Source organism: Fringilla coelebs (genome assembly GCF_963513975.1).
Source record: "Fringilla coelebs genome assembly, chromosome: 7".
NCBI lineage: Eukaryota > Metazoa > Chordata > Aves > Passeriformes > Fringillidae > Fringilla > Fringilla coelebs.
Window position 1 is genome coordinate 18,419,149 of NC_140035.1, and position 144,179 is coordinate 18,563,327.

The 144,179-nt window shown below is 37.1% G+C and overlaps 2 protein-coding genes across 5 annotated transcripts; both read right to left on the minus strand.

Annotated features, from left to right (window-relative positions):
- Window positions 1-5,653: 5,653 nt before the first annotated feature.
- TTC21B (tetratricopeptide repeat domain 21B) lies at window positions 5,654-38,531 on the minus strand (the record flags this gene model as incomplete). 4 transcript variants are annotated; one of them, XM_084208961.1, is made up of 29 exons in its annotated part: window positions 5,654-6,013; window positions 6,937-7,004; window positions 9,276-9,396; window positions 11,347-11,571; window positions 12,476-12,671; window positions 13,070-13,231; window positions 13,623-13,773; window positions 14,518-14,599; window positions 15,793-15,903; window positions 18,814-19,002; window positions 20,308-20,414; window positions 21,862-22,000; window positions 22,363-22,473; window positions 23,474-23,546; window positions 23,853-24,091; window positions 24,834-25,058; window positions 25,968-26,125; window positions 26,652-26,781; window positions 28,624-28,824; window positions 29,317-29,414; window positions 30,329-30,521; window positions 31,096-31,194; window positions 31,470-31,554; window positions 31,949-32,106; window positions 33,427-33,549; window positions 35,704-35,870; window positions 37,060-37,170; window positions 38,140-38,269; window positions 38,451-38,531. In XM_084208961.1, 29 exons carry the CDS (start codon window positions 38,529-38,531, stop codon window positions 5,936-5,938), a joined length of 4,011 nt encoding a protein of 1,336 aa, XP_084065087.1. In that variant the 3' UTR covers window positions 5,654-5,935. The 4 variants fall into 4 exon arrangements, with proteins under 4 accessions (XP_084065087.1, XP_084065089.1, XP_084065088.1 ...); XM_084208963.1 differs by having other exon boundaries at window positions 9,272-9,396; window positions 38,451-38,471; XM_084208962.1 differs by lacking the exon at window positions 5,654-6,013 and adding an exon at window positions 6,234-6,321 and having other exon boundaries at window positions 38,451-38,471.
- Window positions 38,532-42,475: 3,944 nt separating this feature from the next.
- Window positions 42,476-102,196, minus strand: LOC311155929 (sodium channel protein type 1 subunit alpha-like; the record flags this gene model as incomplete). Its single annotated transcript, XM_084209420.1, is given in 27 exon segments — window positions 42,476-43,644; window positions 44,000-44,270; window positions 44,614-44,738; window positions 46,294-46,435; window positions 46,765-46,818; window positions 53,413-53,694; window positions 64,556-64,678; window positions 67,208-67,381; window positions 69,907-70,061; window positions 71,392-71,509; window positions 73,838-74,320; window positions 75,027-75,383; window positions 75,992-76,165; window positions 78,438-78,676; window positions 79,488-79,620; window positions 80,807-81,187; window positions 81,910-82,215; window positions 82,678-82,884; window positions 83,032-83,173; window positions 83,550-83,613; window positions 87,892-88,164; window positions 89,275-89,366; window positions 89,885-90,013; window positions 90,799-90,879; window positions 95,236-95,243; window positions 95,245-95,367; window positions 101,933-102,196. Coding segments are annotated over 27 exon segments (6,069 nt in total).
- Between the last annotated feature and the right edge of the window lie 41,983 nt (window positions 102,197-144,179).

Consider the following 144,179-nt stretch of genomic DNA (forward strand, 5'->3'; position numbering starts at 1 on the left):
CACCTAGAACCACAGACACTAGGGAAATGTCACAGAGAAGGCAATTATACCTTGTTCCTATTTTGACAGAGCTCAAGAGAGCTGGGCTCCTTCTGGTATCACCCTACCCCAAAAAAGGGACAACTTAAGTGGCAACAGCAGTTACAAGGAGGAGGAGGAGGAAAACTGGTCTTCTGTTCCTTCCCACAGTGCAACAAAAATAGCAATTCAGGCTCTCCGTAACTAACTTAATTTTTACTTTGCTCTGTTATTGAGAAGCCTCAAGATGACAGTAGCAGATGCCAACTGACCAGGCCATTGACCAAACCTGGCTAAAAAAGGAAACCAAACCCTGTAAGCTGGCTGCTTTGTCTCAGGCTTTAAGTCTGGCAGCTCAGCAGTGTACCACTGCCTTCAGTCAAGACTGAATTGATCACTAGAATTGATAATGTTTTAAACAAAGGAGGTCTTTTTGTTACAGAACACTAACATATACAACACTACTGGGAAGCATACATATTTGTATTTCCAGTAAGATTTTTTATTTAACCAACTAAAATTTTTATGAATGAGTTCTTCTTTGTAAAGGAATATTTTACACAAAGTTTAAAAAAATTAAAAGTCCATGACACTGAGGTTATTAAATATAAAGTACACTTCTTCTGTCAGTTTACAGACCTAAGCAAACATTGTCTAAGTATAGTCACCTGCTGTGCAGAAGACTAACAAACTGCCGGAGGGGAAAGACAATGTGGTAACTTTTCCAAAGCCCTCGGAGTAGGACGAAATACAGCAGAGTTATCTGGCAGTGTACACAACTGCTACCACCCTGCCGTCCCGAATCAATGCGGTACTGTGGGCAAACCCTTGGGCGGGATCCGTACGTGGCAGGGACACCTCCTTCGGTCAATACCTTCGGTTTGGAGCATCCGGCCGCCACTTCCCGGAGCCCCGTGTCCGCAGAGGCGGCAGCCCGGGCTCCTCGCCCACTCCACGCTCCCCGGAGCGGAGCTCGCACGGCTGGGCTGGCCCGGCCCCGGGCAGGCCCCGGGGGCCGGCGGCCTCGGGGGGTCTGAGGGCAACGCGCGCGGAGCGTGCGCGCCAAGGGCCGGCTGAGGGGGACCCCCAGGGCAGCCCCGGCCCCGCGCCCCCAGCACCGCTGCCGGACCTCACGGCTGCCGCCCGCCTGCCGAGCCCCGCCGGCGCGCCCGCACGGGCTGCGGCGAGCGGAGGAGAAGCGGCACCGGACGCTGCCCCGCCGTCGGGCGCAGCCGTTGGAAAGGCCAAGGAGGAGCGGAGCCGCGCGATGCCTCCCGAGGCTCCCCCACTCACCTCGTCCGGCGGGAGGACGGCGAAGGCGCTGCCGAGCGACCGGCACCGCAGCCCCGGGAGGCCGGAGCCGGGCGGGCTCTGCGGCTTCCGCCCCGCGCCCGCCAGGTGCGCGCGGCCGGCTCCGCGCCTGCGCCCGCGCGCCCGCGCCCCGCCCTCACCTGGCGCCCAGGTGCGCGAGGCGGCCCCGGGGCGCGGCCGGGGAGCCACGGGCCCCTCCCGGCACACGGGCCCCTCCCGGCACTCGGGCCCCTCCCGGCACACGGGCCCCTCCCGGCACACGGGCCCCTCCCGGCACTCGGGCTCGGCCCTCGGCGGAGCGCGCTCCCGGTGCCGCACGGCCCGGGCTGCGGGGCTCGCTTCTACCGCCCAAGCGTTACCTTGGGCTAGATGGGGCTGCACAAGCACTCCCAGTGCTGGGAAACAACACAAAATCCCTCTGCGGTGAGATCACAGACTGGGAGAAGGGATACACTGAGCGCTCTCTCTTCACAATGTAGTTTCCCAGAGAGTCAAGTACAAAATCACTTTTCTACAGAAGCATGGTTTGATGTGGGGGAGACAAAACCCGAATGTTTGCACTCCCGTAACAGAGTGTAGAGTCTCCCCTGCTTTGTACGCTCAAACCATAGCAGCACAATCACCGTCTCAGTCCAGCACGTCAGAACTTCTTCCTCCGAGCTGCCGAACCGCAGGTATCTAACGCGCTCAGCAAGGAGAAGGGGAGCTGGCAGTAGTTGCACTGATTTGTGTCTCAGCAGTGCCAAAAATGGTGATGCCAGTTCTTTTAGGAATTAATTTGCCCAGGAAAATTTAATATAGATTGAGACTAGAATCTCTCATAATTCATAGGTTTTCTTATTTCTAGAATGTTAAAATCCTTCCTTACGACTTTGACAGCTCAACTGTGCTAAGCACTGTAGCACCTGAGACAGGCATAGCCAGTGTTCAACTTCTGTAGCACTAAATTCAAGTAAGAGAAAGTTCTAGAGTGAACTTTAAAAAATCTGCTGTTTCCCAAAATAAAGCCTGCATTAACAGGCATACTGACTCCTTAAAAAACCCAAACACCCAACCCCAACGATCAAGAACAGTATCAAAGAAAACCCACCTCAGAACAAGACTCAGACCATTCGCACAGCTTCTCTTTAGCAAGCACCATGTCACATAATCAGCAACAACTCTTAGCAGGGACAGAAGCATGAGATTTTTGCAGTAATGGTCAATGTTGCAAAACCCAAAGAGTTCCAATTTCATTGCAAGATGAAGCAAGAGGTAAAACCACAGAGCAAATGAAGCTAGATACCAGAACCACTGTTAACATCTTTGAAAAGTGGCATAGTCATAAGCTGATGATGAAGTACTTGCTAGTGAAATATTTTCTTATTTTCCTTGTTCAGCACTGTATATGGAACACATTAATGAGTTATCATCAGCTTCTGAAGAGCCAGAATCCACTGCCACTGAGACTTTCCTGAAATGTCAACCTTCAAAGAAAATCTTCAGCAAATTGTCTTAACATTATAAGCTCTGTTAAAAGTATGTTTATAAAACTAGTAATTCATTTAATGAATAATAAGATTAAATTTTAGGTTACTAAACCAGAGCTGCCTCATTTTAGGAAGTCTACAGCCTTTCCAAAAATTGCTGCAGCCATATTTGAGAAATTATTTGCAATAGTTAAACCTAGTCCAGAAATGGGGAAAAAACTCCTACAAATTCTTTCCACTCTGTTTTTGTTAAGACTCTTACTAGTTTAGTTATTTTTCAGCTATTTATACTAATTATTTTTGCCTAATGATACTTCCCAGACTATCTTTTTAGCATTCTACAAATCTAAAAAAATGGTTGCAAATTAAAACAGAAAATAGTATTTAGCACAGGGTTACCAAAAATAATTTCATTTCATCTAGAAGATATTCTATGCATTCTGTACCTGCAGATGAAAAGAGGGACAAGAGAGAAGAGGAAGAGACACCTATGGCTTATGTTGCTATAGCTACAAGATGCTTAGATTTTCAGTTCCAGTGAATGAATCAATAGAAACCACAGCTTCACTCTCCTCTTTTATTCATCAAAGGCAAAACTGGAAGATGGGTTGCTAAGCAACATCACACTGAAGAGTGCAGGGCTTTGAAATTAGCATTACTGACTCCCCTCCATCCCAGAAGTCTGTTCCATTTAAACCCACTTATTAAGGAGCTAAAATGCCCCACCAAACTACCAGAACATGCATTTTTAAAGTAAGAAACAGGACAAGCAGAGAGGTATGACACCAAACCATTTCTTCTGCAAACAAAGTTAAAAAAAAAAAAAAGAAAAAGAAAATAAGCACAGGAACACTTGAACTGGCTTACATAAACCAAAAGGGAAAAGGACATTTATTTCTACTGAGGATACCATATTAAAGCAAGATTTTTTCTGAAAGACTACTTAGAGCCTTTTTTTTTTTTAATTAAATGCAAAGACATGTCTCATTTGTACTCCTCTTTTAAAAACCTCACATATAAAAAGACATCAGTGCCTAGATGGCTAATGGGAATTCAGAAATCCTACCTGCACAGGGTATACATAAAACTCTTCACCAAAAGGTAGCCACAGAAAGCTTGAAGTCTCAGTTCAATTTCTAGCCACTAATTTCTGTGTCTTACCATTGTCATGACTTATCTGTCACACCTACCTTATGAAAGGCTAACATCCATCTTATGAGAAAAGCAAACCAGAGGCAGGTGTCTTGATGTCTTTAAAAACATCTTGCACCTATTTTTATCCTGAACTTCAGCTCAATGTTATTCCTATGCTACCCAGGAAGTAACAACACATTGATCCTGCATGAATAAGGCTGTATACAAAGAAATGTTGTTTCACTAGAAGCTGCCTCAGTACTTATTCTTTTAATAGTGAAAAAAGCCCGCCAATGAGCATAGTTTCAGAATTTATAACCTACTGACCCCCACAGCCCACCTGTCAGAGTTCCCCCATCCTCAGCATTCTCCAGATCTTTCCATGTTCCTCCATTCTGCTCCAATACCATCAGTTTTTCCCCAGTATACTAAATTTTCCTCCTCTGAGCTCTGTCATGCTGCAAAACTTACATGCAAGAAATAGGTTGCAGTCACGTACACACTGACTGATAGTGCTCAAATAGAAAGGACAAAGCCACACCAAAAGTTTCAAGGATCCATAGGGAAAAAGAGGCCACTTATTTGAGTCTCTTCTCCATTCTAATATCCACACAAATCTTGCAGGAGTGTTACAGTCCTGAGACACATCTATTCATTTTAGTTTAGCTGACCAACAGCTCCAAAGTCACTGGAATGCAGGACCTAGCAACCACCAGCAGGCAGCATCATTGTCTAAGTGATGCACCTCAATGTATTAGAAAACAAGGCTAAAAATTCCCCAAGATACAGCACCCACTTACTGATAAGCAAGATTAGATACAACAGCGAACAGGCTCCCTTTGGCAGCCTTAACACTGAGTTGCCCTAAAAAGAAACCCAAAAATCAAACTGAAAGTGACTTTACACAATGTCAATAGGAAAAGCCAAAAACTCAAATTGCTTATAAAATATATAAACTTAATCACTACCTTTAAGAATTCCCTTTTCATGCCAAAACATTACTTTTCTTAAAACATTACTTGATGTGGTATGTGTGAGACACATATCACATCAAGTGCTGTTTGAAAACCAAATACAGCAGTGCAACAGGGTTTTTTCAAAAATTCTACATCAGTGAAAAGAAACCTGATCTTTCTCCTTCCTTTCACTCATTCATGACACACTACTGCTCCCCTAAAGATTGGACAGGTGTATTCTGTATGTGAGACAAGATCATAATCCCCTGTAATAAAAGTTATTTCCCTAAAAAGATGTTTTATGGAGATCAAACAAAATGAGTGCCAATTTCTGCATATGACTATATTGTCTACACATACAGTGTTGAAAGACTATCCACTACAAATTAAGAACAGTTCTCTTCATGGAAATCTGACAGGTGGATAATAGCAGGAGCAGAAAGTAAATTCTGTGTAAGAACTGCAGGATCTATGAAAGTCTTTACTCAGTATTTACATAGGATCTAAATTTTAACTGGTACATTTTCATTTAAAAAAATAAATTTAATTGAGAACAATGCACGTAGCTGTTTTCAAGATTTTTTTAAAAATAAAGCACATCTTTAATATATGTAGAAAGAAACCCCCCTCCTACTTTAGAAATACACCTGTAGTAATAAAGATTACACTGTAATTATGAAATAATGGTTTACATGAACTAACATCCAGCATCTTTAACCATACACCTCCAGTATTTAAGACAGGTTGTTGTTTTAGTGTTGTTTCAAATAAACACAACAAAATACTGAGTTTTATGTTTAAAACGTTTTTATAATGCTGATGACACTTTACATAACACATGTGGGAGCAGTACTCCAACCTGAATGAGAACAAATACAATTTCTTTCAGAGCTGCAGATTTTTCATAAAAATAATCCAGATCTCTAATATAGTTAAATTAATCATAGCCACAGTATTTTTTTTCTGACGTCTCTGTCACTGCAGTATTTCATTCATAGTTTCCAAAGTCTGGTTAACAGAACTCCATGAGTCATTAAAAAAATAAATTCAGTTTCTTAGAGATGCACGGGCCTTGTCCAGTATTTCCTTCCTGATCTTCGGATAGTTTGGATGTACTTTAAGGACCTGTCAAAAGACAACACAACCCAAAAGTTCTGAGTTGGCAATCCCCCTCATCATTGAGCTGACACATTTTAAAACTAAAATAACAACTAGTTTGTTTTAAGAACGCACAAATATTTTATTGTGGATAGAGACCACCACACCTGCAAGTCAAAACCAGCTCTATCAAAGACACTTTGCTTCATTTCCACTGTCCTTCCAGCTTGGTGCAAAAGACATGGGGGTCAAAGGCTAAAGCCTCTGGGTGGCTTGAAATGCATCAATCAGAAGTCACCTCTGGAGACACTTCTGAGGTTTTAAGCATACTTCCTCTGCAATGACGAATGCCTTTATGTTTTCACTCCCTTGGCTCTTTCTTAGCATATTCTACCTACTTCATCTTCTCCCCTTCAGTTCCCTCTTCTCTCTTACCCTTCCATTCATTTTGCCCTTCCTAATTATCTTTATTTCCCCCCAAAAGAGCAAATTTAATTTATTATTAATATGAATAATTATTAATTTATAATATTCCCTTTACTTCTTTAATAGTAGCCTTTCTTCTTACTCTGCATATGGTCCATTTGGTTTGACCATACAAAGTTAATACCTCAAGTTACTTTCTGACAGTGCCTTCCGATACTAATATTTGATTTGATAAATTTTTTCATCTATACTTCTGTATGGATTCACCAAGTTGTAACAGCATGGCCAAAAGAAGGCAGTACCATTTCAATACCCCTTCACATATGATAGCCAGTCACTTTCATTTATCTTCTTCCATGGAGCTCAAGACAGAGCAAATATGAAGAGGATATTTAACTTTTTAGATAGGGCACTTTTCCAACATTAAGCTATGTATTTCAGAAATGTAAACTCAACCTAAAAGAAGGGTCATTATGTAAAGAATGTTGCTACAGGACACAGAGTATTAAACATACGAATTCTACCTTATGGCAAACATCAATTGCATCAACATATCTCTTCCCTTTCAGGTAATTGAAAGCCAGCCTGTAGCCTGTAATTAAAGGGGTGAGGGGAGAGAGAGGAGAAGAAAAGCAACAATTTCAGTTTCTGTACTGAATAATAAAAATATCACATTTGAATTCATTTGGGGTCACCATGTGTTTCTAAAGTTTTTTTTTTTCTACTGTTGTCTCATATATGCCTGGTAATGATCAAAATTTCTACTGAAAGTCACTTCAAGTAGCAAATAAAAGTCTTTTACACACTGATAGCTATGTCTGAATCAAAAGGAGACATTATTCTGGAGAGCATGTGCTGCTAGAGGGAATACATAATGGCTGCGTTCTTTCAATTACCATGGTATCCCACAGAGTTTCTCACTGTGGCCTGCAATACACTGTCCCTCTGTAAAGGTAATTCCATTATTAAAGGAAAAAAGTGGGAAAAAAAAAAAAGGGACAACGAACCAGGGAATTAAAATGCTATTCAGTGCCAGTGTCAGCAGACCACTGATATAAAAAGTCACATGGAATAGCTGAGTCGCGTAGCAACATGCCAGGCCAGGCTGATACTTGCAACCTAAGAGGTAAAGCTCAAGTATATCAGCCTGGACAGAGACTAGGCCTGAGAAAAAAAAACATTATAAGCATGCAATTTCCAAAATTTGAAATTTTAAATCTTTCATTTTTAAACTTATCTTCACCAGTAAATACAGCATCTGATACCAGCTTTTATGGCTTTACTTGCCAGATGGAAATTTGCTGCTTTAACCATTTTTATTCTACTGCATGACAATCCTCAGAATGCTGTAATGCAAAACTAGAAACAAATGCACAAAGTACCTTCAATATCATACTCTCTTTTGCGTGCAAGATTATTTCACAGTTTAATTTCACTAAGGAACTCTCCTATCTAGACATCAAAAGGTTTTGTAATTTGTTGAATTACCACTCTCTTGAGAGTTTCAAAATAAAAAAATGAAAAATCTTGATCTATACTCTGTACAAACTCAAGAAATCACAACTCTTTACTATTGAATTTTCTAATACATTTCATTAGATTAACAACTGCAATATTTTAGCAACAACACCATGGCTCAGTCTACAAAAACAGGGATATCTGATAAAAATTACTGCACCCAAACTCAGATATCTAAAGGTTTTTCCATCTAACCTATAGTCAGATTTCTATCAGTTATTTTTACTTCTGTTTTGATATAAGCCTTCCTCTGGTTTGACCCTCCTAATTTTTTGACTCACAGTACATATGACTCACAACACATACAGTTTTGGTAATCCATCCATGTATGTGCATTTTCAAAACTATGTTATAAAAGCAGGAGCTAACCCACAAACATTTAGTCACTACTTTAATCTACAGATCATATTAGATAAAACCATGAACCAAACCACTGCAGTTACAGGTAAAGAAACAAAATGTTTGGCAGCCCATGCACATAACAGTTAAAATCTTTTTTTAAAAACACTGGTTTTTCAGCTGATGCCAAAGACTGTCTCATCCTAACGCTAAAAAAAACACAGGGCACAAAGAGCGAGCCCAGATGAAAAACTAGAAGCTGTATGTATTTCCAAGCGGCAATAAACACATCCCAAAACCTGGAAGAGAATTTGTGTCAACCGCTGGCCTTGGGACCTATGGACAGATTCTAGGTGTTGAGTAAGAAAATGGCATTTAATGCTATGTATCCTCTTCACAAAGGGTTTCCTACATTCCAATATGTGACGATTTAGCGCGAATTTCAATTTATTATCCAAACTGAAACTTGACTAGTGACTCAAGTTTTCACTTGGCCATCTTTTTTAAAATAGATATATTTAAAGACACTTAAAATAACTTTTTTTAAATCCTCACTCATGTACATAAAATCTGATCCATATAGATAATTTGAATCAAAAATGAAATAAACAAATCAGTGACCTACCACCATCATATACATATATATATATATAATTACAGAAGACTCTACTACAAACAGTATATAGTAGATTACTATAAATACATTATAAAGTTAAAGCTGTATATACAGAGAACTTTGTTCACAAACAGCCAACTGCAACTGTTTCAGATCTAACCTTGTACTACAACAGTAAGCAGAAACTTCTGAAGTATCATAAAGCTGCTACCTCTTGCCATGAGAGCTTTCCATGTTCAGTACACCTTTAAACATTTGTGGTTTTATGTGAGGAAAACCAGTGATACTTTATTTCTATGGAAAATTAAAAGCAGTCTTTCCAGTAAAAGCTAGTTGTTTCATTCCTACCATAGTGCCCAAAATCAGACTTTATAGGTTATATATACATGCCTACTGTTGGATTCGTCTGGTTTCCATATTTCCAGGCCATCTCATAATTTATTGCTGCATCCTTATATGCCTGTTCCTTTTCCATTATGTATCCCATGTATTCATAAGCCTTGCAGCATGACTGCAAAATATAAATATTCATTCAAAATTTTATTTAAGTAAGCTTGCATACAATAATACTGACAAATTAATTGCTAAAACACTCTAAATCCATACAACTGGAAAATAAAAGTGATACTTGTTCTAACTGTGATGACCCAATAGTCTTGATTTAAAATATCTGCGTTATAAATGAGTTACACAGAATTATGCTCTACTCCAGGTCAAGTACAGAGTTCATCACAGAGACCACTGCAACAATGCTACAAAAATAGCTATCTCTCTCAGTTAATAATCCCAGACAGCTGCATTTCAAGTCTAGTGTTCTACCTTCCCCAAATGCTGTTTGCATTTTTTTCTTAGGAAAGCATGTTCATAGCTTTGTTTTTGGAAATGGTTTAACATTATAGTTTTCCAATTAAAGCTTGAAGACAGTCATAAGCAACCTAAAAAGAAAAATAAACCATTATGTATTTAATTTTTTATGAATTGAAGCAGCATGTCACAAGGATCTGAAAAGCAGGTTCCAAAAAACTATTAAGCATTAGTTGAAAATACTAGCCTTGCTTATATAATACACACATATAAATCCATTTAACTCCATAACAAAACTTCATATAAAAGCTAAAGTAATTCCTGCAGAAATCTTACATTTAGTATATAAAGCAGGAAAACAATTTATAAAAAGCCTAACTACTGTATGCCCTTACCATGAACAGTTTATATTATCATGCTGCCAATAGGTAAAACATTTTCAAGAGAAAAATATCTGGCAATGAGCCAGATATACACATTTCTAATCTGCTGTCCTCCTTGCTATAAGCAGAGCCTGTTTACCTAAGTCCCTCATGGGTCTCAAACTTTTTAGAAGAAAACAAATTACTTGGTAGGCTATGTTTTTACACTTGGTAATTACTACAACAAAAGCAGCATTCATGGGATACACCTGCTGAACAGACCATCTATTTAAAGATAAGTCTTGTTTTGGGAGATGACTCGTCTTTATCCTCCAACTGTATGGATTGTGAAATGGAACACACCCTATTTTAAAGGGGCTTCTCTGCAGAACTACATAATAGCACTATACCAAGAACTGTTGTAGCTGTCTCTCAATTTTATGTTTAGAATGAAAGTGTTCAAAAAACATCTCTCTCAGAAGTTGCTAAAATGTGACCAAATAATGAACCATACCTTCTATAGTAATGAATTAATAAAAAAGTATAAGCCTTGTGTCCTTTTCTAAACCAAATCTGTGCTCTATAAACAGTACCCTGAACCTGCAGCACAGTGTGTATGGAACACCAGCCTACTGGACTGCCTCACGTGAAGGGAAGTCAAGAGAGAAAAACATGATCACCTTTTTGTTGATCAAAATGAAAAATAAGCAGAAGCTAAGATCTGTGCTTGTTCCCATAGTCAAAGCAGTTTGCCTGCTCAGGAACCCTGAGGTAAACACCACATTAGGCCCTGTCCCCTGATAATCTACCAGACAGTATTGCCTCAGAAAAAGATTAATACCACCATTAAAAAAAAAAATCCTGCACTGTAGCAGGCTTATGAATGTAAATGTTTAGAAACATAAAATATGAAGATAGCATGTCAGTAAATGGAGCAAGTCTCCAAAATTTACCCAGCCACATCTTTCTTCATCAGTTTTGTGAGACTGTAAAATGCATCTCTGATATTTCATAAACACTGCAAGCTTTTAGAGTCCCCTCAGCTGACACTTGCGGAAGTTGCTACAGAACATGAACAAAAATGACTAAGCAGCATTCACAGGTTTGTTTACTACCCTCCAGCATGAAATTGCTGGTTTCCTGTCTTCTTTTGGTCTACTTCTCCTTAGTAAGTGAAATACCAGGCAAATGAACAAATAAATATATTTCAAAATTCTGTTTCAGAGGAAAAGTTAACATTCTGATGAATTAAAATAGAAAGGTTCTACGGTTATTTTCAATGTGCACTGACTTACCCTGTTATGACGAAGGCATCGCTTTAGAAGTTCACCTGCCATATCATATTTGGCAGATTGAATGTATATATCTGCAAGCAGAAGCCAACTCTTTTCAAACTCCTCTGCATCAATGGGATTCCAGCTCATTTTTGAAATCCGTTTTAACTGATTTCTGGCTCTTGGAGTCTGTTTCAATATCATGTAGGCCGTGGCCATTCCCAAAAGTGCTGGTATATGATCCTTCTGCAGTAAAAAGTACAGTGACTGCTTGATGCTTTTTTAATTTTAATTTTTTTTTTAAGTAAGACTTTCATCAGGTATTTAAAAGCTAAACTAAAAGCTAAATCTCAGGAAATAAAGATACAGCATCTAATCTTACAGACGTGTTTTGCACCTAGTGCTACAATTATTTCTGTAATCATGATAACCACCAGGCAAAAGAAATGCTAAAAATATCCACAGGTATTTCATCTCACAAGAAAAAAAATCAGATTCCACTAAGAGCTATACTTTTTATATACAAATAAATACTTCAGATAAAATCTGGAGTCACTTGGAAGTTACAATAAAAGTGGTATTTTGCACTTGAGAAGTGCCTGTCAAATATTAGCAAAAGGGACTCTGATTCCTCTTATTAGGTGCACAGCTCCTAAAAATTAAATGTCTAAACTGTGTGCATCCAAGCTTGATATAAACAAACAGGATTCTTAAAAGCCATCATTCTAGGCAAGAGCCTCAAAAGCAAGCAGTAAGAACTCCTGGCACAAGTGCAACTTTTGACTTCAGTAGTAAAGGATGAGAATGGGGGCCACATCTTGCAACTGCAACTCCTACATGCAGAGAGTAGTTGTATCAGGAGCTAACTGAAATGATTCCTTGTCCTTCTCAGTGCTCCTGACTCACTGTTGGTATTCTGCCTTTACATCTCTTTCTAAGGTTGTGCTGTAAATACATTTGTCATAGTGCATGGAAAAAAAAAGAAAACTCTCTTTCAAATTTTATATAAAATCTTCTTCGATAGGAGAATAATCCTTAGAGCAAATAGCACTAACACATGCCACTGTTGCTAAATGTAAAATGTGACACTAGTTTAAAAAATGTAGTAAGTATGAAAGGGAAGAGTAAGGAAACGAGACAGGTTACTAACCTCAGCCTCAACTATTTCTGTGAAAGTGCTCAGTGCTTGTTCAACACTGGATTTTTGTTTGGTTGCCATGAAACAGTAATTCTCCATGATTCGCAGCTGAATGTGACCCTGAATGGTTTGAGGCTTGAGTTCCTTCAGCAGGTTTCCTGCTGTTCTTACAGCCAACTGCACAGACTCCTGCTTCTCTGTTGAGTTACTATTATCAGAAAAAAAATGTTCATAGAAGCTTATTTTTTAATACACACCAAACTAATTACAAGTTAGAAATGCTTCTGTGCTAAAGATTTGCCATTTTGTAGAGAAATGGCTCTGGTATATAGGCATTCTAAATTGACTGCCTTCAACAACAGCAATTCCAACCCAACAAGCTGATTGTAACATTCCAAGTGACCAGCATTCCAGACAAAATCTTCTACATTTTCTGCTTGAGACTCACTTATTACTGTAGAGATTGGTCTCTCACAATAACACAGAAGACTCAAAGCACTAGATGATCTCAAAGTTCTAGCAATTTAAATTAAGGCACATTGTCAAGGGGCAGCAGAAGAAGGAGATGACAGAATGACCCAAGCAATATTTATTTAATTCACCTACCCTATGTCAGCATCAAGATTTTCAAAGACTTCTCCACCCACAGTTTCATTATCTGGGTTCAGACAAATTTCAATCATGTTGTAGACTGCATTCTGTCCCCAGTCACTGTCCTTTCGAGCTTTATTAAAATGCCGCAGTGCATCGTTTGGTTCACCTGTGTACCTACACGGATAATTAAAACATTTAAAGCTGGGCAAGTAAAATTGTCTGTTCCAAATTCCACCCAAATCCCAATAAACCCAAGTATTTAAAAACACATGACCCATTTGCACACACTGATATTGCAAGATTTGGACAGCACGCATTCTATTGCAAGGATCTTGTTTTTGCAAACTAGAAATAGTCTGACAAGTTATAAAATGTGAAGATAAACAGAATTACATTATTGAACCTGGAAGAACATACTGAGGTATTCAGAGAAACTGAGAATTTCATTAAATTCTGACACCTTAACTAAATCAGCATAGCACCTTTAAATGATAATGGATGAAAACAAAATTAATTTAAATCTATACTTCATAGTAAAATAAATCTTAATAATAATTGCAAGTACCAAAGATACAGTCCTTTGCAGTAGTGAAATCCTGGTTCAAGCTTTGTTCGGGAAGAATGTTTTTCAGCCATTAAAAGAAATCTTGGGACTTCGTCTAATTTCCCGGCTCTTCTTAACAGATCAATTAATCGAGAGAGGGTTGCATAGTTATCTAAATATACAAATAATTAGCAGACTTTAATTCTATTTATTTGCTATGTGAATAAGATAAGAAATAATGAGCCTGCCTAATTTTTTCACATATAAAAATTTAATACATAAGGCACATTACACAGTAACCTCAGATACAAGAATGAAGATGTCAAGTGATACTTGCAATATCTTTATACAGGTTTTTATAGAAGTATAACTGTACCTCACTTTCAAAAGCACTCAAAACCATTTGCTGCACTCTCATGACTTCTTTCAAAGTCCACCAGAAAGCTTTACATTCATTATAGTAAAATTTTAGTAGATCTTAGTAGCTTTCTCTCTGGTCCCAAATTGAAAATTGCAAAAAAACCCCTTAATGCTGTCCAAGACAAGTTTCATTTATTAGTCTTCAAATAAAATATTACCTTTGTGCTCATGTACTTGACATTTTTAATACAAAAGAAAGTGCTTTACACTGAACAAGTAAATAACACCCTATTTGTATTTGGCTTAAGGTAAACTATGCACATTACATAGCAGCAAAATAAATTACTGTATCTACAAGAAATATTTTTTATCATATTCCCTTAAAACACCTTTATGTTTTTATATATGGTAATGGTCTTTGGCTTCAGTATCCATTACATTATAAAAGAAACATTTCTTTTTAATCAAACAAAGAGTTTTTATTCAGCTATTTATTAATTTCTTTCATTAGAACTATATATCAGAACAAATTAAATGTATCACTGCTAAACATCACCTGGCTTGCGTTCCAGGAGCTGCTGGAAATGAAAAACAGCTTGTTCATAATCTTGCTTCCTGAACATGAGATCAGCCATCATCTACAGTATTGAAAAAAATTAGAGAAAACAAAACAAGATATTATAAACTGTGAAAATGTTAAACAAAAGTTATCAATAATTGTCTTGGTTTAGGGTAAATTTGGAGAAAATGCTAATGAACTGTGGTTATGTGGAGAGCTAAAACTATAGCTTTAAAGTGCTGCAGGAGCTGCACAAGAAGCAAAAATCACTTGGACTTTTTATTACTCTCTGGAAAACAAACACAATATACAACACACACGGGTAATAATGAACAAGTACATGAACATCTTTTCGCATAAGGTGAAAATTAAAAGGTAATTAAGTAGTCTGTCATATCTTTCAAACATGTTTTTTTACCATTGCATAGTTTTACTCCTAATTTTATTTCTAGTAACTGCAGATTATGCACAAGGAAAGCAAAGTTAGTTTACAGTTAGGGAAAAAGAAAGATGATAGCTCACTTCAGCAGGGAAGGTAAAATGAGTTCTTTAATTTCAGTTTCTCTCCACTGATAGTTAGCTAATACAGAGTAGATTTAATAACATATTTCAAGAGTGCCATTACTTCTGTTCATGCACCATACTAGAACAAATTTCAGATGTTAGATTGCTATGAGAAAACAAATTATTCCCATCTTAAAATAACTTTGCTCCTAGTGTGTTACATCAAAAGTTGCTCAGTCTATTGAGCTGTCTTTTAGGCCAAGAAGTATACAAGTCCTGCACAAGAACCTGCAGCTCTGATTAAAACTTGTTAAGTAGAAATATGAGTAACTAAGGTTGAATGAGGCAATAAAATTACCTTAAATAAATAGTTCTTTTATTTTAGCACTTTTTAAAAAAAAATTGTTTTCATATTACTGTGCTTGAAAAATAGCTTCTTCCTTGAGCCAACTATCAATAGAATATGCATTGAGCCATACTTTATCCAAGCTTACTAGAACTACTTTTTCCTTTACTTCTAAAGACTCATTTTATATTGAGGTAGAACAATGGCTATGACTGCTAGAAACTTCATGTTGAAACATCAGCTGGCATAAACAGAAAAACATTTTGTTCCCATGGGTTTTTCACTTTTTTTTTTTTTTAATCACAAAGCTCTTGGTTCTTTTAAAAGTACTACTTTTAAAAGCAGTGCTTTATAAATATATCATATTGCAGGCACACAAACATCAAAAAGCATTGATGCAGGATCAGTATAACAGCACATACCATCGTTGCTGCTTCGTTATCTTGGTCATTCTTCAGCAGTAAGGAACACTGATGTTGACAGGCATCAGTATCATCTTGTGCAAGATATAAACGTGCAAGTTCCAACATTGCCTGTATATTAAAATATTTAACTGTATGTAATTCAAAGAAGAAGAAAGTTGGTTCAGTTCTGAGTATCAACCTGATATTACAGGGCTCCAGGGAAAACCTCTATCTCCACTAAAGAGAGAGCCTTTTCTGTTGTTTCCTGTGGGCTCTCGGTCAATTAATGTAATGCATTTTCCTTCCCTCACCTTTTAAAAGAAACAAAACTTTTCTTTTTCTGGGGGACATTCTAAAGGTATATTGAAAACAGGGCTGCTCAGATAGTATTGCTCTGAAAACACCAGTATTTTGGTATGAATAATGTTCTTGGAAAAATGTAAGTGAAAGTAGTTTTAAACGTATTGAAAAAAACAAACACCTCGCTAACATTCACCAACTAATTCTGAAGAACAAGTAAGTTTCAGAAGAAACTATTTTCTTATTTGCATTTCCTACCTACCACATCAAGACTGTGAGTGAATCCACTTCCGAGAAGTCACCACAGAGTAAATATTGACAAACTGAAAGTACACCAGCATACATTCTAAAAGCTGAAGTCCCATCATAGACTGAATTATTCTGAATAAAATGCCACAGAAAACTTTATAAACACTAGTTGCCACAGATTTAATCAAGTTTCTATTGAAGCCAACAGAAGGTAAACTGTTCACAAAGCAAAATTAGCAGTAGACAAACTGTAAGTCACTCCTACTTAAATTTAAATGCTGTTTTGATTTTGTTTCCAAAAGGGAGACATTTATAATTGCATCATAATTCTTTCACTAGTTACACTTGTGAAAGGCACTTCTGAATCAGAACAGTGTTTTGAACACCCTGTTCAGAACATGCAGGCTTCTAGCACAGCTTTTAAACTGTTTCCTTCCTACTTCCTGGTCTGTTCATACTCAAACACATACCATGTAATTCTGAAACAGAAAGGCAGGTGGGAAAGCACTGAAATGATACTGAGAATGCATGCATGTCAGAACTTTAACTATGAAAGATTTCTCTAAGCTGCTGCTCTTATGTGCACAACTCAGTGGCATACCAAAAGGCAGTGTTGCAGTCAAGGAATACTTCCTGCAGGAAGCAAAAAATAAACTGGAGTTCTGCACTAGAATCTAGTAAGTGGAAGTGGTCTCTAAATTTTCAACTCCACTACAAATGATACGATGAAATTTTGTGCATGATGCAATCTGCAATACCCTTCAAGTCTCCTTCAGGACACTGCATTGCCTCTTACCTGAGCAAGAAAACAAAGGGAGGGTACAGATTTCACTGTGTAAAACAAAACAACACAACTCCCCTGTGACATGGATTGCAATCTCTTCACATTTACCTGAATAAATGCAGTATTTCAATCCATGTGGCCAAAATACAGGAGGTTTTGTTCTAACAAAACAAGGTACAGATAGTTTCAAAGGAATTTCCATTATTTTCATATACAATTTTAAGGAAAGTAAACTCTGAAGGTGCCAAGAGACAGATGGACTTTTAACATCTCAAAATAATATTTTGTAATCTAAAATAATTCAATTCTAATCTTGTACTAGCAATTCTTTTAAAAACAAAGAAAAGAAGTTCAAATCTACTGAAACTACAAAAATAGATTGAGATAACTCCTTTATACTAGTTGTAGGTAACAAAATATTTTGCTTTCATTACTAGCAGGTTGGCAGCAAGTTATTCATCAGAAACTCCGACTTATTTTCTAAGATGTCACTGTATTCTGTGTTGCTAGCAAAGTAGGATTAAAGCAAAAATCTTTGGTAATATCTAACAGATATTTAGTACTAATGTCTACATCTTGTAACAATGGGAATCTCTTAGAAGAAAGATTTCAGCAAGAACTGAAGGGAAATCCTATGCTGGTATTTCAGTACTGGTATGAAAGACAAAGTAAGGCTTTGATGCTGACAAAAAAGCCACAGCTGTACCTGTGCCATGACTCCCATGACAGGAGTATCCTTGCTCTTAATGGGGAAATCACAATTTTAAGGATGCTTTTATTCCCTTCCCAATTCATTTTTCTTCTTCACATCATTCTTAGAAGATGTCTTGAGAAAAGCCTGTCTCAAATACACTGAAGTTGTAGCTTTAGGAAGGATGTGGATTCTTGGAACCACAACACACGAGTTCAAATATTAAAACTAAGTGATGTATTTAGCAGCTTGTGCATGTGACAGCTGCTCAATAACAAGCATCAAAATAAGAAGTGTTCACATACGCCTGAGTATATAACATCATTATGATAGCATATCGTGGCAAATGAACAAAAATTGTATTTATTGATTTTTAATCTAGAAAAAACCTCACTAAAGATAACACTTTATCTTTGTGCTCATTATAATTATAAATCTCTTAGACTTTTGTTTCTCCCTCTCTTATCTCCAAAGCCCAGGCTTACAAAATTGTAAAAAGGAACAGGAGGATAAAAATAAATCTGAATTTACCTGTATTCATCAACCTGTGGGAAAGAGACTGTGCAGAGAAGAGTGAAGCAGTACAATAACCCTGCTCAAGATCAGCAACATTTTGTGACTAAAATCAGAATCCTACCAAGCCCAGATAAAAATAGACACAGAAAACACAGAAATTGTCTGTATTCACCAAAATCACTGGGACTACATTTCAGAGGACAAGCACCAAGCAAGATTGTTTCAATCTCCATCATTACTAGTACCTGAAGACAGGCTCACTGTGATTACATGCAGACACCACTTGAGACAGGAGTTCTTGTAACAGACAGAAGCTAGCAGTGCATGCAACTATTCTATCATGATAAGCAATGAAGGGGAGAAAGTTCAAGGTTCTATGTATATCATGAAGCAGAAATAATTGCAAAATATTCTATTCTGTGGATAACTGGAAAAATGTTTTGTGACAACTAAAAACTGAATGGAAAAACAATGCGAAAGAGTCAGAGGGAGAACTGACCTTGTTATTGGTTTCACAGTGAACAAGGGCTTCTTTGTAAAATTTAATTGCTTTTTCATAGTTTCTCTGGGCTGTTGAATGTTTTGCAATCTCAGCACAAATCTCAGCTGCTAACTGTTTCTGTGCAGGAACTGCATCCAGCTGCTCCATTTGAACCCGTTTAAGCACTCTGCCTTGTAATTCCCGAGCCTGGTGTGGGAAAAGCAGGGAGCAGTCAAGAACTGTCAAAGGAATTAATTTCATTTATCTACTATAAAATAGTTTACTTGTCTTTTCTTTAAGAGAAGGAAGCACGAGTACTATTTTGCTTCTTACAGCCCAACCATTTTGCCTAGCAGGAAATTAGAACTAAAACACGAAATAACATCTGGGGAGAACTTCCAGCATCTCTCTGAAAACCAAGGGAAGAGACCTGTTTAAAACATTTAAGTTAGCCCTGCTGAAATAAAAATGCAGGTGTTTTTGTGTAAATGAACATGGCATCAAAAGGAAAAGGAAAATATTTCTAAGCGAATGGGTACAAGGAAGGACAGTTTTGAGGGCAGAAGAAAAAAAAATAAAAGAACACCAAAAGGACAGAAAGCTTTTTGAAATGTGACATAGTGAGAAACCTGGAAGAACTAAAGAAGTAAAGAAAAGAGTAAGAGAAGAAGACTGCTTAGGTGGAATTTTACTGAAAGAGAACTGGGGGGGAAAAGTCAACTTTGAGAAAGAAAGAAGTACATTATAAGTAAAAAATAAGTAAGAATTAAACAAAGATAAATCTTACCAATACTGGTATTTAAACCCTCACATACAATTACCTTTCTAACCAATCTGCAGACTTTTCTTGCTGGTCAGAAGATGCTACCAAGGCTTATCATTTCTGTTACCTTCACTTTCACAGAGTGGAGGTCTAATAGAACAGAAAGTACTGACCACATCTCTTGCTAAACCTTTTTCTTGAGAAAGCATTTTCTAAGGCATTAAACCTCCAGCATCCAACTTTATTCTTTCAAGCCTCAGTCTGAAGGATAATATTGAACTGCAGAATTAACAGATCTTATTATTGCTATTTAATAATAATACTTCAGTTCAGCAGTACAACAGAACAGCAGGTAGTCACTGAGAGCTGCTCCATTTTGCTCTGTGAATGGTCTTCAGTGTTGAGCTAAAGATATGTAATCTAGCCGCCCTCATTGCCAATTTCATTTTCACCTGATATGCTAAAACTATGCTCCACACACAAATGAAGGCAGAATAAGACTGCAGGCTTGCAGTTAAAATCTGCATTCTGATCTAAAATTCAGATAACATTGCTTGCAAAAAGCTCAGACTGTGTAACACCTTATGTACTTTACATTTCACAGCAGTCACTGGTGCTTTATCCCCAGCATACATTCATTTTCCACATTCACACGGATATTATAGTTTGAATATGGGACAAAATTGAAACCAGAGGTAAACATGAGGATATTGCAAGTTTTCACAGGCATTTTTGGTTTTCCTCATTACCTGCTGTAATGAAACTATAGCTCTGTCAATATTCTCCATTTTGCTGTAAATTTTTGCCAGAAGTACACGGTAACGTACATCTTCCATCAGAGAAGACAACTCATTAACTGTAAGAATGACATTAAACAAACATTATTCTTTTATTCTTCAAGGAGCTGATCCCAGTAAAGTCAAAGGAAGAAGAAACTCATCACATGCTCCAGGAAAGAACTTACATGAAAAATTCACAGCTCCATCTTACTTATTTAGGATTGTGATCTGACTTGGTGCCTTGCTGGTAGGCAGAGTATATTGGTAGTAAGCAGAGTAAACATTACAGACTACAAATAAAGTGAGATTTAAGGCCAAAGATACTGAAAGATGTAAACAGAATTAAAAAAAAAATTGACTGTCTGGTGTATTAGCATTTTCAGAGACTTGACGGAAAGTATTTGAATGTAAGCAGACAGGAAATAAAGCCATTCCCAACATTTCTTGTCCAAATCCTCCTAAAAGTCAATGAAAACTGTCCATATTGATATAATGTGCTACTCTACATGCAAAAAGAATGAGACTGTTCAATGAAATTTCTACCCAGATCTCAAACTATGCTTCTTTTGCTAGAGTCTGGAATAGACATGAATACAATAAAATAAATGAATATTTCAGTATCTACTTAAAAGCAGCAGGCTGCTTTTGAATAATGGTTAAAGTAAATATGCATCAATTAGTATTTGAAGAAGTCAAGCCTCCCCTGGCTTAAATTCATTTTACTCTACTGACAAAGCAGTATCTTGAGCATAGCTCCAATTTAAAATATAGATGCCACCAAAAATTTTGTTTTATCTTTATTAAAATTAAGGAGTTTCTAGAGCTAAATTCTATCAGAAAACTGGTCTTCAAGGGCTGTAATTGTGACATGCTATTTTACATCAGAGATTAGACTGTGTAACTTAGACCATGTAAGATGATTCCCTTCAGTATATTTCCTATAATTAATTTTTTTCCACAAAGGATATTCTAGCATGTCCTTAAAAAATTATTACATCATTCAATAATTTTCCCAATCAGACAGAAAAAACATTTTTCTCTTAGAGAATGTGTATTTATCAAAACATTAAAAAAAGGCATTAAAAAATACTTTTTGCTTCATTTTAAGACAGAAGATAAGATTTCAAAGTACATGGGTCAAACTGTATTTAATGCTAATTATTTTTCCACACTAGGAAAATCAAGCTGTTTTGAGCATGACTATTAAATTAGCCAGATCCTCAAAGGCTCAACTAGTACAGGAATACAATGTTAAATCAGAAGACATTTCCAGTAAGAAGCAGGTAAGATGGAAAACCAACATGCCCCTGCAATGCATGAAAGTGATATAGTGACATAAGAAAACCTTCTAGAATGGACTACAATACTGCTTTTCTATTAGGACAGCCACAAAGGTTAACAAATGTAATTAAACCACTGGAAAAAAAGTGCCCATGAACTCATTTACTCCTTAGAGTCATGCAGAAAACACAAATAACAGTTGAAAAAATTGTACGTTTTCCTCTGAATTAATAACAGTCCTACCATGGTCATGATCTAAAGCTTGCTGAAGTACTTTTTCTGCCTGTTCATACTGCTTCAGTTTCATTAAAAGCTCAGCCAAATCATAGCAAAGGAAGTTCTGTTGACCACTTCTCACTGCAGCCTCATAGTAACCGATAGCCTTGAAGAAAGAAGCAAAAATTTGCATATAATATAAAGTCAAATCTTAAAGACAACAACCTTGTTACTTAGGTACTCAGTGGCATGTTGCTTTACTTTTTTTTCAATGGAGAATAAAACATGGGTTTCAGTGCAGGCCCAAAGCCACTGCAAGTCACCAGAACTACAATTCAACAGATTAGAATCCACCAATGTGTGGATCCACCAACTATGTCTTTGGCCAGATGATCTGAAGGGAATCTAAGAACTTACTTTCAGGATAAAATGTCTCTTTTAGCACTCTGAAATATAATACTTTTACCCAAGCAAAGCCCACATGCTGAAACAGTACTCAACTAACCTAATACAGTACTTATAGAATACCTTTGAGTAGTTATGTGTTTTGATTAGGGCTTTTCCAATTTTACTTGCTAGAGATGGATCTTTCGGATTTCTCTTCAAGGCTTGCTCGTAGGCTTCTATGGCTTCATCAGGCTTCAACAGTAAAATATAAACACACATAAGTCAAAGATTAAGATCAAAGGTGTATGAAGAAAATAAAATTTGGTAACAACTCCAGGAATGTCTGCCAAGCAGTACTGATTCATAAGCTACACTACTTCTGAGAGAAGAATGGTTACTATAAACCTGCAGGAAATGCAAAGCCCACACAAATTAACATTGTCACGCTAAAACAAAATATGGAGAGACATGGCAAACAAATGAGTTTGACTAAACATTCTTTTTCACTGCAATTTCTCTACTATTATCTTCACTGGTTAACAAAGAGGTAGTTGTAGTAGTGCTGCACTGTTTTTCTCCTCTAGCCACGTTATAGCAGATTAGACAAATTCCAATTTGCACGATAATTCTTCATTAAGGAGAAAAGTAGACACAAACATTAATATGGAAACAACCATTAATCACCTGCAGATCTCCAAACTAGTAATCTAAACTGTTGCATGTCCTAACTCAATCTATTTTTTTTACATATGAATTTAAACACGTAGCCTTCAAATTCCTATGTCCATTTGACTACTGCCAATACCAAGTAGCACTTCCAGTTCATCAAGAAAGCAAAGGATGCAAAAGAATGTATAGGAACTAGAAAATTAAAACATTTAAGTAAAGCCAGCAGCATGAAAACTAAGTTACCTAGAATTATTCTAAGTTTCAGAACAATATTCTAAGCAGCTCCAGCTTCTTTGTGATTTCAATTTAGCTCTCACTCTAGATATCTGTTCATCTTATGAGGCAGTGCTGCTCTCGAAAATATTCCCTCCTTGACTTTTACCAAGTAAGCTTTTAGAAGAAATGTATTTTCAACAGTTTTTAATTTAAACAGCTACTCATAGTCAATATTTATGGTTTTATATCCTAAAGCAGTTTCTGTTTGACAAACATCAATCAATAAGAGTCAGCATGCCACAATGTTTCAGCTACACAAAGTCAACAAACTACTCAAATATTCCATTCATCTCTAGCAAGCACTCACCTCTTGAATATTCATGTATGCATCACCAAGAAGAAGAAAAGTATGAGCACTCGGCAGTTTTTCTACTAGGTCACTGGAAACAGAAGACAAAACCTATCTCAGTATTTAACATGTCAATACTGGTAAGCTAAACAAGAGAAGGGCACAACAATTTTATCTTCTGCAGATTTTAGTTTTTTATTGCTCAATATAAACAAAAAACAAAATCTGAAATATCTTTTCAAAATAAGACTTCCAATTATCATTTTAAAAGTTACCACATTTGCTCAAATGAGTTCATGTCACTAAATATTTCTCATTTATTGCAATAGAAAGAAAAAATGAGTTCACCACTCTATCAGTAAACATCTAGAAAACTATGCACACCACAAACATTTACCTATAGCAGGCAGCATACAACTTCTTATCTTTCCTATACTGAAGATAAATATCTGCCATTTTTTCTTTAGCTTGTACAAAGTAAGGCTGTTCAGGTGTAATATTGCGGAGCATAGTCAAGGCATGTTTCACATCTCCTTGAGCAATTGCCAGATCTGCATTTGCAATCACAACCCTTAGCTCCTCGGGTGTTCCAGCAAATTCATTCATGGCATCTTGGATGACTATAACAGCTTCATGCTGCAAATAATAAAAAGAATGTAATTAATTTAGTTCCTGTCATTGAACAGCCAAAAATAAAGACATTATAAACATTTATGGGCATTATACAAACCAACCAAAAAAACCACAAACCATAGTATCCACTTGTTTCGCCACAGTATTTTTAATTTTTTAAAATAAAACTCCTGTGATATGGACTACTAGAAAAAGTTTTAGTACAGAAAATTACATTGGTGTTGCATATAAACAAGAACATCAACTTCAGCTAGAGAATGTCTTTAGCACCTTAGTTGCTCCAAGAGGTCCTGCTTTGAGCAGGCTGGCCTCCAAATCACAGGACAGCATGGCTTGTCTTACATTCTTATACATAGGTAGTGTCCTACTGCTTATCCAGACACAGCTGACAGTAGGGATGCTGCTACGCAAAGATAAGGACGTGATCCAAAACTACTGCTAATAGCATTCTGACAACAAAACAGGGATTGACAACTCAGCAAATGAAAATCAACAGTGAAATGGTTTCACAACCACAAAATCAAAAGGGTGAAATGCTCAAAATTGAGCACCTGTAAACAGTTTGTTTTTCTTTGCTCTGTACCATTTAAGGTACTTAAATTCTCAAATCAGATATTCACATGCTGGGAGTTTTTCTAAGCAAATCTTCTTGGTAAAAGAAGTAGTTTTCTATTCTGAACTAATAGAAATGGGAATGGAAAGAGAGACTTGTTTGTTTTGAATTTTAGCAGGTTTGCCATCTTACCGGTTCTCCATTCAAGCGATGAGCTTCTACCAACTCTAGGAACACAGACACACGATCACTTGCATCAATTTCAATACTTTTTCCTTTTGTTTTTGAGGAAGCTGTAGGCTTTCTCATTCCAGGCAAATTCCTTGCCATCTGTAAGGTTTTAATAGCTTCTGATAGTTCTCCCACCTTCTTTTGGGTTTGGGCCTTAATTAAGTGATACATAGGATGTTCTCTCACCTTAAAAAAGAATAAGATAAAAGAGTTTCCAAATTTTACTTGATGTAAATGTTCAAACCCCTTGCAAGATTTTTTTTTAATACTGACTTTGGTTTATTTTTTTTCCTCCAAATATACACAAATTCAATTTCAGAAATTTACTTACAGAAATATAAGAACTGTCAGAGTACGCAAACTAGTAATTTAGTAAGTTTTTTAACTACAAAGAAACTATTACCAGGGATGAGACCTTGGGACAGAACAACATTAATCGCTGCTTTATTTTAAACTAGACTGAATTTTAAGGTATTCTGAGTGTCTCCCACACTGCTGCATACACACTTCACCAGGCTATGAATTAGAGGAAATAAACAATCTTTATTTGGCACAAGTCCTGCATGCCATTCTTAACCTTCCTAAAACATACTTCACAGTTTGTGAAGAAGAAGTTTGTAAGAGAAATACAGCTCTGTGAAATGGCAAGGACCTCCATTAGGTAGCTAATTAGATATTAATCTTCAGCTTTCATGTATCACTTGGAGAAAAGAAGTAAGATGGGACATGCTAGCAAAAAAATTGTAGCTTCCAGCTAAGTGGTCTGATGACACTTGGGCACTACTCAAACCTAATGAGTGGTGTGTGTGCTGTGTTCCCATCTCTCTGCTAACCCAACATTAAGTTCCACTGAGGCCAACAAACTGAAAATCCCATACTGTAATGTGTAAGACCCATGAGATGTGACTTGTGAGGCGTTAGTTTTGTCTTCATTTATTTGATAAATATTCAGCTATCACATTCATATAAACATTTTGATATTAAATTTGTAGTGGAAGAGTTATAAAAAGTTCAGTTGAAAATTATTATATACAAAAACATACAACTTTAGATGAGTGACTGAATAAAATGATTTCATTCTTTTGTTAAACTCACCTCAAAATTATGGCTTAGACAAAGTTCCAAGGACTGAGAACATAGCTTGATATTGTTTTGTGCCAAATACACCTGGGCCATCAGTAAGTGTGCATCTGCGTAAGAAGGGTTCTTTTCCAGACAGTAATGTAAATTACTATGGGCTGCTTCAATATCCCCTAGGAAGTGGGGAAAGGAAGGGAAAGTGAAAAAGCAGTTGATATGAAATACAGCTCTCTCTATATATACATAGATATATATACATCCATATATATACACACACATCCATATATATACACACACATATATATATGTTATATACATAGCTATTTTTTTGCCTTTTTTTAAAAAATAAATGTCAGCATCCAGTGAATAAACTCATATACAAAGCCTGCTAAGGCGATGACATGAAATCAAAAGCAGGTCAAAGGTATGGTATTTTCTCAATGCTCCCTCTGTAAATCATTCAATAAATTAACTTTTTGGGAAACAATAGATTAAAAAAAACTGTATTTATAAGTCTGTACAATTAAGATACTCTCATATAAAAGAAAAAGAAGTGAAGAGCAAATGTTCTTCACTTAGTCGTAACACAGTATTCTGCAGTGAAAGAAAAATACTCACTATTATTTACAAGTGTGAAATTAATTTTTTATATTAACTAAACTAAGGAGGCAGTTAACTACCCATTCATATAACTATTACCTGACAAGTACTTCACTTTTGCAAATAAAAAGACAGCTTGTTGAAGACCAGGCACAGTTTTTACAACAGTTTCAAGAACTGAAGCACAGTGCTTGAGAAGTGGTGAAGGAGACTGCCCAGGACTTGCAGGCTAGGAGCAAAAAAACCAAGTAAGTAATACAAAAGAGTGCCAACAAACTAATAAAAACCAGCATTTGAGTCAACAGGTTTTAGATTTAGATTTATTTTTAAGTCTGAGCTTCACTTAAAACTGAAATGAGCACTAGCAAAGCCTTGTTATTTCCTTCAGTCAAAGCAGCTGTAGCTAAGAAGAAATGCAAGAACAAGTTTGAAATTTAAGGGGGTAACTTCTTGATATCAGCAGGAACACAAGACAGTCTCAAACTTCAAGGATAATGAAACACTTCAGACCTGACATATGCAGAAGAGTCAGGCCATAAACATTTGGTTACACATTCTGAATTACCAAATCCAAGGCCAACTCATCCAACATAGCAGCACCATGAATTAAATTCCAATAAAGCTGAAGTTGGAAAAAATGATGAGCAGGTTGAGAAGAAAAGGTGCTGGTCCTATCATGCCTACCCTCATCCCACACCACAGAACATATTCATACTGCTAGCAACAAACTGAGAATAGAAGGTGAAAAATAGCTACTGTCATGCAAACTGCCAGTACAATATACCATGTTTTAATTGCTCTTTATCAGAAACATTATTCCTTTCCCTCTATTACTTTAGCTAGTTGCTGGGTTATACATGAAAAAAGGAAAAGGCAACCTAAGCATCATTCTGTCCACAAATAGTATTTTCACAGGACCCAAAACCAAAATGGAAGCCTCCACTACCTAGCTAACTCCACACTTTCAAACACCTGTGGCCCTTTTTTGCAATAAAGAGATAAAGGAAACTTCAGTGAAAGCCTATCTTTTCTTCTGAAAACCTTTCTATGGACAAAAATTCAGAATAGCAGTTTGAACTCCAAATTAAAAACTCATCACTGCTGTTCAGTATTTCTGGAACATATCCCAGGGAAATCTTCAGATAAGAGTGAAGCCTCATAGAATGTCACTTCCTATCATCACCATCTGTGACATGTAAATGTCACTGCTACTGATGTTTTAGACTTTCAAATATTGTCATTTTCTTACATGATGATGAGGCAGTTCATAACAAAGGAAAATTACTTGTCTTCCTGTCAAGATTTTAAAACTCTACATAAACATATTAATGGAAAGGTTCTATAATTAGTCTATAAATAATGACAGGTAACAGAAGTCAGCTCTCAGCTATTTCAGAAGAATAATCTATTTAAGGAATACACTGTTTAAAGAAACTTTTAATGTGTTTCTTCTGCTTTCAAGATGTCAGGTCCCTATTCAATTTATTAAGTTCTACATGCCTTTGTTGCCAAAACTAGAGCACACAAATTCAGCCACAGAAAATTAAGCCACCTAAGTAAGTGAAATTTTTCACTGGAATGAACAATAATATAAAAAGGCATGTTTTCCACCATACAATGTATGTATCCCACCATACAATTGATTTGTGTGTTGATTTTTACCAACATACAAAAGAAAGAATTTATGTACATTGAAAAAATATCCTAAAAATATTTCATGAATAGGGTGGTCAGTGTGAACATCCTAGTTTCGTAATGTGATAGCTCTATTCACTCTATCATTACAGCTTCCTAAGAGATACTAAAACAGTGCAACTACACACACAGAATGTATTGAATAAATAACTCAAGTTTCTTCAGGTGTCATTACTGCCACTTGCTCACATCACAAAATGCGTATTTTTATCATTACTTTGACTAAAAAAGTGGTGTAAAATCCCAAATCATATTTTTACTTCAAGTGAATTCACATTTTAAAAGAGAAAATTTTCTATTTTTTTTGCTTCATGATTAACTGTTCTCAAAATGAAAAATTCCCATTCTTAGACAGACGTGATCTACAGGTGCTTACCTGTGCTGGACAAAAATTAAGATATTCTCTAATAATTTCTAGCAAGAAATCAGGGTTTAGTTTTTCAAAATATTCCACACCAAGAGGAAATCCATGCAAAGATGAAAAGTGAGTATCCAGAACATCATTCAATAAAGCCAAAATGTCTTCTTGTCTCTTATGTTTTTTCATAGCTAGGACTGCATGCAGGAAAGATAATTCCTACAGAAAAGAAAAAAACAATCACAAAAACCAAAACATTCTGTATATTCCATATACATTCATCTGTTACTCATACAATACTACATAATTATTAATGTTAGCCACTTTTTTATATTTAGGGATATTCTAAGACATTTAGCATGTTGCAAAGGACACGATTATTCTATCAATTAATTCCTTTAATTTGTGCAATAACCTTTACATTTGTCCGATCACAAAATCTTGGAAATAATTAATATTTGTCCCTCCTTGATATATCAAACTTATGTTCAGAGAAAAAACACAGCTAGAAAGTGATGTTTTTGCTCTGCAAGCAGCCTGGTGGACAAGTTAAACAACACACTGACTTAAACAGAAAGAAAAACTGAGACTTAACAGTACTCCATTAAGAATGCTCTACACTCAAGCAACCAAAATACAAAACGTGTAATAGTTAGAAGGCACAGTTCAGATTGTAATCAAAGTATGTCAGTAAAGAGAGATGCCTCCTACCCCAGATTTCCCAATGGACTGCTGAATTTCATTAAGAAACTCCAACTGATGCTCTGCATCTTCTAATTGCCCTTGTATTAGCTGGCAACGGATAATTCCTGTAACACATGGAAAGACGTTATTGCCAATTCATCTTCCTAGTCAAGCAAATGCTTTTTTTTCCAGAACTAACTTTTCCTCTCCTCAACCTCTTCATAAAGCAGTGACAGGAAAAGAAAGAATGGATCAAGACTGATGGTAATGCAAATTTTACATACTCAGAAAAACCTAGGGTAGATGATACATGATTGATACATCAACATGCTATACAGCAGTTTCGAATGGTGAATCTTCCAGACTAAGCAGAAGCACCATAAAGTCTGGCTTCTAAATTCAGAAAAAGTACAAGAAGGAAAGCAACCTCAAGCACAAACACAAAGCATTTCTGCAATCTAAAGTTTTAATACTGTTTAAGGCCATAGCACAGTCAAGGAAGAAAAAAAATACAGGGAACAACCTGATGGGCAAATAGGACATATTTACATTCCATTTCCTTGACACATATGAGACTTACTATAGAGTAGGGTTTTTTTGGATGCAATATATACATCCAAAGTATGATGTTTTCACTTGATTATGGATTTCAAGCTAATTTAGACAAAACAAGGACATGGACAGCTTGTTCTATCATGCCCTTGATTTTCGTATTTTTGTAATGCCTAAGAGTTCTCTAGTTCTTTGGTACTACAGAAAATAAATAATAAAGTCAGTAAAATACAGCAAAATGTCTGCTCCTACTAGTACTTGGAGAGCTCTAATTTAGAACAGAAAAGATTAATTTTTTAATAAGGAAGACCAAAAGACATATTCTGTAAGGAGACACTGTTGCCACAAGGAAGTAAGCACACAATGAATCTGAGAAAACAACCCAGTGCTCCTGTTCTCATAGTTCTTGATTTTCCTAGGACCAGCAATAGGAAAATTTGACCAAAAAACATTGTCTGGTAAAAATCAAAAGGAAGTACGACCTTACCAGTTAGTGCAGAAACACTTGTTTCATCAAGTGTCATAGCAGTCTTGTACCATTTTTGAGCTTCTTTCACTTTCCCTTGTAAAATCATTTGGTAGCCAAGTTCAGTAGCAAATTCTGCATTGTCAGATGCCAAATCAAATGCTCTTTGTACTAAGGTTTGTGTATGCTGAAGGATGAGCTGGTTCCGGCCACACTAATGGTAAGAACAATATTTAAGCCTTAAGCTTTTCTTAATTTTTGGAAAACACACTGAATATAGCCAGATCAGTAGAGACAACATCATCTCATGTAAGAAAAAATTAGCCTGTATTAATTCAATAAAAACTGCGACATTAATGTTGGGTGGATTCAGACATAAAAATACAGTACCATACAATAACCAATAGCTGCTTTGAGTCCTTCTTTACAGCAATTTTTGATAAATACAGAGATTAAAAAAACCTTCACTTTCAAGTTACGTGACTAACCTTGTCAGTTTCATACAGTAAGAAGATGGTTGGCAAACATTTGAGTGTATTTTCACTGTTCCTCACTTAAAAGCACGGAGTAAAACCATCTTTGGAATGAGATGGCTTAAACATTGTAATTCATGCTGAACGTAAGACTTGTAAAATGTGGTTACCAAGGCTACATGAGTTAATGTATTTCAATTGTCCACAATCTTCTACTTTTTAGTAGATATTTAACATCTGCCTAGCAAAAAAAAAGCAGAAAACCAGGATATAAAGACAGCTGTATGCTGCTTAAAGAAAAAAAAGCATACTTACTGTTCTACTGAAAGCTAAAGCCATTTTACAGAACAGTTCAGAATTACGTGGTTCTAATCTATCCAGTGCTTTAATCAGGTCTCCCAGTCTTGCTGAAGCCTTGGAGAAAAAGGAGTAGTATAATAAGTAATAGAAAGAATTAACAAATTAGGACAATCAAACAGTTTTCACTATAAACTGCTCACATTTTTACTATGCACTAGTATCTTGAAATGTAAATTCTGAGGTTTTCAGGCTGAGTTAGACTTGAGTATTCTTTTGCCACAGGACCAGCCAAAGTGTATGAGGAGAATACATAAAGAAGACAGCATTTGTAGGAACTAGCTGCCACATGCACTATGTTGTGCTCAACATTCTGCTAATAAAAGACTCACCTCTGATACATTTCCTGCCTTGCACAGATGATGCAGGGCCTCCATTCTTATGGCTTCTAAATTGAGAGGATCTTTCTTCAATAGTCTAAAGTCAAACAAAAGGTGAATGTAAAGAAACCAAACCAAACACTTGCTCAATCATCTATTTTACCCTAAAACAGGAATAGGAAAACTTGTATTTTACAGCCATTTTACATCATGGATTTCAACCGAAAGCACAGGTCTTATTTTATGCCTATCTCAAGAAAGAGCCTCTTCTACCCAAAATGGATTAATGTATTGATGTAGCATCCTCACAGAATTGCAAGGCTGGTTTCTAATAAAACTTCTTTTTCTTGAAATTTATTTTTTAAGAACTGATGCAACTAATTCAGATTCATTAACAATGAATGGAAACCTATCTACTTTTGTTTCAAAGTGTTGTTTGGGTGTAAACATGGCAAGAAAAGAACTTAGTAGCGTGCTACTTCATACTCAACCTATGTGCTGTTTCAATTGTCTGCTCCCAGTCCTGCAAGGCGAGTTGTAGCTTCATTTTCTTTATGAAAGCAGGAACGAAGCTTGGGAAGTTTGCAATTATCTGGTTCACAATTTCCAGAGCTCCTGAGTAATTCTGTCGGACCTCAAAATACTGTGCCTAATGGAAGGAAGAGAAGCCATATCAAGAGCCTGTACACTCACACAGGTGAGAAGATTCCAAAATTCTTTCAAACAGAAACCAGGAAAAAGAGCTATAGAGAAAGAACTTTCCTCTTTCCTGAAGTAATAGTTTTATCTGAGTATCAACCACATCTAGACATATTGCAACAATCAAATAGCAAAGGATGACGTGTAAAGCCTGGTGTGTGTGGTAAGTGCTCTGTAACAAAGGTAATTGCAGTATTGATGATTTACTGGTCAGTAGCAAGCAAGAAGACAGACGTAGCTGAAGAGTAAAACTGCTTCAGGTAACTAGTGTTGTTGCCAGAATTAACAATTTTCTAACTGTAATGCGATTTACAGGGTATTCCAAATACGAAACTTTCAGAAGTCAAGAATCAGAGGTTCAAATTAATTCAAGTAGAAATCAATTTAGGACTTAAACCCGGTTTTGCTTTGATGCTTTGAATTTACTTACCATATTCCAGGTGACTATGAGTGCTGTTTTATTTCATAGTTTTAAGACAGAAATCATGCAAACATTCGATTTTGAGAGTTCATTTTTTAATCCCTAGGGAGATTCATGTCTGTCTAAACCTTAATTACTAAGTAACTACATTTGACATATACTCTTAATTGAATTCAATGGTCCACGCGCAACCAAGCACACACACCTAGCCAAACACCATTTTGCACATTCTCCTGGACTTCAGCCTCCTAATATTCATTGAACAATTTTTTCTACACTTAGCTTTGGAATATTAAACAAACATCATGTTAATGAGTAACAATGTCGGCGATATAAAGCAATATGCTCTGAAACAGAAAATGTGTAAAGAAAACAATTCATGCAAATCCTTTAATGACATGATTACATAAACACAAATGAACACATGAAGTAGACAAATGACAACTTAAAAGAGTGTTAACAATATTAAAAAAAACACACTACACTGTTTAACCACTGTATTTTGGCACACAGCAATTCTGTAATGTGCATAGGTGTCTCATGCAAAAAGGAAGCGATGACACACTTTTACATTTTCAAGTGATTTGAAACTCATTTTATACATATATATAGAAAGGTTTTCCCATGTGCATAGTAAAATCATAACAACAGTACACATTTAGATTGACTGAATTTAACTACACCTTTCTTTTCACATTGGTGTCTAAAGAACCTGAAAGTATCTACAGGGTCTGAACTGTATCTCTGTTCCTTGGGCAAGCTCATTATGCACTACTCTTATCAGCATCTCTCCAATCTACAAGACTAAGATGACATTTAGGAAGAGTTAAAATAGTGAAGTAAACTTACTTTACCAAGCAGTGCAAAAACATCATTGCCTTCCTGCAATGCTTCATCAAAGTATTTCAGAGCTTTTTTAATGTGAGTTTCTTTCCCACAGGTGAGATCAAGCCATGCCTTCAAAATTAACCCCTGTTAACAAAATACAAATTGGAATTTTTGCTAACTAGGTAATGGAAAATTACACTAGATACAATAAGCAGAAATAACCTACATAGAGGACTTAGAGTATCTATTTTAACTCCTTCAGAGGCATAATTATAACCAGCCTTTAGCATAACCTAACACTTGGGTAATTTATTCCAGAGTGAAATTAACCAAATAGTATATTTACTGACAGAATTAGGAAAAAACACCAATGGCACCTAACAACTCTAAGACACTCAGCAGTCAGAACAAAACCTCACAAACATGACCACATTAGACAGAATATTTTCTGCAAACATTTCAGCACAATGTTTTCTTCAGATTTTGTTTATATGAGACACTGAGAAACATAACAGTGCTGCAAAAAGGGAGAAACTTAACAGTGCTGCAAAAACAGAGAAACTTGAGGTTTTTCTTCTACTTTCTGATTTAAAAGAAAATCTTTTATGTACAAGGCAAAACTCTGACGTTTTTCAAATCTTCAAAAGTATTATTAGAAAGAACACCTAAACAATTAAAAGGCAAAATGTGTCTTTTCATTGAAGAACTTACTACTTATAATGAATGAAATTTATTTCTCTAATGTGATCCAAACATTAATTGTAACTTATGGAAATAAAATCTATTTTGAAGTGTATTTAAAAGTCAAAGGTTAGTAGAAAAGCCATATTTTGTAATTGCTAACAATCAGGGTCATGATTTTGTTATGCAGTGGAGACTGGCTGAACTGTACATACTTCAGCACTTTTTTAAAGAAAGGCAGGTGTTGTACTTCCATACAAGGAATACATAAACTATCTTATCAAAATAAGTTTATACTAAACAAATCATATTTCACCAAGTTTAAAGACTCTGAACCACCTCCCAAAAAATCAGATGAAAACATTTAAACATAATTTCATATTACCAAACTAGAAAAAATGCTAATCATAAGCGAACTTCTAAAAAAAATTCTATATATTTAAATACTAATGTACTTTTTCTTTTCTATGTATGTGTCTGTAAAAAAAATAAATAACTTTGAATATTTTTAAGTACTTCAGCTGGAAATATTTCACACTAAGCAACATACCCAAACAATATCTCCTAAGATTAAAAAGAAGCAAACAAAATCAAACTACCATTGTTTTAATAAGCAAAGTCATAAATACCACTATTTTACCAAAGTTACCTTAGTCTTTTTAGGAAGTACCATACTATTGTTTTGTGATGTCCTTAGTTACTTCTTCATTAATATAAGTTATTTCTACATTAGTATAAATTAGCCAATAAATTAGTTCTCATTTAAAATAATTACCAATTTAAATTATTAATCACTGTTAGTTTGAAAGCTAAACCTTACTTAAATCATACTTCCAGAAACTAATGTTTAGAAGAGTAGTTGCAGATTTCTAACTCGTCATAGATCAAACATAAAACTATAGAAACAAACTGAACAGTGTACTGAACCACAGAGCCGAACATTTTTGTTTGATATTACTCTAAAATAATGCATTCAATGTTTACAGCTCTGCCTCAAAGATGTTTAACAAAAAATATGCCAGTTTTTTTATGTTACTCTCCTTGAACTGAAGCTGATACCTCCTTTAAAAAATAACATAGTAGGTTTTCAGAAACCTCTTTAGAGATTCAAGTTTTTAATGAATGTAATGTCTGCATATAAGTGCCAAAGACAATGCTATATATATCACTTATTTCAGTAAAACCCTAGGCAAATTTTGCTCTTAACAACAGCTAACAATTTATATCCCTAATCCTCCGGGTATTTTTGAGCCTTCAGATCCAGATGTCTCCCTCTAGTGAGGCTGTCATGCTTATTTTTTTGCTAGGAATTATGAGGCTTGGTATCAAGTAGCAATACTGGCTTAAGTGCATATTATTTCCATTTATTGATTTATTTTCATTTATTAAGCCATTATTTATTATTTACTAACGGAAAATTAATATTAGTTTACAAAAAAAACTATGGGAATTTACTCAGCTGCGTCAAATGAATTTACAAGAGTTAAGTAGGAAAGTACTAAAACACAAAAAATATTTCAGGATAACTTCCATACAGCATTAATGCCATAAGTCTAGCTTCAGAGTATGCATTGTCCTAATAATCTTTCACATTACAGAAAGGTAAGAATCAGTTACCTCTTTACCACCACCAGAAACTCTGATCATTCTATCAACATATTCACGGGCTTTGTCCTCACGACCAAGATGCCACAGAAACAAGCCAGCATGGTACAGAGCCTGCTGGCCTGCTGCTTTGCGTTGTTCCTTCAGTCTTACATCCAACTCCAGGATAGCATCTCGATCTGAAAAGGTTTTGTTCAGAGCTCTTGTTGACAGCCTCTCAAAATATTATAAAAGAACAGCACGTAAGCCAAGGGCTTCCAGAGCAAACACTGTGTCTGTACTGTACATTGATAAACATGGCAGACAGTCCCATCCAATCAGTAATATTTAGTAGGTACAGATGGAAAAGGCAGAAGAGCGTTCCCAACCACACGGTTTATGGGGAGATCCCAGATCACTGGTGGCTAGCCAACCTGATGTCCATCTAGAAGGGCAGGAAAGAAAGATCTGGAAAACTACAGGCCTGTGAACCTGACCCTGGTGTCAGGGAAGGTCACGGGTCAGGTGTGTGTGTGATGTGCTGTGTGAGTGCCATCACACAGCACCCAGGGCACCCAGGAGATCAGAGCCAGCCAGGCACTGGGAAAGGCAGGAGCTGCCAGGCCAGCCTGATCTCCTGCTCTGACAATGGTGACCCACCTAAGGAATGAGGGAAAGGCTCGCACTCTCAGAGAGTCTTGAGATCCACAATAATTTTGCTGTCCTGCAATATTAATCCTCAGGGACTTGAATAAGAGTAATGCCATTAGTCAGAGCTGTTTCACATCAAATTGTTTAACAAACTCTCAGCAGCAGCTATAAATCTCTATAGTGAGAAAGATACTGCAGCAATAGTTTAACAACCACTCAATGTAGCTGATAAAACAACTCTTATTTTGAGAATGTAATTCCTGACAAAATTGTTCCAGCTTTTAGACTGGAGAAAGGAACACCAAAACTCACAAAACTATTTTCTCCATTTGTATGGTCAGGATAATTTAAAAGATAGAAATGGCATAGCTTTAAAGACTTTTCAAGTTGCAATCGTACTCAAAACTACAAACTACAAATAGATATGAGTGAACAACAACCACAAGAAGCTTGATTCAATTTTTTTTTTCTTCAAAGATTCTTCATCACAGTGGACAAGTAAGATTTTGTGTGTGGGTGTGTGTGTTTTATTTTAATATTCACCCTTATGCTTCAGAGTTTAGTGGTTTGGTATTTTGTCTACAGTCTTGGTAAGCATCACTCAATTCAGTAACAGATTCTATGTCAAATGCCAAAGCCAGAGTAAACCTTTTTAACTTTGGCAGAATTAGCCTGCAACCCTCAAGCTTTCACACAGAGCTGTCTAAAACATGAACCAGAATGTCTTAATAGGCATACCTGGATTAGGGCTCTTTTTATGGGCATAAATCAGAGCCATCATTGTACAAAGTGACACCTCTGGTTTGTTTTTAATAGACTCCAACTGTCGAATGCTTTCTTGGACATCACCTAGTTAAGAAAAAGCACAGAATAAGCTATCACACTTTTCAAGACAAAGAATATAATTATCAAATATCAATCTGACTTAAATTTTCCCTTCTATTTTTTCTTCTATTCTTTTGTTCCTTATGCATATACCTATTTTCACTTGTTTGTGCAAGTCTTCCAAACAGACACAGGAAAGAAAATAGCATCTCCATGCAAAGAACTTGAAGTATGTGGTAATTCTCCCAATCATTAGAAAGAGGAAAATCATATTTATTGTTTTATACATGGCATTGAGCAGCTGTTTTTGCTCCTGTTCCTTTATATAACCAGTATTTTTGCCTTATTTGTGTGAATATTTTCAACATTAGCAAAATAAGACAGTATTGAAAAGTGACAGGATTCTTACATAAAAACATATGGGAGTTTGGGAATAGTCACACTCCCTCAAAACCAGCACACCTTCCTAGACTTGTCTCAGCCCTCCCCGTGCTGGGTTACTTCTTAATATTTCTGACATCTTTGCAACATACATGTTGCTAAATAAATTCTCAGAACAGTATAATTTACACAAAGATCCCCCCAGTAGGTATTAGCTGTCAGTTTCCCTGACACAGAGGATTCAACACAACTAGCACAGCTGCTTTGAAGGGAAGAGCTGTGAGCTGGGAGACACTAGTGAGCTTCTGATCAAATGCCATATGCGTTTGGGCAGGGCTCAAATTCACTCCAAGGAGCCCATTCACCTGACCCATGGTCATGAAACCATGAAAAACAAAAACATTTGTTATTTCTCACTTTGGTAGGATGCTGTCTAGATTTCATTCAAGCTGGGGAGGAGCACTGACAGATGATAACACACCGCTAATCCACGCAACACGGCATGCATTCAGACTCCCCAACATCGCTTTTCCCCGCTCAGCCGACTGAGGGCAGAGCTCTGGAGGCGAGGCAAGGAAGCCCAGCGTTCCGGGAGGAGCGGCCCCCCGTTACCTGCCCTCAGCGCGCCGTAGGCCCGGTAGAAGACCAGCACGGGGTCCGAGCCCAGCCGCCCCAGCGCCTCGTCCGCCGCGGCCCGGGCGTGCTGGAAGAGCCCCTCCTGGCAGTAGTAATTGAGCAGCGCCTGCGGAAAAGCGGCCGCGGGTCACCGGTGCCAACGCCTCGCCCCGGGACGGCCCCGGGGACACCGCGCCCACCACCCCGTCCCGGCCGCCAGCAGTCCCGCCCGGCACCCCCGGCCGCTCCCATCCCTCCCTCCTTCCCAGCCGCTCCCTCCGCCGGGGCGGGACGGCGGTGGCGCCCACCTGCTGCACCTCGGCGTCCATCGTCGCTACCCAACGCCACTGCGTGGGGGCTCCGGAAGGGTGAGGACGGCGCCCTGCCATTGGCTTGGTCGGGAAGGAGGCGGGAGAGACACGGGAAGAGAAACTCCTGGAAGGCGGCGGGCGGGACCCGCGGGCCGAGCCCGAGGGAGCGGCGGGAGGCTGGCGGCGCCTTGGCGCCCCCTGGCGGCGGACAGGCGGCCGTGCCTCGGGAGCGCTCGCGGCCCGGGTGCCGAACGGAAGCCTTGGGAATGTGTTTGTTACCTCGATCTCCTCGGCTGGACGTACGACTAAGTGGCCCACATTCCAGAGGTTTCATAATGTATCTGAGCACTTCAAGTTACGCGGCACTTCTCTTAGAAATACAATAGCAATAGGGTCAAATCAGAGAGAGAAACTTCGGTCCCCCCCTTCTTTCCTCCTGCAGAATTAGAGTTGCAAAGCCTAGTAAAATTTGGGTTGTCCTCTGGAGGAGAAATCACCCTCAGCCATAATTTCTAGAAACCAGAAACAAAGGTTGCTAAAGAGCATTCCTTTGGAATGGGAGTGCAGTCTGTCCACCAGGAAAGCCAGCAGTGATGCCCCCAAGGACAAGGAGCGGAACCCAACCTGCGTGGAGTGTGTAGGAGAAGCTGCTCGGCTCTTCTGGCAGAGCGCGCTCTGAGTGTCCTTTCCTAGCAAGTCCATTACACGTGCAGTTCCTTTGTCACCAGTTCTCATCCCCAGCATCGGGAAGGTGCCAAAGAAGCACCATGCAATGAGCATTCTTAGCTTTCCTTGTTGGCCAAGACAATCCTCTGATTTTCCTGCTGTGTTTAAGTTCTGCTTGTCTTGTTCTGAAGAAACATTTAGGCTTCTGTAACATTTTAAGCCTATTAGAAGTATGAGAAACAAGTTGGGGTTTTTTACATACTTTTTTAAGGTAAATATTTAAGACATATTCTGTCCACATATTAATCTGAAAATACTTATCTTTTCATTTTGATACTTAGGCATTTTGAATCAAAGCTGTAGACCTCTTTTTTCATAATGTATTTCACAACAACTTTACAGAGAAAAATTTCCCTCCCTTGAAAAATTGTTGATGAATTTCAGGGAAAATGGTATGAAATTATATTCTGCATTAGCCACTAAGCAAGCATACAGACTGCAACGGCTCATCAGCTGGTTTCATATGAAGTTCAGTATTCACCTGCGAGGGTTTTCATTGTAAGTTGTAGAGGAATGCAATATAAAATAATGTAAACATCTGAAATTGATATTTTTAGAAATTCACTGAAGCAATTGATAAAGAATAAGGAAGAGGCCCCCTTTCCAGATACATTTGGTTTTCCCCTATTGGTATCCGGTTGCTTCTAGGAATGGGGTGCTTCCAGAGAGACTTTTTAAATTCCTGAGGAAAAAACCAATGATTTGTTCATTCCAACACCATTTCACCTTTTTCAGAAATGCACTCACGTGTGAGATGCTCTGTAGCCTTTTTGTGAACAGCTCCCAGCAAGAATAAACTGGCTCTCAACCCCAGCTGGGGAATATCATGGATCTAGTACTATTTTCTGTCCTCATTTTGTCTTTGTAAACTCTTGAACGCTCAGTTCTCATTCCTGTGCGTGCTCTGAGCCTCGTGGGACACACTCGGGGCAGCTCTGGTATTCGATGGCTGTGCTCCCTGCCTGGAGCTGCTGCATGAAGTCACTCAGCACAGAACTACTGATACAAGCAGAAGCATCATGCTCACTGTCCAACACACGTCAAGAAATTCCTAATTAGTGACTTACAAGAAAATCCCAAGGATTTTCTTACCTGAAAGAACAGTAGAGCTGCTGTAGAGGTTTTCAGTATCCTCCCATTCTGTCGTTTAAAAGTATACCCTGCTTTATATTAATGTCAGATAATAAACACGAAAGGAACAATTACAATAAAAAATGTAATCTTTATTATTTTGACGCCTTAATAATGTTCTTTAGCATCAGTTAGGGTAATAGCATTTTCCTGCATGCAGTTCACTAATACAGATTTAGTCAATAATTTTAATAAAAGTAATCTATATTTAATTTTCCTGTGTAAGAAACATAAAATGTCCTGATGGATTGGATTATACAATTTTGCTACTTTCTCTTTGTGAAAAAATATTGTGGACCCTAGATAATATTTAGAACTGTTCTAGTGCAGCATGAATGAAAAAAAAATCTGTGAGTAAACATGAGAAAAGATTCAGAATTCTCTGAAAGAAAGGTTGTGTCTGAAAACTCATGATGCAGGCACTGCTTAGACATTCAATTTTAACTTTAGACCATTTTCCCATCTGCAAAAATAAAAAAACCCCAGCTTTTTAGAAGCAAATTATGAACTTAATTTGCAGAAATTATTTCTATGTTGGCAAATACTGTAAAAAATAAGATCCTACAGGTATTCATTCACTTAGTTATATCTTGTTCTCTGGAGTTCTTCTGTGAAAAAGTGCTATGGACTGAAAGTAACAAAAATGTTGTGACATTAACCTGAAGATAAAATTCAGTTCTTGTTTTATGTACATAATGCTGAAAAATAAAATAAAATGATTTTTACAGTATTTATATTTGCTTATAAAATCCTAACATTATTTTCAACAGGTTTAGTAGTTTTCAACATCTGTACAGTTTGGATATACACTATATGTTTTTCACTGAAAATTCAGAAATGTAAAACAAATAAGCTCCTAAATAGCTGCAAAATATTGCTCAATGGTATGGAGGAGTGAGGTCTTTTTGAGTAGTTTATTTTGTTTAGCTCTGATGTATGGCTTCCCATGTTTAAGAATCCTGGACAGTCAAAGGAATAGCAGCATAGGCAATATAAACATGCATTGATTGCATCCAAACTATCTATAATGGTCGATAATACATTATTTTACCTGTTGAATGCTTGCACACTACACTTATTGTGGTACATATTTGATGCAATAAATGTGCTAAAGTCATTATCTGTTTGCTCAAACATGCACCACAGGTTAAAAATTATTTACATAGCAGAGAGCTTTTCATTAACATGTACAACATCAACCTTACTGAGAGCTGAAGATGGCTAAACAATACTGCAGGATAAAGCAGAACAACTTTTACAGAGGGCTCTTTTTGATCAATTTGGTGGGCTGAGGCAGATTCATTTAGTATTTCATATGCAGAACGACGTTTGACAAAGACAAAATCTGTGACTCCAGACCTAGGAAGAAGTTTGCACCTTCTGAAACTTAATGGTCTGTGCAAAAAGTAAACCATATTTACTATTCTTGTGAGTTGTAGAGGACTTTACAGGCATACTAAGACTTGTTTGAACATGAAACAACATGAGTACATTAATTAAGCACCTCAAAATCTGTTATTCCTTTCCAGAAACACTGTGCTAAAAAAATCTGTTGTTCTTTGTGACTTAATGTTATTTTCATGCATGATCTATAAGTGCAGCATGCCTTCATGCAAATAATTTCTGTGTGTATATTAGTTGTATAATAGAACACCTGGCCCTTTTACCTGTAAAGGTGTACTTAATTCCCTTCCCCAACAGAAGACCCATTTACAAAAATAGTCACATATAATAAACAACATATGAGTAAAAACAAGATGAATCCACCAACACAGATTTTGTAAAAATATGAAGTATGTGGCAGTTGAAATGCAAACAGTGGATAGAGTTACCATATTGTTTTATGCTAAACACACAAATACTTGGTTTTACACCCCTTTAACTGGTCCCTACAGTCTGTGTAGCCATTTTTCTCTCCTCTTCAGCAGTGTCAGCTGGTAGTGAGAACAGTAACCTCCTGTCAAGGTTGTTTCTTCTTATCACAGTCACAGTCACTGACAAGGGGTCACTGTCTTTTAATAGGCACTGACCTTTAATGTACAGTATATTTGTAAAAATTGTCAGTTTGGCATAGACCTCCTTCAGGAGTCCTGTTGACACAAACACATGATCCTTACAGGCTATGAACTACTTTGCACATATATGATTTTTCTTGCTAGTTACTCTTATTTCTGACCATCTTTATCTTCCTTTTCATGCTTTTCTTTGACTGGCCTTATTACACGATCATAAGAAGGCGGACAAACTGCTGTTGATGCGGTTATGTCTGTTTTCTCTGTAAATGAGTTTTCATTTAACTTGTCAATAAGAATATCATCTTTCATACCCTGACCAGCCCCACCTTCAGTTTTATTTTTGTTATAGATGAAGGAAGCTTGTTTTACTGTTCGTTTTAAGAGGTGACGTCTGTAAGCACGCTGAATGATGACAGCAGACACTTCCTCCTGCTTTCGTTTCAGTGTGGTTGTAATTGGTTCATAGGAAGCTTTAGAAGGATTGGATGCCATAAACCGATCTTCCATCTGTATTCTGAGGGCGTCCATCTCCCCACTTTCCCCCAAAACACGCTTTGTGAAAGCAAACAAGATGTCAAGGCAATGAATTCTGTCACCGCTCACCATGGGCAGATCCATTGCAATAAGCTGGACTTTGTTGGGTTTGGGTAGATGAAGGGGAGGCTCAAGGGCTGCTGCAAAATCAGACAATTTCTCAAATTCCATGAATTGTGTTGCATCGGGGTCAAACTTCTCCCAGACTTCATAGAACATCTCAAAGTCGTCCTCGCTCAAGGGTTCAGCACTTTCTTCAGTAGCAACACCAAAGTTCTCCAAAATCACAGCAATGTACATGTTCACCACTACCAGAAAGGATATGATAATGTAGCTGACAAAGAAGAAAATCCCAACAGAAGGGTTGCCACAGTCACCTTTCACAGAGCTCCCTGGATGAGCCTTGTTAGGGTCACAGTCTGGCTCGCCACTGTTGAGAATTGGGGCGAGCAAACCGTCCCAGCCAGCGGACGTGGTGATCTGGAACAGGCAGATCATGCTGTTGCCAAATGTTTCAAAGTTGAACATGTCATCGATCCCAGCTTCCCTCTTGACATAGGCAAAGTTGGACATGCCAAATATGGCATAGATGAACATGACCAGGAAGAGCAGCAGCCCAATGTTGAACAAAGCAGGAAGAGACATCATCAAAGCAAAAAGCAGAGTGCGGATTCCCTTAGCGCCTTTAATGAGGCGCAGGATCCGACCGATTCTGGCAAGTCGGATGACTCTGAATAATGTGGGAGATACAAAGTACTTCTCAATCATCTCAGCCAAAAACATTCCTAAAAAAGAAAAGAAAACCAAGGTACATTACCACTTAATCTCCATATCACAATAGACATTTAGAAGCAAAGTTTTAAAATTGGCAGTTTTATGTAGCAATTAAAGATTTTCTGCAGATTACATTGGCATAATTTCTGCTTTAGCAGTTATACGTAATATTTGCAGGTGCAATAAATGTTGGATGATTATAACAGTTTTGATGGTTGGTTTAGCTAAATTTCAAATGAAAGTGTAAAGTTGAATGAATTGGCTGTAAATCTTGCGATGGCAAAAGCTCACCATATAGCTCTGTTCAAGTAAAAGTTCATCTCCTGTTCATTTTACCTTCCTTTTAGTTTAATTAACAAGACTTACCTACTATAGAGAGAATGACAACCACAAAATCAAAAATGTTCCAGCCTATAGTGAAGTAGTAATGGCGAAGTGAAATCAATTTCAGAACACATTCTCCAGTGAAAAGGACAATGAACACCAGGTTTATCCAGTATAAAATATTTTCCATTTCTTCGCTCTGGTCATCAGTTTCTACCATCATGGTAACCATGTTAAGACAAATAAGAATCATGATGCTGATGTCAAATACTTGCTGTGTCACAAAATCAAAGACCATTCCTTGGAATTTATTCTGAGGAAGAAAGAAAAAAGAAACATCCAATGCAAACTGTAATTTATTTACATTTCCTGTTAAAAGAAAGTAGAAAACACATGCGGTAAGGCTTATGAGACTTCAATAAAATTGTAACTACTGTACACTAGTTGCTAACTGAGTACTCAAATACAACAACTTAGTTCAGCCTAACTAAAATAGTTGTAAGTGAAAATTTTTTTTTTGTTTTATTTTTGTTTTCCATGTCTGCTGACTAATGCCCCGATTACTGAAAACTTTCAATTGGCTTATTTCTGCTCTCCCTGTATCAATAAAAATCTTTGTAAATAGCTATCCATCTGATGTGTATAAATAATTTTACCCCTGGTCTTGGTATAGGTTTTTGTGGTTTTTTGGATCCCAGCTTTTTCATTGCATTGTAGTATTTCTTCTGCTCTTCTGTCATAAATATGTCTTGACCTCCAAAGTAAAAACATGAAATCAGAACTGGTTATAATCACATTTATATGCAGTGCTGAAAAACATGAGTGATTCAAAAAATCAAGAAGACTAAATTGGGAAAAATCCCTTAGCTATCAAATGCATCTGTCTACAATCTAAGCATTTAGTCTAGAAATCTGGACATCCGGTACTGTATTGCTCAAAACAAGAAAAAAAAATGCAACATATTTTTACAGTTATTTTCCTGGAACTCCTAGAAATCATTTCCATTACCTCTTTTCTTTTATAGTAAGAGATACAGTAAAGAGTATTTGAGATAAATTGAGATAGTCTGGGCTGCTCAATATTGTCACTTCTGAACTGTGATTGTAGTGAAACAAAGGAAAAAGACAAAGTCAGGTTGTCAGCATAGAAATGTGCTTTAGGTATCTCTAATTTAGCAATCACATTAGCATTGGGGCCCAAAGTCTTCAAGGTTCTTCAGAAGATGGATTATCAGACTTTGGAGAAACTTCGCTGAAAATTGAAGATTGGTACTACTAAGAGCAAAATGTTTTCTTTTAAATCTTTTATTTTGATTACTTCTGTGTTCAATGAATTTCTATTTAGCAAAAGCATGAACCTGCCTTTGAAGTCTGACAGTGAAGATAAAGGAGGAATTATAGGTCTTTCATATTTCTAACCAAAATCCATAGTAACCTTGTGTTAGCGACAGCTTGAATGAAAATCTATGAGATTCCCCATACCTCTTGAAGAAAATTTTCCTAGATAAGAGATACTTGCAGACATCTAATTCCAGGAATGCCAATGCACACATAGGACAGGATACAGCCCTTTGTGGATGACGGTGTGGGAAGCTTGAAGATGTGGGAATGCATGGACCAGAAGCTGGACAGACTCCCTGACCATATACCTGTACATTTCTACATGTAGAGCAACCAGAAATCTTGCTTAGCATTTCTCATTATTAACATAAATGCAAAGAAAATGATGCAGTCCAGTAAAGTAAAAATAAACTTGTAATTCATAGCTGCTTTGGTCCTTGAGCTTTCATTGCTTTATCTATTTACAAAAAATAATTTTAAAGGCGAGCATTTCCTTCTCAGACCATCTGTACCAGTGAGATTATCTACATCTGCACTGTGAAATGATAAAAAAAAGGTTCTGAAATAGTTACAAACCACTCCTGCTCTGTGTAGTTTCAGATTGTTCAGTGCCACAAAGTAGAACTTGAATACCTGGGATCATGAAAAACTCATCTTTAATTGCATGATAAAATTATTTTTCAGCTAGCTATTTTTTTTTTGTGTGCTCAAAGAACAACTAAAAATAAGAAGGAAAAAACTCCAAGAAGTTATGAGTGCTTTAATGTAGGGACCTAAGTAAGAGGTTGGATCATACAGGAAGACTTCATGAAGGATCTGTGCCATTCACTAAATGAAAAATCTAATGACTTTAATGAATACTGCAAGTATGATTTTGTCATAGCATACTGGAGCTTTTTCAATTTTGAACAAGCTATGTGGGTACTTTCCATACATTATGCGCCTGCAAAAATGGATTATTTTAGAATATGTTTAGAAGAGAAATGAAAGAATACTTATCTTCTTTTTCTGCTGATTGAAGTTGTCAATAATGACACCAATGAACAAATTCAGGGTGAAAAAAGACCCGAAAATTATAAAGATGACAAAATACAAGTACATATACAAGTTGTCTTCATACTTGGGTTGGTCTAACACCTAAGGGGAAAAAAAGAGAAATATGATTCCTAAGACTTCAAGTGAAAATTTCAACCAAAAAATTGGCAACCTTGCACAAAGTGCCACCAATATTTTGTATTTAGGCAATATTCCTATCACTTACATTACTTTATTTTTTCTATTCTACCTCTTGCTGATAGCACCTGGCAGTTTGCATTCAGTTGCCCACATTTTGTTACCACAGAATCTCATACTCATTTTTCATTCTATTGCATGGATATAATTGCTTATTTAGGCTAAATACACACTTGTAGATAGACAGACCTCAGGGAAAAAAAAAGATAATTTAAAATATTTGTAGTACTTACATCTCTTGAGTCAATAGCTGCATACATAATATCCATCCAGCCTTTAAATGTAGCCTGTAAACAGTACACACCTGTTTAAGCATTCTAAAGACAATTCATTTAATAATTTCCAGCAACTCAGTACAGCACCAGGAATAATTAATAGCATTAGATTTCCAAAGTGTTTTGCCCCTTGGCTTTTTATTCAGCTGCTCATCGGATATACTGCTGTGCATCCCATTACTTTGTATTAGATGTGAACATTTTAAGCAGTATTATTAACTTATTTCTAACTAACAAAAATTATGGAAGGCATTTTAGTCATCAAATCATATCAACTGCGAGAGCTATGTACAGCTGGGTGTATAGCCTTATGTAACTGAGTTGCCACCAGTTAAGACTAATATGTAGTTCTTCTGTCCCAAGTCAGAAAGGTGGCAACAAAATGGAACCAAAAATTTGATCATCTCAAAAAAGGTGTTTTCCTATAATCAGACTACACATTGAAAGATTTTACCTGGTTTAGTAATTCTATGTTCACTTTAAATATAATATATTATGCTTTACAGAGCCTAGATGTCTCATGCATTCTGAGATAAAGTAGTAGGAAGTGTTTCATGTGCACGGAATACTTATTATGCCTCCTAAATTACAGCATTTATTGAAATTTTGGAGGTATTTCCTCTGCCTAAAATCTGTACATTTTTATATTTGACAGTAAGGTGCAGATTGCTTCATCAGAATGTTTGAAACAGAAAGTAATTTACTCTGTTGTGGCAATTAGTTCTCTTTCAACTAGGCAACATCTCCAAGTAGAAATTTTTGGCCAGTTATGCCCAAAAATAGAGCAAAAAAAAAAAAAAAAAGGAAATAATTCTATGTTATTTAATCCTCATTACAATTTTGCAAAACAAGACTGCAGATCATTGGTTCCTTCATTTTCCTTGCCACAGAAACCAGTTGCTGGATCAGGAATGGAACACTCTTCATCCATCTTTTTCTACTGTATCACCATCATCTTTAGCTTTCATTTCTAGAGAAAGTTTCAAAAAACCTTTTTTTTTTATGCAGGACACAGAGCAGTTTGGCATCATCCTGAAGTGAACTTAAAATGAGAAGAAATTATTTTCTTAAAGGAAAGGTCCTTTACACTTTTGGAACAGTGGAATACTGAAAAGAGCATGATTATCCTTAGATGCAAATCCAGTGTGCAGCAACCTTCACATCTTGGGGTCAACGCAGAGAATGTAAAGCTCAGGTAACTAACAGTATGATGGTGAAATCAAAATGTACTATCAGAGGACTAATAAATCAAGAATAAATCTGAAACAAGTAGCAGTCAGCTGAAGAACTTAAAGTCCTCGCGGAATACTTGGACTGCAAGGCATTAGAAGAGATAGATGAGGTCTATTTATGTAATTACTAATATATGCTTAACTTGTTCTCAAAGGCTTTTAATGGTGAATACACCACAATCTTATAAAAAGTATGTATTCTGGCACTTCTTTTTATTATTTCCTAATGCTTACATCCTTCAGTTGCCATTTAAGACTCACTTGTCATCGCCATTACATATCTGGAGAACTGCAGGAATCACCTTCATGCAGTATCTCTTACTTTTTGCAAGTTAATTGTTGCTGTCCTTTTTTAGGTAGTGATCACTGTTCCTTCAGTCTTCTCATGCAACTCTTGTTTTCCAGAACTCTGATCACTCACCTTATTTTGCTCTGAGCTCTATTGCACTAATTAATCTCTTGCAACAGCAACCAAAACAGGATTCAGTATTTCATCTAACAAGGTCTAAATAGGGCAAGATGATTACATGATGTCTTATGGTGCTGCTTTTGTTTCTGTCTTGGTACACTATTTGCATTTTTTGGAATATCATTAGTTGAAATGAGCACTTCAGTCTGAAACACCATGTGAAAATAACGGGCACACTTTTACTTCAGAAAGATGATGCAAATGATGGAGTGGCACTTGGGCAAAATGTGTGCTGTTGCCTCAGATCCAGACTCATGATGATCTTTGCATATCATCCTCTAGGCAAAACAGAATAATTATTAGTTTTTTTGCAAATGTATTGGTGTAGCCTAGAGTAAGTAAAGTCAATGAAAAAAAGATAGACTAATTTAAAAATATTAAGCTTCACCATCACCACTTAAGAACTACACTATAAACAAACAGTACCATTTAACCAGTGATAGGAAATAAAGCTGAAGAACTGAGCTGTATTATTATTGTTTTGTTGTTGTTGTTATTAAAAAGGAAACTTGAAAAGAGTGTAGGGTGGAAAAACAGAAATATAACATATTGCTATCTTGTGGTTTCCACAATGAGGTTCATAAAACTCTAAGATACTAAAACCTTTGAAGAAATTAAGAAAGAGAGTCAAGATATCCCATTGAGTGAAAGCCTTATTTCTACTGTAGATGCATAGACCTGCTTGTATTTATCTGCAATGTGTTCTCTTTAAGAGAAATAAGGTGTCGTTTGTGTATTTCTGTATCCTGAAAGAAAATAACACAGAAAATGACCAAGAGATCAAATGATTAGTTTCCATTTTGCATATTACCATATAAAATATATTGTATATTCTCAGTGACACTAAATCAGGAGTAATTAATTGACTTCAAAGATTACAGCAGTATAACTGAAGTCAGCATCTGTTCCAAAGTTGGTTTTTTTTTCTGCCAAGGAGATTTCAATGACACACATTCAAATGCAGATTCAAATGTGGTTATAGAAAACAACAGAACAAAAATCCCCCATCTCCTTTACTATTGGTAAAAAATCATAGATTTTTTTTTCCCCTTGATAAACAATTTCTTATGAAGTTCTAAGTCATGCTGGAGTTTTACCACTCAATTTCTTTACCAGAAAAAATCACCGTGAAGATTCACATTCCCTTTTGGAGATACAATAGCATCTTACTTTGAAAATACTAACCTGTTGGAACTTTGAAAGTACCCTAAAGTTTAAGTCCTAGAATTCAGCTTCTGATTGTTTTACCATACCCTTCAAGAGATGTATTGTCTTACTGATATTAGTAACAGCAGTGTATAATATTGTGCTTTGTGGCTGGTGTGCCACATTTTATCCTGGTGAGCAGGATAAAAGCAGGCCTCTGGGAGATTTACTTACCAAGGAATCCAAATACTAGGTTCAAGTTAAAAGGCATAAGGCCATACAATTATCAGGGCAGATGCCACATCTCTTTGTGTACACCAGCCTCTTCCTCTTCACTCATTGATGCATGACAATTGTGAAGGGAATTTCTCCAGCAGATCTGTCTCTGCTTTGATGCTTCTCTTTAGGGACAGAGAAATACTCAAGCAACTTCATACCAAGAAATGAAAAAAGAAGCTTGAAGATCCACATAAAACAATATGATCTACACTATATTATAGCAGAAAAAAAAATCTTATAGAAGAAATGTGTACTTATATGACTGATGGCATGAATAATTATACTCCAACTTCAAATTATGTAAGAGTTCTGGAAAACAGTTTGGTCAACAAAGTCCATAAAACTTGGTTTTATCAATGACATGTATTGCTAGGCTGTATTTTTGGGCAGAAAGAATTATAACATTCCTATAATACGAAAGATTTTCCACACAAAAATGCTTCCCATGAAAAAAGAAAACCCAAGAAACGTCAACCAAAAATAAGGTACTGTTCTTTTCCTAGGCCCCTCATTCAAGAAAGTCATTCACCAGCACTGCCAAGTAAACTCAAGAAAGAGCTTGTTAGAGAGTTCCTTTTGCTTGAAGTCACTATCACACCTTTGCTTTTTTTGAACCCAGAATACTTCTTTCTGAAATTATCTCTCTGCTTTTGAGTGTTTCTGTGTGGAAGATCTATGTTTCTTTTCACTCTTAAAAAAAGAAGAGTTTTCTGTGATGAACACACCCATATACTGCCAGAGACATTAAAAAAAAAATTCAATTTTTCATTTATGTCTTCCCAGAATAATAAAACCCTCAGTGTCTTGGTTTGAAGTTCTTCTGGCTCATTTTCATTTCAATTTTTTGTCATAAAAATGGTTCTAACTTCCATTAGTATTCACTCCAATTTGTGATAGTAAGGTTATGGCTCTTGCAACCCAGAAAAGCTGAAGGGATTTACAGCATTCTTTGGCTGACTCAAAGGGCATGAGCCAGAGGGCAGAATGGAGAATGGAAATAATGAGGAATAAGAGGAAGCTTTCTCTATTTCTCTATTTGTTTTCTACCCTCCTGGCATGTATCAGTAATTCATGCGCTGATACTCTTCACAGAATTTGTTATTAGAAAAATGGCATTGACCTCCCTGGGGTTATTTTCTCAGGTCCAGCACTACTAAAAGTCTGCCTGAGGTTGTTGAGGTGCAGAACCAAATGAATTCAGTAGAAAGGCCATTAATGCTCACTTTAGGCAAACAGAAAGCATATCCACTTGCAACCATGGTTTTATAATCAGATTTTTCAGGCTCAGTATATAATTTTAGGCCAACTGCTAAACTTTCAATAGCTTTGTTTCTGACACAGTAATGTGTACCTCTAACTGAGTCATTCTTTAGCATTTAGTTTTCTTTCTGTTGCTGCAAGCTGTTTAGGAAGAGTAGGAATATCTAGGGCTATGACATAGCTATTCGAGTCTTATATTTGTTTTGACATGATGGCTTTGGAGGCCTGTTCCAGAGTTTGATCCAAAGTACTTTATATATCAAATAGAAAATCACCTTATCCTCTTTTTTTGATTGAGGAAGCAATGTAAGATTCTCAAACAGTTATGAATTGTGGCCTTGTTTTCTTGAAGGTGAAAAAACATAGATTCTCTACATTTTAATGCATTAACTGAAAATCAAGCTGATATTATTCTTTCTCAGTCCTGGGGCTCTTATAATTCCATAACTGCAAAATCACTCCTACTGGCTTACTTACCAAACCCTAAAAGATGCAGGGATGCCCTGTTTTTTCTGCTGTGTCAAACAAAAATGTCCTGATGATTTTACAAGCATTTTAGCAATACAGAAAAATTAGGTGCTGTTGTTGTGGACATTCTACTCACACAAAAAATCCTCCATTACATGAGGGTCTCATGCTCTTGCAAGATCTCTACATTGTAGATACTGCACAAACAGGCTTGTCCTCCATGAGAGCTAGGTCTCTCTGTGGCAGGTCTAGATGAATTTTTCCTTTGGAATTGTAGGAATGATTGGCAAATTTCCCCTAATTTGCCTCCCAAAAAATCCAATAATTTAAGAATCTAAGTCTTCACATAAGGAAATATTTGTGTCTTTTCAATAAATAGAAGATGAAATAATCTATGCATAGCCAGGACACTGAAATAGCAAGTAGCTGGGGAGTGGTGATTGCAGCCAGGAAGCCAGGAAAGAAATGAACCTGGAATAATGACTTGTGTCCCAGAGTAAAATAGGTTACTACTAGAAAGAGAGATGCAAACTACTTGGAAAGAGTTCTGTTGATGTCTTGTTTCTCCTGAACACCTGTAATGAAGCATTCTGACTCCCTGGGTGAGTAGACTTCATAAATAGGGCAAAGAAAGGAAGTACTTAAAGTCTTTAGTTACCAAAATCAAATTGTATTCAGTTCAGTATTTTATTTCTTTAATACTAGTGGTCCCTCTGCACTCTCTCCTGATGTGACAGTAAAGTAAGGAATCATAATGAAATTTAAATGTACACACTTATCAGTCACACAGGTTAAGATGCTGTATTAGCTGGGAGAGGCAGTTCACATTGCTCAGAACTACTGTTTTAGACCTTGTGCAGGACAATGTCCATACCACTGCATAAGGTTAAGGATTTGTCCTACTGAGATTTTTTATAAACAACATAAAATCTGGGAACTTATTTAAAAGCAATAAAAGTTAAACATAAGATACAGCAGATTTATATAGTAACCTCAAAAAAAAAAAAACAAACCAAAACAAAAACATAGAAGTTGCTGAAGGTACACAATATAGGTAGGTAAAAGTCCAGCATTTTCTTGATTAAAGCTGGGTGAAATTGGTAGCTGCTTCAAAATACACAGATAGACAGTATTGTGCCTTCAATTTTTGATATTGAAGGCATAATCTTCTAGTATCTCTCTGCATATATTTCTTCTTCCCTGAGATTTTGCTAAATAAAGTCTATGAGGTTCTTTTGCACAGAAGTATCAGGAAAATATTTCATAGATTATAGTATCAAGTGCTATTTTTCTTTTCTTATTTCTCTTCTGAATGAGAAATTGCTTTTTAGATTAGATCTGCCCTGGTGGCAGCCACAAACCTGAGATAAGAGTTATTACTTGGAATTCTTTGTGACTTAATCACACCAATGGAGTTTGGTGGGTTTTTTTCAGCAACTGGAAAACCTAAAATATTTAGATACCTGAATACCATTCCTAGGTAATTCTAGAAACTTTAAAAGTTAGAAAAGGCTAAAGGACTAAGGGAGCCATAAATAGGAAGTTGTATCATTAGATGTCCTAAAGATTCTTATTCATCATAGCAGACTCTACTTGCTGCTTATGAAGAAAAGAGTAATCAATTACCCATGTAGCAGAACTACTAAGTCACAGATAAAAACCATCAGGCAAATGTTTTGTCTCTTTGTTGCTAGAATTGCTTTTCACTACTGCTTATAAAAAGGAAGAGGTATATAAAGAGTGATCACTTACTACTTGAAGTAAAGAAAGATACCCAAATCCTACATTATCAAAGTTTACTTTCACGTTTTTCCATCGGGCACTTTGATTGTTTTTTATGAGTTCCTCGCACTGACTAAAATTGTTGATTTGGTCGACTTCAAACCTTTCATCAGTTGTGGTGTTAACACAGTAGTAGAACTTCCCAGCAAACAGATTTACTCCCATGATGCTGAAAATTAGCCAGAATATAAGACAAACGAGAAGCACGTTCATGATGGATGGAATTGCTCCTAAAAGGGCATTCACAACCACCTAGTACACAAATACAGGGGGAAAGAGAAAAGAGTGTAAGCATATTTACAGCAATACATTTTTGTATACTGTTTCACCATTCCTTAATAAATGCTTATTCAGAAACTATTACCATAAATTTTAAAGCAGTATATTAAAAATTGTAGCATTGCACCATTCCTTTAAATAATTAACATTAGTACATGTAATGAAAATAAGTGAGATAATGAAAATAATTAATAGAAAAACAAAAGAGAAGATTTGGCAGTAATAAGATGATGCCTGACACTGTTTCTAGACAAAAAAGAAAAATGTGCTAAATGAAAAATGTAAACATAATAAAATTCTAAAAATTAATGAAATTATAGCTTAAAAATGTTTAAAGCAAAATGGCAACTCATAGATTTGATCAACATAGTTTTGAAATTTAGGCTGGAAATGCAAATGCCATGAATCTAGAAACTAAGCTCTACATAAAGGAATTATGCGCGAATTAAAGACATAACTTTATTGCCTTATCGTTACATGCAAGATTATAACAAAGATTAATTTCTTTGTATACAAAAGCAAGACAGGTTTGCAATATGTGTCTACTTGAATCAACATAATTTATTTCAAGCTCCAGTCTTGTTGTTTCATGAATTAAGTTAGCAATACCCTTCATTTATCTAAAAAAGGATATATTTAGGACTTCTGATTTTGCATTTTGAATTACTTTTGGGGGGGGTTACCTTCTCAGATATTTGCAGGCAAGATGTCAATACATCTTATGTAGATAAAAGGTGCATTTATCTGATATATACAGAAATTAATCACATGTGTCTGTCAGACCTATCAAAACTTCTGTGATGAGCAATTATTTTTCCTTAAGTATCCAATTCCAGCTTCTCCTTTACAAGTAATATTTTATTCAAAAGTTTACATTTTTTCTTCTGTAAACTTTTGGGACCTGGTAAGAAGGTAAAATAAAATATGCAGTAGGGTTCTGACTTTCAGTAATCTAAGTCCTGCAGCGAGGCAGGAAAGGATTGGCGTGGGTATTGGAGTACATTAAGTTGTTTCAGTCCATCTCTCTTCCCTGCAATATAGATGCATTCTCCCCACTGCCAACATAGTTGTGAGCAAGCTCAGAACTGCTCAAACGTACTACCTGTACTCCACAGCCTCTAGAAGGCCTTTGGAAGAGGAATATTGTGGTTGTGTTATTTATCACTCAGCACCCTCCTCCCCTCTTCTTCCTAAGTGTTATGGCCAGCTGAGGTAGAAATTTTGTTTTCAGGGCATATTTTCTTTTCAGTTAGAACGGTCTCCTCCACTGCTGCACAGTAGAAATGGGACCTTTCTGTAGCAGAATAATCCTTATTTTCTAAAAACCCACAACTTTATTTTTTAAATTACGCACTTTTTTATTTTTTTTTTTAATATTGCTTGTATTTTTGGTGATGAAAAGATCCCAGTAATAAATCTGTTGCTATTTAGCTTCATGGAATTGAGAACAACATAAAAATTGGAAATGGAATTTGAAATTCTGAAATTTGTTCCATGTCTGACCTGATCTATGACACTGCATTATGCTATTGCTGCTTTGAAATTCTAGGCCAGCTAGTGTTTGTCTTTTTTTTTCCCCCACTCATAAAAATGTTCCAGATGTGTTACACTGATTGAATTCCTCTGCTTAGTCTTGATGAAAAACCTGAAAATAAAGATGTCAAGAAAGAAAGATGGGGATTTAGTTCTGCAACTCAAATGAATTAAGGTTACCTCTGCTCACACATAGAATGGTTTTGCAAAAATTGAATGCCTGTAGCAGTTACCTTTATAACAACCCTGACATCCATTGAACCACAGCACAGATCCAGAACAGGCAGCAGAATAATAACAGCAACAATAACTGTTACAACAATTATGAATTGATAATAGTTGTAGAAAAAAGGATTTCTACAAAATGCATCAGTGCGTCTTGCACTTAATCTTTAGAGATGAACGGGTAATGCAGTCTCACCACTGAGACTATGGAAAGATCAGCCACATCCTCTTGGATAAAAAGAGAACAGCTTCCAGCAACTGTTCCAACAATGCTTCCAACAACTTAATTCATAGAGGTCACTGAAAACCCATCAAATGGTAATAATTTTTGGTCACTACTGACCTGGCCTGGATGCGAACTGGTGACCTAGAGATGAAAGGCTCTGTATCCTATTACCAACCCCTTGAGCTATCCAGTCCCCCTGGAAGGTTTTTTAAGAAAAGAAGAAAAGAAAATTAAAACTTTTAGAAGTTGTTTTCTGTTTGCATTTTTTTTTTCTGTTTGATTTTTCCTCCTCAACAGTGTTGAGCCTATACCCCTATCATATTTATATATTTATAATGTAAAACTGTATTGCTACACGTTGGTCAGATGCTCAGCTGACTGTAAAGTCCTCCTTAGCAAGAGGTCTTTAATTTCTTCAACACATATAGTTGGAGGTAATTGCCTTAACAGTGTTTTTCTGTTTTACTTTTTTTTACTTTTCTTTTACCTTTTTTTTTTTTTTTTTTACTTTTTTGTGTGTGTTTTTTGTATTTGCTTTGGGAATTAGCTGAGATATGTCAGTATAACCAGGAAATTACCTTAATATATATCCAAGATTGCACCCATACATAGACAGACAACACACATAAGTTACAGCAAATGGACAGAAGAAAGGGAGAACCAATTGAAAAATAAACTGAATGCAGAAAAGGGGGCAATTAACATTTCTTAATGAGTTAATGTAGCAAATGAAAATTGCAATTTTCGTCTTGCTGGAAAGAGTCTTTGGAAGGTTAAAAGTATGTTGGCAACTACTGCTCTTATTTTTGCTTGTTCTTTAAATCTAGATCAGATATACATGATTCAAAATGTATTTTTTATTTTAAAAGGGGCTATTTCTCCTGGGCCTATTTTCTGTTATTTCTTAATACAGGATATAATGCCAGTAAATTGGAAAAAGACGTTTGCACAGCTGTTTCTTTGGTTTTATAAATTACCTACGCATTTCCTCAAGGCTGGGATGTTGCTGGTCAGGCTGACTCCAGTGAGCAAAGCTGCAAAAGCCCAAGTTGATTCTGCTTGTTCACCTTCCTATAGCTTCAGGTAGGTGGAACAGCAATAAGAACAAGTGAGAAGCAACACCTGACACCCTAAAAAGACAAAGGAACTCTAGACTATTTTACATTTCAGTCAACATTCATCCAGGGGAAAAAAAATCATTGTGGGAAACCATGTCTCCTCTAGAAGAAAGCAGTATTTAATATATATAGAAACAATTTTTCATGCTTAAATTTATGTAACATTTATCTTCCAATATCAGATTTATATGTAAGAGATTTACTGCAATACTAATTGTATGTCCTATCTTCTGGCCAGTATGACTTTCTGTCAAGGCAAATTAGTAATCCAGATGTTTTTCATGGCTGCTGTTTGTATCTTCTTTTGAAATAATCTCCAAAGAAAACAGTAAAAACTGGACAAAAAAATCAGTTTTGGTGTCAGAACCATTCATTTGTGCAGAATGAGGATTGTACAAAACACCAGCTTATCCCTGCTGTATGAATAGAATATAAGGAAGCTTTACTAGATTGACCCCTGCTGTGGGAGACATAGCCGAACACATAGTGAGATATAAATGTATTTTAGTTGCCAGGGGAAAGTATTTTCCATGGGTCCTGACACCTCAGCTGCCACAGACTTTGCAGGAATTCCTACATTGGAGCTGAGTAATGGATATATCAGAGCCTCCTGAAATCTGTAAACAAACAAGGAAAATCTTTAGTAGAACTTATCCACTTTTCCCATAACTTTTGCAGATTCTGTGAAGAAGTTCCTAATTCTCTTCCTGGTACAAATGAGGAGGCAGTTACCATCTTTGGGATGGAAAGGGAGATTACAGGACTGTGTGTGGAACATTATTTCTACTCAAAATTAAGAAGTACTTTCTTTGCCTCCACTCAGAAGGCATCAACTTTGTAATTTTATGCTTAAATAGGAAAAGTTCCCAAGGAGCTGCCATAGAGAACATTTGCAGAGAGAGATGGAGAAGTGAGCAAGTAGACATTGGTCTGGATTCTTGGTGCAGCACATAGGTAAGACTGCTGGAATGGCAGGAGGTACACCATGAGTGGACAGGGATGGAGGCACAGGTGACAATGGGATCTGCATTTACCACGTGCTCATAGTGAAGGACCTGGAGGACAGCACACAAGGAAGTCAAGGAGACTCTGAAACCATGCTGACTGGACCAAGTGGGTATCAAGTAACAGACAAGTGTATTCTCTCAAACTGTGGAAGAGTTGAGGCAAGGGAAGAAAGGACATAGTAACTGTATGTAAACGTACAACAACTATCCCAGGCAGGGGATCAAAAGAGCATCTGAGGTGGACCATGAAGAAACCCACTCCTTAACCAAAAAGATTAACTATCTGATGCTGTAATAATGGCTTTCTGTTCTCCCTAGTACTGTAAAACTGATGATGGAAACTGCCTTTTTCTGAAATTAGAGGAGCCTCTTCTACAAGTCATAACACAGCAGAGAGTCGGTGGGATTGGAAGAAACGCTTATGGGGCTCAATTTAGGAGCAACTACATCAGCTGAAAATGTTTATCACAAAAGCAATGGAGGTAGTGGACCTGAGGGCCAGCAGACAGAATAAAAACATGGCCCAATGCTGAGGATAAAGAGTGACCCTCAGCAGAGGCTCTGGATTTCTGCCACAGTTGCATAGTGTGAAGTTTGGAGGTGCCCATGAAGGAAGATAACTGGCAATGCAGTACAGGAAAAATATTCCCACATAAGATACCCTGTCTCATCTGAGTGCATACATGGAGTTGGATTGAAGATGGCTGTTGGGAGGGAAAGGTTAAAACTGGAAGATTTGGTGAGGAGGAATAGTTTCTCTCAAAGTGAACTTGCAGCTGAGAATGCTAAGCATGTCAGTGTGGGAAAACTCCATTTATTATGCCTAGTGTTGTTTATCCTCTGCCTGTTTTGAGAAGCAGAATTGCTGTGTAGACATAATACACTCTCACAGACATGCTTGAGCCTCCTCTGGGAGACAGAGAGCTTGTAAAAGCACAGCCTTGTGATAAGCTGTGCATGCACAAAGCCCTTTCATACACTGGGGCAGGCTGCAGGTCCTGCTGTCCCCATGAGGATGAAGTAACCCTAAGGGAGCTTGTGTCCCTCTGTGTCTCTGTCTGCCTCCCAGCTCTGCTGGCAAGGTAATGAAATAAATTTACTCTTTGCATTTGAGCTGTGTTTTGCTGGTTGCCCTGGTTACCTGTGGATTAACACAATGGCTATCTAAGGATAAAAGTTATTTATAGTGAAAGGATAAAGTATACGTACTTTGCCACAGCACTATTGGAGATGGTAATTTTATTCACAGATAATAATGAAAATTTATCCCATTTTATCAATGTTTATATCAGGTGATAAACATTTGTGATATTGCAGTCCAGCAGATTAGGACAGAGCGGGAAAGGAAGAAAGAGAGAAGGAATTGAGAGATTCATTGCAATAATTCTTTTACCTCAAAACTAGAAATTTTGTCATTGAGTAGCTTGGAGTGGTACCCTGGGAAGAAGCATGCTGCATGTGCTTGGTGATCAGCTATGAACTGGCTGTAGAGGCAACAGTAAATGAAAGTTAGGTATATCTGTGAGAGAAACTGCAACTTACTTGACATGATCCAAAGAATGGTTACAGAGGAACTAGGAGACCTAAAAATGTAGAATAATCTAAGTAATTAAAACTTTCTCATTTTCAATTAATTACTCCTATTTTGTCTCAATGTATTTTTTGCAAGAAGCTGATTTTCATAAGTTTGTCTCACAAATGGAAATCAGAGTGGTACACCGTGCACCACGTAGATAAGAATGTATGATCTCTAATCCACTAACTACATGCTATTGCTCCAGTATTTACCTGACTGCAAAAAAAAAAGAAAAAAAAAAAAAGAAAAAAAATCCCAACCCCAAACAAAAACCCCCACGAAAATGAAAATCAAACACCTCCATCCCCCAAATGAAAAAATTTAAACAGCAAACCTCCCTAAAACCCCTTCTATCAAGTACGAATTTCCCTTAACCCACCTTAAAACTGTTGTTGCCATTTTTGCACATCTGAGAAGAGTCTGGCTTGTAAAAATCTGGCAGTAAAAAACCCAACTTCTTGCCCTCCTTGTTGCATTAATGAAATGTTATCAACTTTTATGTGCCCTGTAACATTTTCAATTAAAATGCAAACTATATTATGTATCCCATTCTAATTTTTTAAAATTTTGATCCTAACAGTAAGGGTTTTCTGTAAGATAAAACAAATACCAAACTGGAAAAAACCTGTATAATTTTTAACTATATAAAGTAACTCTTCAAAAGTTCTCTTCTTATTGTAAAAATAGTCTAAAAAATAGTCTAAAAAATACTGTTTCCTGTATGATTTATGAACATCTATATAGACAGACTTCAAAGTTTATAAATTTTTTAATTGCCTTTCAGGAGACACAATACATCTAATAGATTTTCCTCAAAACTCAAAGTTAATGAATAAGATCACAGTCCTCAAAAAGTGCATGATGTTTAGATCAAAAAAATATATTCCTCTATTTTTAAGAGAAATTTGCAGAAAATATTCACTCACTTCCTTGAGAGGGAATACATAATTCTCAAGTGTGAGATGAGATGCTAAACTTACACTGACCATGGTTGCTACTGATGCATCATTTACACTGCAGCTATAAAAGCCCTGCATTAGTGACACCCTCCTGCAGTTTGTGCTTGCAGGGCTTGTTGCTCTAACAAGTGGATTTTGCTAACTATTCTAGTGAATGCAAAATTTTTATATCACTGACATGTCTCCTGCAGGACATTTTTAAACCCCAAGAAAGATAATATTCTTACTGGCATTTTGTAAAAAAATTATGAAAACTAGTGTCCAAGAAAGGCCAAAGAAGACTGAATTCTGATTCCAAGAAGGGATTTTATATGTTATATATTGTGTGTGCACACTTGGAGTTATTTACTTAATGTAAGATATAGGGTGTTTTAAATTTCACAAAAAACTTAAACTGCATTTATACAAATCTCTGCAGTTGTGACCATTCAGATCACAGTATTTTGGTGTGTGCTTAATGTATTAAGAGTAATATTAAAAAATTTCTGCAGGTTATTTTGAGTATATTTGGTATAAATTGAGTAACATGGTAAATCATAGATCTTTCCAAAACAATATGAAATCCAGATTCAAAATTTTAAAGAAAGCCAATTTTTATCTCAGTTAAAAAACAACTAAAAATCTTAAAATATCTAAAAAAACCCCCCATTTTCTTATTTTCATATTTTTTTCTTTAACAATGAAATTTCAAAAAGTTATTTCCAAAGATTTAAAGCAATTGAGAAGCAGTGGAGGATGAATATATAGAATCTACTTTTACTGGTACTGGGATTTGCCGATGAAGTGGTCTCTCCTCCTAAGCCTTAATCTACAATGGAGTGATTAGTCAGACTGTACTCATTAAGGGTAGAAAAGGGGGAAATACTGTACCCACAATAGAGGTAAGGGGAGGAACCAGTGGTCCACCCCATCCAAGCTGAAACGTATCCTATATGAAATAGAAATATATAGCCCGTTGTTAGTTGTGAATCTGTAATGACAGACACTTGATGCTATGTTTTATAACTCAATTATATGAGAAATGTTTCTTTCAGACTAATGAAGTTTTGAGAACTCTTGAAAAAGCCTCATTGCCGCTTTCCTGGTAAGGGAATCTAAGGAATAGCCATTGAATTTTAGAGGGGATTTAAGACATCTAATACTCTAATTTAGATTTAAAAAGTTATGAAATTGGACTGGAAATTTGAAATACAGTAAATGTTTAAAGCCATCAGCCAGAAATATGCATAAGGCATGCAAAACTGAAAATGCAAGTGGATTTCAGATTGTTTGCTGCCTTCTACTATTTCTCTAATAATCAAGCACGGCATGACATGCTTTATTTTGTGAAGTTAGACACAAATGCATGCTTTATTGTCACTTAATTCTCTAACTCAGCAAAGCAAATGTACTCCATATTCTACATTTTCAAGTAGCATACCAATTCAGAACTAGCGCAAAAGCATCGTACTGCGAGTACTAAAAAGCTAAACAAAAAGCAATGGGTATATTCAAATCTCAGTTCTGCTTAATACATACACTAATTGAGATGAGAATATAAACCCTAAGACAGAAATTTAAATTAAATTAAAGCAATCCTTTACTTTGCCTTCCAGCATCTGGGTGGAGTTGGTTTTGAGATTCAGTATAGAAAGTATTAAAATTTCTCAAAATGCAGTATACTAGCAGATATTCTAAATGCCTTTAAGATGGCAAAATTCACTTCTGGGCTTAAGGCAAGCACAAGCTATGGATCGCCTGCACCCTGTTTTGGTGCAAGTGATTCATATGTCTTACACTCACATTGGAAAGAGAATTATGAAACAGCATCATTATAAAATTATTTACAACTAAAGAGTATAGCTGAAGAATTCTAAGAATGTAACTTAAAATCTGAAGTGTGTTTCATATTTAGGCATAACAGAATAGTCATTAGTATGTACTGACTGTGTAAAATGCTGCACTCTTCCAATTCACCAGAAGGAAAAACTTATTTAAGAGAAACATTGATTGAATTAAAGTAGTTGAGTACTTGGCAAATTGTTTTACAAAATGATGCAGAGCTTCTTATATCCACAGCCTCTTGTGGAATACTTCAGATATTTTACATTTTTAGTGCAAAATTTGCACAGTTTTGAGCATGGGTAAACACTAAAATTTAAATACATGCCGAATAAAAATTCTGTTTTATCACAGCTCAGTGTAGGTATGAGCAATATAAGAAAGCCAAGAGGGCTGCTTTATCTTTACTTTCTGCAGACAGAAAAAAGATTCTCTTTTTATGAATTCTTATGAAATGAACTCGGTTTCTGAGAAGATTTCAATTTGACTGTAGTCTTATGAGCTGGTCAATTATTTATCATTTGAATATTTTTACTGTTCGTGAGTCATTCATAAAGTAATGCCAACAACTGTCAGTGAGCTGTTTTGAATAGTTGCCAAGTGCTTTGGAAAAAAACCCACTATTTCAGAAGTGCAAGTAGTAACTATAAGGCCTCTATCTATTTGGCCAGTCAAATCTGCTAAGTGACTGGAATCAGGCACATCATTGACTGTCATTAATATTGGAGGATAGAGCTGAAGCCTATTTCCTTCTCCAAGCTTCTCTGTGATTCCTAACCAGTAAATTGCTCATGGATTATTCATGTTGTGTAGCTGAAATTCTATCATATGATTGGGCTCCTGGCAGAGTTTCATAGTTATTCAGCAAGCAGTAAGGGAAAGCAGTAAATAGAATTCAAGTAATAGGTACCTTAACAACAGCTTCTTTATGCATGAATATCCTAAATCTTGTAAGTGGAAAATTTACTAAAGCAATCATGTAAAGATACAGAAAAAGTGAATAAAACATTTGGCGATCAATTTTAACATCTCTTTAGAAATGGTCTTTTCTTCCAATATCATTTTAATAGCTGCATTTTTTTTTTCCTCCCTGCATATTATCTGTACTGGTCTCCCAGTCCTCCTGCAGCTGACCAGAACATCATTAAAAACATAAAGCTGACAGCAGTTTCCCAACATTTCTCTGCACAAAACCACATACATTTATCTGAATGTTCATGAACAGTATGTACAAAGAAAGACAAAGAGAAAATGGCTTAATCAAATAGTTGCATATTCTGTGGTACTTGACCAGCTCTTACCCTGCTGAATATCACTTCATGAGTTTCATATAAGGAGAAAACTGTTAAAAGTCAATTTGCTGCATGAAGCTGAAGTTTATTAATTCAGTAATCATTGGTTAGCAATGTATTTTCTGCTGCATTCTGAAGTGAAGATAGGTTGTCTGCTGAATACAATTTCAGGAAAAGAATTTGAAGCCTTAGTTTGACTTCATTAATCTTAGATTTTTTTCTAAAGATTTTGCATTGTTTCCTCTTATGTTTCCATGATGAAGGAAAAAGCATTCACTTAAAGCATATTTCATTGACATGCATATAGAGTTAGTTTGTATTCAGTGGCTTTAAGGAACAGAAGGTATAAACAAATGAAAAAATAAGTCAAAATGCCTTCTTGAGTGAGATGAATAGTAAGCAGGGCCTCTAAATTACTCAGAGTAGCAACAAATAACTTTATATACATTGTATTGAATATTGAATAGAGATTATTTGAAATAAAAGAAGCATTTACCTTACAAAAATAATAACTTCATAGAGGAATCAAATAACTTGATTTGCTTTTTAAGTCAGCCAAACTCAGAAAGAGATTTAAACCACTAGTGGATATGAATGTATCTGTAGTATCATCTAATGAATTTCAATGGGGTTAGATTAAAGGGGGTTTATAAAATATAAATATGAAAAATGAAGAAGATCAATTTCCAGGAGAAAATATCTTTGTTAACTAATGCTAAATTAGATTCCTGTATAAATATTTTGATATATTTATCAGTAAAGAAATCAATAAAAGTGTGTTACATTTTATTTATTATTAGCACTCTGCTAAGAGAGTTCATAGTTGGCAATTTCAAAGACTCACATGAAAAACTCCTGAGATTGGCTAGAAAGTAAAGTAACCTTAATAAATATAAGTTCTATGTGATAACCGCATATGGATTTAGGTGGATGGATGAAGCTTTTTGCTTATCTGTTAGTAAAAGAGATGCAATAAACGATAGTGCAGCCTTTCTGCATGGACTTGTCATTCCTTGTTGTGCATGCATGTATTCTTTATATGCATGCATACTTCCAGACACTTTCACGTTGTCTTACCCTCATGCCTTCAAATCGTGACAAAGCTCTTAGAGGTCTCAAAGCTCTTAGTGTCCTAAGGGACTTAATGGCACCAAGTTCAGAGTAACCCAATGCATTTGCTGTTAAGCTAACCAAAGAGACCTATATGAAAACAGGAAAGTAAAAATTATTACATGGTACATTCTGCTTTACATACCATAGATGTGAGTTATACACTTCGTTAGAAGAGTCTAATTTTGGATCACTTTCTTCAGGAATAGGGAGTCTTTCAAGTTAAGAAAAAAGAAGAAGAAGAAGAAAGAAGCAATATGAAAGGTGAATAGGTAAACAAACAAACTAAAATATCATAAGATAACTAATATCTGGATACAACAGTATTTCTGAATTTCATCCTTTGCTACTGATCTGAGGACATTTAGAACCACAAAACCTGAATTATATTAATCTCTCATTTTTACCAATTTAGGTATTGATCTTATTTTTTCTTTGTTTTACAGTACTGTTGGGATCAGTAATTGTGGTTGATAATGTCATTTGATTGCTCACAACTGAAAGGGAAGGGATTGACATTTATGTTGAGCTACACGTGGGTCACAGAATAACATTGCTCCTCTGAAAATGGGTAAAAAGGATTATTTTTGTTATAGGCAGTTATATTGACTAATCCGTTTGCCTGCCTGCTGAAATTATGAGCTTTAGAAGCTGACATTAACTTGGACCATGCTGTTTCTAAGACCTTAGAAGAACAGTTCCATCGGTAGAAGAATTCAACAGGCCTTTAAATATTCCATGTCCCTACATTACCTCAGTGCAAAATACTACATTCTCCACATTTGCTATGGCTCCTGTCCAAAATATTACTTTCCTTTTGTTTCTCATTTCCCCTAAATGTTCCCTCATTATGCTGTTCTAATTCCTTAACTTTTTATTGGACCAAAAATAGCATAATGTTCTCATATACTGTTTCATTATAAGGAACAATGTATCAGGTAAAGAGATTTCTAGGACTGTGCTCATATTTAAAAACAAGCATTATATGTGCAATTTTTAGGTTTTAAAAGTTAATAGCTTTTCTGAACTTTTTAGCAGCTCTAGCAACTACAAAACTTGGTTCTTTTGAAATATAAATTTCTTTTTTCCAGCACATTCATTGTATTACTGAAAACATTCAAGTTGCCATAATCTAAAGGAAAATGAAAGAAAATATTCACATGTGCAAATCCAGCATTTATCATTAAGTAATTCAGACACTTTAATATGTACTATACCTTCACATAACGATGTATTCACATTTTCACAATCACAAGATGACTGTTTGGGATAGTACGATTTAAATAAGGTCAAATATTAGAGAAAATTAGTTTAAAAAATGAACAGCTGCTTCTGCTTGCATGCTTGTTAAAGCTTTTTTGTTGTAGGTGCCACTTAGGTACCCATTTTGAGAATTTCAGTACTAAAGAGCAAAGTGTTTTCGGAGAGAGGGTACTTTCTTTGTATGAATCTGTAGCTGTATATGTGGAGTTGAATCCTCAATATATTTAAACCACGATGTACACAAATCAAAAATGTTGTAAACGCCCATTAAAAAAAAAAAAACAAGAAAAAAAACCAACCTGAAGAAAATTAATTGTTCTGATGCTCTAATTAGCCCTTGTATGATGGGAACACATTGAAAAAGTGTTGGATTCTTGGTAATACTTTGGGACAATAAATTCTTTTAAAGGTCTCTTTTTGTCTATTCAGTGTACATTTCTAAGTCATTGAAACCAGGACACAAAGAATTTTAAAACGGAGCTTGTTCAATTTTTGGTTTTTGTATCTGATATACCAGAAATTACTGCCTTGAAAATATAGTGATTGGTTCTGGTTTTGTAACTCTGTAGAACATAGCATTTGAGGTTCACCCACAGAAATCCATGAGCTGCAGAAACAGTATGCATTCCTGCAGACTGCAGGTTTTTTCCCCAGGGGGTATACTTAGGATATTCTTAAATGCTCCATAATTGTATCAATGCATCAAGAAATGTTCTCTCCCATTTCACAGCACAGTACCATAGAGCTAGAACTATGAGATAACCCTTGCAGCAAAGATTTCAAACATGCCCGTGAAGACTGCAAGCTCAGTACTACTTATTGGACCTTAGTGCTAATTAATCCCCACTACCAGTGCTAGAGATATATCTTGCTTTCCTTGTGGAGCCCTAATTTACCCACATGCCGAAATTTGTGGACATGATGTTCATTTTCTTGCCAGAGGAGTTTTGATTCAGATGGTTGTCTGATGTCTGGTGGATCAGACACACATCTGAATGCTGGATTCAGCCTAGACCACAGCAGGAGGAATGATGGGTCTGAAGGTGGGAGCGAGCAGCCCAGGCCAGAATGCAAGGCAGGATGACCTCTTTCAGCAGCAGTGTTGGGATGAACCCCCTGACTGCCTGGGGGCTCCATGCAAGGTCCTTCTGTTCTGCTGGAGAACTTCCAGTCTCTCTTAACACAGCAAGGCAGTGCCGCAAGCATGAAGTGAAACACAGAATTTTTCCACCTACCTTACTTTTCAAATTGAAAAGTAAACTAGTTGGCATTAATAGATATTATGGCTGCAGAGAAAGTAAGTTTAAAAATTACCAGATAAATAGAAAAGTGTCACCTAGGAAATGCACTACGTACATCGACAATCAGGAAGTCCAGCCAGCACCAGGCATTAGTAAAATATGTTTGGTAGCCATAGGCCACCCACTTCAGCAGCATTTCCAGAATGAAGATGTAAGTGAAGACCTTGTCAGCATATTCCAGCATGGTCTTGATAGTTTTACGTTGTTCAATATATATGTCTTCAAAAGCCTGTCAGTATAAACGTTCAAAGGTATGTTATTTTTTGTTACTGCACATGCATCAGGTTGTAACACAACAAACCAAAAAAAGGCAACAAAAAAAGGCAATAATATGCAAAAAATGGCAATGAGATGTCATTTCTATCTAATGCTTCTTTTTCTGGTAACTCAGAATATATCTGGTTTTTCCCTATGGAAATATATTTTCCAGCTCACAGGAGGAAGAAGCAGATAATACACAGCAACCACTACACTGGTCAGAGATTTTTTAAAATGTATTTATTTATTTATTGCTGATAGTGAATTATTCCTCTCAGATCATATTGCATATTGACAAATAGAATTGATTCTGCCAAGTGTTGTGCCTGAATTGAATTCTACAGAGATCATTTGGCTTGTATGTAGGTAGACCCAAATACAAAATCCGGTGCCATAGCTGTAAAATTTTGAGGACAATGACAATACAAGCTACCTTTTGTTTTAAGTCCTCTGGCTTCCTAAAAAATTTAAGTTATATAAATCTTAAAATAAGTTCTTCCTTTTTTATAAAAAAATTATCTATCTTAAATCAATTGCCTGCTTTATTATTCACATTTTATGAAATACATAACATTTCTGAGCTCCTTGTGATGCTATTTACACTTTTTGTGTTCTCATTTTTAGGTAATTGAAAAAACAAATAAGTCCTGCTTTTCATAAATTCTTCTTTTTTATTTTTTTCCTTTAATTGCTTTCAAATTTCGATTCTGCTATTATCTCTTATGGAGACTGACTGATGTTATCAAGCTGAAAGAACTGGAATGATCTGCTAGCTTGCAAAGATTTGGATATTTTTTGATACTAACATTCATTTTTACTCAGCCTGCTTTTGAACCGCTTGGCATCTGAGAGTTCAAATGATTGGTGCTTGTGTATCAGACGTCGGGCTAAGATCCGTGTAATTCTGGTTACTAGCATCAGGCACTGTGGAACCTGACACTCCTGCATTCCCCGAAGCCGGGAAGTCAGGCTCGCCTTTCCTTTGTGCAGGCGGGGGATGCCAGAGGCTGCTGCTGGCAGGGAAATGTGCCCATGATGACAGGAGATCTGTCTGGAGCATGCCCTTGGGGTGAATATGGGGTGCAGAGCTGGTAGGTACAAAGAGACCTTTTCACTACCACAAAGGACTTCAAAGGCAGAGCAGAGTCTCACATCTCCAGAGGCCTGGGCTAATCCATGGTCTTTGAAACCAAATAAGGGTTCTTAGGCTTACACACCTTAGGCTCACAAGCACGAGGTATTAACGCTGTGGCATCTTGTCTCAAACTTCCTCTGAATATAGTAATAGAAATTCACCTTTTTCAGATCTCCTTCCACTACTTTTCTCATGTAAATTTCTTGTCACTGAAGGTTTTCTCCTCTTAGTTTTATGAACCAATGGTGTAAACTTGATCTTTTTTTGTTATTTGGAGGATTTCAAATGACAAGGAAGGTGTCCCATGGCATTGCATAAAAGTTGTTTTTCTGATGGTTGTCAATATTAGACCAAACAAAAGCAGAATAATTCTTAGAGATGTAGCTGAAACTAGTGATAGGTATTATCATAAACTGCTAACAGTATTTTAAGGTGTTGGCAGTGGTATAATGAGCTTATAATACAATTTTGAAACACGATTTTGTTTATTATGTAGGAAGCTAAGTAATTTGCCAAAAGGTAATTAAAACTGTCAGGGTAGATGCTAGATATACTCTGCATTATCTTACAGCAAATAATTTGCCTAAGAAGCATCACCTCAGTGTATTTATACAGGCTCACTTTAATTTAAAAATTTATCTATAATTTCTTTATTTTTCATCATTATTTGTATTTTTGAAAAAACATATTATTGTTACGGTTTATTTAATTTATTGTTATAGATTTTATTATGGTTGGCTTCCCTTTATTCTGGCCTTGCATGGTTGTTACAGCCAATTCATGGTTTTGCAGATGTCCCTTCAGTCTACATAAGTATGAGTCAGTAGAAGCTGAATTGTAAGTCTAAATAATCAATTCTTATTCTTAGAAAGAAATCAGCAAAACCCCCCATTCAGTCAGCTATTTTTGCTGTTCTAGCACACAGCATTTGTAGGACTACATAGGCCAGCCCTGGCCCTTGCGAGGTGTTTTGAACTGTTCATGCCATTATAGTTCCAAACCCTCCAACAGTGACAGTCCTTTTCCCTGAGCTACAGCAGTAAACAGCAGAGAAAGGAGGGAGCACACTCAAATAAGAAAGTTTAGCAGGTTCTCTTCTTCACATGTGGTTTCTCTCTGCCTGAGGCATATCCCTGCCACTTCCAGAAATGGAGGTAGGAGCTCTCTAATCACTGATGTCTGTTCTTTTTTCTGCATGTTGTTGAGAAGAGACTGTTTTTGCTGTTTTTCCCAAGGCCTGAATAAAATTTAGTCCTATCATTTGAAGACATGAAATTGTGTTAAGTTAGAGCAGTGTTAGAAGAGACAATTTTAAGGAGTTTTCCGAGAACGTAGAAATATTCTGTTCATGTTTTACTTACCAGAGCTCCACTACTGAGGAGAATCATAAAGACAATGAAAGTCTCAAACCAGTTGTGTTCAACAATCCTGAAGCAGGTTTTTCTAAGGTTCCACCACTGCTTTCCTCTCCCTTCTTCTATACTGACTTGACAGCACTTGAACCTTCTTACACAGCCTTTAGAACATTGTATGTAATGAGAAGAGAAAAAAAGGAGAGATTTTGTTGAGTTGCATTAATTTTGGTTATGCATTCTGTAATGATACAATGCTATCTTTCCTGTGCTATTTAGTAAAAAACCAATAGATTTTCACCTAGACAACCTTGTTTTTCTTCAAAGAAAAAAATAACATTGAGACAATTGGAATTTTCAGTTAAATAAACGAGTGAGAAGAATGCATTTCTCATTTATCAAGAAGTGCTCAATACACTGCATGCAAAAGGTAAAAGTCCATCAAATTACAGAATACAAAATAAGAGTTAAAATATACAAACTCATCCAAATATCAGGTAGGTTGATGTAGTAAGATATGGTCAAATGATATTAAACTGTACCATCTTTTGTTCAGGATGCTCAATTCAGACAATGTTGCATTCATTGCATGAAAAAAAAACTAAGCCTCTTGTCTGAGTTCTGAGCTTTTCAGTACCAGCTAATTTCTCTACCTTCTGCCCCTAATTTATTTTGCACTTTTATGAGTTAGCTGCTGACAAGTTCAATGTAAATTTCTAAAGACTGATCTGTTATCATGTCCAGAAGTAATCCAACCTGACAATAGCATTTATTGTCCAATGCCTAAATTGGCCAATACCAGAAATGGCATTTGTATCTTTATATTACTGTTTTAAAAAGTATTTCTTTCTCCACCTCCTTCACATGCACACATCCATAAGGTTTCTCCCAATGAAATGCCATTGGAAAAACATTTATGAGCAGATTGGGGTTTTATTGAATTGTGGGCCAATAGAAGGAAGAATGAAAGATGAAGGAGTCCACCAGGTTAGACTGTTCTTTCCCCAAGTGGCAAACAAGGTTCTTCCTTCTCCTTTTTCCAATTTGTAGGAGATTCATCCAGTATTTTTCACAAAACCATCTAGGTGCAGTTTTTATTTATCATTAAACAGCTATTGTAGTAATGTATACTTTATGAAGCACTTAGATATCTGTGAAGAACACCTTCTAAACAGTGTGTTTATTATCTGTAACTAAACTCTGAAAGTACAGTAACATACTAAAACAAAACTTTCAATACCATATTTTTCTTATTTTAAAAATTGAGATACATTTCCAATAAAATGTTTTCTTAACTGTTTATCCAATACATAGTATAATTGTGGTATCAGTTTCCATATAATATATGATGGACTAAAAGTACTACTGCTAATAATCAGAGCTTAAACACTAACAAAAGTGTAATACAGTTCATAAATCTTGATACTTAACTTACATAGAAAATAGTTCTGTAATTCTATTAATAATTATTACTAGTGTTTTTCTCCCAAATACCTTCTGTGAAGCAGGCCTCTGGCTCCTGGGCTTCTTCAGGTTCAGCTTCTGGTTGTTCTTCTGCAGGAAGCCCAATATCAACTGTGCTGCCTTCAGATGAACTAGATGAATTTAACTTCTGTGAAGGAAAGAAGCATCACAAATGAACAGTAAATAATTTAAAGGCAAATATTATTTGATTCTGGAATAAGTAAATTAGGCAATGTTTTTGAATGTTCTAGAATGCAACATAAGTAAATTGTTGAGAAACATCTGAGAAATTTATAGAGTCTGGATTTCCTCCTGTAGTGTATCAATCTATTAAATAGAAGGTGTAGCAGTAACAGATCAGACTTCAAATAAAATTGTGCTTTATACTGAAAAATGTGGGTAATGCTAAATCTGAGAAGATTTATGACCACAACAAGCCAAGTCATAATAACCTCTTGACCTACATAGAAATAATGAAGCTTAAAAAAAATACAGGAATTTGTAGTGTCTACTGAAAATCAGGTAAGAGGCTAAAAATAACTACATAAATGAGGTGGGAGCTCAGAGGAATGAGGGAAAAAAGCAGAGAAGGCCATACTTCAGGGATTAGTAAATCCAGATTAAAATTGCTGAAAGTCTAGCTCAGACTGAAGCAGGGTCTGCATACAATAAGGCTGGGGTAGTTTAAGCCCATAAAAAAATCAGATCGTACTTTATGAACAAATTTTCAACAACATGATGAGCATGAAGAGAGTGAGGCATAAAGAGAGTGAGGGTTCCATAAATTTGGAAACCAAATTAAAAAAAAAAAAAAAAGAATGCACTTAAGCTAATTCTCATCCTAAAAATCCAAAAACTGTTGTAACACGCAACATGTCGCTGGAACCTGGTTGCAATCCATGTCTTTGGCATTGCGGCTAAAACTTGGGCAAAATTGTGAAGGAAATATATTTAAATATGTATGGCTAAACAAAATAAAGGAACAACTACAATTTAGATCACAGAGTCTTAACTATAAACTCAGCACTGCCAAGACTACTATTAAACCATGTCCCCAGGTGCCACATCTTTTAAATACCTTCAGGTATGACAATTCAACCACTTCCCTGGGCAGCCTATTCCAGTGCTTGACAATCCTGTCTGGTGAGAAATGTTCCCTAATATCCAATCTAAACCTCCCCTAGTTCGACATGAGGCCATTAGAAATTTTAAGAACTTTTATTTGTAGCAGTGGTTCGTAAGCATAAGTCAAGTTAATTAGAGATGTTTTAGCTAATATTTAACAGGAAAATAATTATTAATGCAGCAGATATTAATTAGGAAGTGGGAACAACACTGTCTCTGAAATAAGTTGCTGTTTTGTACAGGTCTCCTTTCTTGGAGGAGGATCCAAAAATTGCATTTAGGTTAACACCGATTTTTTGCTAAGAGCACTAGAGGGCTCTTACACACACTGAAAGGATAGTGATAAAGAATTCAGCTACCCTAAAATTTGGTGTCTGAAGCACTGGTAGCAATACTACAGTGGGACAGAAGGACAGAGCTATCCTGTAAAAAAACTGAATTGCAACCAAAATGGGAACTAGCTGGTTAAGGCTGAGGTTTCTCAAGTGAGAAAATTAATGTTGTTAAATGTCTGGAAAGGCAATTTTCTAATTTGGCTAAAATGGCAACAAAATCATTGAGGGTGTAGTTGTTTTGCAAATTCTGTCATTGAATCAATTTAAATTATTTTGCTAAAATAGCCACACACAAAAAGTTACATAATGGAGCAGTTATAGCCTTAATACGCTTTTTTAAATTACAGTTCTCAAAAAAGCTTTATATCAATAATTTGCTTTAGACTTCCTTTAGCAACGGTAGATATTTTCATCTGTTGGTACTTTTCAATTTTAACAACCAAGTGAATTGGAAGTATATGGGTGAGTCTATGGTTAAAACTTATTTTTATGGGAATCTATGTGTAGAAGAGCTGACAATTTTAAAATCTAAAAGAATTCATATGTCTAAAGGAGTTGCCTAAACTATTTATACATTTTCTGGTTTATATATGCTTTTTCAAGGGAGAAGATGTATCACACTCATCATGGGACCCTTTCACAGAAGGCAAACAAAAATTTCTGGGGGAATAACACTGCACCTAAAGCACTGTCCCCTACAAGTTGTTGTAACTACCATGCGGACCATGCATAGTTTTTATGGATTAGTTGAGTCTCCCATTACATGGCCTCTTATCCCCTCTAGAAGGCTATAATTTTTTAACTCTTTCTCACACTTCTGTTCATCAAGTCATCAAGAGTTAAGTACTCCTTTATATACTCATGTATGCCTACCTACAAAGAAATGTCAAAATAAATGATTAAGAATTGAATACACTGGCTTATGAGAAGTAAAAAAACCCAAAACTAATCAAACCAAATCCCACATAACAAAGGCCCTCAAAAGATCAGAGAGAATGCAAAAAATATCTGAATACCTCTTTGCTTTCTTCCAGGTCTGATTCACTACTAAATTCTTCTGTGTTTAGATTTTCAAAGTCAGATTCACCCACAGCAATGGGCACTGTCACAGTGAGGCTTGGGTTGTTTATGAATGACATGTAATCACTCTCATCAATTATGTATTTTTCCACACTGCTGCCTGTGCCTATACCACTGGTGGTTCCATTTGCATCTTTAATGTAGTCATGGTCCTTGCTTAGTTCCACGGTTGTATGGTTAGAAATACAGCTATTTTTGTTGTTTAAATCTTCAAGAGGTTTGATTTCATCTAAAGCTTTCTGTTTTTTAACAAAAGCTTTTTGGATGAATTCACGTGCTTTTCTCTTCACATAATCTATGCCTTTCTGCATTCTTGCCACAGCAATCTGGAGGTTGTTCATTTCATTATCGTCGTCTGTCACAGCAAGGTTGTCTGCACTGAATGAGCTCAAGAGCAAGGCCAAAAATAAGTTCAGTACCTGCAGAAAGATTTTAAAAATATGTTCTAGACTTATTTAAAAAAATAACATTTATTTTATTTTAAAAAAAGTCCTATTATTGACATCAAAGACAAAAATCCTAATAATTCACCATAACCAAAAAAGCACCCTCAAAAATTTTTCTCTTCTCCATAAAAACGAAGCTTATTTCACTTAGCTAGGTCCTGCTCACTATGCAAAATATTTGTCCAACTGACTAATATCTGTAAATGTGTCTTGAATTATTCCCCACAGTATGTAAATATTTTGGTGTCAAAGCTTATAATCTAAAAATGGAGCTATCAGATTTGCTGTTCAGCATCATTAAAAAGTTTAATTTAGCCCATCACACAAAAGAAATTAGATTATTCAGGTGACTAATCATATGGTATAAATAATTTAAAAAATCCACAGCAAATTGTTTATAAAGAGCCCATAAACTAAAATTATTTGTAGCACAAAATATTTTCAAAGGGCCAAAAGAGAAATTAGTCCCATTCTTAAGTGCCCACTCTGACATTCTTAGGATTTTGACATGGCAGAATATTTTGTCCTCTGTCCAAAAAAGCTCTTAAGCTTAACTTTAAGCACTTCTTGAAACCACCTGCTTAAGTGCTTTGTTGAAGCAGAGCCAGAGCACTTAGTTCACTTCAGGACTCAGATCACTCTCTTGCCAAACAATTTTTTGTTAACACTGACTACATACCACTAGGTTTCCAATCACCATGACCATCATGAAGACTGTAAGGCACATGGCTTGGCCAGCAACCTCCATGCAGTCCCACATGGTTTCTATCCATTCTCCACACAGCACTCGGAATACAATCAGGAAAGAGTGGAAGAAATCTTGCATGTGCCAGCGCGGGAGCACACAGTCACTTGCAATTTTGCAGACGCATTCCTTGTAGTTTTTCCCAAAGAGCTGCATCCCAACCACAGCAAAAATGAACACAATGATGGCCAGCACCAGGGTCAGATTCCCCAGAGCTCCCACGGAATTACCAATGATTTTTATCAACATATTTAGTGTTGGCCAGGATTTTGCCAATTTGAAAACTCGTAACTGAAAAGAAAGAAAAATATTGTTAGGAGAACTAGAAAGATACAAGGATATTTTAAAGTTAATTTGTGGAAGGATATTGCTGCAAAATATGTCTTTAGTTGGACTGTTCAGAGGGTATAATCTTGTCTAAAAGCGTAAGATAGAAGTTTGCCTCAAGAAAAATTTGTAAAATTGTAATTTGATATTCTCAAAGCATAGCTTTTACTGAAGGCCAAAGAAGCTACTGATTTGAACTTAAAATCTAGGGTTCACCTGTTAAAATAATCTGGACAACTTTTCAACTAGTGTTTGTAGAGATCTGTTCCTGTGATGCCAATCAGAGCATAATGCCTGTGGTGAGTTAATCTATTTCTGCACAGTGGGATGTTTAAAGTGTGTATATACAAGGGACACATTGGAAATTGGCCCAGGACACCCACTGCTATCTGTTTGGATCTCTATCAATTTCCACTGAAGACTGTAAGATACCACAATCAGTAAGGATTTGTGCTAATGAAACTGTCCTCAGGATCAGTATCATGGCAAACATCAAACAAAATTTTAAGACAAAAATAAAATTATTTTAATGAAGCCACATTGAAAAATCAGTACAATTGAAGTATATTTACCAATCTGAATGATCGAAGGACAGATAGTCCTTCCACATCCGCAAGGCCAAGTTCTACCAAGCTAAGGGTTACAATAAAGCCATCAAAAATATTCCAGCCTTCCTGGAAATAATAGTAAGGATCCATGGCAATTATCTTGAGAAACATTTCTGCTGTGAAGATTCCAGTGAAGACCTGAGAAAGGGCAGTTTGTTATTTCAAGGTGAAACAGAATACTCCAGATCTAGTTTAATTCAAGCTATGTCTTATCCAAAAACAATACTTAAAAATAGTTATATTTACTGTAGTGATTTATTATGCCCACCTTCCCTTAACAAGTGTCAGACAATCAGGTAATTTTTCTATTAATCAAATTTTATACTAAGCAAATTACATAAACTTCTATTTTATATTATTTAAAACCCAAACCCAATTTCAACTTTCTGAGGATATGGACTTTCTCATGTGCAGCACAAAAAATGTCCCAAATTTGATTTTCAGAACATAAACCAGAATGCTTTCCAAGAAATTATATGGTATAGCTCTTTCTTAGTATACAAATTACAAATTAGGCCAAATCTAAGACTAAAGGGGGGTAGTTTCTCGCCTGCTATTACCTGCCTATAGTTCAGCTCAACAGAGCTGTGATTATTTATACCAGATGAATAAATGGTATATTATACTGTACCTCAGTTGATACAGCAACTGTGAGGTACAACAATTTCCTGAAGCTCAGTAACTTCTACCTGGGTGTGCCCAGAAGTAGCAGCAAAGTTGGTTGGCTCAGACACTTCAATGTCAGGAATAAAAGAGTATTTAAGAATGCATTTTAAACAAAGTGTTCCTGGTAGTGGTTTCTCATCATGAGTTTTTATGCAGAATAAAGTAGGAATTATATTTAAGACCCACCAAAGTAATAACCCTGAGTAGCTTTGAGAGAAGTCTTGGGAGAATTTCTTCTAGGATAGGAATGTACTAAAGTCACTGTTAAAAACTGCTTGAGCCCTGCTCTGACAGGTTTTCTGGTTTGTTTTTTTTTTTTTTTTTTTCTGGTTTTGATAACCCATTTTTCAGCAAGCTGAAAAGAAAATAGGACAGCTAAAGAGAATAATCTAAGTGGGATAATCAGGAGACAGGAAAGAAGTCTGACTTGCTCTGCCTAGGAACACCAATACTCAAGATAGATTGTTACAGTCTTTAAATACACTCCAGATACAAACACCAGAGTGGGAAAGGTTACCAATTTTTAAGATGCAGGATTGGAACCCCTGAGAAAGACATAGGAATGATACAGTTTGGAATGCTGACAGGTTCCTAACAATCAGAACAGCACGAGAAGCTGTAAAGTGGAGCTACTGGAGCAGGCAACCTCCGAGATCCTCTCTATTGCAGAAGGGTCTATGTCAGGGAGCCTAAAACTGGAAGAATGTGCTGCTTATAGACAGGTTCTCTCACACTCCCTTTGTAGTCAGAGGTACACCAAGATTTATATGGAATTTTCTTGGTTGGAAAACAAACCTATAAAATGCTACAATACAAGATTTTACATTTTATTAGGAAACAGAGGTTCGGCATTTTCCTTATATTAAGTATATGAAAATCAACTGTATAATTTTCTATTCATTCTCCCCCTTAAATTCTATAGTTATTTACATGATCTATTTGTTCCTCATTACAAAACAAGGATTATTAAAAATCACATTATAAGAAATCAATTCTTAAAGAAGGAGATAAAGTAGGACTGTAGCTGCAGATACTTCTATGTGATCAAACCTGTCAGTTCAAAAGCAAGAGAGCTACAAAAAGTTAACTCATGAAATCTTGAATAATTTATCTTTTTGAAGCAGAGAGAAAGGGAGAAAATACAGTTGACAACCTGAGGAAAATACATCTTACTAATTATCAGAGGATAAAAACAATAAAAAATAGGAGAGGAAAAAGTACTGTAGGATATTTTTTTACATAAAACATAGAAAGAAAACAATCAGCTTATCCATATAGAAAGACTGTTACACAAGAAAATTCTAGAAATGCTTTTAAAGGGATCTTTTAGCTATTGTAAGTTTCTGCTCAGGAAACAGCAATTAAAAACACATTCTTAAAGATTTGTATTGTATTGATTGAGAAATTAACACTGCATTTATTTGCATAGTGTCTGTTTCATGGAAACAATGCATTTCCTGGTTTAGTAGTTACACAAATCAAACTCTACTTAAGATGGACTTTACTTAATGTAGCATTGGAGCCAATCTTTAAATTTTTAATTTGATTTTGCAGAATACAGCAGTATATTGATTTTACAGAATCCTAAGGTACATGAGTCAGGGTTGACAGTCAAATTCCAAAAATGTTCTGATACTTATACCAGAAGGCCAATAAATATCCAAAAAGCTGTTAAAACCTTTGCTTTCACTTATTACAGGCATATTTCCTTTCAAACCATGAATGTAAAACCCAACAAACTTACCAGATTTCCAACTGAAAGTACATTATTGAATTCCTCGGTCATTGGATAATGTTCCATAGCCATAAAGAGTGTATTTAAAACAATGCAAATTGTAATAGCCAGGTCAACAAATGGGTCCATTACCACTAAGTTGACAATATGCTTAACTTTTAACCAATGTGGACTGCAGTCCCAGATCAAGAAAATATTTGCAAATTTATACCAGCACGGTGGGCATTTTTGTCTCGATTCTTCAAGTTCTGTGGGAAAAAGAAAGTTTATATTTATAACTATGTGATTTCTCTAACATTCCTCATTCCAATATGAATTGTACCGGTCAAGTTTTCAGTCTGCAGTGGTACTGATTAACCTTCTTTAAGCCCCCCTTCCACAGGGTTTTAAGGAAAGCCTTTAAAAATTGCTGTTGAATATATTTTCTATGTTCAAAGCTGATCTGTCAAGCACAACTTCTTTGTATTACAATCATTATGCCAATCAGCATCAATTTATGCATCAGTTTGTATTATGTATTTAATTTTTCCTTGATTACACTTCAGCTTGTTTCTCCCACCTACTGTTCAAGTATGTAAATATTTTTATTCTGAAATTTGTAGCATTTAAGTGAAAATGTTCATTCCAAATTCAAGGAAAAAAACCATTTTGATCACCTAGAATTGCTTTACAAAATGAGTGAATAAATATAACTGCAGAAATGCTTATATTTTTTAACAATAGTTGCATATGTTTGAAAAATGTTCAGTGGTTTTTTTGTGTCCAATAATACATTTTTAATTACTATGCAGAAGTACCCACTGAGTTATGACCATGCACATGAGTTAGATGGTGACAAAACAATGAGACAGAAATGCTTCCTTATGTAATAACTTTAATGCTTAGTTATGTAATAACCTTAATAAATAAAGAGCTTCGAGTTTACTGATAAATATATGTCAGCTTGTTGGATGTTATCTGTACTTAAACTATTTCAAATCTGTTCTCAAGTTTCAACTCAAACTTTTAGAAATCTATGGGAAAAACAGGATTAAATATTAAGCTATGCATAGCACGAACCTTCCACAGTGTTTGTGAGGATGCTGGCAATACTCATGGCTCTTTCCCTTAAAGCTGGATCTTCCAGGTAGTCCATAGAAACGTGAAAAGAACCTGATATTCTCTTCCTCATTTCTGGTTCTGTTGTGGTGCCCTATGCAGAGAATGACAGTAGATGAGACCACACTGAAGGAGCAACCAGATAAGCAAACACTACATAAGCCTGTTAGTAGTGTCTTAGCTTGGACACGTGCTCCGTGCACTTCATATTTTATCGTGTCGGACTTTTATTACTCATTAGTACCTTTTAAATAATTTTAGAATTCCATTAGGTCACAGGTACCTACAGTTCAAGATTGACAGAGAGTTTATTTACTCAATTTCTGCATTTTTTTTCTATAAGATATGAAAATTCTTAAAATATTTAAACAAATTTAACCAAGTAGAAAAAGTTTGAGTTCAAAATATTGCACAAAATTTTGCAAACTGTAATTTTTTTTCCTTGATCCTGTTGACAGGATATTCTGGGGTTTGTAACATAATAGTCTTTTCTCCTAATCAAACTGTAGCAAGTAAGAAAAGTCTGACTTCCTCATGCTTCCTCATGCTAGTATTTTTTAGCAGTCTGAGTAGACAAATTTGAACTAAGCAAGAAATTTTTTGGAGACATTTTCTCTTACCTTTGTATGGTAAGAGAATGGCAGCAATATGTGCTGTCAATATGTTCACACAGCCATTTGCATTTTTAGAAATATGTATTGAACTTTGATCTTCCAGTGAACTATTTGTTGTCTATACTACAATACTCCACCAGAAATGGATGGAAAATATATAGGAATGAGAAATAAATGGTAAAAAGGAATTGACAACTTCCTTACATTTTTAACCAGGCCGATAAGGAAGAGTGATATCAAAATTAACTAATAATGCTAATTTTGATAGTGGTAGTACAGCATCATATTGATTGCAGTTATATAACATTTTTGTAGAATATTTTCCATTGTATATCAACTATGATAGCTAGATGGATATTTAGATCAGCTAAAGGAAAGTATGGCACAGTAATACAGTGAAGCAGAGCATTTTTATGAATGTGTAAGTTATTACTCTATTACTTGGAAACTGTGACTTGCATTTGTTAGTCATGTGAATCTTTGTAAGTAAATGCTTAGCTCGCAAACCTATCTTAGCCGTTTTATTTACTAAAGAGTTTACAAGATGCAGGAGCATTCATAGCTTGACCAACCAGGAAGCATTGCCAAGGGTTCCATTCTGTAGAAAACACTGGCTGGTGCAGTAAGAAAAGGCCACCATGCCTGAGCTATTTAAAACTTTCTTACATTGTCATCAGTAGCTGGTTTATCTATTATCACCTCTGGCAGAAGCTGTCCAACAGGCGATGTAGGAACAGATGGTCCACCAACCAAGGAAACCACCCCATTGCAATCCACGGTGCTGTGCATCTTCCCATTCACTGGAAACACTGCCAGCATCCTGGATGACCTGCTGGCCTGGCTGATGTTGCTGTTGCGCCGCTCTCCGTGCCTGCGCGGCACAAAGAGAGAATCTCTCCTGCTGTCGTTGTCTTCAAAAGTGCTGTGCTCATCATCAGCAAAGTCATTTTCTGACCCTACATCCTTTGCTCGACCTCTGAAGCTGAAAAGACTTGTTCTGCTGTTGCGCCTTGGGGAAAACAGGGAGCCACGAATGCTCAGCAAAGACTGCAGGTAAGGAAAATACATGATTATTAGCTGAAATCCTCAAACTCAGCGCTGCTATTAGATTAGCACTGGTTTTCTTTTTTTCTTAGAGTACCCATATTACCCGGAAGCTACACGCTGCTGTAAAATTTTTGCATGTATTTCATTAGAGATATATTTTGCAGATAGAAGTATCACTGTTCATGGATTCTTAAGACAAAACCAGTGCTGAACCTTTTTCAGCTGAAGTTGCCAAACAGATTTGTTGCATAATTCCCCCTGAGAAAAAGAGGAAGCCCATACATGCACTTTGTTTCATGTATGAAGGATCTTGCCCATAGTGGACAAACATTGGCTCAAACATCATTGAAACAAGTGGAAAATGTGAGGCTATTATAAGGGAAGAATACTGTAGCATTTTAACAGGTAATATATAATCATGCTAAAAGGAAACCTACGTAATCAATCAGAGAATATGATTTTAATATTATTTTTAAATAATACCATTAAAAGAACAGACATATGAGGTTATAATTAATTCTGAGGGGTTTTTTTTATAAGGCAATCTAGCAGCTAGAGCACTTCCTCTCAAGTCCTAGCAACATTAATATAAAGTACCAGTATTCCCTTTGTTTATGCAATAGCATCATATTACTGTACTTTAGGAAGATTAAAGTAGTTTTTAAGCAGCCTATGATGCTTTAAATATATGTTTATACTAAAGAAAAAACTATAGGCAATACCTGATGTGGAGAAGAATACTTCTTTTCATATGTCAGTCTATTGCCTTCAATAGACAATCGGAAACCTTTCCTTCTGATGCTGTCTTCCGATTCAGACTTGTGAAATTCATCTTCATCTTTTTCTTCTCCTCCAGACTGTTCTTTTTGTTTCCTTTTTTTCCTTCTATTTCTCCTCTCTTTTGCACTCTTTGAGCTCAATTTTGATGCGTCTGAGGAGCTTTCTGAGAGCCCTCCTGCTTCTCCTCCAGCACTGGGCTCCCTGGACTCTGCAGATGCTGTTACTGCTGCTGCTGCCACTGCTGCTGCCTGTCATGATGCAGAAAGAATGGAGCAAACCATGACCTAACGTTTTCCTTTCTTTAATTTACTTATACATAATTTGTACTCCAAAAGTCCCAGTTCCCTTTCTATAGGGTATCCTCTCCCTAGGTTTTTCTTCTAATTATTATTAATCAGTTGACTCAAGATATGTGTTGGTCATAGACTTCTCTCATCCTTCATGAGTAAATTTTAAATGCAGAAATCTACCAGACTGCGCTAATGGCCCTAGACTAGAAAAACATAGTGAATAACCTATAGCTAGTTTTGAATATTCCTTCTCGATGGCTGAATCATGCACAATACCCTTCTTCAGTGCAGAATAGAAAACCTCTGAGCTTGTTCAGTCATTGGAAGAACAACAGGGTCTTTATATTTCCAATTTCAGAAAGCAGATGTTGAGTAAACTCACTTCCTTACACTCCTGCATTACTACACCATAAACGATACCTGAGCTGCTTCTTGTTGCTTTTTCAGTTGTTCCAGCATCTGTTGAAATTCTGCCTCTTTCTGCTCTGCTTCTTCAAGGGTTGCTTGGTTCTGTTCTTCGTAGGCCATGGCAACCACAGCCAGGATCAGGTTTATCAGATAGAAAGAGCCCAGAAAAATCACCAGAACAAAAAATATCATGTATGTCTTCCCAGCAGCACGAAGAGTCTGGAAATAATAACACATTTATAAGCAAGTGTATGTTAACAGTTCTGTTTTTCATACTGTTAAAATTCAGATAAGAAAATAGACTCTAATCCTTTTGCATCACCAATACAAACATATTTGGTCTATTTTTCATTAAAAATTTCTCACCAATTGATAAAGGTTTTCCCAGAAGTCCTGAGTCATTAGCCGAAACAGTGACAAGAAAGCCCAGCTGAAGGTGTCAAAACTTGTGTAACCATAATTGGGGTTTCTGCCAGCTTTCACGCAAGTATATCCTTCTGGGCACTGCCTGCAAAGACAAACTCGACATCACCTATTTAGTAATATTTTAATATTATCACCTGGATGTTAGTATAGTCATATGTGCAGCCAGAACTGCAAAACAACATGTTTTGCCAGGTTTTGTCATCAGGTATCGCTCTTCCTTTACTTTTCAACCAGGCAGGAGCTGTACTGATACTAAATTACTTATTCATCATGCAAACATTCAGTTTACCTGACCAGTCCACTGAGCTCTGATCAATACAGATCTTAAGCCCAGTGTAAAAGCCTTTCTTATGTGAAAGGAAGTGGTCACTCAAAATAAGCCCCACTTGAATTGCACATCTGTGGAATGTGGATCTAATTTCTACATGGTGCAATAATATGATGAAATTTGTTCTTACCCAGCATCAGAGCTATTTCCACAAAGCAGAGCATCATTTTGCCCTTCCAGAAAATAAAAATGACCTGTTCCAAAAAGAATTTTAAAAGTTATAACATTCAAAACATAGCCATTATCTCTAAAGTTTTAAGGTGATTTCTGATCCAATTTTAAACAAGCAGTGCTATTTTCTCAGCAGGACAACAGTTTAGAGTAAATGACATTATGAATTTCATTTGGCACTATTGCTCACAGCACTCACTGTTAAAATGCCAAAATTTACTAAAAATTCTGTCAAGCGCTCCTCCCTTCTGTAGATTCTTCCTTCTCTGATCACTGAAGTAAACAATGCTTTGTGAACTTATGTACACTTGTTTCTTAGATTAATTACAATCTATCTAAAAAAAATGTTCTCATAATTTCTTCAAAACTTCCTGATCAGTGTTGCTAGGGGTTTCAGTTTGTTGCTCACGAGCACTAGTGACAGTTATCAAATATGTAAACCCTGCAAAAACCCACCCAGCTGCCAGTGGCTCTGATGGCCATGGGTGTGCACACACTGCAGTTGTAGCTCACTGACTGTATGAAGGCCCTGACATAAAGTTAACTCAGACATAATTACTGCAGCAATCAGAACTTCTTAAGTAAGATTTTAAGAGTACATGACAAAATTTTTCAACACCTTAGTAAAATAAATTGGTTAAGTTCTGCCTAATCACCCTCTAACCTATCATACCAATGTCTGTGCAGTAATGCTGTCATTAAAAGACATTTTAGATGGCTTAAATAACAGACATTGACTTATCTCTTAGAACAAAGAGAGGAGAAAAACTTTGTGCTTATTAAGATTCATCTTGAGTGTATCCTTGAGAAGTGCTTTTCTCTTCCCCTTCAAAGCAGATACCTACAGTCTTGATTGCTGAAGTCTTCATTTTTGGAAGATTTATCACAGTACAAGCTTCTCCTGTAATAACAATCTCCCATTTGGTGACAGGCATAAGGATGTTTTTCTACAGGGTCAGACCATGTGTTACATTTCTGATGGGATCCAAAAGTATTGCCTCAGGTTGTCTGTAAGGATGGGGCAGGAACAATGGTGATGCTCCTCTGAGCGCCTCCCTAGCTCCAACACTTTTGAATCATAGCAACTTCAGGATCAAGGTGGTACCTTTTTTTGTTTCCTGAGACCATTTAAACCCCACATTGGATTTCTTTTCCATTTAACTGTCCTGTTAGATTCCCTTAAAATGATCTCACTTGAAAATGAGTGCAGATGAGTTTCAGCTAGATTCTGCCTGGGCTGCCCAAGCCAGGCTACTACAGGCACTAATGCACTCTGAGTCTGAGGAGGTGTCACAAGCTGCTGGCTCAGCACATATGGATTTGCTGCAAGAAGGGACACAGTGCCTAGGCCAGCCTCATCACTCCATCCTGGGAGGAGAATTCACCATTTGCAAAAAGGAGTCTTTAAGCTGTATGTATAGACCTTGTTCTGACACTTTGCAAAGGACTCATTTTCAGTGTCTAATGATGCATCCACATCTCACAGGGAATAATCTCCAGGGCTGTGCCAGTTGCACAGCCCTGCCTGTGGCTGCTGTCGCTCTGGGCTGGTGTGCATTGCAGAGCTGCTCTGTGCTGAAACACAGCTGTAAACAGAAAGCTGACAGGATGCTGGCCACAGCTGACCCTCAGGAAGCAGAGTTTATTCTGCCTTATGTCAGCTAATCGTGATTAAAACATGCTGGAACATAGCAGCTTGCTGGGAAGAATTCAAACCTGCCTTGATGTGGTTTACACGGAGCAGTCAGTCCTGATCAGCACTGCAGCAGCTGAACTGAACTGCTACAGCAGCTCTGCATTCAGGTTCTGTGCTTCAGACAAGATGTGCTCTGCAAGGCTGCTGTACTTGCCAGCTCCACAGAAACCAGAGCCACACAGGCTTCCTCTGAGTGCACTGATACACTTGGGCAAGTGCTCAAAATATTATCATGATAGGAAAATGTTTATAACACACAAGCTGAACTGTATAAGCATGTATATCAAAGAGAAGTGAAAAATCTCTCATTACAACAGTGGTGTAAGTTTGACTCCTCTTTAATTGATTGGGAAAGGGGAAAAGCTCCCTGATAGGTGAGCACCTAACTTCAAGAAAGATTAAAGCTGTTTGAGTAAGCATAGGGTGTAATATGAGAAACACAGAGAATGTGTTATTTATAAAATAGATTGTGAGATACTTTTTCTCAGAAAAAAAATTGCTTATGGAAAGAAACCTCAGCTTATCTGGAGCTAAGTTTATCAGAATTCTTATCTTGGAAAAAGAAAAAGGGGGGGAAAAAAGTGCTTGATTCATTAATGCCAGGAATGCTTACATAAAGACCCTCTAAGTGGTGTTTCCAAAAATGAGCTCAGTGGTAAAATTAGGGCTTACATGCCTTTTTCTGCATAGTATACCCAAATAATGGCATAATAACTTCCATAATTCCTACAAAAGACACTGCCATTGCGCTGCTCTGAGCTGCAGGTAAAGAACAGCTTATTGCCCTGTGAAGCAGCTGGTTTTTGCATCCTGTCTGCCCACCCACATGCAAAAAGAGAGCAGGAAGCTGTGAGAAGATAATTTTTCTCTTTGAAACTGCAGGTAAGCAATCACAACCTTATTAAATTCATAATAAGACTTGTAATTTCATTATAAATTTTATAATACATATGAAATTCTGTAAATATACCAAAGGCAGATGTAGCCATTCAATTAAGTACTTCCTGGAACAAATTCAATTGAGCTTTATTTTCAGGGGGCTTCAGGTCTTCTTTAAATCAAATGAAATCAGAACTTAAGTTTAGAAAATCTTTGTTAAAAAGTCAGGAAATTAAGTTTGGCCTTGAAGTCTAGGCCTTCATTAGGAGACTGCTTAGACTGTCATGCCCCATAGCATGGGATCTCCATGAATTCATATGTTCAAGTAAATTGAGTTTCACAGAAAGATTGGTTTAAGAAATTCAAATTATAATCCATCATAGTCATTGATTAGCTGTGTGATCACAGTTAGAAGCTGTCTCACTTCTATTCAAAATTTTTCTGGCTTTGACTTGCAGCTGTTGAACCTGTTATATCTCTGCCTGCTAGATCAAAGATATGTCTACGATGAAAATTCTGTTCCCCATGGATTTTTTTTTTAACTGTGATCAAATCACCCCTTAAACCTTCTCTTTGATATGCTAAGTAGGCTGAGCTCCTGGTCTATCTTGGTATAAAGCAAGTTTTCCAACCCTTTAATCATTCTGCTCTTTTTTGAACTTCCTCCATTTTTTTCAACTTTCTATCTAAATTGAACTTTATATAGTATTCCAGTAGCAACTGCAGTAATGCTAAATACAGAGGTAATTCTGGTCAATAATTTATTTATGTGAACAGGATATTATTTAGCTTTTTGGCTGCAGACTTTTAGCCTTAATTAGTCAGTCCTGGCTGCCCTGGAGTGCCTTCAGAGCCTCAGCCCCTATATGGTTCCAATTGCACTTTCAGTTTCCCTGCAGCCTTACACATAAGCTGCTGTGGCAGGCTTTTCCAGAGCCTCTCTGGCACTATTTTTCCTGTGTCCCCATGTTGTTCTTCATGTCACTTTTATTCTCATGACATAACACTTGCAAACACACTATTGCCACAGCAGGTGCTCACAGAAAGGAATTGTCTCTGGTGTGAGATTAATCTCTTTTTCTCCTCCTTTTTTCTATTCTTTGCTTGTGGCTTTATATTAAGTGACCCAATAACATGCATGTACAAGCTTAAAAACCAGGCAGCTGTGCAGCACCCACTCAGATCAAAGGGCACTCCAATTAGTGCTAATAGCTCTGTAAGAAGGAGCAACCTGAAGGGAATTTGAGGAGATGATAATGAAAATCGCTGAGATGCTGTGGGGAAAAGTGTTGTGGTCACTGCTGCATTGGAAAGGACACCCAAGTGAGGAGACTCATCTGGAGACCCCCACAGCTCCTCTTTGCAGCTGGTCACTGTAATATCTTTTCCTTTTGTATCTCTCTCTCCCCTTTAGTTCTTAATGTGCACCTACAGTCTCTATGCAAACCTATCTCATAACATGAACTGTGAGCACTGAATTTTAACACTTTTCTGTCTTAGGAGAGATGAGAATTTGGCAGATGGAGTTGACAAAAGGAGCTATTTCAAGTAGCAAGACCATGTTCCTTGTTCCTTCTTCCATGCAAGCCTTTAGAGCAGATGTATGAGAGAGAAAATATTTCTCTGACTCTGTCTTAACAAAATGTATTGTCCCTTCCCCTCCTTCTCTCTAAGAACTGGGTCAGCCACAAACCACTTCAGTGAGAATACTGCAGACAATACTTACTTTCATCTTCAATGTACCCCTTCCAGTCAAACGGAGTCACTGTTGAATTCAGCAATGTACCATTTTCACCTATGGTGCTGTTCAGCTGGGAAGTAATATTTGTTTCCAAAGTAAAATTTTCTGGAGGCCACTGCAGGCATTTATTCCTCAGGTTGCCCATGAACAGCTGCAGCCCTATCAGTGCAAATACACTCAGACAAAACACAGTCAGGATCATCACATCTGAGAGCTTCTTCACAGACTGAATCAGGGCTCCTACAATCGTCTTCAGGCCTGCAAATAGAAAGGAGTTTTTATTCTGATGTTGGAAACTTTTTCAAAGCACAAAAATTACAATGTCTCCCAGAAAAGTTACAGATTTCATGCAGAAGCCCAAATACATGATTGTAATGTCTGTGAAACAACATTTTTGTGAAGAGCTTTTTCACTTGTGAAAATGAATAAACAGCTGAAATTTATGTCCACTTGAAACTGTGAATGGAATGAGTTGCATATATTTCAAAACAACTTGTTTCAATGATAAAACAAGCAATTATTTTTTACTCATGCTGTACACTGATCTCACGTAAACATCTTCTTTCTTTTCATTTGTCAATACATCTTGCTCCAAACCTTTACTACTATCAGTTTTATAACATACTAGATTTAGAAGACAGTAGTAAAAAGCCTGTTCAACAATAAATAGGAATAAAATTTAATGCTATAAAACTGGAAATGGTTTGGAAAATTGTAGCTTTTTTAAGATAATAAATCCCCCATGCAACACCCATGCTATTCTTTATTATCTTATTCCTTCATCTTCTCAGTAAGTCAACATTTCAAACAGTTTTATTTTTCAGACACAGATATTCACAAAAAATACCACATAACATCATGTAGGTAGGATACACATGGGTAAGAAAACTTTAGGGTTACTAATACTTATTGAATGTGGAGAAGGAAGCTTGACGTCATACGATGCAAACCACACACACTGTGTACTGCAATGTCTCATGCAAGGATCTGTTAAACTCAAAGGCTGATTTCAAAAGGAAAGTGCTCATTTTCAAAAGCAATGAATCAGAGATTTCAGTGAATCCTGATATCTTCTGATTCCTGCTTTTTTTGTGGAAAGCAATAAGACTTGTATTTAAAAAATATGAATTCTGTTTCAGTGAATTAAAGTCAGCCTCAGTGTTTAACCTCGCTCTCACCTGGAATGACTGATATTGTTTTCAAAGCTCGGAGAACTCTGAATGTTCTCAACGCTGAGACATTGCCCAGGTCCACAAACTCTGTCACATATCTGTAATAGGGGAGTTCACACACAAACACAATGACAGGATAAAAAGGAACAGTTGGGAGGTAAAAGGGGCCTAACACCTTACACCAGTTACTTCTTACCTGGAATTACAGAAATAGTTTTCAAAGCTCTCAATACTCTGAAAGTTCGAAGAGCTGAAACATTGCCTAGGTTTACAAATTCTGTTACATACCTGTAGGATTAAATCACAGTTATTCAGAATTTAGGCAAAGTTTATGCTACTTACTTGGGTCTTTCATCAAGACCGCTTTGGCGTTTTTAGCAAAAACTTAAACAGCAACAGTCAGAGGTTTACCTTTCACTGCAGTTTGCCTTGCATTAATATACTTTCAGAGCCTTCAGCTAAATTAAATGTCTCTGAAGTGAATCGCACTGATTTTACTTTGAAAGCCTAAAATTTATCTAGACTAGATTGATAAGTTTGGAGAATGAAGTCAAAGGGAAGCTCCTTTTCTGCTCAGAAAAAAAAAAGCAGGACATGAAATTAGCCTCTCTAATACTAGCTGTACTAATGGCTTCTGCAGTATTTATGTTTACATCAAAATACGCATTTTTGAAAGTGAAAATTGTTTTAGACAAAAGTAAGTCCATAAAAGAATTTCCATTTAACAAAATTGGTATGTATCGATACTAATTTCATGCCCTTTTTGCCCTTCTCTTTCCAAGAAACAGCAAAAAACGAGAACTTACGCAAAGGTAATGACAGTGAAATCAAGCCAGTTCCACGGATCTCGTAGAAAAGTAAAATCTTCTAAGCAAAAGCCCCTTGCAATGATTTTTATTAGTGACTCAAACGTGTAAATGCCAGTGAAAGTATACCTGAAAAATATAGGAAAAGTTAACTGAAATAAGTAGCAATATTTTCCATTGGTATTCTGACAGAAATATGATCAAATGAAAGGATTTTTTATTTCACAGCCAGATAAGAAATACAGTAAATAAGCAATTACTTCTAAAATGCATATATTAATCAGAGATACTTGTGCATTGACATGCATTAGTTGTGCTGTTGAAACACAGCAGTCCTGATCTTGTACGTGAATAAAAATACATAAATCCATCAAATAAGTAACAGATTAAAATTTATAGGTGACATTCAGTTCAAAAGTATGCACTACTAGGTCCTTTACTGTTAAGTGAGAAAGCTGTGAGCATAAGTTACTGGATACTGAGTCACCAACATGTAAAACACCTGGTATTAGCTCTAAAGAGGGAAGGATGCAAGTGTGCACAGACTTCTCATTCTCACTTTAGTAATACTTTTGCTTGTATGCAGCTCTTAACTGACATGAGCATTGAAGTGCCCATGGTTCTGCTATGAATGGAGGGTAAGAAAGGGTAAAAACAATGGGTAGGTGCTAAACCATGGAGAAAACTAGTGGAATCTCAGTAGAATACTATCTTTAAACTATTTTCATAGGTTTTTTACCCAGTTATTCCATTAGAATGAGATTCAAATAATTACTGAACATTTCTGCATAGTTCAGAGAGGAAATAGTCATAGTGCCTCTTGATAGCTCCTGCTAGCACATCTTACTGCAGTTACTGGCATGGAAACTCCTAGAGGAACAGACAAAGAGATATTGAAATAATGTTCAACTTACTCTACATTCTTTGTCCAGTCTGGAGGGTTACTCATGGTCATAAATACGCAGTTGGTCAAAATAGTGCACATGATAAGCATGCTGAATAATGTAGGTACAGTTAAGGAAAACACAGTAGCTATTCACACAATATCACATCAGTCATGGCTTAGGTACAGTAAAATACTGCCACTTGCACAAAACTTTTAGGCTTTGGTAAACACTGACACACATTTTGCTAAACCTCGTATTTTTCACTTTAGTACATTAGACTTTAATATTGGTCTCGAGTTGTTGACAGTCTTATGTTGCTTTGCTGATGTCCTGATGTTTTGTTTTCAGCTGGTCCTGAAAGGAGATGGCTCTCACACCCTGGGAGGTAACATCAGTTGAGCAACTGCCAAAACCAAAATAGCGTGCAGGAATATACAGTTTGCCGTAAGTACCTGACTGAATAAGTGTTAGTCTTTTACTTTACTTTACAGGCTTGGTACTAAAGAGCTGGCATACACAAGGGGAAAAAAGTTTCCTCTATTTTCCCAGAGTCAGAACCGAGCTGAGTCAGTACCCAGCACAGCCAGTCTGTTGAAAATACAGAACAAAACATAGAATAAAGTTTTTAATTGCTGAAGTGAGTGCATTCCATGTTTCCCTAACACCAGCTGAATTCTTCAATCAGTGAAACAGAAATCCACAGAGAGTTCAGAGATTAACGTGAATAGTTTTCTACCATTACTTTTGGTCCCTCTCAAAACCCAGCAAAATCAGTTTCTGTTTCTACTAATGCTATAATTTGAAAATGCTTCAATAGTTGCGTCAATTGCTGGAAAATCACAGAAAACTGGTGAAGATTAGAATGAAATTAATTTTTATTTGATGTTCCAGCAAGGAACATTTAGGTACTCTGAGACCATGAAACCCAGACTAACAGCTCAGAGGGGCTGGTTCTAGGGAGGTGGGAGCAATCCACTGGGGCTTCATGACATTCAATGCAATGTCCTTTGTCCACCAGATCCCTTCCTCTTCAGACAGTGCAGCTCTTTCTTTTTTGTGGCAATAACCTCAATTCAAACGTTTAGAAATACTGAAGTACCCAAACTAGACAAAAACCTGGCTCAAAATGGCCACATGATGGCAGCAAAAAATAAGCGCTGCTACACATTTATACCAAATGGTTAACTTATTTTTCCTCTAGTCATCTCTCTAAATTATGTATTCCTTAAAAGTCCTTGCATCACCATAGCTGGCAAAGAAAATAGTTTAAACTAAAGAAAGCTCTTTACAGCTAAACTTGTATCTAAAAACCCAGGATTTAATTTTTTTTTCAATCAAGTAGATAGCATTTGGTTGTTTGGGGTATATTTTTATACCATCAAGAAAAAAAAAAATGAAAAAAGAAAAATAGCACCACGATCTAAACTTCTCAGAAAATTTCTGCAATCCTTAAGATCTTTGCTTAGAGCAGCTGAAAATTAGAACTTTAGCAAAACTTTTCAATAAACACTCAAGTCAAAGGGAAGGAATGAGCTGCCTGATTGCCACAGACAGAGGTGTGCCCTTTGCTTAAATGGCTGATCCAGCAGTGGACATTTTGGTATATTTCAGTAAGTGACTTCACCAGTTTTAAAGATCATGTTGCCATACAAACTCTGTAGAGTAAAACTCATTCAGGGCCTTAGAATAAATTATTAGAATGCCTTACAGTGTTTGTCATCACAATCCACAGACTGGTCTGAAGAGCCAGTTTTAATTAAGTTAGGAAATTGCTTTTATTATAGAGAATCCATTTTGAATTCAAGCTGGAGATGCTGGAGATGCGTGGCTGCAGTTTCAGCTGTCTCATGAAAGAGTTAGAGAAGTGCAGTGTGCTCTCAGGAGAGCTGAGCTTTTACCCCTGTGCAGTGTCTTGTGTCCTTACAGCTCAGTACCCTGGTACCACTCATAACCAGGCCACAGGTAGGTCCTTGCACATTGCTCACCCTTTGCAAAGCCTGGCACGTCTGGCAGCCAAAATCACCAAAGTGCTGTTCACTCTGAAAGGAGCAGGTGCTCCTTAAGGGCTGAAATACTTAGAAATGTAGAATGACTATTTCTCTTCTGGGAATCTCAAATGTAGCTGACACATTCAATGTCTGTGCATCTCTCCTGTCCTATCCCACATTTTGAGTGATTGATTTACAAGCTCAATATTCCCTTAATTTACTATTTTATGTTCTATAACAATTCAACTGTACACATGGAGAAAAAAATCTGATCTATGATGACTTCTTCATGGAAATGTACTGCCTTTTTCCCATCCAGGCATGCAGAGGCACCACACAGCCTCAAGCTAATCAATTACAGGAGCAGCTGAAGTCTCTTATCGACTGTGTGGATTGGTGGAAGATGAAACAATTGGGAAAAAATCCAAATATTGCCAACTGGTTTCACAGCTACTGTCTGGCAGTCAGGCCACACTGAGGAATACTGTAATTTAAGCTTCCAGAGCCTTGCACAGGAACATTTACACATTTTCTCTAGAGCACCACCCCAATTCTTTCTAACAGAAATCTCTAACACTCTGCAGCTCCAACCATTGCCACCTCCCTTTTTTTGACTGCTCAACACTCTACTTATTCTCACCTTTTCTTTCTTTCCTATTAATTGCCAAAGCCTGGCCATCTCCCATCACTCTTGTGCTGCCTCCTCAGTTCCATGTTCTACCTCAAGTCTAGTCAGGCAGGCAAAAGAGAAGAGGGAAAAAAAAAAAAGAAAAGCAGACTAGCAGGAGATGAGTCAGCAGAGAGAAACTCATGCTGTTACCAGTTTCTGTATTCAGAGCTGCAGTAGGTACTGGCAGTGAGAATAATTGCAGGGAAAGTCTGGGAGCACTGACACACTCTGTTTCTCTGCAGAGCAACATCTGCTCACGTGTCTGGGCACATGTGATCAGAGCACCCTGTACAGAGGTTCAGAGAATTTGGAGGACAGACAGGTGAAAGTTTTCTAACCAATGTGCTAGTTTCATTGTGCTCAATACTTGTCTTTAAACACACAAAGTTAAGGGCACATTTCTGTTACAAAGGCCAAAATGCCAAACGCCTGACACAAAATGTGGAGGAAATAGAGTTTGTCTATAAAAATCAGAGGATTGTTGAAAATAATTATCAATTTTACCCCTCATCTTTTTTATGTAGGTTGCTAATCTTGTATAAACAGCTGAGATTTGAACTGTAAAAAGGAACATATTTAATGGTTCTTAGGCAAAACACTTCAATATTTGCAGTGTTTTTACTATAATGAATATTATTTAAAAAATAGAAAATTACAGAACCCACACATCTATTCTTATGTTTTAGATTAAATAAAACCAATCCTATACCTATATCTAAGATAAAAATAACTCCTGCAATAGTTAGCTGGTTGTAAGAAGAAATCAGTCCATATACTGAAAGAAAACCTTTTTCTATGATAGAGTTAAATTACATGATCAGTTCATAGATGAAGGAAAAATACTGAAATGACATATTGTCTATTGGAATTTCCTTTGTTCTTACTGTCATCAAGACCAGCTGGATACTCTTTGAAGACAATTAGCAGAAACTTAAAACCAGGACCAAACTCAGCAACCAATATGCCAGTGAAAAGCATTGCCCACAGCTCAGCCAGATGCAAGGTTGGAAGGAATTGCAAACCAGTGTCATGTGAAGGAATGAGCATTCATTGGAGGCTGCAGTCTGACAGAATTTGGCTGTGTTTTCTCACCATCACCACCACTGTGTGTGTAGGTCTCTGTCAGCTCCCTTAGCTACTGTCCCCAAATGCTCCCTAACTCCTCTCCAGCCTGACACCTTCCCCTTCTCTCACGCTGCTTTAACTTCCCAGAGCTCAGAGAAAAGGGTGCTCTGAGCCAGCAACCATCAGCCTTGTTCCTTACTTTTTCCAAAGACTTAGGAAATTCTGCCAGCAGTCTCTACTAATAAGGCTTCTGCATTTCACTACTTCTTCAATGTTAAAAGTCATCCTGTCACACTGAAATTTTCATTTGGTAACTACATTTCTCAGTCCTGAGGTTCTGCAAAGAAACCAACTGCACCAAAACATCTCCCACTAGAAATTCCCATCAACCTGTTAGGACCACCAGGCAGCACTCCCCCATGTCAGCCTAAAACTTCACCTTGTGCACCATCCCACCAGTTATGGTCCCCCAGTCTGTCCACCACCTGCATGTACAGATGCTTTGCAAACTGCCTGCAGAAATGCTGCCTGTGCTTTCTGGCAATGTATTAAATTTGGCAGAGGCTTCTGGTGCAGCTGGGAGGGTTTGGGAATGTGAGAACCAGCCTGCACCAGCCAGGCTTCAGGCACACTGCTGCAGCAGACTGCAAAGTGATCTTGAGGATAGCCCCAGAAGGACCCTGAACCTTTCTTTATCATTAAATCCTTATCTGTTTTCATCATTTCATTTTCAACAACCACCAAAAAAGGATATGAATGTACCAAAATTTTAATAGCTATTTTTCTAAGAGGGTTGAAGGGTGTTAAAATGTACAGGGCAGAGGTGGCACTGAATCGGAAGATTGCCTTCCCTTTATTCAATACTATAAAGGTCTGAAAAAGAGAAAGAAAAGACATTTTATCAGAGTTTATTCACTGTAGATTCTCATGTAAAAACTGTTACAAGTAAGCAATCACCAATATTGTAACTTTTTGAACAGTCAATACAAAAAAATCCTGAATAATTTTTCAAATAAAGATTATTTCCAGTACTTACCTGATGACTCTAACATATGAAAATGCAATAAATTCAATTCATTAATGTTTTTGTTTTACTTCTTCATTAAACAAACTCAGTAAAGAAATATTCCTTTTCATGTGTTTCTTGTAAATAAAGATGCATAAATGATTAACTGAAATTGTAATTTTATTTCTGTTTTCCCCCAGAAAACTCTCACTGTTTGAAATAGTACAAGTAGGGTGTGGTGTTGCATTCCACCCTACTTGTGGGCTTTATTTAGTCTTACTAACTAGAAATCCTTCTGACACTGATTTGTTAGGCTATCCACTTGTTTAGTTTTTGGGGTTTTGTCCTAAGGAGAGAGGGAAATAGCAGTAACACATCCAGCCATATTTAGGTAGGTCTCTGAGTACTGGAAATCTGAATACACCTTACTGGAGGAGAGCAAGAGACAATCCAAAATGATCCTCTTGCACAATTGTGGTTTCCAGCTGTGAAAATTTCCCAGAAAACACATTCTTTTAAAAATTAGCTTTTAATATCTATGGAGCTCATCAAATTTAGAGGCATTCAAGCCTTACTTCAGAGGATTGTAAAAGACTCTGTAGGTTAAATGTCTCAAATCCATGAGCCAAAGATAAACAGTATTAGAGCAAACCCTGCAAACACTGCTTTTCTTCTGCTGCAGGATATCATAGCTGCACCTGCCCTAGCAATACAGCACACCAAATGTGGGCTGTCGGGGTCTTTTGTGTCACTAAGGTGCTCTTCAACTGCAAGATCAATCAGAAGAGAATCAAAAACAGGGCAGGGAAGGAAGATTCAGTAGTGAAAGGGACGATGAAAGACTAATAAGCGAAATTCAAATTAAACTAAAGGAAAATTTCTTAAATAGCTTTTATTGTTTTTTGTTTTTTCCATTGTCAGAGTTGTATATTTTGCACATAAGCTATGAGACAGCCTCCCTGATTTTTTTAGGTTGTTGATGAAATGAGCTGTGAGTAGAATTCCAGTGCAAGTGTAGACAAGGGTATGTTGGCTTCCTCTGGTGTCCATGACATCAAGTATTGCTTCAAGACCATAAGCAGGGAACTACATGACTATCTCCACAAGGTTGGCAGACAGGGCAAATATGCCAAGGAGGTTCAAGGAGGACAATGCTTCAGTCTGCTGAGATTTGGAAAGTTTAGAATGTATGGACTGTGAAGTACAGATGCAAATGTCTGGAAGCACACAGGAAGTGGAGAGAGATGTGGAGATGGGGCTTTACTGAAGGCAGAGGAGAAGCAAGGATTAAACTGTGAGGAAAAGCTGCTCCAGTCCCTGAGCTGTCCCCCATCACAGCTCTACACAGAACACCTCCTACAAACCAATCCCCCTAGGAGTAAGGGATACTACCAGGCAGACTCTACACTGTCTTGAGTACAAACTCAAGATGTATAGGAATGTATATGATATGTATATGATTTCCCACTTCTGCACAGAAATGGAGAAACTGCCTGTGAAGCTGAGGACAGCCTCATGAGCTGTTTCCAAGTTACACATCCAGCCTGGGCTCACAGGTAACAGCCTGCAGATGACCTGACCTTACATGAAGCTTTCATTTCAACTACAGAAGCAACCAACCAGATGAATGACTTCTTAGCACAACGTTTTAAAGCTTCACACCCCAAGGGGGAAGGTGAATTTCCTCTGCCAGGTCTGTCCCCAGCCCCCAGGACTCACATCTCAGACGCCTCCAACTCATGCTCTTTTTTGTAGTTATGAGGTAGTTGACAAAATGCATTAAAAATCACACTTCCTACTAACTCTGTATTTAAGACTACTGCACCTTCATTTAGTCAACCTACATTTTTTAAAAAATCTTTGAACACATATTTGAAAGCATATTAAACATACATCTATTTTCTAACATGCCTTATGGAAAATAACAGCATGCTGGCACAGTTCCAGTTTCAGTTGGAAGCTGCTGCTATTTTAGCTGTTCTACTTTCTGCTGCCCTGCATAAGCAGAACCAACAAGACATAAATTCCCTACATCAGTTTTAATTTTTCACTCCAAGCATCTTTGTGACTTGGGCTTCCAGAATGACTTTGTTGGTCCTCTAACTTCTAGCCTTAAATATGAATTAAAACTGTACCTTATTTCTGAAGGAGGATTTTCATTAAAGAGTAGAGGTAAGAGCTGCTATGCCCTATGTAAGCTCTCTGCTATGCCTGCTAAATCTCACTCTTCTCAACCCAGATGCAAGGCAATGTGTAGGCAGTGTGGACGAACATGAAGGATTGTACCCCAAGCTGTCAGGACAAAGTAGACACACACTAAAAAAAGCTAGATCAATTCTAAATAAATTGTAACATGAATGCTTTTATATGAAGGATTATGTATAGATTTCAGGCCTTATGTTTTATTCATTTTTATAAAGGCACTAAACTGACTCACACTCCAAGTGAGTGCGAATATAAATTCAGAGTTCCCTGAAAGGAAGTCCCTGATTTGCTGCTTTTGCATCTGTAACCTAAAACCCAATCCATCTTCTGCCATATTGAAATAAAGCCAGAAACTGAATTCTTAGCAGGGCAAAGGAGGAGGAGTGTTTTGAGAAGATGTAGCTAAGAGAGAAGAGTCAACACTGAATAAAGATAAGGTCTCTGAGAACCTCTTGGGATAAGGAGTTCCCAAAACCTTATTTCTCCTCTCCTTCCTCCTAGTTGGCTTTAAATGTAGTTTCTAGAGGGCTGGATTTAGTGCACTTTGTGCTACCCCACTGCATTTCCACCTTCTGAAAGACAGGAGCAGACACAACATTGAGCTGGGTCCTCAGCGTCTCTGGAAAAGCTCCTGCAGCAGCTAGAACAGGACACTCGAGGCACATGAGAAGTTTCCATTTCTTGGGTTTGTGGTTATCTTTTGAAACAAATGTTTTCTAGCAAGTCCTTTTTTGCTTTGCTAGAACTTTTCACTTAAAAATTATTTCACAACTATGAAAATATCCAAAATCAGTAGCGCATTCACCTTTGCTGGTGTAATAAATTGAAGCAATTTTACAGAATCTTTTTGGGTTTTTTGCAAGCCAAGACACATCTGGGAAACCCAGGAGTCAGTGATTTGATCAGATTAGGGACTGGTATCAAATGGCAGGAGAAGAGGAGGCATCTTTGCTGACAGACATCATTCAGATCCTTCTGGCAAGGCATGGAAATAAACAATGTTATATCTCTACCACAGCAGGAGGAAAGGGAAGCTTTACCCACTCTAGTTCCACCTATTCTCTCCCTCCTCTTTAATGTAGCAGCCCAGGTTCAGAGGAAAAGAGCCAGCCCTTAAATGTGAAACCAAGTGGACCAGGCTTTGATGCATGCCCGCAGGTCAGGATCTTAGGGGATTCCAGCTGCTCTGTTCTCTGCAGACAATGGAGGGAACATTGCTGATCCTCTCTGATGGCAGCCTGAGCATGAGCAGGCAGGCACTACTGCACTGGGAACACATGGATTTGCACTCATACAGAAGCAGGACACAAAACATGAGTGAACTTCTTGTTCACTTTTAATCAATTTTGGATTTAAAAAGAGAAAAAAGACACTGCAACCCTTTAGGTTGCTAAATCTCACAGTTCTAAAGTCCAGCAATATTGGCCACCACAGCCAGCAGCATTTCAGTATAATGAAATCATAAGTATAGGAGAACATGATTCTATTCTTTTACAATAATATAATTATGTTTCAAGGGTACAGTTGCTGGCTTTCAGGCTACCTGTGATACAGTGCAAATCAAAAATACTATCAAGTGTGTAAACCTGCTATAATGGGCTGTACTACTGTCAAACAGCAGTTATCAATATTTTCCTTTTCCTTTCAACTTCAGATTAGCATTGAGTACGGATATGTCCTCTTTTATGGTAGGTTTTGCACAGAAACACGCTTACAAAACCGTAAAATTATTAAACCCGTTTGATTTTGCTTCTCTTAAAAGATTTTTTATTTTAACTTTTCATCTCAAGACTACGTCAGGCTCAAATTAGGGCTCTCAAATCAGCTCGAAATATGTATTTATTTCTGTCTTATTCTCTATTAAACTGCAACAAATCATGGCACACACAAACCTTATGCTTAGAAATAGCAGTCCCAAGGATGGAAATCAAACACTCTAGATGACACAAACATTCACTGCATGAAAAATACAGTAAGCTTGATCAATCTTGGTATATAGAGAAAAAAAAACCAAAAAGCAAGAGAGATGCAATATTTGCATATAAGGCAAATGATGGATGACTTCATTAATGACCCAGGCTTGTAATTAAAATATTCCTAAAATTCCTATACAGCCTTTCCAAATAAACATAGTGACCAGTGCTGTGAGCAACCATTTGTGTTCCCTATTTGAAAGTCTGGAAGCCAAATTTTCAGGTAGTTTCTGTCAATAAATCAACTATAGTTTATGCAGAGATCTTAATAGAGCTCTGAAAAAAACAGTGGCATTGGTTCATCCTCTACCCTTGCCCTAACCCTTTTGCAGGTAAGAATTTTCCTTTATTCTGGTGTTTTTCATTAGATCCATTTCAGATAGATGCTTCACCAAGGAGAAACACAACATCTCTCATGATTGTGCAGCAGTTGTCACACTGTCACTTTGGAGAGGGTGTGCTGATGAACTTCTTGGCTTAACAAGATGGAATTCAGAGAGGGCTAAAGAAGAAGCTGAAATGTTAAACATTACAGAGATAATTACATTGAGCTCTCCTAAGCATCTTCCTAGAGATGTTTACTCCTCCTACAAGCTTTTCTCAAATTATTTCTCCTTCTGAGACTTGCAAGAGCATCAACTGCTGCCAATAGTTTCAAAATACACGTGAAACAAGACAGAAGTATTTCCAGACTTCACATAGAGCTAGATGATAAAATTTAGAAATTAGATATTTTAAAGTTAAATAATTAGAGGTGAAAAATTGAAATAGGTGTTGATTTTCTGTTATGAACATCTGTTTTCCTCTTACTGAAGGAAGAAAAAACAGAGAGAATTGAAGCATTTGAGAAATTTTTGCCTTGTCTTAGACTGACAGGGCTGTTTCTATTTTTGTCCTGTAGAAGATTAAAGCACGTGCAGAGAGAGAATATGTGGACTTCAGCAGAAAGAGGAGAATCCCAGAGGGAATGTGTTTGCACCATATATATTTAGTGTGCAAATAAAAAGATTCTTCCTTTCAAATAGTACAGAAACTTGACTGAATATGCTCAGCTGGTTTCTCTCCATTTCTTGCAATTCTATCACCAGACCTGGCTGATTTAGTAAGTTTTTGTGAAAAGGGACTGAAGGGACTTAAAGGGTCTTCCATTCCCAAGGGTTTGAGAGGCATATCTATCATAGGTCATGCCTATCATGCATCTGTTTTCACTGCCAGAAAAATAACACAGACTGATTTGGCTTTAAAGGTCCAGGATGAGCTGTGGGCAGGTAGGGATGAAATTATATGGAATACTGTATCATAAACAGACACAATTAGTACAGAAATCCACAAGGCCTGCTTTTATAGAAACACATCTTTTATCTTTGTAAAAGTAGAACTGTGATTTAAAGATAAATCTTCATATGCTGTGAATGGCAGATAAAGGCTCTTTCAGAGGCACCAGATAATAGAGATAAAAAAATTGTTCTTTCACACAGTATTTTCTCTCTTGTCAAAATAGGACTCATAAATCACATGCAATTTAGCAAGCTGAGACACTTAGAACACAGTAGCTTGTGAAAGTCAAAATAACTCCTATGTTAATATTGACAGTTTTTACAATCATAGAATGCAGTAATTAAATTATCACACAATCTAGCTACAGCTATATGACATGACATTTTTCTGCTGCTTATAGGCTGTGCAACAGGACCATTCTGAAAGGATTCCAGGCCTGTCCAAGGCCAGTTTCACTAAAACTTTAAAATCAGTTTTTTATACTCTTTTTGTTACATTCAGTGCTTATCTGTTTGTTTTCCTATTGATTCCATAAATTTCCTAAGCATTTGCTATCAAAGCAGATTATTGTGAACAAAATATTCTATGCATCAGCTCATGCTGTCAGTTATAAATCTGAAGAACCTTAGAGAATTTTGGTTACTCGATATGAATGTATGTTCATTTTTAAGAAGTTCTCAAAGTATATATGTACTACATATCCACATCTTTGTGTGTGTTACATATTGCTTGGAATCGAAGATCACATATTATGCTTCAGCTTTGATATAAGTGTTCCTTTGATATAAAGTCAGTTATGTTAAGGAAATAAATTTTGAGGTAAATTAAAAGAAAAGGGTGAAAAGCTAGTAACCATTAAGGCAAATGGCTGAAAATTAATATACTGAAGTACCAAGCTCTATGATCCACTCCAAGAAAACAAAACGAGCTTGATAAGGCACTGCAAACACTGGCACAGGATTGGTATTAGACTCACTTTTTTATTGATGTAATATGGGTCCATGTCTTCCAAGGGCTCAGACACCATTCCTGGAGGTATGTCACCATATATAAAGGGGAGTGTTTTCCCTGCCTCCAAGTCACTGTTTGGTTTTGGCCCATTTTCATCATCGTCTTTGCGATCTTGTTTAGGGTTCTTGGCTTTTTCTGCAGCGATGCGTTGTTCAATAGCTGCAAGAGACTCTCTGGTGAAGTATTGGAAGCTGTCTGGTCCTGGTGGTACAAGCACTGACTGCTCCATCTTTTCATCCTGCACATTTTAATTACCATTTATTCTTCTGCATAGGAAAATGCTAAAAGAAAGCAGAAAATAAAATTCAAATGAACATGTTGAAATCACCAAGTAAGAAAGATGCAGTAGTTATTTTCAAGTGCAATTGTTTTTCTATATTGAATTGTTAAAAGACACAATTTGACAATTACGTAAAGAAAGACAAAGTAAGCAGTTAGGCATTAGTAAGAAGCACTTGGGTCCTTCTTACACTAGTTATTGAAATTGTAACAATTTCTCAGCTTCAGGACTATGCTAGTCTATTACTCCAAACAAGGAAAAGTATGACAGTTAAGAATAATCAAATACATTCTTTCCTCATAACTCTAGTTATATTATAATCACACTCCTCTGGAATCAATCAGGATTACACTGGTAACTATAAATAGAAAGTTCAACAGAGCTAACACAGAAAATTTCACTGAGATCAGCAAAAGTATCAGAAAACAAGCACTTCAAAACCAGAACTTCCAATTAAAAAAAATCAAGCCTGTATATTATGAAGTATTAAAGTAATGATTCCAAGTAAATTTTTGTATGGGAAGTTATTTTAGATAAGAAGAAGATCAATTGCTGAGTATTATTTCAGCTTAGCTGTTACTGTGTCTGGTTCTTTATAAAATATCTGTAACTGGAAAATTCTGGAAGTATTTTAGTATACATATTTATTTATACATTGAAATTGCAAAAAAAAACCTGTTAGGAAGAAAAAAAAAAAGAAAAAAGGAATTCCTGTTAAGACTACAGATCTGACATCTTCCATGCTGCTGGATAAATTTCTGATGACACCAGACATACAAATGAAATGCATACTTGGGCTCACAGCGGTGCATATATCCCTCATGTCTGAATGACTTTCAAACAATCAAGGTGCAAGTTTCTCTCTGTAAAAAAATTAAAGTGAGCTGATCTCACACCAAACACGAAGTATTCACCCATGTAAACGCCCATGCCAAAACCAGTTGTGTACAGCCTCCCTTCTTTCCAAGGGAAAAGGAATTATACTGTTCTGTCCCCATTGGTGGAAGGGGGGAGGATATAAGAAAATGTACCTCAGTTAAAAGGGATTTAAAATCTTGCTTTTATCCACATAGAGAGTATCCTCTAGACAGTCCCCAGCTCCCTATGCCATGATTCTGTTTACTTCTGTGAGTTACCACGTCTCTCACTTAAATATTGAAGTTATAAACTCACTATTTGTACACTCTGACACTGTTTCTTAATGTTCAACCACACCTTGTGGGTATTGGGAAAGAAGGAGAACAAACTATCAGCCACATCACTGAATTTGCTGATCTCAAACTGATCCCCATGAGGGGCACCACGGTTTAGAAGACAGATCTTGTACTGTTATCCCAATGGAATGTGGGACCCAGCTGCCGGTGGATACCACTCGCTACGTGGGCTTCGGGTAGATACAGAGATGAGAGGGACAATCAAGGCCTCTTCTCTGCTCAACTCATTTGTCAAAAGAAGGTACTAAGTCCTCTCTCCAGCAGCCAGCAAAGATGAGACCTGAAACCCCAGGGTGCTGTGTCAGGATCACCTTTTATCTCACTGAAGGTCCCCACCTGGCATGCAGGACAAGGATTACCTCAGGATTTGCCTGCAGGTGCACAGAAACAAAATGCTTCACAGCCATTAGTTATGTTGCAAAAACATTTGATTCAGCTACTGTGTTTATAGACCAAGTTTGAAATCAGCAAATGCTGTGGGCTTTTCTAATAATATGTGTATTTCTTTATATAGAAAGGAACTCCAGGTTATTTTTATATAATTAATCCTAGAATGTTCTCAGGTCTATCAAATGTGCATGGAGCTAGCTAGCTACACCTTTAGATGTAACTAAATCTAAGTAGGCTGTACTTAACAACATCTTTCAGGAGGCTTTATGAAGATTACCTACTTTTTATCCTCTGCTTAACAGATTAGAGGATGATATTCCAGATACGTTTTCCCCTTCTTCATACATTTCAATGACTACAACTCTTCAGAATTGCAAAGAGAAATCTTCTATAAATTTAAAAGTCAATACTAAATACATACAGAATTTACTACAGTCTTAATCCCAAATCCCTTTCATCGGTCATATGGCAGTGCTTAACTACTAGGTTTGTATTTCCTTTACTACAGTAAATTGATTTATTCTCACTTATATATGATGGGGATGGATAAAAATTGATACCAGACCAATTAATCTACTGCTATCCTTCTGATTTCCACCAAGTGATTTATTAAATATTAATTGAATAAGTACAGATTGCTTACATGATCCAAACGGGCTTCTTTTTTTTTCTTTAGCATAGCACTACTAATTTAACATAGGAAAAAAATATAAGAATACCCAAAATATTAACTTCTTACCAAGTTCTTTCCTAATCTCTTATAAGGAATGAGGGTTTTTTCCTTCTACATTTCCATGTCTGTTTGAGTGAACTTCTTATGAGCGATGTGAAACATTTCAAATTTTGGAAAATAAGGTACTCAGAACACTTGGGAATAGAATCAATTTTTCTTCTGATATTTCCCAGGCAAAATATATTCACATACACTTTGCAGTATACATTGTTGTAAGCCAGCTAACTGCAGAGCACACTCAGCGTGCAGGGGGGGCACCATCTGCAGACCACAAGCAGAGTGAGTCAGAGGCTGTTCAGCTGCATGTGTGCAACTGCACAAAGCACAGGGATCTGCCCAAAGGTGGCAAGTGTGAGGCAGCCAGAACTGCCCTGGGTTAGCTCTGCACACCCAGACCAGCCGGGTGATGCACACACCATCACTGCCCTCCTGGCTGTGAGCTGCTGTGCACATCCAGTCATTTTAGATCTGTGCATTCTTTGAGAATAACTAAACTATCAAACACCCTTAGAGCATCTGTGCATTTTTACAGTCTTCAAATTTCATCTAATTAATTTTTCTAGGCAAAGTTAAGGGACATATTGGAAATAGATGGAGAGATGGCATCTTGTCAAACAATGATTTCAAATCAATTACACACCCCTTCTTGAAAAAGTCAATTAAACAATACATAACTCCCAGAAACAGAGACAAGCTTGAACAAGATTATTTCCATCTAGTACTGTCAGCTTGCGTATCCTTCATACCTTCATAAGAAGAGTTTCTGGAGGGTTTGGCCAGGAGGACCTCAGCATTCATGTAGAACTACAGTGCTGCAAATACTCAAACTTTGGCAAGTGAATTTCTTTATATTATCAATACACTTAAATCTGACACTGAAACATGCTTTGATGTTTGATCTTCTGGCATAACAGCCACAAATTAAAATTTAACTGCTTCAAGATAAAGATAAACTAATGAATCCACATGTAAACTCGCAGAGCCCAGATCTCTATTATATAATTTGCATCATTTATTGGCACAGCTTCTCATTACTTTTGATTCATCAATGAGTCATTAGGATTCTTGTCTTCAGCATACAAATTAAATATAGTTTACCTTCCTCACAGTGGGGATCTGTGGGAGGAGAGGAAGAAAGTTGTGGGGAGCCACTCCAGTTTTGTATGTGCAGCCTCAGAACCAAGCCTGTGTCTCTCCTGCCTGTCTCAATCATAGGGTTACTGCAGGCAGCAAAGGTAGGTGGGATATCCAAAATAACATGCTTGGCAGAAGGGCAGGAATCAGACTGGAATGTTGGAACTATGCAACTTTTTATGACTCCCTGTAGCTCACATATAAAATTAAATTTAATTCTCATGGACAGCTTTATAAGGGAAACTTGCATATTACCAGACTGATAATAGGATTCTCACATATCTTTTTTTACCATCTTCTTGATGTTCCCTCTCAGCATGGATAATGCAGATCTGGCACAAGGGCTTGCTTGCATTACATTACTTAGACTTGGATAACTGCATTTATTTAATGCATATTAATTTTAAATAAAGGGTAGGTGCAGTAATACTGCAGACATCAGAATAGGGTACAGAGATATACACTGAGCTCTATAAATAAATTATCTGAACTATTGGAAGCAATCAAACAGTATATACTAGTTGAGTGGAAGTTTATGCTTTGCAGCTGGATATTTCCATTACTTAACCTGACACACAGAAAGGGTTGCTGAAGGGGAGTGATGGGGGAGAGGATGACTATTTAATTTGCCACAGAGCTGCAAACAGCCATGGGGTAGCTGTGTGATTCAGGAGGGCTGCTCAGTGCTCAGTCTAGGCTGCCCAACAGCCAGAAAGCAGAACAGAGAGGGTAGGAAATGCAGCTAGTGTCTCTGATATGCACACCATTGTACCATTGCTTAGCTTACTGTGCAGCAATGAAATCAAGATTAACAGGGTAGAAAGAAGGCGTGTAAGAAAACATGAACTGGGCATCTTAAAGGTAAGCTTTCATTTGGGAAGGCAATCATGACTTCTGATCCCTGCTCCTAGAGCTATTTCTCTATTATACCTAGTAAATTCACTTGAGAAAACTCATCTGAAAATCACCAGAGGTATATCAGCTGAGAAGAAAAAATGCAGCATTAACTATGGAAAAAGAGGGTTTAGCTCTAGTGTTCACTCACAACTAACTTCTTTAACTCAGGAAGAAAATACAAGCATAAGTTTTGAAAAATAAAGCAAAGTAAAATAAGCCAGCCTTTCCCAACAAGATAACTAACCAGCAAAACCCCCATGCTGGTGAAATTAGGATGCCCTCTGTGAGATGTGTGCTGCTCCCTTTTCTCCCACTAACAGCTAGACTTTCAGTCCTGTCCTTGTGTCTTGTTTAGAGGTAATCAGAAAAGCCTATGATGTAGACACAGCATATTATCCATCTCTATTAGTTATATATATGAATGCATTGTTAAAATTGCTATTTTCATTATATTTTTTAATTCAACTCATGTAGCTCTAAACCAAAATATAGGTACTAGGCTTGGCTTTAAATTAAAAAGAAATAGCTTGCTTCAGCTTACTGCCTTGCTAGTCTAACTCCAAGTTTAATTAGCTGCAAACAAGTCTTTTTCATTTTAGAAAGCTGAAAAAACCAAAATTACTTATGCAGCTTCATAGAAAGAAAGATGGGAAATATTTTAATGGGACAAGTCACAATGCAGCTGCATTAGTACTCCATCTGAGCAAAGCATTTAATAGCTTAGAACTACTGGACTGCTACCAAGCTGAATGGATTCTCTGCTTACTCTGTTCCTGCAGCATATCTTGTGCAGCAAATGACTGCAGTACAGAGAAGCAATTTTTCTGCTTTCCTTCCTTTGATCAGAGCACTGACCCCTTTTACTGGCAATCTACATTACTAGCTCAAGTTTAATTTTCTTAAACATCTGTTTCTTAAACATCTGTTTATATTTACCTTAGCAAACATAACAACCTCTTTCTTCAGTTAAAAAAGCAAACAAAGCCATGTAGGCTATGCAGTGTGCATTACATAATGCTACTGATTCATTTGACATTAAGCTAAAATTGAATTTAAGACAAGATTAAAGTTCTGGTCTTGGCATATTGCCATATTGCTTGAGAAAGAAATAGAAGCTGATGGAAAACAGATTGCTCCATACCCTGGAATGATGGCAAATTTGCAGAGCTAACAAACCCAAAGACATTGCCATGCTCAAATGAGTGGGTTGCCTGACCCCATTAACAGCATTCAGGTACTTGCTATCTCATATGGTCACTGGAAAGGCCAGAAGCCTGAAAGACATAATGACAAAAGTTATTTACTTTCTAACAAATTTAGAGAGCACAGATTTCATTCTTGAGGTTTTCCTGGGTCAACGAAGCAGATGCAGGAACAACAGGAACATGTTTAACACACAAGACCACAGGGGGGAAAAAAATCTATCATAATTAAGGAAACAAAAAGAGTTTCTGCCTTTCATGCACAATGATGGGGCCACTGTGAAGTAATAAAGCCCCCAAATTGTAGAAACTTCTACTTTTTATACAGCACAGAAGTCCAGACACCATATGAAAGCAACTTTTGAAATGTATCCCCTTGGTTTTATACCCTTTGCACTCCAAGCATCCCCCAGGACACGCCTGTGCAGAGGAGGCAGCAGCAGCCCCAGCCCCGTGTCAGAGCTGGGCATCACCTGCTGAGTTACTGCAGTGCAGCACCCAAGGGGAGGATCCCTCTCCCAGGCAGCCTGGGAGAGCACAGAGTGCTCCAGGAGGGGGAGATGCTCACAGCACAAAGGAGCTCTGCAGCCTAGGGAGCTCTGCTGCCCCTGCCCAGCTTTGGGACGCTTCCCTGGCCTCACTCCCTTCTGCAGCCCTCAGGCTGTCTCAGGTTTTATGAGATGCAACAAATACATGGGCTGCATGTGAAAGAAGAGTTTTCCAAATGAATTGGTACTCTGTATGCCAATGCCATGCAGCAGGGAACACAATCTGTGAGCACCTGACATTTACATTTCTGTTTATGTGGGCAAGGTGCTGCACCTTGGTCACTGGCACCTTCTGATTCTGCTAAGGCAACTCCTCTGCAGTTCTCCCTTCATGTCCCTCTGCATTTTGTGATTCTAACACATAAACCACTTTTACCAACAATAAGAGGATGCTGGTGTTTCCTAGTAAGCTTCTTTGAACTTAATAATTAATAAATAAATAATAAAATGTGAGAAATGGCTTATTCCCAGACTGGCAATTTTGCTTTTCAGTAGCATAATTAAAATCTGTTCTTACAGATACCATTTTAGTTCACTTCAAAAAGTATTTTATATATTTTCATATCATTCTCAAAATAAAAATAAAATTTTAAAAAATCACATCACTGCTGTAAAGAAACTTCTTCCAAAATACAGACCTGGTAAAAAAAATCAAGTAAATGATTCTCACCTACATCCTGATTAGGTTTGAACTGATTTTTAACAAAATTTGAATTAACAATGATAGTACAGTGTAATTTTGGGAAGTTTTCACTCAGTGGACACTCATGAGGCCACGATGTCCCAGCCTTGTCTGTACATGATGTGGACTAGAGACATGACAATGCCCAAGCCCTGGCACCTTGTCCCCTAGAGGTAGTATAGCTGCAGAGTTCATTTACTCTATTGAATATTAGATACTTAGCCAGTTTTAAGATCTAAAAAGCTCCTACATGGCACTCAGTGTTTTCAGATGCATAAAGGGTAAAACAGTCCTGAAAATTCCCAGAAAAAACCAAAATGTTTATTGCTATTAAATGGTTAACTACAAGCAGCAGCAGAAACATCTGCTGCCTCTGCCCCATCCTTTGAGCAATGCACTCTTGGAAAAAGCTTCAGATTTGCCCAGAAAGGCAGGACCTGGGCATTAGGAATTCTGCAGAAGCAGCAGTTTAAAAGCCATTGAGTGAACGCTGTTAGCCACACTGACTTTCACTTAAAAGCAAAAATTTCAAAGTTTTTTTTTGTCTTTTGAGGTACTGGTGATTTTCCAGTCATATAATATTTTATGGTCTAATAAATGTTTAGGTTGTTTAGTTGATTTTTGATTGAAGTGTAAAGATATAATAAATAATCCAGTCAAAAGCCAAGAGCAGTACAATTATAGACTAAGAAATCTAGCGCTATTGGAACTTTGGAAATTTTTTAAATCCTATGATTGGTCAAGAGAAACAATTAAAGAAATATTCTTCTTTAAAATAAATAAGAATACATTATGTGCAGGAACTTAAAGTGTTTAGCAGCCCAGAACACTTGAACATGAATGAACTTAATGCTATAAAGTGTACTGAGAAAACAGACAAGATGTAAAACTAAGATAATATCACAAGATACCATCTGTTATTCAAAAATGGAAAACCATTCATTAGAAATATCTGAAATATTGATATATACTTATAAAGAGCACAAATTATAACAAATTTTGAAGTAAAACATCCAGTCATTCAAATAGTGAGACACTGTCTGGTAGTTTTCTGAAGAAGAGACAATCTGCTGAAATCAAGTAACATTTACTTTATCAAATACACCATTAAGCTATGTGGTTAAACATGGAATTGTAGTGCACATGTAGTAATTATTTTGCAAATAAGTTATTCTCAAATATAGGTAGAGAAATATAAAAAAGGAAAGAGGTTTTAGATCTATAGTTTTTTTATAAATATCACTTTGTGCACATCAAATGTACACAAACTCCATTAATGAAGATAATGAAGCAATAAAGTATTTAATAAAGTTTTCTATCTTGTATTCCACCTTGAATTCAAACTGATAGATTACAGTCTGTGTAATGTGAATCTGTTCATGTGGCTCCACCTGTAAGATGAGAACTCTAGTAGGAGAATCGACATGGTTAAGTGAAGAGTACAGCAACCAATATCAGCAAATAGCATCTTTCAGCCTCAACTTTTCTGATTGAGAGTTCAGATTTCCCATTTTGTAGGATTTGTGATAGGTAATTAAAATGCTTTCAGTTATTCTCATTCAAACCCACAATTTTTTCTTTTCATTAATTGAAAATACTCTTGCATTTGTGATTGAGACTGTTTTATTACCGTTCTAAATTGCCATTTTTAATGTTGTATTAGAGACTAAAGTGTTTTACAATGCTTTTTCTAATTAATAATTTTTAGTTTATAAGAGTGAGTAGCAATGCCTTCTGGTACTTTGGCATTGGGTGTCCAGGGCAATATCTTAAATAATATAAGGATAAATTATAATCAGTAATAGCCTCCCATAACTCTTCACTCCACTGATAGCTGACCAGTGTGAAAGTTAGTTCTAGCCCTACCAGATGAGAGAAAGCTTCAGCCACTCAACCTCCCAGAGTTAGGTATTGATTTACAATACACCCAGCTGAGAAAAAGGAGGAGAGGCATTCCTCAGCATGTCATGTTTCTCGTCTGATCAATGCCTCTGAAGGCAGGGCACCATTTCCTACCACACTGAACAATGCCTCTGCAGGTATTGTACGTACAATCCAGAAGCATTTGGATAAATAAGCTTACAGTGAGAAACCAAAGTAGGAGAATTCCTTTTTCAAAAACCGTTTTTCAATGTGCTTGAGCACAATGGAAGATACAGAAAGATAAGAATATCCAGCTATGAAAAACTGGTGTTTAGTATGTCAGCAGTGAACACTGTCAGAGAAGAGATCAATGCAACTTGTGGGGTCATGGCTCTAATGAATCCAAGGACATTTAAGTCTGAGGGAAACGTGCATAGTTAAGAAGCTTAAAAATATTCGTGTTTCATTCATTGTGAGTCAAGGACAAACTGGGGACTTCATATCATATGTGAAATTACATCAAACAGATTTTAATTTAACTTTGAGGAAAAAGCCTATGAGAAGTATAAATACTGAATAATTTTCAGTACTTAGCAATTTTGAGTAGAAGCTGGTTTGCTACACCCATTTATGTAGTTTTCCATATTTTTTACTCTTAAAATTTCTTGTTTTCTCTATATTTAAAATTTCATCAGGAAGTATGAAAATGTCATGAAAATTTTTCTTCTCCCTTCCTCTCTTGCTTTTCTTGCTCAGATTTTTTTCCCCTCCATGAAATCTTCTTGTCTCTGGCAAAACCCATGGGGAACATGAGCTTAACATGGTCCTTAAGAGGATCCTAGGGAGTGAGATGCAAGTTCCATGCCTGTTGGAGCCTCCCCAGGCAGCCAGCCTTGCTGGAAGCTGAGTGCTTTGAGGGTGTTTTGGGCTTGATGGCATCAAGGCTGTGTTTGCAGGTAAGGTGGTGGTGAAGTTAGGCTTGCTGTGGCTCAGTGATGAGGGAATTCTTGGGTGAATCACATGTTGACAACAGAAGCTTGAAGCAAGCGGGAAGCGGTGCATGTATCTAAAATGTTCCAAACCCCACTAAGGTCAAAATAAAAATTCTTACCACTGTAAAGACAGTTAAAGCCAAGTAAGAGTGCAAAGCAAAAGGCAACTTTTCAGTGAAGGCACCATGATGCAATGCAGAACAGGTGGCCAAAGCATAAGACTCTGATTAGGCACCTTTAAAAGGCTATTCCCTTATTGACTGGGTACCCTAAGAAGAAAGGACCTCAGTGAAAAAGTGCAATATATTACATTACCAAATCTTAAGGTGTTTGTTTTGAAACATGAACACGTAGATTTATCAGCAGCAATATGAAATGCTAAGAATCTGTTTTACTGCCTATTTTGATCTGGCTACATCTATGCTATATTTGACAGAGTGCAGCCAAAACTGTATCTGTCACCAGCAGCTCTTAAGGCAACATGAACCTGCCTGTACTGCCTTTTACAGGCAGTTCTCCTGGACTTGGGAGGCAGTAAGCTTTCAAAGCTCCAAATCTGCAGATATCTGAGCTTTTCTAGCAAAGCCCCTCCTGAGTTACTTTTGATTTTGTGCCCTGAACAGCAGCCAGCCATGTCCACAGTGCAGGTAAATAAATGGGTTTACACACCTGTGAAGTTTACCTTTTCAGAATAGCATCAAAGCTGTCCAAACCACACAAACCCTGCTGAAAGTGGGAAGAATGGATAGCTGTAGCTATTTTAGTCTCCAAACTTCTTTCAGACTCATCCTATTTATCCTACATGTAGCCCAATTGACCCAAGATTTAATTACTTTAGACTTTACTGCCATTGCTGGTGTAAATAGCTTCAGTTTCTAGATGGAGTGATTCACCCCAGACTATGAGTGCTTACCACAGCAGCTCAGCACATGAAAGGCAACCAAGCCTAAGGGCTGCTGAGGTTAGTGGAGCCTGTGCTACTAGCAGTCATAATGAATTTGACTCTCATATGTGTCAAATGTCCTTGTCTAAGTTTTGGAGCCAAACTATAAATCATACTAAACTCCTCCTGCTGCCATACATACCTAAGGTCTGTTTTCCATCATTCTTACAAAAAAACCAAGTTTCTTTGCCCTAATCAAAAAACGCTGCCCTTATTCAGAATTATTTTCTAGCTAGTTTCTTGGGCTCCATCATCCTGCTGTATAAATTCTCAAAAAGAAGACTGATTGCCTCTCAGAGGCTTTTAGAGCCTTTCTTCATTATCTCGAATTTCAGTTTTTAGGTGTTCACTCCATTGTTTTAATTTTCAGCTTACATCAACACTGTAATTTTGAAGATTTCCAGTCATACGTAGGAGATACAAATATCTGTAAAGATCCCTCATTTTTCTTATCCTCCTTTTAACCTCTTTTTCAAGATACCTTCCAAAACTCTTCAGTGGCTTGGCTGCTCAGGTGCCAAAACTACTTCATCCCCTTAAAGGTGTGTGACATCCCCCTCTGTGACATCTGAGCATTTTTCCTTCGATTGGGAGACAGTATACTTTCAAATCTCATTCAAATGTCACGTCTGCAGCAGCAATCCCCTCCCTCTCTGGGTTTGAATAACACATTCAGACAAGGATCCTACACTCCATGTCTGAACTCCTGCCTGCTACAGACATCCAAAGGTTGCCATACACCATTCCAAGGCAACCTGCAATGCTGACCACAAAGTGAAATAGAATTTTGCATGTAAGAACTTGGAAGTTAAGAAGTGTTAAAATTCAAGAGTGTGTACTTCAGATGAGCATTATGAAGGAATGGGCTCAGAATTGGGTCTGGAACAGTCAGAGAGCAGGAGGTTTTTAATAACAAAGTTCCTGAAACTTCCAGAAATAAAATACACCCTACAACACTGCAATATGGAATTTTACCAGGGATGATACAAGAATGTCTCAGAAAATCTGAAATCTGTTTGCTGCAATCTCCCAAAGCAGTTAACAAATACTGCTTCAGTAAAGCCACTGGAATGAAAAGCATTACACAGAGAAGCACAGACCTGCAGATCTCTAAAGAGAAACAGCTTACTTTGTGGACTTCACTTCAGAGTACTGCTAATCACAGTTGCACTGCCCCCAGCCATTATTTAGCCATCTTCACAATCTTTTCTCACATGAAAGAGAGAAAATGGCTCATATTTCCTATCTGAAACTTATCTGAACAGACAGCTAAAGGCATAACCCATCCTTTTCCAAAGTGCTAAGTAATCAAGAATTCACACAAAAGTCAATATAAAGTTCTTGTCACTCTGTATAGAGGCATTATATTTTTTGCCTCAGCACTAAAATTCTGACTTAAATATATAAGCTTAGACATATCATATGAAATTTCAGTCTCAATAGCATAGTCAATCTCACTTTAATCACAGGAGGAAAAAAACCTCTTCCCCAAACTGACCAATTTGCTGCATTTCAGAATTCTGCAAAGCATACAAACCTGAGAAATAATTGTCACTGCTGAGACCATCAGAGAAACGTTACGTGCAAGGCAATCAAAGGAAGAGGGAGAGAAAATTTTGAATAAAACACTATTAGAGATTTAAATAGAGCTTCATGTCCTGAAGAAAGATTGCTTTGGAACAAAGAAATAGCTTTTAAAAATAAAATTTGGTGTTTATTACTCTGCTGCATTTTAAAAAAGTTGATTAATTTGCATTTCCTCAGCCTTTTTTTTTTTTTCTCTTCCCCCAAAACTCATTGTTATTGTCTAGGAATTAGGCATGCAGACATAAGACAGCGGGTATTGTACCGTGTACTTTGCTTTCTCTCGCTAGCACGTCTCATATTTTATCATTCTCTACTCTTGGGCAGTAAGCATTTTTGTTTCTCCCAGCAGAACCACTAACTATTACTTAGTGCTGGTTCAGTAGCAGTCTGAACTGAGACTTCACAGATGCACAGCAAGCTGCTGGAGGGGAAGGCAGAGGGCAAGTGTGAGGTCAGTGCCCGCAGCTGGGCAGGCAGGCTGGGCAGCAGCTGGGCAGCACGGAGCCCCCAGCACACCACCAGCTGCACTGCCTGAGAGACAGCCACTCACCAGGCTGCTGCACAGCCTGCCCAGGAGCTGCAGGGACCCTTAGCACTGGCACAGCGTTTGGCATTTACTGATTTCTCCAAAGCTCAGCCCAGGATGTGTGTGCCCTTGCGAGCTGCTGGGCAGAGCCCGCTGGTGGCAGAGGTGCTGCTGGCAGAGCACAGGAGACAACGCCTCTCTCTGGGCTGGAGGTGGTGTGGGGAACAAGGGGTAGCACCACTGTTACTGGTGCTGTAAGAAAAGAGTTTCAAAAATGATTTTGAAATAAAAACCTTAAAATGATGTTTGAATAAAAGTAGTACTTGTTTTGTTTGTTCCGTAGATTAGAAGCCAATAGATTAGTCAGTGGAAGAAATTCTCTTGGATCTGGGGACACAATCCCCTGTCTCGCTAAAAAGAGCTGATCCTGATGCAATTTTCACTCATTTTGATTGGCAGTTTCCCTCCTAGCAGCTTCCCAAGGAGTCTGGGAACACAGCTCAAGAGTCAGCTCCCCCCAGCAGTACCCTGCTGACAGGGTTCAACAGCCACTGGGCTGGTAAAGATCCCTGCAGGCACAGGATATCCCAAGTCCTGGTCTTAGACTGAGCCAAAATGAATAAGATGTGTTACACAGATAATTTTTCTTGGAGTAAAATTTTTTTCTTTCAGATAAGATGCATCATTAATTCAGAGTAGTTGATTTGTAGTATTTTGTTCTGAGGCAATATGAAGTTATGAAAACATAATAAAGGGTCATTCTTTCTGGTTTATCACCCCAGTGTGTGCAAAGAGAAAATAAATTGAACTGAAGGCAAAAAACCTCAGATTCAAGGTTTCTAGATTACACTTGGATCACATAGTTCCTGTTTAAGAAAAAAAATTAAATTGTTGTATAACTTCTTTTTCAATTAAGCATTGTCAATGTTCCCAGTATGGAGTTCTGAACAGTTCTCTGTCTCTATCCATCACTGCACACTTTAAGTTTATATATATATATATGGCATTATTTAGGTTTCATTTTAGAAAATAAATGTATCAGACTGGGTTTCTCAGCTGTGAAAAATACTGAATATGAACATTAAAAATAGAACTTTGAAATGGTTCTGGTACACTCACTTTATTTAATCAGATTCAGAAGTGTCCTAGTTCTTTCTATAAAGAAAAACTATCAATTTAAAAATCTTTTTAATTAATGTGTACTATTCTCCAGACAGTATGGAAATTTGATCAGATTTACAAATATTCTTTTTCTACCCTTGTGTTCACACACTTGCTACGGTTCACTAGTAAAGACTATGTAATCTGGAAGAAACACTAAGAAATTAAGTAACTTTTAAGGGCACATTTTCTGCTCATTCTTGGCATATTTGAAGCATTGCAGAGTGCTTATACCACAGGATAATTATTTTCAGGGGATGTTTATATGCTTTTAGGTAATCCTAGTGAAGATAGTTTTTGGTGGGTCTATTTTAGACCCTATATAATTTATTGCAGACTGCCTGTTATATCTCAGATATCTACTTCTTGTTGTAGACTCACTGAAAAACCAGGTTGGAAAAAAGAGATCAGAGGCCACCTAGTTCATCTTGCTATACCAATTTCCCAACAGATGTTTCATCTAACCTCTTCCTACAGACCTTCAGGACAAAGGTCACAGATTCTTCTGACATTCTATTACAGCTCTCCACTCTCTGCTTTAGTGAAAGGTTCTCATATCTCATCTGGATGAGCCCATTTCTTCAATCTTCACTTCCTGCCCCACCCACTCTGGACACAGAGAGCACAAATCATCTCCAGCATTCAGCTTCCAGTGATCCACCAGCCCCTTCACTTCTGTTTCCATGAGTGGGCTTACTCCAGGGATCCTGCAAAGCTTCTGAAGGAGCCCTGCTGAGACATGCCCAAGAGGAGCACCTATCATCTGCATTCAGAAATACCCCCAGCACGATTTCCTCTTAACATAAATTCAACAACAATTTTAAACACAAACGTTAAACACTTCAAAAAAAAAAAAAAAAAGCAAAAAAAACCAAAAGAAGGCTCTCACTCTGAAGGAAACAACATTTGGTAACAGTACTGTAGTTGCTACTTTGATTTGTCCTCTTTGACCAATGCCATTATTAGATAGAGTTATTAAATAATTGAGTCCCACAAGCCTCTGCATTTACTCCCAAATTTTTATTTCTGACCTTGACAGGATTTAAGGTTTTGTTTGGTTGTGTTTTGTTTTACCAGGAGGACGATCATCAGGTTTTTTTTTATTTGTGTGACAAAGTAATTTTAAAAAGCCAATTCTAGAAGCAAATTAGACAGTCTCTTGAAGGAGTAAGAGAAAGATGAAGATTGGTCTGCATGTTTACAAGGTACTGATATAAATTACAAAGATAGAGGGAATTAGAAGGGACAGAGCTTGAAAGCTCAAACTGAGCTGGGTGTTTCTGAGACTAAAAATATAAGGGTTTTGTCCTTTTCTCAGAGACTTGTGGAAAAAAGAGGAAATTAATTTAAAAAGGGATGGAAACAATTTAAAATAGAGCACTGGAAGGATGGTTAGAGATCCACTAGATGCTGCTGAGACAGAAAGCAATGGAAACTTGGGTTCTGAAAGTGCAACGTAATGAGAATTTCATGGCAGAAAGAGGAAGGAGAGAGAGAATTTCTGGCGCTGATAAATTACAACAATAAATAGCAGGGTGGATGAATCAGAATTGTGGATTTTCAAATGATATTTAATATGGTAGGGAAGGTTTCTACCCAGATTTTCTTAACAAGTGCAAAATAAAATCAATTTTCTTTTTTCAGAGCTAAACAGAATTTCAGAAGAGCACAAAAGGGGACCTGAAACCACCACACACTGGTGAAAATGGAAGACAGAAATAATTAATAATCAGTAAAAGACAGCAATCCTAAAACCAGTGAACACCCATGTATCTAGTAAAACATCACACTAATTCTTTCAACAAATATAACTCATATTGAATAAAAAGAGCTCAGTATATTTTACAGAAATTGGACTAACCCCAGTATGATTGAGTGATGATTTCTATGTCCATGTTTGCTATTTAATTAATTTCTCCACTCATATCAAATTTTTAGTTGTTTCCATCCAACTTCTATGTGTTTTTATGGATAGAAATCTACAAAGAATAAACCTAGAACTAGAAAAATGGAAGCAACATACCAGAATTATTGGGCTTTGGGAAAAACCATCTAGAGAATTTGCATGATATTGCCCATCTCCCTACAATATTATGTTCAGTCAGAAATATCAGCTGTAGATGTTAATCAAATTTACTCAAAGGTTCTTTTTCCCCCACATTTTAGAATAGTTCAGCTTTAGGATTTTTTTTCTCTTGTAGCAATGTGATCTCTTAAGTGCTCTAAAGTATTTTGCTAAAAAAAGCCTGATGGTATTCCTTCTCTAGTATGTCATACTGTCTCCATAACACTGCTTGTCTCAGTTTAGAAGTGTGAATAAATATTGTTCAATTTTTAATTTGGTTTTTCTTCTGCTGTAGTCATTTTGGCACCAACAGAAAGTCTACAGGTCAAATACAGAACTCTTGAGGAATCCCACTGCCTCCCACCTACATAAGCTGTTACCAATGAAGAAAAAGAAGGCAGAATATGTTTCTGTTACTGAAAAACAATCCACAGTTCTCTTTGTGATATTTAGCCCAAAAGATAAAATATGTTTTCCCACAGATGAGCTGGGGCTAGAGTTCATAAAATTAATAAAATGAAGGAAAAGACATTAATCCATAAGACTGCTACAGTTCTAAATGCACACAGAAAAATAAGGTCAAGATTTCTGCCTCTTCTCAAAAGAATTCACAAAGTACCCACTTCTCCTGAATATTAACAGGCTATTTCTCACAACTATGGGCAGGAGAACACTCACACTTAGCTAATCTCAGTTCTTCATTTTCAGGCAGCCAAAAATGATAGAGAATGATTTGTAAAATAGAATTCAAGGGACAAAATTCAATGCCAAGCTATGTGGGTTTGCCCATTCAATATGGTGTGTTCTGTCATGAATGCACAAAACTCTGGAATTAGAATTCACATGCTGGAAGGATGCAGTGCAAAGTGGAAAGCAGCAGCACTGCCATCCCTAGAAGTCAACAACAGCCAGTTGTCCTTTAAACTGCTGGCATTGGGTTGTGCATTGAGTGCATATTCATAAATATTGGGAAGCTTTTCTAGCTCAAGGCCATCTTCATTTTAAGAATAAAAGAATCTGTAATTGATTTTAGTTTCTCAGCTGTTGATGGTTACAACTTCTGAAACTTCAAAGCAAGTTTATGCTTTTATATGATAATTTCAACAAAGGCTTCAGTGATCAATAATAAACTACCCTTGCCCCTATATGAAGTATTGTTTCAAACAGCTGGTAGGAGATATATTTTCTTGATATACATTTATCTATATAATTTTTCTTTAAGTCATCATAGACTTTTAGATTTTTTTATTTCTGGCACCAGACAGTTTGCAAATTGCTGTTGTTTTCCTAGAATTTCACTAGCATTGTTCTGATTAGACTATGCCTAATGCAAGTTCCTAATTCCCCCAGTTCCCTGTCCCACTCCCCTTGATACTTCCTTCAAAACAATAAAAACTTTCTGACAAACTGAGGACAACCAGTTTAAAGCTGCTTGTTTCTAACTTGCCTTCCTGTGTCTAAATACTTCAGCAAATATTCAAGATCACACAAACTAGGCTCAGCAGAATAAAGCATCAGGGTGTCAGTCTTGACAGCAATCCTGTTATTGTTTTGCATTAGATTTCAGAGTAATTTTTAGCACAGCCTTTTTTCTTTTGTACTTGACATCAACACATTGGTCAGGCATGAAAAACACAATAAACAAGTTCAAAAATGCAACACTAACATCAGCCAATATAGCTCAGGAGTTTGGCACCATAACCACAAAATAAGCATTTCTGAAAAAAATAGAATTGAAGAGGTTTTCAGTAGGGACAGAAAACACCAACCCATTTTCAAATACTGCTGAGTGAGTAACAACAGCTCTCTCAAAGTGGGGCTGAACCAACAGCCCAATCCCAGGTAATTAGTACAGTGGGATCCTTTTAAACACATACCTCAGACAAGCAGCAGAGAAGAAATCCATTTGAGAAAAGATGCTGACAGAGCTTGAAGTCCACCTGGCAAATTTCTTGTGCTGTTTGAAAAAGCAAGATGGTTCAGATGGTGAACCAAGCCATATCTACAGCATTAGACCCACTCCTGGTCATGTAAATCAGGTAAGAGGTGCCAGCAGTGCACCTGATCAGGCAGACTGAGGGCAGAGGGAGGGGGAGAGAAAAGAGAGGGCTGCCTTTCTTCCCTTGGGAAAACACTGGTGTGAAGCATTCAGCCTTTAAGCAGAGCTTCTCTATGGGAAGGAAAACTGGACAATCCTGCAGTGCTTGCTTTAGACTGTAATATGTCTTCCATGAGAAGGAACAACACGACCTCTCTCATCTTCCAAAAAGTTCGGGGGGAAAATATGTAATAATAATTTAAACCAAATCATCCTCCAGCAAAAAGGCATACACCCAAAAATATAAGAAATATAAGGCCACTGAAACATGTCTTGTTACAAAATGCTGAGATGCCAAAAAGAACTGACTGCAGCTTGAAAAACATTTTTGAAGCAAAATATCCAAATTTCTCCTTAATTATATGCTTAACAGTAACTACAAAGAAAGCATTCAAAAAAAAAAAAAAAAAAAAGGAAGGGAGGTTGCTGTGGGGAGGTTGGGGTGGGGGATCCATGCTGACTGCTCACATAAATGCACTAAGGTCTAGGATTTATCATCCTCCTGGCTTACCTGATAAAACTGGAATTTCAAAAGCATTATGGAAAAAAACTCCAAAAACCCCCCAGGAAATAGTGCTGATGAAATGATTGAAATGCTAATAGAGGTGTTTAGATTCACAGTTCCAAAAGATTAAAAAGTGTTATAAATTGCTGCATTCTCATCGAGAAGGGGAGAAAAAAAAGACCTCTGCAGTATCCTCTCTGCTTTGTTCTCAGCTTCCTGTTCTGAGGCTCACTCTATGGTACCTAATACAAATCAGCAAATAGCAGAGGGAAAAAAAAAGAGGGAGGAAGGGAGGAGGGTAAAGAGAGACAGAAAGGAGGGTAAAGATAGAAAAAAAAGGGAAAAAACCCCATCTACTAAGCCATCACCTTAAAGGACAGCCCCATCTATCGGTAAAAGCAAAGAACCAGCTGTAAAAGATCGCTTTCTTAGAGATTTCCTGACCTAAACGAGACGGAAAATCTGCGACTCCGTTTTCCTTCAGGGAGGGACAAAGGGCAGGGATAGTGCTGAGAAGTAGATTTCTTTATCCAGTGTTAAATGAGCTAAGGTTTTCAGTAATTTTAATCTCTTTTCAGTTAATTACTTGTCTCTGAAACGTGAGAAGGAAATAGTTTGCGTTAGTCTCAGCCCCTTACGAAAGCGCCAGAAACCTTTCCAGGTCAGCCTCTGGCATGTCACAGATAAATGCTACCTGTCCTCTGCCTCGTTTTGCACCTGCCCACCGAGGACTGGTGGGAGATTGAACCTCATCAGTCATGGGTTCAGTCACCAACAAAGGGTTTCTGAGTCCCATGACGTGTCCATCCATTGCACTGCATCGCTAATCACGCCGCTGCTCCGACTGCCACGTCAGCTCCATACATTCCCCCGGTTCCGATGGCAGCTGCGCAGCCAAATCTGGAACCCAGACAAAAAAAGGCTCCTTTTTAATATTCACACTGCTAAGTAACAGTAACTGCTAACACAATGAAGCCCAGCTGCATTGGATCAGCCTCAGCTGGGGCTAAATCAGCATTCTGTATTTCTCATTTCGCTGCTCTGCCCAGTGAAATACAAGTGGGGATGGCCACGGGTGAGCACTTGAGAGAGCCCCGGTGCCTGCCACGCTGGACAGGGGTGGGCACAGACTGGCAGGAGAGGAAAGCAGGAGGCAGTGACTGCCAAGGTGAGAGGGGCATGGAAGCAGGGCTAAAAATAACATTGCGTTTCTTTCATTGCTCAATGCCATTTCTGCATCTGAAGACAGAAGGATATGAATCCAATGAATACCTGTATGCAATGAGGCATATCTATAACAGACACGTAATGTTAACCTCTGATTCAGTGACCCCAAGCAGCTTTAATGAATTTCATGCCTTAGAGTCAATTCCAATATTCTGATAAGGTTTTTTTCTAATATTTTTACATCACGATGTTTTGATTGTTTAAAGTTTGTTTGAATCCAAGCTATGTGAATCAGAATTTTTCCACCTCCCAGCGGTGACCTGAGGCGCTTGTCCCAAGAAGCACTTGGAATTCTCTCAGTATAAAACCTAATTTTTGAGCATTTATTAGTACAGAATGTTATGAACAATTGTTCTAATAATGAAATCTAATTGCACAGCATTAAAATATGTTGTCTTTAAATATTGCAGTGATTAAAAGGACACAGCAAGTGAGAGTGTGACACTAAATATTTAGGTAAAACATGCCATAATAGATTCAAATGCTAATACTAAAATGTGACAAAGAAATGGCAAGACCAAACTGGACACAGCAATTGAACCTGTCTCCCTTGAATACATCTGAGCTCTGATTTACAAAGCCCTCACATGCTTTCATCTCTCACTGCTGTCATGATCACCAGTTTCTAATACAGCTTTTTCTGCTGGCACTAGGTTGCTAAGTGGCTCAGGCAGGTCCCCTTTACCCAAAAGTTTGAGTTTATGATTTCAGGTAGAAAGAGCTTTAAATCATTATCTTAATATCAGCAGTTGGTAGCACTTAGTTCAATTTTTTGATTCTTAGGTACAACACTAAAGGGAGATTTGTGTGTTTTTCTCATATTTGCAAAGCTCTTTGTGATCATGTAGAGTATTTGCAGGTGACAAATGACTTTGTAGCACTAGTAACACGCCTAACTCAGAAGCCTAAAAATTTTAAATACTAAACAGATACAATTGCTGATGCCAATTGATCAATCTTTTTTGTTCATGGAGGATGCTTCTGGAAATGATGAATTGTCTGGTGTTCATAAACACTGATTTATCACAAGGATAAAAGGCAATATATTTGCTCCTTAGCCTGAAGTTCTAGTACGAGTCCCTCCAGTCTTTGCTAGACACATATGACATGTTACAGGCATAGCTCCTTTCATATATTGCACTTTGAAATGAAATAAACATAAAATTAAACACTAAACTAGGAACAAAGGAACTAAGACATCCTTGTCTAAGCATCAGGAGAGGTTCAGCATAGGATGCTTAATATGACTTTGAGAAATCTCCAAGTATCATAAACAGAATGCTGAAAGCTGTTTTTTCCAAGCAGATTTCTCATGGCTACAATTTCACTGCTCACAGTATAACTAGGTGCTCAAATTCAGCTCCAGCAGCTTACATTGTCAGGAAAACTGATGGGGTTTCTGATTATCTTAACAAGCTTCTTTGGTGGCTTCTTGAACCAGACTGTCATCTGTTATGGAATTTGAGAGAGATTTGATCAACTTCTTTCCAACTGCTAAAGAGCTATCCCATGAATTCTTGTATTTTTAAAGTTTTATACATTGTACCACAAGTGAAGAAAACAAAAAAGGTCTAGATTTCTCAGCCAGAGCTGTTCCAATTCTAAGATAGGTGGAAAGTTAGTAAATAAAACATGGTCTCCCTTTCCTCTCCTCCCCAAAATGTAATATTTGCCTTTTTTACCATCAGTAAACCAGTAGTAAACTGCTAATAGCAAGTCAAATCATTTTTGAAACCAAGCAAGACCAGGATACTCATTGCATTCCATTTGGGAATCTTCGAGCAGTTCTTTGTGCAGGTGTGGAGACAAATCCCTCCCTGAGTGCCCAGGGAGGAAATGGGCACGGCTGGAGCAGCCACCCAGCAGGCACTGAGGAGAGCCCCAGGCACAGCAGGGACTCAGCTGCCAGGCACACCTCCAATGCAGCCATGAGCTTGCAATCCTGCAGGCTTCACATTCTGCAGACCTGCTCACTTTGCAGGAATGGGCATCTGTGGTTCACGTGTCCTCATAGACATTTTGACCAGTCCTACCTCAGGAACACTGTGTAAATATTTAAGGGCACTGGTGAAGAACAGTCCAGTAAGTTTTTGGCTCAAGAGCCTTAGTAATCACCAGGCATTAGGAGAGTCTGTTGTTCTTCAGTATGAAAAGATTCATCTGAAAGTCCTTTTCTAGTGCCCCTCTGCAGCATAGCTCCCTTTCTGAAGAGACCTTATAATGAACTGCAAATGAATTTAAAAGGGAACGTGGGTTTATTTGCCTCCATCCTTCAGCATTTTTGCTGCAACTACCAACTATGTTTCAGCATTTTTTTTTGCTGCAAACACAGTTGAGTACAATATAGAGAAACCTTCAAAATTAACCTTAGAAGTTCAGATATTCAGCCATGGCAGGTAAACCACATAAGCAACAATTCAGAAGGGTATGTTCAATTAATAAAGTGTTAAGAGCAATATTTGATCAACACAACACATATATAAATATATATGTGCCTTTTAAAAGAAAGTTTATCAGGTACATTTTATTTACCAAAACATTTTAAACAAATCTCCCTTGATTCTTTACAGTATCTCTTTCTAGTGTTCTAGCAATGAATTCTGTGAATTACAGTGGGTGTGGAAAACAGCTAATGGAGCAATTAATCTAACAGATAAGGGATTAGCCAACCAAGATCCTCCGTGGACATGCTGGTGAACATCATGATCCAAGGGACATTTTCTCTTTCTAAACTTGTGAACCAATTGTACTGCAGTCACAGAAGTGCTATCCAAGCAGTTAAGGATAGGAAAACATCATAATGGAGACCCAGGACCTGAAAAATGAGACAAACTGTAGCAACACAGAAGATTGCAGCCAACCAGTTTCAAGGAAGAGCAAGGAAAAACCTCTGAATAAAAAGCAGAGTACCTTTTTGCACAAGGAACAAAGCACATCTCCCAGCTTTTAAACAGCTATTTTCAGAAGAGGTAGAGCACATTTCTACAGCAACAGATTTTTGTCACATTAGGAATATTTTTATGTACTAGATGCAAATAAAAATTGGCAGTTCTAGACAGTGAAAGATCTGCATTTGTGAGCCCAAACTTACATGGAAAGCTTGTCAGCTGTACTACTACAGTCATATGTAGTTGTTACATGACATAAACTAAAACACTGGTATTTTTAGTCTTTCCTTTTCAATTTAGCACTAATTCAGCATATGTGTGTCATCACAATATGTATCTCAACTACTCAACTAAAATGGGCAGATAAAACCTGAGATCTGAATAACTCATTTGACACACTTTGGTGTTGTTTCCATGCTTGTCAGTTTTAGTGGAATTTCTATAACTATAAAGAGAACAAAGGAACTCTTTTGCAGTACAGAAAATTCTAGTGCTCAGAGAAAAAGTGAAGAGAAAAATTTGTCAGAAAATCCAGCTGCATACTGTGATTTGAGGAAATATAAAGTATATTGAAAGCAAGCTACTTATGTAGCCATGGACTGGACAATTCCAGCAAACCACAGAAAAATACCAGGAGGAGGTACTGACCACTAACAACCAATAACCTGCATTGTAGTGGGTTCAAAACATATTTAACAGGTCAGATTCATTTTCTCAGACCCAAAGTGATATACCAGAGTATGGGATATGTGAATACGCCTAGGAAACACCATCTTCTAACACTTGTATCCTGCTGTAGTGTCTGCAGCTTGCTATGCTGAGAAGTCCCGTGTGCCCTGCTATGAACCGTGATTCAAAAAATAAAAATATGACTTCCAGAATATCACTATACATTTAAAGACAATAAGGCTTTTTTTTTTTTTTCTTCTAATTGAAGAGATATGTTATTAATACTCCTTGGGCCTGTAAGAAAATACCTCAAGCACCCACACTTGAAAGGGAATGGAACACAGTGTACTCATATATAATAGCGTAACTATTTTAGAACACTTCATGCAGCAAGAGACAAAGAATGTGAAGTTCATCATTACAATAATTCATGATACCTAGCAGTTTTGTTCTAAGTTCCTATACTATGCTATTATTTTAAGTTTGTTTGAAAGACATACTTCTGTACTTTGAAGTCTGAAGTGGTATCTATAAAATATTATACAATGTAATGTGCTGCATTGCAACAGAGGTGTTATCAAGATTCCAGAAATGAGCTACCCTTTCTTGAATCTAACTTTCACAATGTAATTAATGAAGGCAGCAGCCAGGTATATCTAATAAAATCACACCACAGTCTATATGACTGTCATTACACAAAAAAAAAAAAAAAAAGAAATTACTAACTGGTAAGGTAAAACCATGATGAAAAGACAACTGACTGCTTGGCAGTTCTTTTCCAGAGAAAGAAAGCTTTCAAAGACAATAAGAAAATTATAAAAAAATCCACCTCACTTCAGAACAAGTGTTGAAATTAAAGTCTATTAGTTATTTCTAGAACAATGTGAAGAACAACTAGTTTTTTAATGGGGAGGAACAAACACATTTAAAGGGCTTTCTGGCTTCCATTCTTCCCATCAACATGAGTTTTAATCTGATATTAATACATAAACTTATATAAATATCCAACTTTATTTTGATTTAAGGGACCTTGGCATATACATTTAAAGTGAGCAGTTACCTATTAGACATGAAAATTTTTTCAATGCCATATCATAAATTTTCAAAAATTTTGCATTCTTAATTTACTATTTTGATACTCATTAACATAATAAAACACCACTATTTTTAAGTTCATGTTAAAAGAAATCTTGGCAGTAAGCTGTTAAATACAGTCCATTGATCACAATGCTGACCAAAGTTCCTCTCGGTTTTGGTTTGTTTTGTTTGTTTTTTTTTTACTATACATTCCCCAGTATTTTTTAATTCATTAATGTATCTTAAATTTGTATTAATTTTCACAAATTGCTGAGTCCCATGAAGGAGACTCACTGTACCACAGGACAAAAAAGTTGCTGTCCAAGGTACTGGAGATAAAGACAAGTGTTCCAATTAATCTCTCAACTGTGTTAAAAATGATTTCAGATTTATTAGCAGTCCTTAGAAAGCAAGCTAGCCTTGCTGAAATTCCTTATATGATACTGCAGTATCAGTGTTATGCTGCTACTTTCCAGGGCCTCTTCTACTGCATTCCAGTATGATCAGACACTCCAGCACCTGACAATACCCAGTATATATGATTAAGGACGAACCTGTTCTAGTCTTTGTTACAGACTGATTTTCAGCAGGGCTGAAATACAAAACAAAGTCTTTGAATTCTACATGGTGCATGAATAAAAGCTACCCTCCAGTATGAATCTAGCTCCCATGTACTGTTCTGGCATTCTGCAGAGCAATCGCTAAGTGTAATTTTATCTGCAGTATTCACCTTACATATCTCAGAAGCAGAATTATTCACACATTCATGCAGTACATAGCAAATAGCATCCTGTGTTTAATTGCTGCTTCAAAAAATAATCATAGAGTATAAGAAAATGAAATACAATTTTTGTTTCTTTTGTTATGTTTAATAGGAGAAGCATATATGTAATTTGCAAGGCTAAAAAATGCAACAGCCAAGAACTGCAGTAAACCTCTCAGAGCTAATAGCAATATGCAATAATGCTTTCCCACATCATCTTCAAGCAAATGGATTTAATTCACTGCTTAATCAGTCAAATTAACACTAATACGGTTAGAAAGGATGTTTCTTAACAAACCCGATTTATGGTTTATTTATCTGCAAAGTGTCTTAAAGCTGAGCTGCCTAGAAGAACTACTGTGGTAATTCAATCATGCTGACAGAGCTGGTTTCACCTAAGAAATTATCTCTGCAATTCACAGCATGGCTGACAGCTATCTGCATAGAAAAGCAGCACAGTAACCACTTAAATCACACAAAAAACACTCACCCAAGAAGATGTAGCAAAGATGAGGCTCCAGCTTCCAGACCCCATGAAGCTGAGGGAGCAATCCAGCAGCTCGCTCGGGCCAGCAGTGTCTCTCCTACACTTGACCTAGACTGCCTTACATAATGAGGAAGCGGTGCTGTATCCTGTGTGGAGGAGCCAGCTGAATGTCATCACCGGCAGAAGTAGGGAGCACTGGCAGCAGGCAGGCTGGTAGTTAGCATGGAGATCACGAAGTCTGCTTCCCCTGACTGCTCTGGGAGAAAACACAAGAACGGCTCAGAAATGCTGCTGTCATTCCTCCCCTGGAACGAATGACCGGAAGGAGTGAGGGTGTTCCAAATGTGAGGCAGACAGCAGGAGCTGAGGCTGCAGCTGTACCTGCTGCCAGGCAGCAGAGCTCCTGTCACACGGTGTCTGCAGGAGGGCTCGGTGCAGCCACAGCAGCGCAGCAGCACGGCAGAGCACCGGGGATGCGCTGCTCCGGCACACCTCTGCCTGGCCACGGCTCTCTGCGGTGAGTACCGGGGAAGCATCGCTCTAACAGAAAGGCTGGGGTTCATTTCCAAAGGGAATTGCTATTCCCTCCAAGAAATCTTACTGCATGCAGGTTAGTTTCTGGAAAGTAACCATGTTTTACCTGTTGTATATGGTGTTATAGGGGTTAAGCTGCTTCTATTACAGAGGCTTGATTTTTCAAGAAAATGATGGGTAAGATATATTATCTGTTGTGCAGATATTTACAGAAATTCCTGGTGTTTCTCTGCTTTCTTTTATCTTTTTTCTTGAGAAAAGCCTCGGTGTATTTCATAGTTTATTATTGTTTGGGTCATATCAGCACTTCTGTGCAGGGCACAACAGGAGAAACAAGTATTCAGGCTCAACCAGCCATTAAAACCCACACAGCCTTGTTTACAAAAAGCACTTTATATAAATTAAAACTACTACATATAACTTGTATTCCATAATTTATTTTATTTTAATGCTTCAATAGGATCTAAAGACCCTTAAATACATACAATGCATATGCAAATTATTCTTGAACTAAAAATAAAGTTTCTCTTTACAAAAGAAGGCAAAGGTTTCACTAAGATGTTTTGTGGTTATATTTGAGACTGCTTCATTAGACATAACCAAGAATAAATGCAACTGGACACAAAATCCTGTGGCAACATTAAAAGACAGGTCAAGAAAAGTTTTAAGTCTCGATGTGGAACATTGACTGGGGTTTACAGAAGTCAAGCTAGGTACAGACTCTCTTATTATTAGTTATGTCCTTACCAGACTAAAAATTACTTGAGCTCTAATCTCAAAAGGGAAAACAAAGGTGAAAAAGACAAAAATAATACAAATTTTTGTCTTACAAATCTATTTAATTTATATTTCTTCTTTTGAGATAAACGTACAATGACTTTTCTATTAAATTTCAACAGGTAAAAAAATGCTTGGTTTTCACTGGTTTTGAGACATATATTTTCATTGTTCTTGTTAAATGCTTTCCTTTTTCCTTTCTTGAGAATCAAAAAAAAGGAAAAAAAGAAAAAAAATCAGAAGCATTTGATATAAAAGGCAAATCACTAATACAACTTACAGCTAGCATACCCTGAGTTAAGTAGAATGTGGAAACAATAAAAAAGCAAGAAAAATATAATTTGGGAATTATTTTAAAAACCCAATTATTTCTGTATTTGAAATCAGTGACTGTTTTTCCAGTCTTCAGAAAATAACATTAAAAATACCTTGGAGCTGTCCTTTTTTTACATGTTGGTTTAGACTGCTAATGAGGACTATCTATTGAAAGTTTACAAAATTTGTATGTACCAACCTCTACTTTTGGTGTGCTTCAAGTGTTAAGTAAGAGTGCTTGCTTTAGAAAAATCTGTTTACATACTTGCCCTGGGTTAATCAAGAGTTGAAAATATCATGACCTGTATTTGGCTTTGGAAACATACAAGGACAGTTTAATTGAGGTGAAAAACCAGCAATTCTGTTGGTCACAGCACTCCAAACAGCAAAGCAGACAAATTTCTCACCTAAAACCAGCTCAGGTGCCTCCACAGCCATGGTACTGGACAGGACAGTCCAACTAGAGATAACCAAATGTTGACTGCATCAGGTAGAAAAATAAAGAAAGTTCATTTGTAAACTAAAGGTTACCCAACCCAATCCACAGAAATGGAGTAGAAAAGGCTACCTAAGTGAACAGAATGCAAATTTGGCTGGCAGCATTGCAAAGGCAATACACAGTTTGCTTGATGTCGCAGTTCAGGCAAACTTGTCTAAGTTTGATACAGCTGATTCCATCTTTGGGCTAAACCATGAATCAGATATTCCCTCAAAGTCTTCCAGTCTTATTTTCAATGATATTTCCTACAACTGTGTATCCAACCAGTGAACAACCTCATCACAGTCTGTTCTCATGAGGATAAGTAAATCCAGCATAATAGTTTGCAAACATTAAGTTTTGTCATTCAACATGCACCTGACAGGCATAGCTTTTGTCTGGAGTACAAATACTGTTTACTTCTCTCAGGGAGTAGCCAAATTGCTCTTTCATTGAGCCACAGTACTTTTCAGTTTACAGTAACTCCTATAAGCATTTTTCCTTGGGTCAAATCTGCTGGGAAGTCAAGACTATCTAAACACAAATTGATACAGAAATTGCTGACATGCAGGACTTTCAGCAAAAGACTGTTTCTGAGCCAGCTGCACTGGTAATGTGAGTATTAATGTCTAAAGCTTGACAATGGTAAGAAAATAAGTCAAGTTTATATAGCGCTCAACTAGCACATTAATTATTCTGATGCCTGAGCAGATAGATGGTAAAGTAAATTAAGTAAATGCAGTTTGGAAAAAACCCTTTTAAAAACTGTAGTCTTTTGAAAAAATACTGCAGAAAAATCTGCTGACTGGAAAGGAAGAATGGACTAGACAACCCCTTATGAGGATGGAGATGAAAATATGAATGTTTGGAGGCTTAATGTGAGGAGTAAAAACCTACCTGAACTCTTGCTACACACATTAGGAAGCTAATGCTAGTCATCATTACAGAAGACTATAAGCCATGAAACAAATTCTGGAATTGTTCTTTTATGGAAAATATGGCAATAGAAGTGTGCAGAGCTTGTCACTAAATTGCCTTTACTTGCTGAGTTTATTTCCACAAGGTCCTTTCTATTCCATGCTGAAATGAAGGAAGCAGTATCACATGGACCTTACTCCTGCCAACAACCTTGAGTAAACAGGACAATGTTTTTTTAGACACCTTGCTCTTAAGATGCCTTGCACATAAATAAATCATTGCTTGAGGTTTGCTCATACTAATATAGATTCCATTTGGGATCTGCTGAAACACTAAAATGCTCTGGTATCAGTGACTGGAGAGACAGCTACAATATCTTGTGGTGCAGGTTTTTGGTGTTTTTTCTGTCCTTCTCAGTGACCTTTCTTCCTTTTCTCAAAATAATTTATCACTTGTGTTCCTGAACAACCTGCACAAGTGAGTCATGCTGAAATGTGTAAACAATGGCTCAAAGCCTTCAAAAAATAAACCCCTGCATTTAGACCTGATAACACATAGTCCTGTAAATGGAGGAGGAGGGGGATTCCTGACAGGAAAGTCTCTCTGAAGACTTTGCCCATTTCTCTGCACATGCTAATTCTGTAAGCAAAACCTAGAAATGCATAACAAATACCTGCTTTTTGAAACAGGTAGCAAAACCTTTTGATTTCTTTCTTCAAATATTATCTAGCAGCCGAAGACCTCAATTTACTCTGCATATATTTTTTTATTATTTGACCCAGTCATATCACAATGAAGACCACTGGAGGACTACTCAAAGAGGAATGTTTTTCTCTTTTAGTTGACTAAACTTCCACCTATCTGACTAATGCCAATATTCAAATAGGCAGAAGAACATCTCTAAATCCCCTTTTGTCCTTAAATGATACCTTACCAAACTTGCAACTGAATGAAACAGCATTTTAAAAAGCAGTCATATTTCCAAACAAACTGTACAATTTAGATGTTAAGAGGTGTCAATGTTTTCAAGCCTCCTTTCCTTAGCATTTGACAATCTTTAGTGCCCTACATATATACAAGAAGGTCCCTGGTTTTCCCCCAAATGATGAAGTATTCCAGTCATGAAAGGTGAACATTGAATTCTTGAATTCAGTGGATACTCCTCAGAGGGGTATCACTAATTTTGTAATTTTGTGCTCACATGCAGTTTCTGATATTTAACAATATACATTACCTAGAAAATAACTAAAAAATTATAATCCAATTAAGCATAAAAACCTTCTACAATTAAACTATGAACATTAAATAGGTCAAGGTCACAGTAATCTGAATATTCATGGACTGCTCTTTCATTTCTCTTCAACATTTCTTCCTCTACAATAAAACTAGCTATGATAGTCTTTTAAATTCCTTTTCAAGATTCTTTGTGAGATTTATAGGGTTGCCTATTATACCTCTGAGAGTGCCTATAAACTGATTTCACAAGTGACTATTTTTGTACTTATCTCATAAAAAAACCATCTGCTGTTTTGCATATTAATACTAAAAGAGAATGGCAAAAATAAGAGGAAAGAAAAAAGTTGAAAAATGAAAAAGCAGTTAATTAACCATTCAATAAATATGCCTATTTATTTTGACTAAATGAATGATCTTTATCAACTGAAAATAATTAGTACTGGCAGGCTTTTCTGTTGGATTTTCTTGTGTCGCTGATTTCAGGATGTTGAATTTAGATTTTAATTATTTTTAGCATCTCCCCAAACTAAGTTTTATGAGCCTAAGAGCAAGAAAAGAACCACACTTAGTTTTGGAGATTAAGTTGTCAGTCATCCACAAGAACATTTCTAAAAATTGTAGTGGCAGTACCTTGAGCTCCAAGCCATGAGTTATTGATGCCTAAGAACAGTATCAGGCAAAACAGATTTATGGTTCAGCATAATAAATGTACCATTAGCACTAAAAGCAATAAGGTGCCTTTTTTTTCTCCTTTTTTCCCCCCCAAAGCCCCCCTAAATAGCCCCCAGCATGCACCATTTGTGATATTGATTAAACACAGATGCAGAACTGGCTAACACAAAATCCTGAAGGACCTACTACAGTGAACATGTTTGCAAGACTGGTTATCCCCTCTAGCAACACATGAAGATACAACCAGTACTCACTTTTAGCTAAAAGGCATAAATCCATCACTTCAATTTCATTCTGGATCCAAGTACCTTATTTTTGTCTTTCTTTAATTGACATGGGCCCAGACCAGTCAAACAAACTATATTACTTTCATAAAGTTTTAATGCCTTTTCAAGTCTTTGAAATGTCTTTTTTTGGGAAGAAAAGAAAAATAATTCAGATATAGTTCTTTATAGAAAAGTGATAGTTCTTGTATTTTGCTTTACCACAAATTTTAGAAATATGCTTAATAACTGCAGGGTAACAAAAGGGTGGGTTACCTGTTCAATGTTTTCAATAGATCTCTTTGGTTCCCACCAAATAAATTATTCCAGCTCCTGTATTCATGTTCCTCTTATTTCCATCATTTGCATGCTTCCAGGAAATAATACAGATTCCCTTTTGGTTCCTTGCTTTCCTTCCCAAGGTGCTCCTAGTCACTTGGGCGTGGTTTACAATACAAGAGCTCACAATGAGCTGAAGAAGCCTGTGTCTCAGGTAACTTTTCAAGTCTCTAGTGTCCCTAGGTAGTTTGCACAGAGGACCTACTGAGCGGTCAGCAAAGCTCTTCAGGTTATGCATTCACATCCAAATGTGGGACCTGCACACTACAAGCTCTCATGGGCAAAAGACTGTTCAGCCTTCAGACTAGCCAGAGTGAAATACAGATGGTGCTCAGGCATCTAGGTCAGGCTGTGCTTCCGTCTTCATTCCTCCTGCACCAACCCAAAGACAAAGCTCAGTAAGAATGGGACAAGTCTTTAGGACAATACCTTTGTGCTAAACACATCAGCCTTCACTCAGTGCTGAAGGACACAGTGGTCCAATGACCAGATGTCCCAAATCCCTGCGTGTTGAGGGCAGTCCCTCGCAGACCAGGAGGATTCAGGGGCTGCCAGGGATATTCTGCAAATCCCAGGTTGTGAGGTGCCAGTCCTTTGCTGATTGATAACCAGTGTTTTATTATTTACAAAGCAAGATACATCCTTGCCAGCACCTCGGGTTTGCATACACATTTCACACTTAAGTGATCTTTTGTCTAATGCTGACCTTAGCAGCACTGCACAAAAGCATTAAAAAGATATGAATGTTATCTCATCCAAAGAAAATTCAGCAACTTCTAGAATGCCTTGTTTTAAAACATTTGTTTTATCTCTCAGAATAAGTGCTATTTTGGTTACCATTAATTGATTTTTCACTAAAGTAAACTCTGGAATAAAAAAATTAACACAATAATTGCAAAATCCAGAATAGTATTTTGAAGTTTGCTGGACAAAGAGACATGGAATTCTGTTATATTTGCTTATCCTGCTCATCTTTTTGATGTAGCTGTCTCTTTGTCCTTCCCTTTTGTGAGAAAGTAAACTAAATGTCCTTGTAGGCCACTGTGGCTTGATTTCAGGCAGAGTAAATCAAACAAACAAAACCAGCCACAAATAGACAAAAGCAATGCCTAAAATGCCTCATCATCAAATGATATTAGATCTTTATGCTAATCTATTTGAAACTGATTCCACACTGTAAAGCAATGATATCTGAGAGAAATCTACTGAAGGAATTCTCCCTTTCTCAAACATTCCTAGTGGGTAATTCTTCAAAATTCAGCTGTATATACTCAAATCACTAGGTCCTTAGAAGTCAATAAGGGAAAATACTTTTTTGTTCCTATTTTTACAGGTCACCTCAGCTGAATTCAGCAATTTCTATTGTTTAAGGTACTTTAATGAAGCAAAATTCTTTCCTTGATCATATTTACTTTAGGAGTTTTTAACTTTTATTGGAAGCTGTGGCAATGTGACCTTGAGAAAGACAAGTTTCTACTCTCCCTTCTTCACCTGCTTGCAGTGCCTCTCACAGTCCTGACAGAGACCATCTTCCTCCCAGAACTAGCATCTCAATTTACGTCAGCTTTGAATCATTGCCTTGCAAAATGCAGATTTTGGTCTCCTTGTGTCCAAAGGGGGACTTGCAAAGGAAACCAAGCAATGCAAACCTCTCTGTTCTTTCACCTGAGAACAACTGGCTGAAGCCTTCTGGAAGCTCCAGCTCTAAACAGAGTCCTCTGGGAAGGAGATTGGGCTCTCTCTCACAACACACGCCAGAATTTCTGGGGAACTCAAAGAGAATCACAGAATAATTTAGGCTGGAAATGATCTCTAATATCACATCCAACCATTAACCCAGCACCACTGTGTTCACCACTCAACGATGTCCCCAGGTGCCTTTAGAATAGAAACTACAACAGAAACATTTATAGGACATTCTGCCCATAACTTCAGCTCTCAGACCTTCCTCCAGGATTTCTGTTTCGATTCACAGCTTCCTGAAAACCCTGAGTTTTCCACTGAACTTTCATTACCTACTCCTTTAAAACTAAGAGAACAGAATGAGTAATTTTTTATTTTTCCATTTTAAACACAGCACTTCTGTGACGATGCTTGAGCTTTAGCAAGATTACCTGATTTTGGTTGTGAGACTGTATTGATATTTTATTTCTACAGCCTGTGCCCCCCCTCTTTGTTACTCTGAGTCTGCTGGAATAGCCCTGTCAGTCTAGAATTGGAGCAGTATGATAAAATCTGCCATTGCCAAGAGCTGTTCTTGAGCATTCCCAATACCGATATAGAAAGGAATGCTAATCCATATTAAGTTTACTCAATTGCAGCCACATTCAGATAATGCAGTAATTTTAGGGGAAAAAAATGGAAAATATAACCAACATTACTTCATAGAACTTCAGGCCTCATGGGCTAGAATGTCTAGTCTCTGCTTTATTCCACTGGATTTAGCTCAGTTACCCTTCTAATGAAACCACAGTTTATTTATTTTGACTAGAATCAGAAGGAAATTAAATAATTAGGGGACAAAGGTCATAGAATGAAGACAAAAGGTCACAGCAAGTGCTTCTATGGTTAGTGATTGCTAGATGAAAAGTATCAATATGTCCTGGGCTGCAGAAGAAAGGTTTCAAGGGCTTTCACCTTCCTTTCTTGCTGATATGAACTGCAGCCCTAAGCTCAGCAGCCACTTTAAAGCTGAGTTCATAAGGATCACACAGCTGGCTCATTAGTACTTTGGACTACAGGTATATTCTGGTAACTATCTAATTCACAGTACTAATTTAAACTTCCTCAAAGCAATTCAGAGAGAAAAAAATAAACAGAATGTAGACTAAATTATGCATCTTGCAGAAGTTTTTCATGACCTCTAAACTATATGATTTGATTATAATACTAATCTTAAATCAGAACTGTTCCTGTTCATCACAGGAAAACACTTCTTTAAAATGAAGGAAAAAGAGGAATTGCTAATTTAATGAATTGTATGATGGAAGTGAAGAATCTAAATTTGATTTGCTCTGAATCTGAATTAAAGGCCTTCTTGCCCAGGCCATAAATTTTGAAGTCCCAATTCTTGTACCTTGCATTTGACTACCTTAAAATTTAGTGTTTTCAACTCCAATATTTAAACCAGACTATGCAGCTTGCCTTGAAATGCCAACCTTATTAGCTTTGTTCCTTCTTCCATGCCATCTGCAAACTTTACTATTGAAAGCATTACAGCACAGTGTGCAGAACTGACAAAAATATTAACTACACCAAATAAAGAATCCATTTATAGAGGGTCCTTCCTAAAAACAATACCACTCAGATACATCTCCTCATTAGTAATATTTTTAAATCCATCAGCCCAGCCCATCAGCCCACCTAATTTGATCACTTGCATCCAAAGTGTTTAAAGTGTATGATATTTAGTAACAAAAAAAAAAAAAAAAAGAAACTATGCTTCTACACTTGCCTTTATAAATAGATTCATGATCTTTTCAAAAAAGAGAGTAATTTGACAAGATTTATCTTTGTGCTCTTTACCATAATTAGCACTTCAGCCTCTATTTTGTTGTTGCTCAAATCCAAATATCTTCAGTATTTTACTTGGAACTGACATTCATGTAACTAATCAATAGTTCTTAAAAATGTCATTTCCAGTGTTTATAAATTTGGAGTTAGATTGGAAGTTCTCCAATATTCCTAATGTCATATTTTCAGAAGCTTGCTGTTAGTTGTGCTAACAATAAGGGAATATTACTGTTGTTCATTAAGTCTCCACCGATTCATCTCATTTATTTCAACATTTGATACACAGTAATAGAATGGAGTCCATGCCTGGGATGTCAACAGAAAGCATTCAGAATATTTAAAATAATGTATTGCTTCACTCCTTTTCTTCTCATCTATCCTAATGATGTTTAGCTTATCTTTCTTCTGCTGTTTCAGTAAGATGCACTCTACCCCCAAGAGTCATAAGCACTGCTGTTGGTGCCATGAAAACTGAATGTGTTTTCTCCTGTTTACCTTTGGACCACACTGAATATCCTCACAAAATGCTCTGTGGCTCTCAAACCCTTTTTGACTACAACTTGAGCACATATCTCCATTGATAAACTTTTGGGGATCACATCCTTGCCTGTGCTCACTGCATGCCACCCCATCAGGAATGCTACAACTGGCTTCAGTGAAATGTGCTGGCTCCTTAAGGTGGGAATGGTAGGAAAGTATTTTCTGTCATTTTAACTGAGATTTGAAGCAGGAAACAAGTACCAGCAGCAGGCCTGTGCAAGTCATCATGTGGCTAAGATGTGACTCTTGATAATTCAGAACTAAATGATTCTCTACTCTCCTGGTTATACTTGTGTTGCTATTTTATTAATGCTTTAAACTTTTAAACATTCATTAAAAATATTTTTTGTGGAGAGGAGTTCTTTTCTGATCTAGGAAAAAAAATATGCAAAAAGACTGTTTTGGATGTATTACAAGCACGTGGTATTTAAATGTTTTGGACATTGGCAGCATAAACAATAAATGTTGAAATGAGGCAATGAAACTGAATCATTAATGTAGTGGGTTTTGCTGCACCCCAGCAGGTGCAAAAGAGCAGCAAGCTGATTTCCCCAAGTCCAGCACACAACCAGGGCGTGCCACAAAAATGCCCAAAGCCCCACTGAAGCTACCCAGAACAGTGTAAAAGATGTTCTCACATAGATGGCATCACACTACAAAGCACAGCTCCTCTAATGATTTAAAATGCTTCATTAATGCTTACCTTAATTCAAGAGCTGCTCTGGTGTGCTTTGCATGCTTCATACCCAGCAGGGGCCTGAAGACTTACAGTCACCAGCTCCCTTGGCTAGGAGCAGCCATTAGAATGTATTAAGCTATGGAACATTTCCAATATTCCTTCAGCATGCTCCCAAGAATAGCTTTCTCCTATTTCCAAATATCTTTGCAGTCTATCTGATAGAAATATATAATTGTAGAGATGGAGGATTCACACAATGGATGAATGGCAAACAACAGATAACTTAATGCAAGCTTTTGTGGGGAAGAGAATTCATCATTTATATAGGCTGGAATTTCCTGCCTGCAGAGACAAGGAGCTCTGCATGGCTATTGTGTGCCAAGAACTATTGATCCAAATTTTTTATTGAACAGAAACTGGAGGGAGTCAAAGTAATTATAGACACATAATTTGACATTCTCCCAAAGGACCTTAAAGTTTATAATAATCACTAGAAAAATAATTACCAAAGTTGTTTTAGATAATTTTCAACCGAAATCCTGCAAGCAAAGTGCAGAACAAATTATTAAATTTTTGGAAGAAAACAAAATAATAATCTTTAGAAGGATGATTACACCTTTAGTCTAAAATATTATCAGGCCAGTAGGAATGCCAGTAGCAAAAAAAATATTCCCCCAAATAAATCTTAATTTGAGAACCAGAATAAGTAGCTGAATAAATGCAATATATTATATAGTAAAAAGTGGTAATTTTTAGGCCTTAAAATTGTACTCATTTTGGTAAATTAAAATTCCTGAGTTTTTAATTTAGAGATTGTTTTGGGGTTTTTTGGTGGAATTGCATTTTTTCAATAATAATAATAATAAGTATTGTATAAAATTATGTATGGGGGTTTTGTAGGGGCTTGTCTCACTTTTCATCTGTCTTGAAGGTTTCACTGCTTCCTGAGGTATTCCCAGTGTGCACCTCTGGGAGCTGCCTACTGTTACTGCTCCATTTAGCTTACTGGATTGCATTTGCAGGCTGAAGTCTGAAACAATTACGAGTATAATCTTCTGTATTTTTTTCCCTACAATTTTTCAGAAAAGAGCACAATGATTTTCAGTAATGAAAGTGATGGGGGTATGCTTTCCTCCTTACATTACCAATTCTTTCAACCAGTATAGCTGGGAACCCACTATTCTTGGGAGCAGCCATTCCAAATTATTCAGTTTAACAGGGAATTATCAAATAATAAACTTTTGCAAAACCTTTTTTCATAAGACAGGTACACACATGTAGATAGGTATTTCTCTGCTACTCTACACCTACATGTTGCAGTTCATGGGTACAAAGTCTGATTTCCCTGCAGATGCTGTAGTACAGGAACTCTAGGAAGTATTTCTATTTCTGTGACCTCGTCTCTTGGTGTTTCCTTGCCTGTACCAAATGATTTGGAGATAAAATCCTGTCTAAGCCAAATCCAGACAACACAGAATAGGAAATATGCTGCCAGTGGGAACTCTTTTCATCATAAGACATAAGGACTGATCAGAAACACAGATATTTTCTATAGCTGCCATAAAGGCATATGTGTGAGCTTATGTTTAGGAGGGTCTCTAGAGGAAAGCACATATGCTTGCTATGTTTACCATAAGAACCTCTTCATACTTCAATTATGCCTAGCATCTACATTTCTGTTTTCAAAAAGATTGACACATTATATATTCCAGTAACTTGAAAAGCAAAGCAAATTTCAGAAGATCTTAGCCTGTTGCTGAAAAATCTCAGTCAGCAAATATGAAGTAGCTGTGTTGCCTGAAGTTGTTTCCCCCAACCATTTTGATATAAAAATAAGTTGAAATTAAAAAAAAAAAAAAAAACAACTTGTGTGTTGGAACAAAGCCTAGGCCTAATTTTACAAATTACCACCTTTTAGAGAATTCAAACCCCTTTTTCCAGTACTCTGTAGATGTTGATTGCCTTTCAGTACCCTGTCTGAATGGTTACAACTAAAGTAAGATTCATTCCCCTCACTTACAATTTATGTTGTTCAGATGGTATCCAGGATGCTTAATTTTAGAACTGACTACACAGTCAAGAGCTTCAAACATGGAGAATACTTTCAATTATCTATGTTTTGATAATTACATTGAAGTTGTCTTGAGTATTCAGTATCTAAGGTAGTTTTGCTTAAATTTGCTGAAGAGTGTCTGAAATATTGATCCTAGACCTCTTATTTGCTTCTGTGGCCTATTCTAATGTACTTTCTGAGTTCAATCTGCTTTTTTCTGCAGTTGATCATCCCCCATTAGACACATTTTGAAAGAAGCTGCACTTGGAGGAGCTTGATATTCCTCAAAACAGACGTAAATTTGTCAAGATCCCCTTGGACTGCACTTATTGCAAAGTATATGTTGATACTGGTGGTGTTTTCAGACTCTTTATAATAGATTATTGATATATAGACTTGAACATGTTGGTAAAAGGGTCTGAAAGTAACAAAGAGCTGTAATGTCAACGAGGAGTATCTGGTGTCTTGAAGTGAAAAGTTACATTTTAGTGAGCTGAGGGGCTGTGGGTTAATTCTTCTGAGCTGAGCTTATTCAATTTCTTCTGAACCTGGCATCTGTATGTCTTCCATTTGTGAATTTAAGGAGAGGATCATGACTAGACAGTTTTGATTTAGCAGAAGGGGAAATATTTAGAACCTCATACAGGGAGTACCTGTTTTGCTAAAAATATTATCTCAAGATCTCCAAGTTCCTACACACTGATATGGAAGAAGCTGAGCAGCTCCTAACACCTACCAGCCCTCTCAGAAGGCAGCTCCCTTTCTTGCAGCCAGCACTTCCATAGTCCTGACAAGCTCCAGGCACCAACTCACAGGTCAGCTCCAGAGGGATCTGTAGGCAGCCAAGCCAGGAATGTTCCAGTCACTTGTGGTGACCTGCTTCCCCAACTGCCCTCAGTTAGGAGCCCCCAGAGGGATGGCTTCCAATCATATTTTCTTTTTTCTCATTATAATCTCCTGTCCCATTAAACTGACTCATTCATAGACCTGACTAGTAGAAGCAGAACATACACTCCCCAAAAACTGTTGCAGAGGTGCTTTGTCATGATTTAATCACACTTCCTTTCTATTTTTCAGAAAAATTTTATATCTTTTTCTTTCTCTACATGCTTCAGGTCATTCACCTCCTATTGCATATTTTTCCTTCTACTTTATAATTTTTTTTAGTTTTTTTAGTTCTTCCTCATTCACCCAAATCTTACCTTTTAACACTTTGTTACTATTTATGAAACTTTCCAAGAAATGGCGAATGTGCTTGGGATTATGGAACGAAAAGGATAGGAAAAAGTCTAGCTGTGGACATAAAAACCCAAATGCACCATGTACTAACTCTTACCTGAGAAGAATTCATACCAATAAAATCATACACATTCTATTTATAATATGCAGAGTAGTATATTTTTTTTCTTCAAGAGAATGTCACATTTGCCTAATGTATTAATTCCCTATTCTCCCCACCCCCCCAAAGAAAATCAGAAAACTTTCTGCCTTATGGAAAAGGGGGCACAGACTTGTCAGAGATCCTTTCAAGTAATATTATGCCTCTCATGCTATTCACTGTGCATCAGCTCTGGCTTGTCTTCCCCTCCAGAAACTCGTTCTTTCTCCTCCCGAGGAGATTAAGGTGAAATTTGATAGCTTTCAGAAGTGGTTTGAAACCTTAAACAAGAAATCAGAGCAGTTGGGACCGATTGTTCTGAACAGTGAAACCTGTCACACTGCATACAGCCAGGCATGCTTTGACAGTCCTTTCACTCTGAACTGGGGAATAGGAAAGTCAGTAAAGAAATGTTGTGTAACCTGCCTTGAAGCCCATATTCTCTGAGTAAAAAAGAATTTGAACAAAACATAATGAAAACTGTATTTGTTGTGTAGGAAAAGAACGAGTTGGTTCTGCTTATCTTCTACAGCAAGCTCCTCCAGGCAGGGACTGCATCTTTGTACTTTTTACAATATCAAGTGTGCCGCGAGCACTTAACAATTAATAATGAATTGTAAGTAAACTCAAAACTTGTGAGAGGTGCCAGACTGCCATCTCTGGAGAACTGGCCTGCCTATTTATGTAGAGAATAGGCAGCACAGCATTGCAGGCTTGTTTATGCTGCTGCAAAAATTTACTAATACATTTCACATAGGCTGCTGAACAACCATCAGATGGTAACTGCTCACTATCACTGAAGTCCTAAAGAGATTTAATGTTTCATGTTCTAAACCTACAACAGGGGGTGTATCTCATTTTCAGTCAGCAGAATGAAGTAATATCCTCAATTTTTAATTGGAATTAACACTAATTAAAGAAATAAAAGGTTTTTAAGGTATGCAATGAAATATTAAAAACACTATTAGAGGAAATGGTATTTACCAGAACTCTGTTTAAGTGTCATAGTAAGTGAATTAAAAGTAACTTGTTTGCATTTTAGCCCTATAATTTATGGGAATGTTAGTTCATTTAACACATCTTGCATTTTCTGAAATTATGAGGAATCTAGACATAGTATAACTGACAGTACGTAGAATGCTTAGGTAATATCTAATCATCTTCTTTGAACTTCCCCTTTAAAATACCTCTGTAATAAATGAAAAGTATGAAAACCTTTTAAAGGAAAACCTGAACAAAGTGGAATACTTCATTCAACGTTGTACTTACCAGTAATTCTTTGGATGGCAAAGTCAAGAAACAGAAGGAATTTCTTCAGTTCTAAGCTGAAGTAAAAAAAAACCAACCAAAACTGAATTTTTTTTTCCTTATGTCTACATCTTCCAGAGAACAACAGGTTCACCTTCACATCAGTTGCTCTGTAATTAAAAAAGCAGCAGCAAATCAGGCTTATCTCTATTACAGCCACAAAATGAAACCACTGCCTTTCTCATTAAGCAAATAATGTAAAAAATGGGAGTAGTAGGGTAGCATTCTGTAGAGGTACCCATCTGTTTTGCACTGAGGCAGGTAAATAACACCAATCTGACCAAAATGAGCTCCTGCAGAGCTGCTCCCACGAGTCTGTGTACTCTGAGTGTGATGAGTTCAGGCACAGATTTACTCACTTAGGTCTATCTATGTCACTAAATGTTGATGGCACTTGGCTTTTTGAATGTTTTCAGCACTGCTTGCTGCCACCCCCACGTCCCTCCCCATAGCTGAACCAGCCTGCACTATAACACACAGGTCTCAGCTCTCTGAACCCTCGTGGCAGGTATAAATGTACATCTCTGCAGCTGATTTACGATGGAGGTTTTTAATTACCAGTAAAACACGGCTCAGAGTAATGTCTGTCTGCTTTGTTTACAGGTGAGTAACTTCACACTTTGCTCAATTACCCACTACAGGAGCCACCAGCCTGCAGCTTTTTGCTACCATTCCTGGCTGTTCCTCAAGTTACCATGCACTAGCATTGCTTTGCATGGCACATGCAATCAGCCTTTCAATTTTGCCCTAAAAAAAATCAGCAAAACACAACTAATAAGCACATGCCTACCAGTCACCTTGAAACAATAAATTCACAGGTACTATTCAGGGTCTTTTTTTGCTCCCATTCAATCCCCAAAATATTGTGACTGTGAATACTACTGCTTTTTTTTTTTTCCTTCTTTTTAATTATTGAAGTTAATTATTCAATTAGTTTATATTCTGCACTTGGAACAAACCCCACAAAAGCCATTATCAGTATCTGTTCCTACATATGTAAGAAATGCCACTAACAGGTTTGTCACTATTCACTACAGTAACATAGACACTTCCCTGAGTCTGTGTAGAAGACATTTTAGCCAGTTCATACCTCTGGACTTCATAGTGGTAATTCATTCCAAAAGTCTCTAAGGAAGCAGAAATTCATTGAATTTCTCAATATTCTTTTAAAGGCATCAACAATATCTGGATTTCTGAGAGCACAAACTGTGAGAGGTTGCTGTCCTTACACCTGCAAACTGCTGCAGAGCATGCTGGCAGCCTGCTTCCAAAACCCCC